Genomic DNA, 144,179 nt, shown 5'->3' with positions numbered 1-144,179 from the left:
GTATCGTGGCAATTTAGACAATTGATATACATGTTTGTGTATTTAAAAGTACAATAATTTAGCCACACAATTTAAGTCCGCATTTAAATATCAATGATGAAATCAATAAAGACGGGATGCAATAAATGTAACATTTTCATAATATTAATAAAAATGTTGTTATAATTATTTGTTAATGTTGTAGCAATGGTCAAACAGAGAGTGATGCACATCAGTGTGAAATTGCTTGTCAAACAAGAGAACAGTGTAAGTTTGACCAATACAATCATTATGATTGTTTACTTTAGATTTAAGAACATCAATTTAAAAAGTTCACCAGGATATGAAGTTGGTTGGTCACATGATCAAATCCTGTTAAGCCCAAAGGGCTTCTAGGTAGATTTGATCAGGTACCAACCAACTTCATATCCTGACGTTTTCGTTATTCCATAGGTTCATATCAGGAAACATATTTGCAAATGTAAATATATATATATTTAATCGTTTCTTGCGATGGACAGAAATTGCATGTACTTCAAAATAGTCAGACAAAAGACAATATATTTCTACGTTTTAATTTGATTAATTCATTTGAAGTTATCATCAATGTCCTTTCTTATAAATTTATTAGATTCTCGATCTAATTAACATATTAAGAACCATGTTGCAAATAGAAATTAGCTAGCTTCTGAAACATTTCATTTTGGAACATCAGATCCTCTTTAATGTTCTGAACAAAAATATCCTTTTTTGTATAGACAACAAATTCACAAAAAGAAGCCCCGGAGACCATCATTAGGGTCTTCCGTTTCCGACGGAAGACCCTCTTGTTATTCTATTGTTTCTTTTCCTTATTATTATTTTATTTTTTATTTTTTTTCTGACTTTTTTCGAACGCTATTTCTCGTGAACTACTGGACCGATTTGCATGAAATTTACAGGACGTATTGAGCATCAAACGTACTTGATATTATAAAATTTCTGGCTGATGACGTCACTTCCGGTTTGAGATCTTGAGGATTTAGTAAATTTTTAAGGACCATTTTGTCCACGTAACTTCTCAAAAACTAATTGCGATAGAAATATGAAACTTTCAGGGATAGTAGATGAATATTTGTAGATGATCCTATTTATCTTATATTTTGAAAAATGAGCAAGGCGGCGAAGCTCGCCCGAGCTCGATAATAAGCACCAATTTTTTTCACGAAATTTTCGCACATTTTCGGCCCTAACTTTTAATGTGTAAATATTTTGTTAAGACATGTAATGCAAAAGTTATTTAGATTAACTAGATCTTTTGTTTGATTTCAGAAAAAAGGGGCTGGCCCTTCAAATTAGGGGCCAAAAGGGCTCTAAAATATTTTTGCAATAACTCTTTACTGAAAAATAATTTGTTATCAATTATAGAACCAAAAATGTTCATTGTACATCTGTTTATCTAAACAGTACCATGTCTAAGTCATATAATATGTCATTAGGGGCTTTAAGGGGCCAAAAGTCCGAAATTTTGATCTTAAATATCTAGAAAAGGAGAAATATTTTCATAAGCATTATAGAACAAAAAATGCTTAAAATAATGTTCTTAACAATATGCTCCCTAAAAAAATTTTGTTGGTGGTCCCAGTAAGGATTTTAAGGGTCGGCCCCTAAAACACATTTGTTCAGATATCTTTAGAACGGTCAACAATTTCTGAACACTTGTTGAGCAAAATGCGTTTATATTTACAAGACCTTTTATTTGATATCAAGAAAAAGGGGCTGGCCCCTCAAATAAGGGGCCAAGAGGGCTGTAAATTCTTTTTATAATAACTCTTAACTGAAAAAAAATTTGTTATCAATTATAGAACCAAAAAAGTTCATTGTACATCTGTTTATCTATACGGTACCATACATATGTCATATGATACGTAATTAGGGGTTTCAAGGGGCCATATGTCCAAAACTTTGATCATTAATATCTAGAAAAGGAGAAATATTTTGATAAGCACTATAGAACAAAAAATGCTTAAAATAATGTTCTTAACGATATGGTATCTAAAACATTTATGTTGGTGGCCCTGGTAAGGAGTTTAAGGGTCGGCCCCTAAAACACAATTGTTCGGATATCTCTAGAACGGTCAACAATTCGTGAATACATGTAGAACAAAATATGTTTATATTTACAAGACCTTTCATTTGATATCAAGAAAAAAGGAGTGACTCCTCAAATAAGGGGCCAAAGGGGCTACGAAGACTTTTCATAATAACTTATTTTTGCTATAATTTGTTATTAATCATAATAACAGAAAATAAGAGCTTATTATTCATAATTCAAAACTGAAATCCGTTCTAAAATCGGACGATAGATATAGGGGTTTAAAAATTGATTTTTCCGGACATTTTGATTCCACATTCTTAGTTAAGAAAATAGTTTTATGTTCAGACTTAAATTAACTCGTACCTAAAATTATTCGATAATTGTTGAATCGTACTTTTACACATTCGGATTTGTATTTGCTAAGTCGTTCCTGAAATCGATAAGCTTTGTTAATTCGTACTTGGAATCATTCGGATTTAGTTAATTCGTACCAAGAATAATTCGGTTTTTCGTCTTTAGTTTCTTATGTTGGTTTAAGAGCCCTGCTTTTTACAGGAACTTCTAGCTTTACTTTTGACATTACCGGAAGACCCACTCGTTGCTTTGCAACGAGCTTTGCTCTAGTTTGTCCCTATATTTGAAAAAAAATAATCACGTGTCCTCTTTAATTCAATATTTCCATCAGCATTTTGTGTAAGGCAAAACTGAAATTTGTTGAACGGCCTCTGGAATTGTCGAATCTCGTGCAGAGAAGGGGCATTTAATTTCAAGTACACCTGTCTTGCCCACAAAACATACCTTGCATCAGGTGTTGCAGCTACTAATGGGAAATCGGGGTTTATACCTAATCCACAGTCATGAATATGCCTCTCCTTGAATGATTCAAGATATTTATACCCCCGCTCCGAAGGAGAGGGGGTATACTGTTTTACCCTTGTCTGACCGTCCGTAACAAAAATTTCTGTCGCATTTATCTCAGCAACTGTTTATCGCAGATGCTTGAAATTTTTACACAGTATTTGTATAGGCATGCTATATCGTGGGATGTATTTTTGTACCAATCAGACGTCAACTTCCTGTTAAATGACGACTTTGTTTATTTTTTGCCAAAATTTCAAAACAAATTTCCGTCAAAGAATTCTCAGCAACTATTTATCGCAGATGCTTGAAATTTTTAAACACTATTTGTTTAGGCATGCCATATTGTGGGATATATTTTTGTATCAATCGGACGTCAACTTCCTGTTAAATGACGACTTTGCTTATTTTTTAACCAAAAATTTTCAAACAAATTTTCGTCAAAGATTTCTCAGCAACTATTTATCGCAGATGCTTTAATTTTAAACAATATTTGTATAGGCATGCCATATTGTGGGATATATTTCTGTACCAATCGGGTGTCAACTTCCTGTTAAATGACGACTTTGTTTATTTTTAGCCAAAATTTTCAAACAAATTTTCGTCAAAGAATTCTCAGCAGCTATTTATCGCAGATGCTTGAAATTTTAACACACTATTTGTTTTGGCATGCCATATTGTGGGATATATTTTTGTATCAATCGGACGTCAACTTCCTGTTAGATAATGATTGTTTATTTTTTGCCAAAATTTTCAAACAAATTTTCGTCAAAGATTTCTCAGCAGCTATTTATCGGAGATGCTTGAAAATTTTACACAGTCTTTGTTAAGGCATGCCATATCGTGGGATATATTTTTGTACCAATTGGACGTCATCATCCTGTTAAATGAGTACTTTGTTTATTTTAGCCAAAATTTTCAAACAAATTTTCGTCAAAGATTTCTCAGCAGCTATTTATCGCAGATGCTTGAAATTTTAACACACTATTTGTTTAGGCATGCCATATTGTGGGATATATTTCTGTACCAATCGGATGCCAGCTTTCTGTTTAATGTCGACTTTGCTTATTTTGCTTATTCACATCAGAGCGGGGGTATCACTAGTGAGCATTGGCTCACAGATATCGTGTTTCTTTTTGCAGAATTTTCATTCCCTTTACCATATGAAGTTGCACTAGTAGAGAAAGTTTTGTTAGAGGATGGAAAAATGTCCCTTAAAAAGATTTCATTTACATTTTTTTTTTGGGCAAATTTACCCGAACTGTGATGCTGTAAGACGATCTCTCCTTTCTTTGTTCCACAATTCACAATTAGCTTGTTCTACAGTCTTCTTTTCAATTTTCTCTGCATCTTGCAGAGATGTTGTAAACATCTCTACTATACTGCCATACTTTTCAATTACCGCTATGTTTTTTACTTTTTTTGGAAATACTGTGTCCCCACATTTCCCTACATCGACCTTACTAGGATGATCCTTGAAATGCTGAACTAAATTATAATCTCACTGGTTAATTTCTATGAATTTATAGCTTTAATATCATAAGGAATGTAAATAATGTCAGAGATCTCAGGAGTGTAACACTAAATATTTTAAGATTTTTTGGAACAAATGACAATGTAGGTTTTTTATGCTAATATTTTATTTTACAGTATTTTCATCAATGGATATGCTGGTTATGGTTGCACGGATACACCAGTTAGAACAGGAGAGTCGGGAACTCCATGAAACTTCAGCAGCCTTGCAGTCAAATAACAAAAAGCGTTGTAGCACTTGTACTTAAACTGATGTATATGTTGAACATTTCAATGTGGAATCTGTGTCTAATTCTAAAATCAAAAACCTGTTCCAGTACTACACAGGAATAACATATTTGCGATTTTTGATGTTGATTTCATTTTTGTTCCCAAGTGGAACGCTCTCAAATGTGAACCTTATTACTTATGACTCTAATAGAGAAGAGGTTAAGAGACTGCCTGTTGATCAGCAAGTGTTTTTTGTTTTTGTGTAGAATAATAAATGGACTTCAAGTAAAAGATTTGGCTTGTACATTTAATATAAAGATTCAAAGTGTATCAACAATTTTCAAAGGCATTTCCAAGTTTATGTATTTACGTCTTGGATCACTTAGTTACTGGCCACATAGAAGTGTAATTATTCAAAACATGCCCTCTGTATGTAGAGAAGAGTTTCCTAATTGTGTTGCTATTATTGACTGTACTGAAATTAAGATTCAAAAGCCATCATCATTGTTATGCCAAAGTCAATGTTACAGTGAATATAAATCAGCAAACACTTTAAAATCTCTTGTAGTGTGTGATCCAAGAGGGTCAATCTTATTTGTGTCAGATTTATACTGTGGATCTATTTCAGACAATGATATTTGTGTCAAAGGGGATTTTTTGAGTAACTAGAATTTCTGATGCAGCGAGGATATTAACATTCAGGAGACTCTATAATGGCAGACAAAGGTTTCCGAATCGAGGACAAACTAGCTGAAATGGGACTTAAGCTAAATATTCCTCCATTTGCGACTAGCGCCCATTCAATGAGTGCAGCTAATGTGACTCTAACAAGGAAGATTGCAGCTCACAGGATACATGTGGAGAGGGCAATTAACCAAATTAAATGTTTCAAACTTTTCAGTAGAAAAATCCCTGTCAGTCTATTGCACACTATTAATGAATATTGGGTTTGTGCTTCTCTTCTTACAAACTTTCAAGATACTCTTGTGAAACAACCATAGCAAGTATCTGTATGTATTGTTAATTTGAAAGTTGTGCTTTTGAAAGTGGCTGATGTATATCAGGCTATCGGTGTACTGTACTCTTTATCTATATTTTTCTATATTAAAAAACATGACTGAATCATACTGGTAGAAGTATTATTTTCTTAATTGAGCGCGACTGTTTATATATTGAAGAATGTTTTGTAGTTTGAATCTTTCCATTAAGAATTATTATGATTAATTATGTCATTAATACAAGTTGAACAATGTCTTAGGTGTACTAATGTGATCATAGCAACTTTTGCTTAGTCATCTTGGTGACACAATATTGGAAAATAAAATAGATTTTTAGGTCACTTGAGTCACTCAGGTGACCTATTGCAATTACCCGTACGAAAAATTCCACCCTGACTTAAGGCGGAATGTAGGCGAAATTTGAAAGGCGGGTTCCGTCTTTCATTCCTCTGAATGTATAACTAATATCACAGATTCAGGGTGGAGTCCGGGTGGATTCCGGGCGGTATATGGCTCGAAATGTTTAAATGAGATTAAGCGTATTCCGGGTAATAAAAATCCGCCTTAAAACCAAAAAGGAATCCGCCTTAATCTTAGGTGGAATCCACTTATGATAAATTGGAATCCGCCTTAATATAAGGTGGAATACGCAAGATTCCGCCCTAAAATAAGGTGGAATCCACCTAAATATAAGGTGGAATCCGCCTTAGTATAAGGTGGAATCCGCCTTATTAAAAGGTTGCGTCCGAATCCGCCTTAGGGTAAAGATGAACACTTTTTACAATGGACGGAAAAACTTCTTTTGATTTATGCTTTTGAATCCGGTGACTAAATCCTTTTAAATTAGCACCGGATGGCGTGGAATCATTGCCTTCATTTCTTTTATAAATCAGTGGCCAGACTTACAACATAAAACCATCTATAATTCCTGTGTATTTCCTTTTTTAAACACATCATAATACAGATATCACATGCAGAATATCATTTTCTTTTCCTAATGTTTGTCTTCCACTAATATAATAAGTTGAACTTTTTGATTTACAGTCCACGTTTTCACTCTTTTGTACGGGTAGTTCCTTGAAAAGTTTCTAGAGTAGCTCAGATCTTCCTCGAATCTTTTCGTAATTGCATCACTAAAAATACTTCTCTCACATATTCTGAAAAAAATACATGTAATTTGATAAAGTATTACTTATAACCTAACACTCGATCAAATGAAAATATATCAATATACATATAAACCTTTTTGTTATTATCATGATTATAAAGATTACCTTTCAACAATGTAAACAAATAAAAAGAGATCCATTCCTTACCTTTCAAAACTTTGATTTTGGTAGGGTTCATGTAAATGGTATGACTGACATTCTACTTTTTAGTCTCCCATGTCCATTGTCCTGCTTTTGAGCTAGTTTTTATTTTTATCGGGCTGTTTCTCAATGCTCATACTAGGACAGCTTACATATAAGAAGGCAGCTTGCCACCCTCCCAATGACTTGTTGGTATTGTTGCTTTCCTTGTTTTTTAATTGTTTAGCATAATGTCAGTTGTTTTCAACAGCTTTCAAATCTAAAGGAATGAAGGGATTTCTATAGTTTATACATTGTGTGACATTTACGCACTGTCTAATATCTTTTAAATAAAGAATAGTTTAAACCTATCTTTTCTTCACATACAGTTAGCACAATTTTAACTGTACTTTAGAACTATTATTGATAAAGTCATGATCATAATTAGAATTTATATTGACTTACTTTCGATATTAACATAAAGGTTCCTGTGTTCATGCCCTTAGTCCACATAACGCGCACACTTTGCTTAACTCCATAAGACTTGGTTTACATCAAATAGCTGTAAATAAGTTTCACTGTATTTCCCCCCCCAAATAATCCTCATAACGGTTTACACATGTCTAAATTTTGTAACACAAAGATGATCAGGAAAGTTAGGCATGGCCGTTGTTGCCAAATTCAAAACTCACAATGCGCGAGCCTCTGAGGCCAGAAATATGATAAGGGGTAACGCTGTTTTAGGTTTACATGTGCTTGATGGCCATAGTAAAACAATTTTTAGTAGCAGTTTAAAAGTACAATGAATATGCTAGCGTGTTCATAACTCATTCCTGTCTTTATATTAATTAAACATTGCGGCTAAAATAGTATGTACATGTTTAAAATTATGATAGAAAAAAAAGATTTTCCCTGTTGACGCCCCTATGCAATACAGGGAAAGGCTGCGGCTCTTGCCTGTTAACAAATGGCAGCCTGTGTATTGAGGTCAAGATAAAATTAACCAGCTTGTGTGTAGAACATACATATATAACCTGTTTGATAGTGTCATCGGATTATCAATTTGAATTTAAGGTTACAAAATTAAACAATTTGAAGAAAGAATTAAAGTTTATTGAGTGAAAGCAACAGACAGTTTATAAGAATAAGCTATTTATAGAACAGAAAATGAACTGTTGTGCGCTTTTAACACGATTTGGCCAAGTTTTAGCCGTAAATTTTATATCATAACTTGCAAAGAATTGCCAATTACATGTAGCTAGGTTAAGGCGGAATAATTAATGATGGTAAGGGGGGAAACGGGCAGTGAGAAATAATACGGTTAACTTTGACAGAAAACGGCTAGATGCTGAAAATACGGCTAAGGTTTGAGGCTAGGTCCAGTTATGAATAAAATGGAATCCGTCTAAAATTCAAAGCGTTTTCCAGGTACGCCTTTGATACTCCTAAGTACGGCTACATTTTAACCGGAATACATCTAAGTTCACCCTGAGTCCAGCCGGAAAACGGCCAACATTTTCGTACGGGTGGTCTTCGTCCGTCGTCGTGCGTTAACAATTTAACATTTTTAACTTCTTCTTGAAAACTACTTGGCCAATCGTTACCACAGGGGCTTAATTGTTGGATAGTGAATTTCCTAATTATTTGTTCCCGAAGAAAAAATTGATTAAAATTGGTAATCTTTTGTGTATTTCTGTGTATTGCAATAAATAAATTCACTGAAACCCCCCGTTTCAGTCATGTTAAAAAAGTGTATTCAATGTACATTAAAAAAAGTAAAGGGACGACACTCGCTATCTTGGATTTATAGGGGGTCCTCGTTTCAAGCTATGTTTTAAACAAGTTCTTCCATTTCTCCAACGATTTCTGACAAGATCTAGGTTGAAAAATATTCAAATGACTTATTCCTATCGTCTGACTACATCTGTATGCTGCATAATAAACACATCGTTTCGAAATGTACTATATACTTGCCAAACTTATCGAAAGCAACGGAAGTTTACTTTTGAGTGACGTAAATTCTCTATATAATCACTGAGATGTTCCGAAAATGTATGATAAATCTAGTGAGAGCAAAAATTCCGCGAAAAGATATTACTCTTGGTTTATCCAATGCTTTCGGATCTCCTCAGTGATTACATCTAGGGTTTGCATCAACTTCCGTTGCTTTCGATAAGTTTGGCGAGTATCTAGTACATTTCGGAACGATGTGTTTATTATGCAGCGTACAGATGTAGTCAGACGATAGGAATAAGTAATTTAACATTTTACAACCTAGATCTCGTCAGAAATCGTTAAAGAAACGGACAGAACTTGTTAAAAACATAGCTTGAAACGAGGACCCCCTATAAATCCAAGATGGCGAGTGTCGTCCCTTTACTTTTTTTAAAAGTACATTGAATACACTTTTTTAACATGACTGAAACGGGGGGTTTCAGTGTATTTATTTAATGCAATACACAGAAATACATTTAAGATTACCAATCTTAATCAATTTTTTCTTCGGGAACAAATAATAAAGAACTTCACTATCCAACAAGCAAGCCCCTGTGATCGTTACCATTTTTGGTGTAAAGCATCTCTATGGTAAGAACAATCTAAATTGTGAAATTCATGGTTCTACTTCCCCTGGGGTGCCACGGGCGAGGCCAAATATGCAAAAAAGCCAATTTTTCAAAAATCTTCTTCTCTACTCCCACGCATGTGAGGAAAAAACTGGTTGCATGGTTATGATGTCCATGAAGCCCTCTACCAAAAGTGTGAAATTTATGGCCCCTGGGTCAGGGGTTCTGGCTTTAGGGTGGGGCCAATATGGCTATATAGTAAAAATGTATTAAATCTTAGAAAATCTTCGTAACTACCATATATATTTCTTAAAAACTAAATGCATGATTATGATGTCCATGAAGCCCTCTACCTAAATTGTGAAATTCATGACCCTTGGGTCAGGGGTTCAGGCACTAGGGTGGGGCCAATATGGCCAAATAGTAAAAATGTATTAAATCTTAAAAAATCTTCTTCTCTACTCCCATTTATATTTGTTAAAAACTGGTTGCATGATTATGATGTCCATGAGGCCCTCTATCAAAATTGTGAAATTCATGACCCCTTTGTTTGGTGTTCAAGCTCTAGGGTGGGGCCAATATGGCAATAAAGTAAAAATGTTTAAAATCTTAAAAAATCGTCTTCTCTACTCCCACACATGTGGGCAAAAAACTGAATACTTGGTTATGATATCCACAATCTCCTTTACCTAAATTGTGAAATTCATGGCCCTGGGTCAGGGGTTCAGGACATGGGGGGGCAATATAGTGTTAATGCATAATATGTTTAAAAATCTTCTTCTCTATTCTCACACATCTTTTTAAAAAAAACTGACTAATAATTATGTTTACAAGGAAGTTCTCGACTGAAATTTTAATTTTCATGTCCCCTCATGGATGGGTTTTGACTCTAGGGCACGGCTAAAATGGATGTATAGTATTAATGCATATAACATTAAAAAATTATCTTCTTTACTCCTTCACACCTGAAAGGAAAACTGAATTCTGATTTTGTAGACCAGATCTTTTAGTTTTTCACCAAAATTATAGGTTTCACAGTTCTTTTTGAAATGTGGTTGTCATTACAAATTTATAATTTTTCTACTCCAGTATGAAACCTACCGTAATTAATTAGATGCATATATGAGACTCCATCACAAGTTTGGGTATGGGATATATGCTGCTCAGGTGACCGTTAAGGCCAATTGGCCTCTTGTTTTTTGTTATGTTAGGAATGGATGAATGATGTTAGATTGTTTAATGTGTAGCAATTCTGTTTAAATGTTCAATTCTGTTTGTATGCACATTTATATACATGTATATTTTTCAGAATAAGTAATTTTCCAATATGTATTTAGGACATACATGGTATTTGAGCATGGATCGCTCTTGAATATTTCCACAAATAGATTGTTGTAAATTAATATCCTCCTGCAGCAAACATGATAAAGGCAGTTGTGGATCAGCTTTAAGCCTTTTAACATCCTCAGGGTACACATCAGGAATTCTATGTAAATTTAAGAGCAATTTTGTTACCAGATTTTTTTCTTTTCAAATGTTGTATATTGTTGTGATTGTGAATTTGTGATTTTGAATCTAATAAATCAAATTGATAATTAAAGATATTGTTGTATACGTTTGATTTGGTTTGTCAACAATTACTGGTTTCTTCTTTCTTGGTGTAGGCTTAGGCTTTGAAAAAAAACATGGTTGAAACTGGCTCAGGCTGAATTTTTGAGCCTCTTGGTTAATGCCACTGTTGAGGCAAACTTGTACATGGAAGTTCAGCAGGGACCTCATTCAATCCAAGGCGTTTATAATGCTGTACAGTGTACACCAGCGCTGTGGCATGAGCACAAGTCCCAGAAAGTCTACTCGTGAACAAAGATATTGTTTAACTAGCAATAATTTACTACCCATTTATCATGCCAGCATGATTACTATACAGTAACATGTAGCTAAAGATACGAATAATGATCATTTATTAACCTAGATCACTTTAACTATGCACATTTAATTCATTTTAATTGAACAACAAAGTTGAGATCTTTGTTCGAGTTCGCCACGATTTACGGAAATGATGGCAGTGATACTGATCGCTTTTTAATCAATCAACTGTACAAAAATCAATTATTTGTCACCAATAAATCAATTTTCACTCACCCTGATTGACAAGAGCAATGGCTATCGTCAATAGCACATTTATTACAATCTATGGTCATGTTTACTTTGTTTGGTTCTTCGCTCTTTTTCATAGACCGGTAACATTTTGCCGTAATTTCTACGGTTTTGTCAGTGGTGTTGTATATTTTTACAGCATGAACATAACTGTTGATGAAAAAATTGTACCCCCTTTCCTTCGCACGAAACGACAATTTATGTTCTAATTCGAACTATCTCAAACGAACATAAAATATTTACAACCTTATTCAATCATAACAACACTGATTATGGGTAAGTGCTCCAAGACTAGCGCATTTATTCAATAAAATACATAGATACCGCGTTAATATATGTCGAATTCTTGGGACAAAACTCATTATCTGCAACAGAAATATTATAGCATTATGCATTTTATTAATATTTTGTGCAATCAAACCCAATACATGAATGATTATGTATAAGTGGGTGGGCGGGTGGGTGCAAAGCGTGTAAACAGCGCTAAGTCTTGAGCTCGAATAACTTAAAATCACAAAGCATACCAGTCATGCCCTAATAACTGGTCTAACCAGTATTACTACGCGAAAACCACCCCTAGTAAACAAACTATAAATAGCAAACCACGTGCTCGATAAAACGTTGTTATATCTTTCAACCTGAATTAAATATATGTAACATTTGTAAAGAATTCAATCGAAATATCGGGTGAAATAATATTGAGAGCGTTTGTAGAAGCCGCCATTGTTTACTCTTTTGTCCACTGCCTCGTTGCTATGACGTATCTACGGTGGGCGGAGCTTATGCTTCGGCTATAGAACGGTGTATACCAAAATGGCGCCAATTTGCTTTGAAAGAATTATCCGTCGTCTCATTTTACCTGAGAGACCTACATCATGATCCTATTGCACTCTGGGTATGTTTGCTAAAATGTTAATTGGGCAATTTTCGTCGTCGGCAAATTGTTTATGGTCCCGATTTTTATAGCTAATAAAATGATGTAATTTGTTCACAGCTCTCTAGACTCTTTTGATGCATACCTACAGAAATCAATTATACTAATACACCTCTATGTTCAAAGTATAAGTTACAAGATGAAATTCAAGAGGAATTTAAGAGATTTGACGTTATTATGTTAGAAGAAACATGGTTAGACTATGCTACAGTTATAAAATTTTTAAAACTCTAATGATCCAAGGCTTTCAAGAGTCATTTAGGCGTCATAGACGAGACGATAGATATGGAGGCGTGATGATATATGTTAACAGTAAAATAATATGTAAACGCCGAACATACTTAAAAGTGTACCAAATCGAATGCATCGGGGTCGAATGCATGATCTACATAAACGAATTTCTTAGAGTAACTCTTTACCGTCCACCAAATGCCCATAGGGAAAATTGAATCTAATAGCATACTCTATGGAAAAAGCCAAAAAAAAAAAAAAAAACAAATATAGAAACTATACTTATCACAGGCGATTGAAATGAGAATCTTGTCAACTCATATCAAAAATTTGCAAAATTAGTGACATTATCAAAGACATTGGAACGACTAGATCCAACACATTTTACGAAAAATTCCGAAAGCATATTACATATGCTAATCGTAAATGATTCGGAAAATATTAATTTTTTGGGGTTGGGAGTATAGTGTACTATCTAGCCCCACACGCTACCACTTTCCTGTATATTGTTTTTTTTAAACTACCCAAATCATATTCCAGGACATTCACAAGGAAAATTTTGTCGTTCGCTGAAACAAATTTTAATGATTATAAAATCAGCTTGCAAAATCAAGATTTATTTTGGGGTGAATATAAATTAAGTCTGTAATGAAATTACAAATAAAATATCAGATTCCGCGTCGGAAAATATACCGAATAAGGTAACCACTTATCGCCCTAGTGACCTTCCGTGGCGGCACAATGCAGTCCGCAAAACAATAAGACAACGCAAACGATTGCACACTAAATAAAAAAAAAAACCCGAAATCTTCAGCAGAATGGGCTAGGTACAGAAACTTATTACCGAAAACTTATCACTGAAAAGAGTTAGTAATATAAAAAACAATAGGCCTTAATGGTCACCTTAGTATCATAGCCCATACACAAAATTGCGCAAACGTGTCATAAATGCATTTAATCGAGTTTCATTATTGAGTAAAAGATTATAATATTTTAATGCCATCCACCTCCCTATGTGCTTTTTTTCCAAATGGGTCGTCATCCAATGGCAATCAGAGGGATTTAAGATATGCTGTTTGGAATTATCAACTTGAAGATAGGAGTTTGTATGAAAGAACAACTGTTGGCCAAATGTTTAAAAACAATTATGTCCAACCTTCGATTTATTCTAGTTTAGATAGGAAACGAAAAGGACAAAGCAAATCCACATCTCAGTGGTGATATGGATATAGATTCACTTCCCATACTTCACAGTCCATCTATACAACCATCTCAGAAAAATACAGAACAAAACCCATTAAAGGTTATACTTTTAAAGGCTATACAAATAGGAGGAATTTAAAACAGTTAGGATAATGAATTTCATGATCTACCTCTTTTACTCGACATCCAAGACAAAAACTTAAATCATTCATATACATTGGTTAATTACTATGCAAACACTACAATTAACAATACAGCTAATTTTCAAGCGACATAACATCTGCTGAAGTTACACACAGGTCAAGTAAAATGAGAATTGATCGAAGCTTTCGTAACAGAAAGATATAAAATGAAAAGTTTGATCAGCCTCAGTTGACAAATGGGGAAACAGAGGTAGCAGAGATTCTGGGGGTGTATTCACATTGAGTTTGGGCCTCTTTCTACCCTAACTGCACTTTAATTGCATTGCAAAAAAAATAATGTTTAAGGCACGATTTTGGTGAAGAACAGTGGAAAGCTGTAGCCAAAATTATCAAATTTGGTTGGAAAATTGTCAGTTATTTTCCAGTTTATGTTTCTCCTGTTTTCATGCAGAACTATATGTTTGGAACATCTAAAGATGACTTGTTTGATGCTCATATGCATTACATTCTTAAAGATGATCCAGAAACGATTCCAGCGGCATTTACGGGTGTCAGTTCGGTGTATCAACCAGACTTTAACGATATTTTTACCAAGCATGAGCTTGAACGAGTACCTTGGCAGACGAACATGGAACGCATCCTTAGAGAAATAGCACAAAAGGAGTTACAAGTAGTACAGCCTATAATGTTCGTTATAGACTGATGGATTCCATTCTTAACTAAAATTCTTACAGTAGTGAAGGAGAAGTTTAAAGAGTACTGTACAACAATATTAGCCAGATGTTGTGTGAATAAGATGTGGATACTAAACAACTCTAAAGAGTTAGTAGAAATTTTGAGGTCAAAAAATCTTACCAAAATCAATAGCATCAAAACGTACAAATTTTTAACGCTTTATACAACCATTCCCCATGACAAATTAAAATGTCGGCTTTTTGATATCATCGACAGTTGTTTCTTCAATAAAAACGGAACTCGTAGAAATGCTACCTTGTCATTGGAAATCTGAAAAATTATTTTGTTAAAAACCATTCTGACGTTTGAAGTCATCCTTTCGTAAGATCTATGATCGTTACAACGACCTTGTCAGCAAATACAATCTTCCACTGGGTCAAATGCTGACTCAATTTTTGTCATACTAGTTGTTAGACCATAGTTAAGCACATAAGTGTCTACGGACTTTTCCGACTTTTTTTTTCGGATTACGACAAAGAGCACACGGCGGGTGTGACCGGTCAGCAGAATATGCTCACTCCTCCTAGTCACCTGATCCCACCTCTATCTATTCGGAGGTCTGTGTTGCTCTGCTTTGAATCTGTTTTTCGTTTTATGGATTTTTTAGATGGTTCATGGTTTGTTATTGTCATTTTTTCATATAGTTTTATAAAGGACTTTATTAAAATATTAATATAAATATAATAATATCAAGGGAAAAAATGGATTTTTATCAATACAATATCCACATGTATTATACAGAAAAACTTGTCTAATCCGGCGAAGAATGGCTTTGAAAAAAAATGGCCGGATTAGCCAACTTCCAGTTTGGAGGACATGATCACAAATTAATTTAAGTATTTAATCAAGGACGTATATGCTAACTTAGTATATACGTCTCTGATTTAATGCAGTAGGTGTCGATTGTCCATTCTTACAATATTTTAATTTGTAAAGACCGACACGAGACAAATGCATGATTCACCGGAAAGTGTTAAAGAAACATTAACCACGCGACAAGTCAACAGGTAGCTGATTACGTAAAAGGCGAGAACTCTTTTGATGCAGGGAACAATTGATAAATATTCAAATACACGGGAATTTAATAAAGAATGGAGCACTAAGTGTAACCATACAACGCGCATTACAAACGATATCGGCAGTCTTACTCTCGCGGTATCCAGAATCACGGCCTGATAAATTCGAGGTGAAGTATAACACGCAACGCTCTTTTGATCTAATTTTGGCTTTAAAATGGGTATTTATTTATGATAAGACTTAACAGTATTAACTGAAATGAGTTGCAAGTTTGGATTTATATTCAGTTTTTTTAATCAATAACAACGGTCGACACAAAAATTGAACGATGATTGAGCAGTAATTATCCGTCATAAGGCCGATTGATAAATAAGTGGCCGGATTACGGGAGATAACATTTTTTAAACATAAAATTAAAGTGATAGGAAATTTTCAAGGGACACAATAATGTCGCCGGATTGGACAACATGCCGGAATGCACAACATCCGGATTCAACAGGTTTTACGGTATTACATTGTCCAGATATTTGTATTATGACTTCATTCAGCTAATTTCATAATGCTTATTGTTTTCATGTGAGCGATGTGGCCCATGAGCATCCCGTCTACATTTCCAATAATACAAAAGTAATTGATAAAAGTAAAGCCAGAATCAACATAATTGTGTTAACGACAAATGATTTGTGATGTGGAATGTTTGATTAAGCCATCGTGAAGTCTGTTAAATGCATGTGGTTTTTTAATGAGTACACGATACACATGTTATTCGTAGTTTTTTTTAAACAAAATATATAAACCTGTGATTATCGGATGAATCTCATTAGCATTGTGTATTGAGAGCCTTTTTTTACAAGAAACACAAACAATTGCAATCTGTGTTATATGTTGAACTATATTTGCTTATGACAATTCTCCAGTTAAAAGTAAAAACAAAACCAAAACCAAAAATCGCATATAATAAAAAGCATGATTTTATATACATTTTATACATTTTTATATAGTCTTCATAAAAGACCCCTATATAGATGTAAAACCAATCTCTACCATATGCACATTTAATTATTGTTATATCATCTGTAATCAAACTCCCTCTCATAATATTTAACTAAAAAATGTCCTTAAAACACAACTGTAGTAATTTTTTGTCTAAAAACTTTTCGAAAAAGATGGTTTACCAAACGCAACTAACCATATCTGCGAATAAATTCATCAAAAACTGTTCAACTTCTTTTCTTTGAATTCCTCACAACCATTTTTTTTTGGTAGTGTATGCTTTTTTCCTATTAAATTGTTTTTTACCAGATTGAGCGTCATCATGATTATGTCCAAGAAGCCATTGCATTTGTTCCATGTAAACATTTTGTGTTCACATGTCAGCTCTTGTCCTTTGCGGAAATCCCCTCCTGCGTTGGACGGCTTTTAGTAAAGCATCAACAGTTGTTGTACAAAATAACTCTCTTTATCAACACAGGGGTCATTCAGGCCCAAGGACATTGCCTCCAAACATTGACATTACTTACGCTGCTAGTCAATTCAATTTACAAATCCAAAGATGACATAGACAAAAACTCTGAAACAGAACTCAAAAGCCTAAGAATTTCAAACTCTGAAACAAGTCAAAAGATTGAAACGTCAAACACATCATCAAACGACAGTGCAAATGTTAAGAGGAGTCTAGAGAAGACTTGTGATAGCTATACTTCCCCTAAATACGCAGCTGAAGACACCAATAGTTAACTACAATATCCTAAAGATCTAAACTTATTTTTTTTAAAAATACCAGATGCCCTTTCTGTTATGAACAAATCTTAAACAGGTCTTCTGCAAAACCTCCCTACATCTTGTTATTTCGGACTGCCAAAAGGTTGTCCGTTATTTGAGACATTTATATATTGTAACTGTATTTCTGTGGGATAGATTTTTTTTAAATATACATGTAATATTAATATGCTTATTTTTATGAATTAAGAGTAAATTTCAGGCACGTAGCATCGGAGGGGGGGGGGGGGGGGGGCGGGGGGCCTGGCCCTCCCCACTTTTTTTCGCAGCAACAATTTTTTTAAAATTTACATATAAAAAATTGGTTGCCCCCCCCCCCCCCCCACCACACACACACACACTTTTTTGGGAGTATGTAAAAAATTGATATGAAAAGAAGGAAATGAGGAGTGAAATTGAAGTTATATACGCCAGCCCCAGCCCCCCCCCCCCCCCCCCCCCCCCCCCCCATCCGGATTAGGATTTTGAAGATTTTGGAAAAGTTTAAATTTCCTTTTTTTTTTTTTGCTTGTCAAGATTTTTTGGATGAGTGTCTGGCCCCCCCCCCCCCCCCCCCCACTTTCAAAAACGATGCTACGTGCCTGAATTTGCACGTTGAAATGCTTTATGCCTTTTAAAAAATATTATTTTTTTTTCCTTGGAAAAGTAAAGCGGGTCTAACACTGTCGTGTTAAGGGCGTTTTTGTCGAGACTATAATCTATTTGGAAAATTTAAGAATTGTCTTTATTTTTTTTACATCAGTGTTTCGGGATCGATATACGGGATACATTAAAGACCTGAAATAATAGAGACCTGAATGACATGAAATTTTATATAAATGATATATTTGAATTTCTATGTGCTGCGCCAAATAAAATGACTTTGTGCGTTTATTTATGATATGTCCATGTGGAATGTGGTAGAAAAATATCATGAAAATGACATCCATATCAATTATATTTTTTTATTTACGCAAAAATATAAAAGAACCAAAAAAATTAAATTGACCTGAAAATTTGAGATAACCTACTTTATTTTCAATTCTTTTTAGAACCTCATGCAATTAAATAATCATGATTATCTTCATTAAATGAAGTGTAGATAAGATTTATAATTCCATTTAGGAAAAAATATCCGGCTTATTTTTTACCTTTAAAACTGTGCCGATTCTACCTAATGAGCATGATCTTACATGTACCTTTTAAATAATCAATTTCTATTTTATTTTGTGGTCCCTTAAAATCATATGAACTAGTGCATTAAAGTTTAATTCTATACAATGCAACAAAAATTCAAAATGGTTTGAAATACATAATCTCCAAGAGAATAATGATAAATTGAACTTTGTATTAGAATATGAAATTTAAAAATCGATGTGTTCTCCATTACTTCATACTATGGAAATGATCATACAATAACCATTAGAAATGCTTTCAGTAACAAACTCGATTCTTATTAATAATAGAAAAATGTTAAACTTCAAAATGTGTAGCTGAAAATATATTAAAACTTACCATAAAAACTATTACAACCAACTCGTTATTTTCTTCTTTGCGGTGCGTGTTTTTGTGTAAACAGCCAATGATGATTCATAAAACAAATAATTTTTTGCAGCCCATTTGACGCTTGCGTCAAAATGATTTCTTGTTGATAATTTTAATTTTAAACAGCAACTACTTGCATTTCAACATTTAAATGAAAACATCAGTAAAAAATAAAGGAAAGTTTTAGTCAAGCTGAAGTCAAAAATTTACAATACTATATTAAACAGTTACAAACAGCCAACAACTCATTACAAACAGAGACGTTTGAGAAAACTAGCCCTAACCCTGTATAGAAATATAAAAACTAATAGAATGAAGAGAATCCATCCATATCCAACTAGGGGCAACTATAAGATCACACACTGAGGATAATGAAAAGTTTCGAGAAAAGCTCTGTCAAAGGTAAATTTGAAAAGCTGCTGACAGACTGCAAATTGTTAACAGATAAATGCGACTCCCAATTTCAAGCATCTTCCCAAGTCAATGGTTTCTGATCTGCTCCGCTCTGTATAAACCCTTGACCGAAAAGACAATACATATGCGGGTTAACGATTACGCCATCTAGTGAGAGTACTCATTTTTTAACTTTTGTGACCTCTTGTTCTGACTTGGAAAGATGAATTTCAAGAGAACCTCTCTCTTTAATCCCAACTCTCGAGCAGTTTTGGCAGTTTCAGTCAGAAAGAAGCGGCCGCACATGACATTAATCTGACATGCACGAAATCTAGTCCATACTTAAAAAAAACTACCAGTAATCAGGAACCTACAAAACTCACAGTATTATGAATGGGAAATTTCAACATCAGTGGAAAAAGACCAAAAAAAATATCACAGTACGTAAATGTTACTAAAGATAAGGCATACTCACTAAATGAAGCAACATCCAAACTTGAAATGAGTTATACCAGACCTGACGTTATTTTACTACATACATTAGCCAACGATATAAAGGCGCCCTGAACAATGCCTTGGGAATGTTGAAAATCACCAACCTCATCTCAACGAAATGGAACAATACAAAGCCCATAGTTTCTCTTACAACCGTAAGGAATGAAACTGTTTATACAGAATTAACTCTGAAATTCATGATGGAAGAGGAAATATCTCACCAGTTCTCGAAAGGATTGTTGATTTGTGAAATACAAATCTGTGGCGCAGAAGTAACCAAACTCTCAAATCGAACAGGTACCATTCATCGGACCAGGGAATTTCAATGTTGGCAGCACACCTGAAAAACACACTACTTTCGTCTTGTAACGTTTTTGAGTTCGTTTTAATTCGGCTGCTCTACTTGAGCTATGATAAATATAATCAATTTTCTCAATCACAAATTTAAATCAACAATATGTACACAATCCCTTTCTTCTCTCTGGAGCGCGCGCGCCTTTCTATTGCGCTCTTATGTATTACCGCACTATAAAAGCGCGCAACCCCGAATAAACTATAGGTAATGCCAAGTCGACTATCTTATAGATACAAAGCTTTATTTTCAGGTCTCGAAAGCCTTATTCAGGCACGTAAGACCTAGCTTTTACTATTACCTTATTTCCCTCGATGTTAACCAGTCGACTTCAACTCCAAGACTGACTCTCAACGTTCTATCTCCGCTTTATATACCCTTCTGTCACGTGACAAAAGACTCAGAGAACAGTACGGAGTTCAGAGCAGGAAGTCATAAAACATACTCTAGAGAACAGAAAGAAAAGAGATTATTGATTTTCATTAACTACTTCCGCTTCACTACCCACGCCTCCAAGAAATGCGTCTCGCATTTTCGATACGATAAACAATCAAGAAAACAAAATAGGAAATATACAATCTTTATATTTACACAAAATACAAAGTCTTCCTGACTATTCGTGAACATGTTTTGTCAACGCATAAACAGATGTCAACCGTATTGAACGATTTTTCCAGAATGAGAGACTTGCTACTTGCAATATCTGATCAATTCAATCACTAAAACCAAAGTACATGTTCATGTATTTCCACAACTGACTTTCACTGTCAGCTTTAGCGTATCCGCCATGGCGCGTCCGGCAGTGCCTGTCCATGTCGCTCTTCTTGTTGGTTGCATATTCACAATGTCTGCATTCTAACCGCTTTTGTCTCCGTTTTCTACCACACTCAACCACGTGCTTCTCCCACTCTGATTCTTCTTGAATCCGCAATGAACACATGGGGCAGAGATGTCCTTCTTTTCTTTTTGTGGTTTTGGTGTTTGCCATGATCTACAAAATACAACAATCAATAATCATCTCAAATGATTTCTGAAAACTCAAATAAAAACGATAAGTCTCTGCTTAAAAACAATACTATCAAGATCAAACAGCCTAACACTTATACTCTACAATATAATCATCATGCCATGTAGGTACATTTCTAGTGCGCTTTGGTCTATCTAAAACGCTATCGCTCTTGTTTACACTGATTTCAGTGTGATCTTCCTTTTTATGAACTTCCAACATTTCTGGAATTTCATATTCCTCACTGTTTTCACTCTCTAATATATCAACATCATTTTCCCGTTGTAGTGTCTGCGCTTTACACTTCCGCATGCGATCGCAATGAATTGCAGTGCTTTTCCCTTTTGTTGCGCATGCAACCTTGTAAAGGACGTCAGACAATTTTTCTTCAATTAAGAAAGGCCCTCTCCAAAACGATGTCAATTTAGGAGAACATCCACTCTTTCTTGTGGGAAAGAACACAAATACCATTTCTCCGGGTTTAAAGGAGGACCATGACAGTTTTGTGTCATGGTATCTTTTCTGGCGCAACATTTCAACTTGTATGTTTTCGCGGACCAGCTTATGCGCCGACTCTAATCGTTCTCGTAAAACCCAAACCCACTGTCTAGCTGGTATATCTTTTATATCGGGAGGCATTTCATACATTACATCTAATGGAGTGGTCGCTTCGCGTCCCAGCATGAGCATATTTGGTAAGAAACTAGTGGTCTCGTGCTCAGTAGAACGATAGGCCATAAGTATGTAAGGAAGGTGCAGATCCCAATCACGTTGGTTTTCTTGTACATAAGTGCTTAGCATGGAGAGCAACGTGCGGTTAAAACGCTCCACCATCCCGTCGGATTTTGGGTGGTAGGGTGTTGTACGGGTTTTCTTGATCCCTAACAGCCGACACATCTCTAGGAAGAGTTTGCTCTCATATTGCCTTCCTTGGTCCGAATGAATGGTGAAGGGGATACCAAACCTTACAAAAACTTCCTCAACAATAGTGCGACCAATTGTCTCAGCTTCCATATTTGGCAGAGCAAATGCCTCTGTCCACTTTGTGAAGTAGTCAGACACAACCAAAATGTGGCGATTGCCTCTATCAGTCTCAGGAAGCTCACATAATATATCGGTCGCAATTCTTTCCATTGGCACACCTGATTCAGTAATCTGCATTGGTGCTCTATGTTTAGGACTTGGATTTTTACGTCTAGTACATTTGTCACAACCTGTAACATACTGATATACGTCCTTCTGAAGTCCTGGCCAGTAATACCTTTGGCGTATCTTAGCCAACGTTTTTGTCACTCCCAAGTGTGCCCTGAGGTCTGATTGTCATGACACATTTCCAAGACGCGTCTGCGCTCTTGGTCAGGTATAATGGCTTGATGAGTTTCTTTATTTGAGGGGAGCACAGACCACTTGCGCATTAACAGACCATCTTTCATAACGAGTCTAGAAAAGTGATTCCACAGAGACTTTACTACATAGCCATACATAGAGATATCACCGTATTTTGGGCGCTTACCTTTTCCGACCCAATCTTTTACAAGCTTAATGTCTCTATTCTGCTCTTGAGCTTCCTGCAGACAACTATCAATCTGGTCGCTTTTCACCCCTGATTTCTGCACAGTTCTCACCGAAGATTCAATTGTCAATGTATGGTTTTCTGAAGAAGGGTCAAAACCACACTGAGCGCATGGCACTCTACTTAACGCATCCGCATTTCCATGCTTTTTACCGGGTCTATGTTCTATTTCCATATCGTAAGTACTAATGACTTCCAGGCACCTGGCTAACTGACCCTCCGGGTTTTTAAACGTTAAAGGCCATTTCAATGATCTATGATCTGTGCGGAGGAGAAACCTTTTACCATAAAGATAATGGCGGTAGTGCTTCACAAAGTGAACGACGGCTAATAGTTCCTTCCTGGTCACACAATATTTTCTCTCTGACTTTGTCAAGGTACGGCTAGCATATGCTATAACGCGTTCTGTACCATCAATGTTTTGAGACAAAACGGCACCTATTGCCTCGTTGCTAGCATCCGTATCTAATGCAAACTTTTGTAATATCCGGAAGGGCTAGAATTGGCGCTGTTATAAGTTTATTGCGCAAAACCTCGAACGCTTCTCGTGCCTCTTTATTCCAAAGAAATTTCCTACCTTTCTCTGTGAGTCGATGCAGTGGTTTTGCAACTGCGGCAAAATTCTGAATAAAACGCCTATAATAACTACAAAGACCTAAGAAAGATCTTAATTCAGTTACAGTAGCCGGAACTGGCCACTCAGCCACTGCTCTCACTTTCTCTGGATCCGTCGAAATGCCATCCTTTGATATAATATGTCCGAGATAGGATACCCTTGTAGCAAACAAATTACATTTCTTTGCCTTTAATTTTAGACCGGCCTGGTGCAATCTTTGAAAAACGTCTTGTAGGTTTTCCATCATATTTTCAAATGATTTGCCCACAACAATAATGTCATCAAGGTATACGAGACATTTATCCCACTGGAGTCCTGCAAGCACGGTTTCCATGAGTCTCTCAAACGTAGCAGGCGCACAGCACAAGCCAAAAGGCATTACCTTAAACTGATATAACCCTTGCCGAGTTACGAATGCAGTTTTAGGCTTATCGCTCTCCTCCATGCTAACTTGCCAGTATCCGCTGTTTAGATCAAGGGTAGAAAACATCTCGTGTCCTGACAAATGATCAAACGCCTCGTCAATTTTTGGCAGAGGATAAGCGTCTTTTATGGTTACATCATTCAGTCGACGGTAGTCTACACAAAAGCGCATTGAACCGTCTTTCTTGCGTACTAGGACTACTGGCGATGCCCAGGGACTGTTTGAGGGTTCTATTACATTTTTCTCGAGCATTTCCTTTTCTTGGGCATCAACCTCTTGGGTCAAACGAATAGGAATTCTCCTAGGAGCTTGCTTTATGGGTTGTTTGGCCTGTTCTGTGTTGATCTTGGGGCGCACTACATTGGTCTGTCCTAAATCGTAGTTAGAAGCTGCAAATAAATAATGATTTCTGCGCAGAAACTCTTCAACCTTTGACACTTGCTCAGGCAAAAGGTTACTTATACTTCGATCTAGCAAATCTTTCAAATCACTGCGCAGTTCTCCACTTGACTGCTCAGCAAAAGTTGTCAAATTTAGATAGTTCCTCGGTAAATCTTCTGCACATCATCTGTGACGTTCATCAGCCGAAGAGGAACCTTATCATTACCTTTCACAAGAGTGCGACCTACCAGTGCACGCCCTGATTCTAAAAATTTAGGTTCTGGTTCTACCAGATAGTCCGCTCTTCCGTAATTATTCTTTCCTGTCACACTGGCAGGAATAACAATCTCACTTCTTGGTGGAATGCAAATGTCATCTGCTGCCCTAACCCTGTAACATCCTAATGTGCCTTCCCAGGAAAATGCACATTCTTCGTCATTCAATCGAAGCGAACTCGCCTGCAGATTTATATTTCCATTACATTTCCTAAGAAAGTCAAGCCCAATGATTCCGTCGACAGATATATCTGCAACAATTGCGTCAAAAACTTGACTTGATTTCCCAATCTGAAAAGAAAATGTTCCTTTGCCATAGTGAGACACCACAGAACCACTTGCATTTAATATTCGCTGCGCACTCTCTGTTAACTCGGGTCTTTCCTCATTTTGCAATTTGTCATAAAATCTCCTTGAAACAAGAGTAAGAGATGCCCCGGTATCAATCAACAATTTGGCACTGCTCCCATTCAAATTTCCCTGAACAAATATTCCAGCTTCATCGCATAAATTGTTTGCACCAACTTGACCTTTGATATAATTTCTCTTTCTTCTGCGCCTACTGCGGATCTGACATGCGCTTCCGTTATCTTTCTTTGTTGAATTGCCCCTTTTCTCTTTTTCCTTACCTCTGTTCTTCAATTTTGGGCAATTCTTTCTAATGTGCCTCTCCTCATGACAGTAGTAGCATTTCACACTGTTACTTCTTCGCCCTCTTTGATGATTTTGATAATTACTCTGAAAAGGTTCTCTGTTAAAGTAAGTATGTCTCTGAACCTGTTTCTCCAAGTTTTCTAGTTTGTTTTGCATTTTCTGCATCAGCGCATATAAATCATCAGAATTTGCAGTCTCTGCAGGCGCTTGTTCATGAGAATCAAATGCACGAATGTGGCTTCTTTTCTCTGTCTTGTAGTAAGCGTCGAGCTCTACTGCCAAGCGTATAGCTTCATTAAGACTCTGAGGCCGACTCTGTTTTATGCGCAGTCTCATATCGGAGTCATTCAAGCCATCTATGAAAGCTTCTTTACCAAGGGTTTCTCTTACTTCGGCCGGTGCTGAAGAATAGGCAAGATATGTTAATCTTCGCACCGCTTGGCCTAACTCGGACAATGTTTCTGATGCACGTTGCCGCCTTTCTTTTAGTTGTGCACGGTATAACTCTGTTTGATTAGGTGGCGCAAACCTCTCCTCAAGCGCTTTGACTAGCAAGTCATACTGTTGTCCGGTTTCTGAAGACACGTTACCTAATATCCCTTGTGCCGCTCCTCTTAACGACACAGCTAAGTATAAACCCTTTTCCTTATAATTCCAGTTATTAAGAGACGCACACGCATCAAAATGGGATTTATAATCTAACCATGAATGAGTCCCATCAAACGTTGCAGGCTTAATATTACATTTGGCCGTAGTCTTTTTATCGTGGTCTCTCTTTTCCTTATAATCATCCTCAATGCGGTCTATCCGTCGAGGTAATGCGCTCTCTGCATCAGCGTTTACTTCAAACCTCTCTGTCCGTTCTAACGGCCTGTGTGCATGCGCTGGTATTTGATGTAGCGCATCCGCCGTTACACGATCAAGCGCATTAGCTCTCAGTGGATGCGCATCACTGTGATTAATGGCACTTTCCAAGTATTGCGCATTTGCTACATGGCTCGCAGGCCCCCTCTTCTTTTGCGCTTCGGTTTTCCTTAGAGTTATTCCATCCGAATTTCCAATGATCGCCGGACTATAAGATTGTCTCATGCCAAGCGAAACTACTGTATCCTCGGCAGCTGGCGAATGCGCATCGTGATAAATACCACTTGCGCTTGCCATTGTTGCAATACCTGAGTCGCGCACTCGCGTATTAGCAATCGGAGTTGACCGATTTTGTATTTCTAAGCGCAATCGCTCGCAGCTCTCTTCCAGAAAAGAAATCTCTTCCTCTATCATTCTATCCATGATAACTGATTACAAATTAAACTGAAATTTACAATATGAATCAATTCGCCGAATCCCAATGAGCTGCCACCAAATTTATGTAACGTTTTTGAGTTCGTTTTAATTCGGCTGCTCTACTTGAGCTATGATAAATATAATCAATGTTCTCAATCACAAATTTAAATCAACAATATGTACACAATCCCTTTCTTCTCTCTGGAGCGCGCGCGCCTTTCTATTGCGCGCTTATGTATTACCGCACTATAAAAGCGCGCTACCCCGAATAAACTATAGGTAATGCCAAGTCGACTATCTTATAGATACAAAGCATTATTTTCAGGTCTCGAAAGCCTTATTCAGGCACGTAAGACCTAGCTTTTACTATTACCTTATTTCCCTCGATGTTAACCAGTCGACTTCAACTCCAAGACTGACTCTCAACGTTCTATCTCCGCTTTATATACCCTTCTGTCACGTGACAAAAGACTCAGAGAACAGTACGGAGTTCAGAACAGGAAGTCATAAAACATACTCTAGAGAACAGAAAGGGATTATTGATTTTCATTAACTACTTCCGCTTCAGTCTTTTGACATCAATCAAACAGAATATGTCAACCCAAAAAGTACAACTGAGGAGGACCAATCAGCATTAACACTTCTATTGAAGACATTCATACTCGGGTAACAGTATACACAGAGGAGGAAGGATTTTATTATTAAAGATAGAATTCCAGATCAAACCCTTATTATGCTACATTTTATGTTTATCTTCTTATCCAAAGAATGACAGATTAACACTTAAGGTTAAAGTTGTGTGAAAATTGTGTAAAATTTTATTTTTTTTATTTCTTTGTTGGTGTTTTTTTAAATTTATTTTTGTTTTTTATACCTTTATCTTTTCGTACCAGTGTCATAAAATTTACAAAAACTCAAAGAGGTTTTGTAATTAGAATATAAGTGGTTTAAATGCTAATGGCACGAACACACTAGATGATCACTTTTTAATCAAAGAAATACAAGAGCAAGATCTAGTTATATCAGCAGAGAATCATATTGGATGAAGTACCCCGTGTTTTTGAACAATTTAACTGTTTGTCTGTATGTAGAGATGTATCGTCAAATGGAAGGTATTATATTAAAGAAAGAATTAAACTGCTACCAACTACATATAAAGAGTACCAGTGGTTAAACTTTGACAAGAATCATTTCCATTTACAATCAGACCTCTTCTTATGTCCTTTATATATGTCCCTGCCAACTCTACGTGTACTAAATTAAAAAAAAGGCCTTCTGTATTACAAAGAAAAAAAAAGGTGATTACCTGATTTGTGGTGATTTTAATGCTCGTAATGCAGATAAATTAGATGTTTTTACTGATGACACCCCAAATACTTTTATTTGCTTGATTCATATTCTGTAGATAACATTACGAGTGAGACGGAGTCATAATACTGCATTCGACACACGAGGGAAAGAGTTGCTTTATATACAAAATCAATTACGCATTATGAATGGAAGATGCTTCGAAGACAATTTTGGGCATTATATATATACATGTTTCAATCCCTTAGGTCAGAGTACAGTGATTTTTTTATTAGCAGCTGAAAAAATTACGATCAGATACTATATTTTAAAGTTTCTGAATTTATTCCTACTCTATCTGACTGTCATTAAAAAATTTCAACATTCTTTACCTACCATAAAAAAGATGCAGACGTTATGCACGACACGCGTGTTCGATGTGCATGTGAAGTAAGGTAGCACTATCTGTGCAAAATAATACGGATACTAGTACCGTGGAAATTCTTTTAAAGGATAAAAATATTTTGTATTTTATTGATTGTTGTTTCCTTTATTCTTTATTACAAACATTTTACTTCAATGTGTAGAAGTCCGTGCAATCTGGATGCCTCGATCGGAAAGCAACCGACCATAACTCTCTCGACCGGTATATATACCCCACTGGCAGTAGAGGAGCGATCGAAACTAATATGGCGACCAAATGCTTTTATGAGTTCATGTAAGCTTTAACTTAAATGGTCACAAATGGGAGGACATGGTGGTTTTTGTAATTGATCACAACCCGGAATGGAGAGATGCGGAGAGAAAAAACAAATAAAATTTTTGGTCATAGACTGATGTCTTTCCACCCTTAAATTAATTAAGTGACTTAACTAAAATGAACAGCTTTAATCCAAATTTTAAAATGACATTTCAATGTAATGCGAGAGGGGGGGGTATATTTTTTCGAGGGAAAGGTCAATAAATAGATTCTAAGAAAAGTATGAAATTATATAGATAAAACGTCTGCAAATATAAAACTTTTTATATGATTAACTACCGTGAGAGCGCCAATTCGCTGTGAAAGAATTATGAATATCCGTCCTGTCAATTTTACCAGAAAGATCTAATTGTACATGTACCCTTGAAGTGTTTTAGAAAAAATGTTAATAAGGCATTTTTTGTCGGCAAATTGTTAATGTGCCATTATTATTGCCACTATCGCAACAAAATTAGCATAAATGCATCAGAATGGAACGTCTCCATTAGAGGTTCAACAATACATACTGAGAAATCTAAGGAATATGCAACTGCTATCCAAAACGTGATATGAATGAATGATGGTAGGTGGAACTTGGCTATAAAATGGACATTGCAGTACATACTGCTCAAGTTGCTTGCAAACAAGCTATTAAGGTAGTATGACACATCATCACAAAATGGCTGACCTCTTAGCGAAACGACATTTCATTTTATTAAAAGGGTTTTTTGATACAGCAGATAACGTACTCCATAGCCGAGTGGACAAAGTGTCGGGCTTAAGATCCATACGTCGCGAGTTCAGACCCCTAGGGAGCTATGTTTTTTCTTACTGACTTGAGTTTTAAGATTTTTTTTAACCCAAACTGCAAATTTTTCGCATGTTTGACTTAGTACAGTTTATCACCATTATATCTTTCATATTCAAAATATTTTCACCCTTAATTTGAATGACTTTTTGACGAAGTTAAAAACACCAAACCAGTTTAGAAATCGCTGTGTAAATTTGGTTTCATATCCAAAGCAAACACACATATTGACAACTACTGAATGTTACCAGTTGGGTCTCTATTTCGCCAACATATGGCGGGGAAATGACGCTGCACTAGCGTACACTTGATACTTTACCATGAATAATACTGAACAGTATTTTTATACTGCTTTATTATTTAAAAACGATATTTGATTTGCAAAAATTTATGCACAGCTTGCTGAGCAATATTTTATAGCGACTTTACAATTGAAATCACAACAAATATCCAAGGTCTACACAAGTACGATCAGAATTATGTGCAATTGATTGATAACAATTTCGTAACTTATAAAAGAAAGAAAAGAAAAACACATTCATACACATAATGAATAATTAACAATCTCTCTCAGAGGAGGTTGTGTGTTAATTGACGAACAATGACTTTGAAAGTAATATAATTATTATAATAATATATAACAATATTAATTGTTTAAATATTTTCAATCGAAAAACGACATATATTTTCGTGAAAAACCCTAGCGGCAGGTAGCGTAGAAAAATGAATACTTCTTATTTACATTTCATGAGGAAAGTAAGTTTTCAAAAAATCATTTTTCGTTGCTTTTGTTTTCTTCCACGTATTACATATACATCCGTTTTTTAAACATTTGTTGTTATGTTGTATTTGAATATGTTTATCATGAATAGAACTATATCAATTCAGAGCAATTGTGTGTAGAGTACCTTACAATAGTAATGTATTTTTAATTAAATAATTAAATAATAAACAATATATTTTTTAAAGATCATTTCTAAGACCGTTTATAAAAATGCATTTATATAAGGAATAAGGAATCATTCTTTGAGCATTATGAGGTGATAATTTTGGTCGGGGCGTGATCAAATCCAATAAACCCCATATGCTTTATAATAGATTTGATCACGCCCCGACCGAAATTATCACCTCATAATATTCAAAGAATGATTCCTTATTACTTATATTTATATAATTTTAGGCCATCATACGATTAAATCTTTAAATATAAATAAGCAAACCCGCCGGCGAATCAATTTGCGTCATTTATATTATGGGTTATATAGTACAAAATAGATACGTAGTGTTATCACAGACAACGACACTGGATAATGAAAATATATAGAGTTTACATTCAAGATTTTATTCTTTACGTACCAAAAAAATTCAGATAGCAATTTTATGTAAAAGTAAATGCAATACATCTTTGATCACTGTGTAGGAACAGACTGAAGTATAATGTGTTTCCTTACACGGAGTTTTTAAGGAGGCCAGGTAGTCAAGAAATTAAGCCTCAGATCTACCTTAAACTTAAATTTAAAATTTATGTTTCCTATATCTTTATACAGAGTTGTTCTTCTTAGGAGATGTAAATAGTCTAAATAGGCCAACGACCATCGAGCCCTGTTGATATTTCGATTCAATGTTCCTCGACACAGAAATGTTTTATTTAATGGATAGATAAAACATCTTTTTTGAAGTATGATTTCACAAAACAGAAACAAACATTCGGTCTGAATTATTTTATGTGAAATTTAATGTATATTTAAAATGAAACGGAAAAAAATATTTTCACCGGGAACAAGGTATTTTTTATACATTGATCATTCAGTTTGTTTGAAAATGAATTATTATTTCTGTTACTATCTGTTAACTGCAATAAAAATTACATTATTGTAATATTGTATTGTAATAAAGACTTTAACACGAATAACAAGAAAAAATTCAATTTCTAAGGGAGTGATTATTCTACAGAGGTCACTTTTCTTCACGTAGAGTGTGATCATTGTTATGAAAATTACAATTATTCTACGGGCAAAAGGATCTAAGGGGGTCATTATTCTGCTTACACCGGTACCTTGTTCTACTTTTACATTAACTCATATAGCTTTGGCAACAGCAGTGTTCAAGTGTGTCTGAAAAGTATATAAGAATTGCAATATTTCCCGAAAGCTAATATTTGTAGTCATTTTAATCTTGTCATTTTTCTAAATGGTTAAAATGGTCTTATGTCTCCTAGAGATTTACAATTAGGACATAATAAATAAATATAATATTCACAGTTCAGTAATTTGATATTTGTCCTAGACAGCTTTATTATTTGCTCATATATTTTTTTTACAATTTTTAAGCCAATGAAAATTAAACGTTATCATTCGACTTTGTCATGTCTATATATATGCCTGTAAGTGTTTTGGTGCATACTTCAGTGTTTTCAATATATACCATGCGTAACAAGGTTCATAGATATTAAATAACAACTGAAGGAACAGATAATGCAATGAGGAGCTGATCTATCAGACAGAGAATTTCCGGTGAGTTCATTAACATTAGTTGAATGAACCAACTGCTTTGATCCATCTGAATTGTAGGGCTTCATGGTCATCTTATTGAAGTACAATAATTTTTTTTGATATATTATTTAACGCAATTCAAGTAGGTTTAAGATTGAATTTTAATTCAATAATAGTCTAGTATTTGGAAAAGGATTTATGAATCCATTGAAATCATTCGTAATTTCGTTATCCGCTTAAAACAAATTTTCTTTTTCAAATAGAAAATACAATAAGCGTAATTAATTTCTATGCAAATTCGTATTTATATTTCTCACTTTTACTACATATGGTATTATTTAGTTAACTTACTACATCACTACTCAAACCTTTTAAAACCATAGGTCACAAGTGGGCAATTTATATATTTAGTTAAACTTTTTGTATCAATTGGTTGTACATTAGTTTATTACAATAGCTAAGTGGCTGAAGTATCATATTTGTAAACATGAGTTCGAATCCGCCTAGGCCCTCTGTTGATATTTATGGAGTTTAATTTGTAAAAATCATTACCTTTATCAAAAATTGAATATTATTTTCGCCGATTTCACTTGTATGCTTTTAATACATCATCTAATCTATCATGAGAAAGTACTTTTCTGCTGATTTGAGATTTCAAGGTGTAGTTAGTTACCTAAAAGAATTTTAATTTGCATGAAAGGCGAACATTCCTTAGGAGTAAAATCCTAGAAAAATATAGTTATTATGAAATCACCTTTCAATTAATTAAAACTAATTAGAGAATTTATCTTAAATAAGTCATAATTTGTTGAATGTTTTAGTTAATATTACGAAATTGCTTTGTCATAATAACGAAAAAAAATCTTTATAATTATAATCAATATCTCTCTGCATAATTGCATGCAAGAGATAACTATCGTGTCACCTATATTGCAAGTGGAACAGATGACTTCGTGGTCATATGCGATAGGCCAGTAACTGCAAAGTTGCTGGTTCAAACCCCGCTTTGGTCACTTGATATTGTGTGGTGTGCAATTAAACAAGGCACTTTATCTTTTGTCTTCACCCAGCTGAAAATGGGTACCGGTTTACACTGAGAGTTAACCTGAAATAAACTGATGTGTCAATGACTCATTCGCTTAGCATCACGGAAACGGGGGATAAGCACAGGCCTGTTGTGCCTTTATGACACGCAGAAGGATTTAACTTTAACTTGACCTTCTGAAATGTTCAACTGTCGTCGCTGAGGTTTTGTATTAGAGGTGGTAGAGAAGATTAGTCTGTTGGGTATCAGACTGGGTTGTTTTCCAGTCATCAACTGCTCATGCTGAACACGACTCATCAAAAGGAATTGTCCGCCATGTGTCTATTTCCTTTAAGTATACATTTACCCTACAGAATCCGCAGACTTCTAAACAAGAATCATTTTATTGAGAACGTCTCAGCCGTATGGAGGTTCATCTAATATCGCCGTGTTACTGGTCACAATGAAATTAACAAATTTTACTCATGTATTAAATAATCAAATCTACGGGTCGGTGCATTATTTACAAACTGAAAAGAAAATAAACCTAGAAATAAACACATAATATTTGTATGCGTAACTTACATACGTAAACATGTAAATCCGTACGTATCATGAAAATCATAATGTAATGAAAGGGGCATGGTCACGATTTTAGGCAAAAAATATTTTACGATTTTATTTTTAATAATGCTTCAATAATGCATTTTTAAAAGGCCACCAAAATTTTAATTTCGTTCGCTCAGTTATAAGAGAGTAACAGAGCATCATAATTCTTTGCTTTGTAAACAAAGCTTTTGTTTGCATTTTGAATGTTGAAGTGAAAATTCCAGTTTCATACCTAAAATGAATATGTTAAAAGTTAGGAACTGTTCATTTATAATTAAAATAAATAAAAAAATAGACAAATCAGCATGAAAATGATTTTTAAGGGTAAATTGAACCTATGTAAACAAAAAAGGGCATGAGCCTTGTTTACGTGACAAAGAATGGTAAGCTCTGTATCTTGCTTATAACTTAGCGACTGATTCTTAAATTCCATTTGATCATTAAAAGTGCATTCCTAAAGCATTGTAAAGAAAAAAAACAGTAAAACAGAATTAGACCAAAATCGTAACCATGTCCCTTTAAATCTCGTACACTTTTTTATCCTCACTGACACATTTCGTAAGTGATGAGTAAGAACATACCACAACCCGGTATGTCAACACGTTCTTGGGGAATTTCTAAAGGCTGCTATTATAAGATGTTTAGAATGATAGAAATCTCCTTTAAATTGAGTGTATGTTTCATGTACTTACTGAGTTCCGTTGACACAATCACATATTGAAATATCTTTATAATTACTGGGCCACTGTGTCAATTCAGCTAAAATTGGACGACCAAAGAAGCATAGGTTATATTTTGTTTTGACGGAGTTATTCGCCTTGTCAATATGCTTTAAAAATCTCTACACTCATCACCCGACGGGCAGTCTAAAAAAATCGCACATTAATTTGCCAGTTGTCGTGAACAAATATATGTATGCTTTTATTTTAAACAGCCAATGAAATTGTATGTCACATTAAGGTCAGCATAAACATTAGTAGATGTGTCTCTATTCAGAGTTTCAACGTATCACTATATACCGAAAGTACTAAGAAAGCCAAAGAAGAAGCTACTGCTATGAACGGGTCGTGTAAGGTGGAGCTGGGCTATCCTACGGAGAGTTCACGGTGAGTGTACACAAGGTCATTTATAATATGTATCACAATTGTTTATTAAAACTGTCGTATTCAATTTGAATCGTGGGGTTTTATGATCTCATTAATTATATTTATGTAAAGATGTCTCGATTGTCAACACATCGCCTATCAGATCCGCCTCAAACGTTGAACTTGATCAATGTCTACAAACTACATTTTACTACAGAAAAAATCCAAATATTTTAGCTTTTTTAGGTTAAACACTTCCGTTGTCTTTATACGGAGCTTGTCATCTAAAGGAGGTAAATTAAAACTAAAAATGGCCACGGCTATATCGCCCTCTAACGGTTGTAGACGTTTAATGGATATTATTGTTTTTCGATTGCCTTAAGGAGGTTTGCACCTGAAATAATAGTAATGTCAATCATCCGAAAACCTCTAGAATATAAAGATGGGGACCTAAAATGTTTTATTTTCAGTATTTAAAGTATTTATAGTTTGAACTATTATTTAGTTATGATTTTTATACAGTATGAAGTTGAACACATGTAGTGACTATAAAAGTAAAATCTAAGCGAAACTTCTTGCTTTACTGGTGGCTTCAAAGCCAGTACATAATGAACACAACAACATATGTTACAAAATTTTGGAGTAATCAAATTATAACGCAAATTAGAAAAAAATTATAGTAATTTCATCTTTCCAGAACTTTGCATACAGATAAACATACATTTAATGTCTCATTTAAAAGTAAAACAAGTAGGGGTCACATATCAAAAAACAATTAAGATATAGCATTAAATAAGCTAATTTTAGCCCAAAGTTGGAGTTAATTTTTTCTTAACTTCTTTGAAATATATGCTAAATATGCTAAAATATATCCATAGAAATCTCAAAATATTGTTTAATTGTTTTTTTTAACATCATGAACATATCGTTATACACAAACCATCTAGATGTTCTAGATGCTATATGGCTAAATAACAGTATTCTTAAACTAGTTAGTTATGAAAATTGTTCATTTCCTTCTTGAAAACCTTCCGCCATAAAAAATATAGTCACTTTTTAAACTCTGTAAAAATTATATTGTTTGAAAACAATTTTGTTCAATGTAGTTTATTTGGCATTGTTAAAAAATATATATATACTACTAACATTAATATGTGATGCGGAAGTTTCAGACTAGAGGTGACCCAAAATGGCTACCCAAAACCTAAGGAGTGAACCTCTTTAAGTACTAAGTCAAGAATCTATGTTTCTATTTTGATTATTCATTCATATGTTTTCAAAAATTTGAAATAAGACTTAATTCATGTCCAATATATATATATATATCTTTTTCAATGTTGTCGTCATCGCCATGTATACAATATTGATACATAACAACATAATATAGATTCTGAATCGATTTTACATTGTTGCCATTGTCAATATATCGCGATGTCGAGAACAAGAAAGAAGGCGCACAATGTAGACATAATGTCGAGTCGATGTTGGTCAATATTGCGATGTAAACAATATCGACGATGTGAACAGGACATAGGGGTAAGCTGCAAAGAAATTTTATTTCAAATCATCAAAAAGTGCTGACGAAAGGGAATAGTATAAAAGGCAAAAAAGCGTCGTGGTGACTAGTATTGTCGTGGACTGCTGAGTTTTTTATTTACATTTGATTCACACAGTGTCGTCTTTGTTGTTGTGTTTCGTCTTTAAATGTTTAAATTGTGTCCTTTTATTTAGTCGATGGAGTTTTGAAACTCGTTGAACTTGAACAGAAAAAAACTAGGGTAAATAGGTTTTCTGATATATAAAACAGCGACTAGCACATGTCTTTAACTGTACAGAGTAGTATTCGTGTCTATTTTTCCTCTCTTAAATGTATACAGATCACCCATTCTGGCTGGATAGGCAAATGCAAATTTAAAATGAGAATACAAATTCACTATCAAACATATTCGTTATAGTTTTTCAGATTGAACAGAGAAAAAATTATGAAAGAATGAAAATGTGATAAAGTATTTTATTTATAAATCTGCTTATTTTGGTAGTCATTTTTTAACTTCCATTTTTCTCCATGTAAGCTCTATCTAAAGTTTAACCTACAATTATAGGGAAGTAGAACCTGTCATCGAAACATTAGATAAAATGTATTCATCATCAATATATTTGAATGAATATATTGGTTGCATTAGTGATACATGTTATAAAACTTTACTCAGCGTTATAAACGAAGAAATACATGAACGTCTCGAGTTCAACGTGTCTAAATTACTACTGTTTGCTGTGTTGATACCCTTAATGGTGGTTTTATTTTCAGGTAAAAAATTTACATAATTTTTCAGAGTGTTTTTTTTTTTTTTGTTTTTTTTTGGGGGGGGGGGGGCTTTATTATTTACATAAGTCGTAATTTAGCGAAGTTTTTTAGCAGAGGAGCTATGTTAAATATCGGCTTTAACACATTTAATTGATACGAAAATATTACATCTTTAAATATTTTTAATACACGTTTAAGGTGCCCTAATGTCGCGAGTAGAATGAAATAAAAACACCGTTATTCCAATGTCAAAAGTAGCTTTATGCACAGTAAATTTAGTTTTAGTTGTAGTGCTTTTTCGGTGAGTAGTGGTGGTTTTTTTTTTTTTGGGGGGGGGGGGAGGGGGGGTGTTTGTTAGGTTTTATTTTGCTTTATCTTTATCTATATTTTTTTTTGTTATTTTTTTTTAATGTTTTGTTTATCAAATTTGTTTGCTTTGTTGTTCTGAATTTGACCAATTCTTAATGTACATGTCGTTAAATTAGATCATGAAACTAAACCGGTAAGACATATTACTTATTCATATTACCTCATGTTTGCCTCTACTTTTCTGTTGAGTTCATTTGAAAGACACCTTGTGTATGTGAGAATACAGATATCCATGACAACTTCTTTGTTGCTGTTCCGACTGTCCGTGATTAATAAACCTCCAATTTATTAAACCTTTTCAGCCAAATTCATTATATTGCACTTTTAATACACTGTAAAGGAAAAAGCACATATTGATGATTTGATGTAAAAAAAAAAAAAAAAGTTCAGATGGTCTGAGAATTTTACATGATTTTATGAAGATCATCGCTTTATTTAAGAAATGTATCACTAAATAGTCCTAGGGATAAAAGTATTATGTATATTTCTGACTGAATACAGATTTCTTAAGGTGATTTATGATTGTTGATTTTGACATTTTTTTTTCCATTGGTCAGTTATTTTGCAAAATGATATAGTTTGGTAAAATATGAATTAACATCAATTGCTTCATTTAGATCATTTAATTATTTACCTACTAAAAGCTTCCATTCATTTTATTATCCTCTTCATGCATTTCAGCAGATAAGCAGTAGTAAACTCTCTCCATCCACTCGTGTTGTTGGGGATCCTGGTGATGTTATTATCCATCCACTCGAGTTGTTGGGGATCCTGGTCATGTTATTCTCCATCCACTCGAGTTGTTGGGTATCCTGGTGATGTTATTTTCTATCCACTATAGTGTTGTTGGGAATCCTGGTGATGTTATTTTCCATCCACTCGAGTTGTTGGGGATCCTGGTCATGTTATTCTCCACCCCACGCGTGTTGTTGGAAATCCTGGTGATGTTATTTTCCATCCACTATAGTGTTGTTGGGGATCCTGGTGATGTTATTTTCCATCCACTCGAGTTGTTGGGGATCCTGGTGATGTTATTTTCAATACACTATAGTGTTGTTGGGAATCCTGGTGATGTTATTTTCCATCCACTTGAGTTGTTGGGGATCCTGGTCATGTTATTCTCCACCCACGCGTATTGTTGGGAATCCTGGTGATGTTATTTTCCATCCACTATAGTGTAGTTGGGAATCCTGGTGATGTTATTCTCGATCCACTCGTGTTGTTGGGGATCCTGGTCATGTTATTTCCATCCACTCGAGTTGTTGGGTATCCTGGTGATGTTATTCTCCATCCACTCGTGTTGTTGGGGATCCTGGTCATGTTATTCTCCATCCACTCATGTTGTTGGGGATCCTGGTCATGTTATTCTCCACCCACGCGTGTTGCTGGGGATCATGGTGATGTTATTCTCCATCCACTCGAGTTGTTGGGTATCCTGTGATGTTATTTTCCATCCACTATAGTGTTGTTGGGAATCCTGGTGATGTTATTCTCCATCTACTCGTGTTGTTGGGGATCCTGGTCATGTTATTCTCCACCCACGCGTGTTGCTGGGGATCATGGTGATGTTATTTTCCATCCACTACAGTGTTGTTGGGAATCCTGGTGATGTTATTCTCCATCCACTCGTGTTGTTGGGGATCCTGGTGGTGTTATTCTCACTTCACTCGTGTTGTTGGGGATCTTGGTGATGATATTCCAGTTGTATCACGTACTCTTCATCTCTATTTTGATGTTCTTTCTCCACATGCCATTTGGTATTCCTTTTATTTCCCGGGTGGGGTCCATTTCATTCATCTTACGTGATGTTTTCGTTGTTTAGTATTGACACGTGGCTAAAGTACCCCCATCTTCTCTCTTTTTTTACAGTGTTGATATCAGCTGTTCCTGTTCCATCTGCTTCTTCTTTATTTTTATCCGGTCTTGCAACTTAATTTCCAATAGCCGTTTCACACATCTTTTATTCGAATCCACATAGTCTGCTCCCTAATTTTTTATTTAATCTCCACCTCTCTTCAATATTTAGAAGCACAGATCTTTCAATGCTTTCGACAGCTTGATCTATTTTTCTTTATTTCCAGATGTTAAGTTTTTTGAAAGCTGATGCTGCTTTGCCAATCCTGATGTTAATCTTTCTCTATTGTCACTATTCTTGTTGGTGACACTTCCAAGGTAGTTAAAAGTTTCGATTTCTTCTAGTTTCTTGTACTTTATATTTAATTTGTTAATCCTCATAATCATCAATTTATTGTGGTCGATCTTAAGCCAAAATTTGTCTCCTTCAGAATCTACCTTTTCAGTTTTTTTCTTGCGTGTGCGTTTGGGTATGGCTAAACAAACTAACATCATCTGCAGAGTCGATGTTGAGTCGAGGCAGAAGTAAAGGTCATATCTATTCTTTGCATTCCTCTGTACCTTCCCCATCAAACAGTCAACTCCAAATTATTTATAATTTCAGCATATACATAACCTAACGACTTTATTTCAAGTTATAGAATCAGCATTAATTTATATTTTCAGACAACATTAGCACGTACACTATCTAACAGTACATTATATGAATCCATTTGGTGTGAGAGTATCAACAATGATATATTTTGCTTCCAGACAATCATCGGGATCAATATCCACTCTAGATGCCACCCTGTATATAGTGGTCGGGTTCGGTGGACTCTCCATCATCGTAGCATTGATCCACAATGCCATCCACCGTTACGTCTTCAAGGACCAGCACCGACTGGACACGGTGTTTGACGCGGGAGGACGGGTCACCACGAGCCTCACCGCTGTCACGGTCGCCTCCCAGGTTCTCTGGCCGATGGACCTCGTGCAGACATCCGTCATCGCAACTATTGTAATGCTTGTCATTTAATTCAGACATATCAATAAAAAGAAATGATTTATGGTGATGCATATCATTTATTATATCAACAATATGTTAGGATAAAACTTATACAGCCAGTTTATTATTTTAATTTATTGTTTTTTTACCTGCAGTCTGGGGCTGGTACTATCTACTACTACGTAATCGGCCTAGCAATGATAATAGCAGTGTTCCCGTGCCTGACGTTAAGTTTCAAGACTAAAGCTCCTGGAGCCAAAACATACCCCCAGGTAAAGAAAGATTTCATAATTTGTTTATTATTAAATTAATAATTAATTATTTCTGTGGGAAAAATCTATTATTCAGACATATAATCAGCAAATGTTTACATGTATTTCTAGGCAATTTATGCACGCTTTGGGAAATCTGCTCACATTGTCTACTGCTGTATAGCTATAGCCACCAACATCATCACTTTGACCGCCATGATAATGACCGGATATTACGTACTAGAGGGTGTAGTTCCAGGAATTTCAAAAGAGTTGTCGGTCATAATTCTGATCTCCTTGTTTGGTTCCTATTGTTACATAGGCGGACTGGGGGCAGCTTTCTACATCTCTTACTTCAACACTTGCCTTATGTTTATCGGACTTACTGTATATATGTGGCAATTTCTTTTCCCAGCAGAAGATCTTCCAGACAAAATCAAAAACTTAACTGACATCAATATATTACATGAATCTGTGACATGTGTGCAGGGACCCTCAACAAACGCTGCTAGTTCCCTTCTGACATTTCGGACAGTCTCTGGTGTGATTTATGGTGTCGTGGCATTCTTCATGGTCCTTGCTTTAAACTGTTGTGACCAGGCAATGTGGCAGAGTAGAATAGCGGCCAAACCGGAACAGGGTGTCATCGGGTTCTTCATAGCCTCGTTTTTATATTTCTCCATCCCAAATGCTTTGGCCCTACCAACCTTTCTTTCATACCTATCAATGAGTTACCAAAATGGTTCATATCTTTTAACGGAATTAGATATGAATAACGGTAAGTCAATGAACTAGTTGTGGTTTATTGTTTTTAATGATTATTATAAGTATTATTATCATTATTTTACCCTCCAAACCGTATTGTATAAATGCAGCAAAATTTTTATATTATTTCTTTCGCACTTTCTTACTCACTTACATTAACCTAATTGGATATGACTGCATAAAATTTTTATTTAAAAAAAGAGAAACTTTAAAAGTCACAAAAACTAATAATAGTTATAATTCCAAAAACCAAACATCTGGATAGAAAAGGAAAAAATAAGAAAATTGCATGTATATATCAAAAGACCTCACTACAGTCACACAATTAAATGTCGCTTCTTCATTTCTACTCTTCAATCATATGTTTTTTATTTTAAATTTGAAAAGAGTAGATAAGTCAGTCTATAAATTTAAATCGACAGAAAAATAGATACCCAATTAGTTACATATCGTTATGATTTAACTGATTTGAACATGTTTTTGATCTTATCAAAACTATTTTTGCTTTGTAGCTATTTAACCAAGGAATTTTTGAAACAATAGTCTAAAGTATCCAAAGCTGTAAATAGTAAAGATGTGCAATCAAGAACTAGAGATGTGTCAGCTGCACAGCATTTTATAACATGTTCCTTGTCAAGTATCACAATGCCCTTTATATCATTGTTTTCCCTTATTAAAAATGATATAATCTCAGCACAAAGAAGAAATAAATAAGGTGACCGACAGGGTCTTCTTACCTGCATCCTCTCTCAATAGAAAGTTGGTTTGACCAAAACCCAATCTCTAAAACTTAGTTTGAATTGTTTTTGCATGTCATTTTGTCTAAGAAATGGTAATTCTCTACCTTACATTTTTTGTAAACAACTATAAGACTCGAGCTTTGTTTCCATAAAAACATTTCTTACCTCTGTATCTCGTTTGTAACTTGACTTTAACATTATATATTTTGGTCAATTATTTAAAATGCACCAGTTGACCATTTTATAGATAAAAAATAAAAAAAAATTTTTTTTATCTTAAATCGTGTCCAAGTCCCAAGTATTGAATTTTAGTTCTGCACTAACAACAGAATGAAAAAATCAAACCAGGTCAAATTGAGTAATATTCTACAAAATTAGCCTTTTATTAAGGTTCAAATTTTAAAATAGTCCAAAAGATGTAGGTCATCTGTGACTTTTGATATTCTTTCTCTTGCTTTTGCGTTGTTAACTGTATAGTCATTCGTTGTATCAATAAAATAATTCAGTGCAAGATTAAAATCTCCAAGTTTATAAGATTTCTGTCATATTCCGAAAATGTTTCATGCATATTCTCATAAAAAATCGGGATTATCAGAGTTTGGATCATAAATCATAAGAGTTACCTTATTATCTGCTGTAGTTAGGTCTAATACAATCAAGTTTCTCCGTCGTCGTTTTACTTCATAAACTTTTATGAAAATTGTTGTTAAAATTAGATACCTCTTGAATTTGATCTGTAAGAGTTACTTAGGCATTTATTACCCGACCTGGCTATAACATATCGTTCGAATTTGAGAATAAATGTGTATTTTGAAATCACATAATAAAGTAACATTCTGATTATTAAACATTTAGAACCCATTGGCGTCTTGATAAAGTAGCTATCCCCTAACAATTTACGGTAGCTATTTTTAAAGAGTCAATCATTTCCAAGTTTAGAGGTTAAGAGGCAAATTAAATCAAACCGAATTATCAACACTTTAAATACAGTTTACACATTCACTAACCAATACAAGATGCATCCAGAAACTGCATAATTTAATTGTTAAGATAAACCACTTTCGGTCAATCTCGCATGCCTTCCTTGCGCGTAAACAAACACTAATCATTGAACCCTAATGTCAAACTGAATGTGAGAGAACGGTTCTTGATGACTTTGACCTTCGTTTCAATGTCGCGAAATTTGGTTATCACAGCCCTTGGGCCGTCCCGTCTCCTCCAGGAACAATAATTTTACCGTTTTTGTAAGAAATTCTGAAGAATAACATCGTTTGCTTATTTTCCAGTGTTGTTCAATCAATCTAATCTTTTACAGGGTTTATCACGACAATGGTAATGGATAAAGTTCTTGGAGCATCCGGGTCCTATCTCCTTCTGATGATCGTTTTTATGGCGCTGATGGCCACCGGATCAGGAGAAATCATGGCCATATCTTCCATCCTTGTTTACGATATTTACAAAACTTACATTGGTCCCTTTAGGTTATTGACAGTGCATTGTAAAGATTTATATTTTAAGATAAATAAACATGTCTCTACTCTCGGTGGTATCATAACATATACAATACTTTTTGACACTTTTTTGCAAAGCTTGTCATATTTATTTGCCGTAAACAAGATATAAATACTAGACTTAAATGTATTTTATTTTTTAGAGAAAATCTGGAACCCTCAATATGTCCTCTATGTGGACACAAGAAAAATCCAGAAGAAGACGACAACATTATCACCTGCAAATGCATTCACTCGTCGGAATGTTCTAAATGTGCAGATGACATAGAGTTGTCCTTAACAGGTCAATTAAGCCATCAGATTCAGTACATGTGTCCTACTCATGGCAAATATCGACATTACGAGGACATGTTGAAACAGTACAAAAGTCGGAGCATTATGTGGATCGCCCTAGCTCTACTTCCATACGGTATCATTCTATGTTACCTAAATCTCAACTTGACATGGGTTTTCTTTGTCTTCGAGACGCTGTTAACTCCGTTTATCACTCCTCTTGTTTTGGCGTTCACGTGGGCAAAATGTACATCTAAAGGTTTGATATCGGGTGAGTGAATGTTAACGCTTATTGTTATAAAACTTAATACAAATTCTCAATTGCATTGATAACAATATGCTCAACAAATTGCACAGCAAGTAAGATGCATACGTTATACTTTAATCAGGTGCAATCTTCGGACTGCTGGCTTCTATTGTTGGTCTGCTTGTTGTGGCGGAATTGGCTTATGACGAAGGACTGGGAGACTTTTTCACGACAACTTCCTCTGACTACAGTCTCCTGGCGGCTTGTATTGCAGGAATTATGGTTAGCACCATCGTTACCGTTACAGTGTCCCTAGCAACACATAACATACAAAGTAATGTTGATGAGCAAAGAGAATGGACAAAGATGATCCTGATCGACAATCCCATCAACTCTTGGAAGAACCTGTTCACAGAAGAGCTCGGGGAACTTCCAGAGGAAAGAAACGTCACTGTCGGCCAAATGGAGTTAATTTTCCAAAAAGCTCGCAAAATGGCGTATATCTGCGCTGCCGTCTGCGCATTGATTCAGATTGTCTTGGTTCCAGGAGTAATTCTTTCATTCGAAGAATGGACAGTGGACCAACTGTATAATTGGATGTTGTTCCTGTTTGTCGCTCTCGTCATTGGTACGTTGTATGCTGTCTTTGCACCTCCCATCGAAGAAATCATCAAAATTATCCGTTACAGACAAAATGAAAAGAAGAAGAGTCCATACGATCTTGCTCAAAAGACGCACAATAATGACAATATATGTTCACATCTGTGATGCGTGGCTTCTGAATACTTCATTCTCTACATTCCAGATTTGTTTCTTTGCATTATATTTTTTATTTCAAATGATTGACTACGATCTCTAAATCCTTTTGTTTCTTACGATGAATGTTTCACGTTATTATGCGTAACACTTATGAAGATTGTATAGGAGGTTTTAACAAATGGGCAACGTGTTTTAATTTTTTAATATGCTGTTTAGGTCACCGAGTTAATCAGGTTACCTTTTGCCATTGGTCTTTATCCGTCGTTGTGGTTCGTGTGTCGTCCATTAAATATTCTACATTTTAACATCGTTTTGAAAACCACAAGACCAATTGTGGCCATTTTTAGTTTGAAGTATCTCTAGAATAAGAGGAATACTATTTTTCAAAATTATTTTCTACTCTCATACAGAGTCAAAAAATGAACAACTGCATGGTGATGGTGTCCCTTAAGCCTTCGTCTAAAAACGTGACATTCATAACCCCTGTATCAGGGGTTCAGGCTCTTAGGTGGGCAAAAAAGCCTTGTAGTAAAAATGTATTAAGTTTTTAAAAGAATCATTCTTCCAACTATTTCAACTCATGTTGAAAAATAAATTAAAAGCATGGATATAATATAAACAAAGTCTTTTACCAACATTGAGAAATTCATGGTTCCTGTGTATTCATGTCTTTGGCGGGGAAAATTAAATATAATAAGAATGAATTAAATCTTAGAGAATTCTTCTCCTCCCCTCCCATTTAAATTTAAGAAAAAAAATGCATGGGGCCCCTTTTTAAAAAACTCATTATTCCTCAGTCAGGGGTTCAGGCCCTAGCGTGGTACTAATATGGCAATATAGTAAAATTTTATCTGATATTACAAAATCTTTTGTTATGATGTTCATGAAACCATCTAAAAGATCTTTTCACAGTGGTGGGATATATGCTTTATCTATAAACTAGACATTGACCTGTGCGTGCACGGGTTGGCATTGCATATTATGTCGGGCATTTACGAAATAAATACATCAAAATTGCACACCATGTTAACATTCAGAACTCTCGGAATTTTTCATATTGTACGCACTGAGTTAGAGTTATCTTCCATATTTTCTTTCATGAATAGGATATATAGCAAATTTTTAATGAAAATTTACACCTTTTTGTATTATCGTTTTTAAGTTTATCCATGCAAATGTGACATTATGGAAACATAAACTAAAGAGCATCCCGTGATTTAGGGTGAATGTAATGCGCATGCGCAAGATTGTAAAATCCGAAAAATTTAGACGATTTCCGGATTTTTTAAAGGAATTTTCGTTGATTATTAATTAGAGAAGCCTGATTGAGAAAAAATAAAAACAAATTGGTAATTTCCAAGTACCAATGATGAGAACAACATAAAAAACAAAAGACTATACTTCCGATTTCTCGGTATTAAAGCCCAAAAATTTGAGTGTACGAGGGTCAATCAAAAAATACGAAAAAGACTTTTGTCATAGCTATGTTACTTAACGTCATATCATTACTAAATTTGGTAAACATAATTTAGCAATAGTTTCAAACAATTTGCAAGAAAAAAAGTTAATAAAATCCTTTTATTTCTAAGAATGATTTAGAATCTAATCCTGCAAAAATGAGGTCACGGCGCACAGTCAATATTTGTGTAATGTCAACAATAAACAATTTAATGTTGAAAGTAATATCTCTATAAATTCAGAGTTCTTGAAATCTTTCGGTCCTGTCGGCAAGACCGATAAAAATAACCAAGGACCGATTACTTGAGGTTGCCTGTCAGTCCAAATGACCGGTAGATATGGACAGAGTAACTTGCGAAAATATAACTAATTTTCATACTCACTGAGGAGATCCGAACGCATACGATAAATCTAGAGCAGTTTTTCGCGGTTTTTCTCGCTCTCTCTAGACTTTATTATACATTTTCGGAACACCTCAGTAATTATTACTTCCGTTGCTTTCGATAAGTTTGGCGAGTATTTCGTACATATTGATACGGTGTGTTTATAATGCAGCTAACAGATGTAGTCAGACAATAGGAATAAGTCTTTCAATCATTTTCCAACCTAGATGTCGTCAGAAATCATGGGAGAAATTGGAGAACTTGTTTTAAACATAGCGTGAACTGAGGGCCCCCTATAAATCCAAGATGGCGAGTGTTGTCTCGTTACGTTTTTTCAATGTACATTGCATACACCGAAACAGGGTTTTCAGTGAATGTTTTTATTGCAATACACAGAAATACACACAAAAATCCCAATGTAATCATTTATACATTTTTTCGGGAAATAAGAACTCCGCTATCTGACAACCGAGCCCTAGTTACATATGAGATGTGCAGAAAGAGAACGAGAAAGAGAACAAGAAGAAAGTTGATAATGAGAGAGGGAAGGAAATAAAAATAATTGATGACGTGATAAATAAGAATGTTGTCAGGAGCCAGAATGTGAAAATTAGGAGAAATCAGAATAATTAAGGTAAAAATGAGAGAAACTATAAGGCAAATATACTTGTAGTTTTTCATCTTTCTATTGAAAATGTTTGGACTGATAGAAATCAGTCTGGACTGACAAACTTCTGATGGTTGTCAGTCCAAATGACTGACAGCGGAAAAAAGATTTCAAGAACTCTGTAAATTGGGCTTAAAACCAAATAATATTGAAACCTCAAATTAAGTATAGTCATGGTATTCTATGTACCAAATAATGACGGGATATATTGTTTATTGTCTAACAGATATTAGTAACTAAAGACAGATAGTCCTCTTTAGAATTGACTGAAAACATCGACGTCGCCGGACGGTACGGCGCAACAAGAAGTACATACAGAATGGATTTAACTCAGGAAAAAGCCGATACAAGCTGTGAAAATGCTCAATGGTACTAAAATAAGTCAACAATTATTTGCAAGTTTGCGTTAAACTGTAATAAATTTTGTGGGGGTGGTGGTTATTGTACTTTGAATATAATCAGTCCGAAAGAGTACAATATCTGTAAATATTTGGTCATAAAATAAGTAATGTCAAACGACGTTCAGGGTTATCTTTACTGTAAACTAAGAGATACAAGGTTAGAAAATGAAAACTTTGAAGAACTAACTTATGATTCTCGACAAATGTGTGCAAATAAGATGTTAAGTGGTTCAGTGCCATTTTAAATTGTAAGAAAAAGGCACAAGACACTAAGCGTGATATAAAGAAGGGGTAAATCTATAAACTGTGCGTGTTTAATCTTGACGTCATGTTTTGATCGTTACCGTGCGCCGTGGTGACAAAACATGTTGTTTTTAAAAAGGGGTAACAAAAATACCGTTTCATAAAATGGACTAAAACTTTGCATATCAGTAACAGAAGTGTTGCTGCACAGATTAATCTGTTTAGTATGACTTACATGAAAAATATATGATAGATAGCCACATTGTCTTCGTATTTTTTTATTGACCCTCGTATTATTTTAATGTAGTAGTAAAGATCTTGTGTTCATGAAGGCCCAGCGAAAAAATTTGAAATTTATGACCCCTGCGTCAGGAGGTCGGGTCTTTGAATTGTCCAATATGGCCACATAGTTAAAGTGTATTGATATTTAAAAGGGTTACGGTTATCACAACACAGGGCATGCGGGGGATGCAGTAAACTGAATGCATGTTTATGAAATTCATATAGCCTTCTACCACAAATGTGAAATTAAACGCCCTAATTCCTCGCTCTTTACTAGGATTCAATGAGGCTATAAATGCTAAACATGAGACTGTCTGACAAGTCAGTCTTAGGTCTCTGGTACTCGGGTGACCATCAAGGTCTGTATGCCTCTTGTTTTGTTATTGTTATTATTATATTTTACATATTTTGTATACATTTTTATTACATCCAGAACTGCACATAATCAAGATCAAGTTTTAAATAAAATCATCTTTCAAAAAATGATACAAAACAATATTTAACAAGGGCAGCGTTAAGCGGAGCATCCCCTCGCGACATGAGTTATTGTGTGGGGATGCATTATTTAGGAATATATAGTTATGTAAATGTAAATGAGAAGACCACATTCTACTAACCCTCCATTACTTCAAAAACTACGTTTTCTTCACGGGCCCTGGAAGTTATTGTAAATATATTGCATATGCATGTATAAAAAAGTAAGGGTAGGACACTCTTTTTGGGGTGAAATCGAATTCATGTAATTATTTTGTACATGATATCCTTTTAAATTTAAATTAAAGTATATTAAATCAACATTTTTGCAATTTCATAATGTATATTGTGTACGTTAAATCTAAACTGTACATGCAGAGTTTGATAAAAGGAGATGTATAGCCACCATTCTTTTCTTTTAAAGATTTTTCTGGTTAGATGGTTTTCACATCCGGTCTGATATTCTATTCATTTGGTTTCAAATATGTCACTTTGTTTAAAGTAGAAATGTTTATATGTATTTTGTATATGTTCTCTTTTGATAGCGCTTCATGCCAGTCAAGGCACAACTAAAAAGTGACCCAAACACTTTTCATATGACAATGCGATTGCAATATTGTTTAATTTTTTAGAAAAAAAAAGTTGTGTAAAAAAAGAATGTTCAGAAAGTTTATTTGAATATTTTTTTTAAATTAAATTTCAAAATGTGGTTTGACTCTTGCTAAAACCAACCGCAAACACTCCCATGAATCCAAAGCTTACGTGTGAATTTGACGAAACTGCTGCATTAGGTGATTTGTTAGATATGTAATGTGTATTGTGCGGTATTTTTAACTTCACACCCCTATATTTGCTTCCTGATTTGATTCTTTAGAATAACGAGAACGTTAAATTCTGAATGAACGTTTTCGTGACGTCACAATGATAACCGCGTGCGCTTATCGCTTGATGGTTGCAACAATGTAAACGTAAATTCATGGTTTTATTAATGATTCTGGACGGTTTGTTACTCTCAGACGTTAACATATATAAATTAAACAAAAAACAGCAATATTAAAAAGTTCACCAGAATATGAACATGATTGGTACATGATCAAATCTTCTGAAAAGTCCTTTTGGCTTCACAGGATTTGATCACGTGACCAACCAAGTTCATATCCAAGTAAACTTTTTGAAGTATTCTCTGCGGCTTAAAGTACATAATTTTGCCCCTGAATCAATATCTGAACTGTGTCACGGTACGCTGATTTAGGTAGACCTCTAGGGCACTGACTGATGGCTGAGTCAAGCGTTACAACGATTGGATAAGAACTTTAAACTTAAAAAAATGAAAGGGGCTAGATCTGGAGATTATGGGAGTTTGGCTTTGTCTTTTTCCGACTTCAAAGCTAAGATGTATGTGATGGCATTAACATAAAGTAAACTAAGCCTAAATTCTGACAGCGTCGTTTAGGATTATATTTTTGGAGTTTGCATAGTATATCATCTCGGTAATGCACTATGGCACTGAAATTTGCACTGCCATACTATAACATGATAATAACCTTTTTGTGTTTATGACTCTTTTGGCTACTACATGCCTTCTACCGTGTCTAGTTAGCCAAATTTTGTTCTAGATGGTTCTTACTGCTTCGAAACAGTTAACCCATGTTTTGTCCGCAGTAACAATATATGCAATTTTTTTAATTGAATTCGGAAAACATTTTAGTAATTGCTTAGCGGTTTTTACTCGTTACCGTTTTAATTTAAGTCAATATCTTTTTTTTGCAGATCCGTATTTGATTAAATCTTTGTCTTTGGTTGTCACCGTGAAAATTTTGTTAAGCGCAGTCGCTATGGCACCTTCGTGTCATCGATATCGTACCATGGCGTCATCGCTTTGCCGTATCATCGCGTTTATTGCATTGTATTGTTTTGCCCTCGCATCATCGTCACCACGCTATCTTATCATCGCTCCATCGCTATAGCATCATCGATGCAAACATGAACCACATGACTCTATCCGGATTCCATACATTTTAAAGTCAAATAAATTGTGTCCTACCATTATTTGCATAACTATGTGTCTCCATTCGAGTTCTGCATACCAATCTTACCGAGGATCCTCAAAGAAGCAACTGTTCAGAAAGTGGTATGAACGAATCATGCAAAGTGAAGCTAGGCTATCCCACGGACAGCGTACGGTGAGTGCACATTAACAAACTGGTTCATTAAAACCGTTTCATGTGGCTCATGATCCTTTTTTCAGTTTATACAATTATTTTTACATTTGCAAATACGGTTCCTTATATGAAAAATTACAACTTTAGAGAAAACGTTCAATTCTGTAAATTTACATTTCCAAATATATTTCCAAATATATAAACCTATAGAATAGCTAGAAAAGTTCAATTCTGTATAAACTTTTCCATGACGTCACATTGATTAACGCTTATCATTTGACGGTTAGATAATTGTGAAAATGAGAACATGGGAATTTTAATAAATCTGAAAGATTGACCGGGATATGAATTTGGTTGGTACGTGATTAAATCTTCTGAGAGGCTCTTCGTGCTTTACAGGATATGATCACGTAACCAACCAAGTTCATATCCAAGTGAACTCTTTGACATGTTGTTTATATCTTGTTTAAAACAAGACAGTTCCATGTATTATTAATAATCTATCTGAAGTTTTGTTTACAATCGATGCATAATGTGCGAGTTAAATAAACACAATTAATCGGGACAGGAACCGAAATGGTTTTCTTTCTGAACATACCCATGATACATTTGCGTTGATTTGATTGGTTGGTTTGGTGGGGTTTTTTTTTTGGTTTTTGGTTTGTTTGGGGTTTTTTTTTTGGGGGGGGGGTGTTTTTGTTTGTTTTGTTTTTTGGTTTTTGTTGTTGTTGTTGTTTTAGTAATTCAATAAAGAAATAATTTCTTTTTACTTTGAATATTTCTAACTTTGAAAGGAAATCGATTCTGCTGGCGTATAAAGGTGAATGTCTATAACTTTCTAAGATAACTGGCTTGTTTGAAAAATGATTTCATACTGTAATGACCGAAAAATCCGACAAGCAGCTTTAGCAATCGGTTTATATTTTGGTTGGGATTATGATGTGGTGGCACTAAATGATTTGAAATAGGATTTATTAAATATTTTTTCTCCATCAAAGTTGGTTTAAATATTTTCGAAAGCTGCAAATGAAATGCTGTTCCTAATAATGTATACATGTACTGTTTTTTTCATTTAAAACTTTTCTGTTGCACGAAAGACAATCAATATAAAAAAAAAACACACAAAAATACACAGTCTCTATATTTTGGAATTTAGACATCAAATGAAAAAAAATTCCCTCTAAACAAATTTGTCAAAAAGTAATTATTGTATTTTTAAAAAATGCTAACTTTTGAAGCCAATTTTAAATTGTTATTACATAAATTGCGTGCATTTGCCAAACAGAGACATCATCAACAGAAATTCATCTACCCGCAACACTGTAAGTTTACTACAGGTTGCCTTCATATCTAATTTAAAACGTTCAATTGTTCGGAACGTTCTAAACAGTTATTTTCTAGTGGCGCAGGCGTCTATTAAATAAAACGGCATAATGCAAATTAAGCTGACTATCTTTAGCGTAACGAATTGATAAACAGGTGTATTAAACTCTCCCGATTCAAATCAATATTCATGGACGCAACCCTACGGTGAAAAGTCAGTAGAGTCGACGTCTAAAGGACCTAATTTTAAAACAAGTTCATCATAAAATTATGGAATCCGGAGAGGGCCATGTAGTTTACTATCGCATCGATCATTGCACTATCGATTTTGCATCGATATGCGATGGTGCGATGACGATGAAGCAATAGTTCAATGGCGATGAAGCGATAGTTCGATAACGCGAAACTCATGATAAAAGATGATAATAAGATGGCGCGACAATGCAATGACGATGGTGCAATGGCACAATTAAGCGATTGCGCGATGACGCGATGGTATGAAAGCGATAACGTGGTGGTGATATAGCGATGAGGCTATGGCGCGACAGCGATGACGCGATGGTGCGACAGCGATGATGTGTTGCTGTATTGTTTCATCGTTAATTTTTTATATCACGCGCCAACGTTCTGTCGACTTTCTTTATAAGGATAACATTCCCAGCAGTCATTACACTTTATAAGGTTTGATCCATGGGATTATATAGATCCTTATCCGGAATCCAAAACACTTTTTCTTCAAAAAATAGATGAGAAACTCATTATATATTTCATTTTTGTTGGTATTTGATAGTTTAAGATAATTTTAATTAACCTCAAAATGTTTCTGTAAATTTCTTTTTTTTTTTTTGCCAAATGGCCTAAAACCCATAACAAACAGGCATTTTGAGAGTAGTGCATGAGCAAAACACGTCCCCTACCGGTTTGTGGAAATTGTGAAAACAATGCACTGTTATGCAGAATATCGAACCCGAACATTAAAAAATTTGAATATAAAAAATTATTTTTCTCGAAAATATGTCAACCAGACGCTACAAAAGTGTAAACTTGATCTGTAGTTTGAGATTTTGAAGCTGTTCAGCAAATTTCATATAATTTTTCAAACGCATAAAGAAAAAAAGTTTGGAAAAATGAAGTGGGACAGACAGACAGACAGACGGACGGACAGACAGACGGACTGACGGACGCAGAGGAAAGCTATAGTCCCCTCCGGTGAAAACCGGTAGGGGACTAATAAGTAGACAATAAAAAATTTACATCGATACTATTTATGACGGATACAGATATCACCAGATATTAGAACTTTGGGAAATAAAATATTGTAAAATTATTTATACTGATTACTATCCAGAAAAAAATCATATACTTGAAAGATAAATTCAGTTACAAATTGTTAAATAATTCACTTTTATCACAGGTACATGGATGTAAAATTCTGAATAACCATTTAAATGTCGCATTGTGATAAACAATTTTGCTGCAAGGTTCCTATCTGATTCAAAACAAAGTTGTATTGTGCCGATACATATTCTGCTACCGTCACCAACATTTTTAATACTCCTCTTAAGTAGAAAAAATCTACATTATACATATCTTTTCTTTCTTTCAATATAAAAAAAAAAGATTTCAGTCACATTATTTTTCAAAAAGAAAAATAATGTAACCATACACCTTTTTTCTGTCTATATAATAGAAATGAGTATTAGATATAAGATTTCTCATTCCATTTACCTACGTACACGGATTAGAAGAAAAGAATGAAACCACAGTGTGTTTCAAAAAAGTTGGTATGACTACTGCATCCCTTTAAATATATAGATAGTTTCTTTTGAAGAGTTATAGACAGTACTGCATGATAACAAGAGGATAATTTCACTTCAGCATGTACATTATTTAACAATAAACATGTATGGGAATCAAATTCGTGCCAAATTAACGGCAATGATATTGTTTGTTCCAGGCAATCATCGGGATCGATATCCACCCTAGATGCCACCCTGTTTATAGTGGTCGGGTTCGGTGGACTTTCCATCATCGTAGCATTGATCCACAATGCCATCCACCGTTATGTCTTCAAGGACCAGCACCGACTGGACACTGTTTTTGACGCGGGAGGACGGGTCACTACGAGCCTCACCGCTGTCACGGTCGCCTCCCAGGTTCTCTGGCCTGTGGACCTCGTGCAGACATCCGTCATCGCAACTATTGTAATGCTCGAGGTTTTTTTTTACCTCAGAAATAAACTACTTTACGAAATTAAACATTAAGTTATCCATCACAATGATTGCTTGAAACCGTAGATTCCAATTTATCATCTTACTGCTGAAGTTTAACGATCTTCCTTGTTCTTTAGTCTGGGGCTGGTACTATCTACTACTACGTGATTGGCCTAGCAATGATAATAGCAGTGTTTCCATGTCTGACGCTAAGTTTCAAGACTAAAGCTCCTGGTGCTAAGACATACCCTCAGGCAATGCAACTTTTTTCATTATTTGGTTGATTTAAAAGGAAAACAAAACAATTGGTGACACTTCTTATTATCATTTACTTGTAATTTGTAGGCAATTTTAGCACGCTTTGGGAAATCTGCACACATTGTTTACTGCTGTATAGCTATGGCCACCAACATCATCACTTTGACAGCCATGATAATGACCGGATATTACGTACTAGAGGGTGTAGTTCCAGGAATTTCAAAAGAGTTGTCGGTCATAATTCTGATTTCCTTGTTTGGCTCGTATTGTTACATAGGCGGACTGGGGGCAGCTTTCTACATCTCCTACTTCAACACTTGTCTGATGTTCATCGCGCTTACCGTATATTTGTGGCATTTCCTTTTCCCAGCAGAAGATCTTTCGGACTCCGTTAGAAATTTAACAAACATCAATATATTATATGAAACTGTAAAATGTGTGCAGGGACCCTCAACAAACGCTGCTAGCTCCCTTCTGACATTTCGGACAGTCTCTGGCATGGTTTATGGTATCGTAGCATTCTTCATGGTCCTTGCTTTGAACTGCTGTGATCAGGCAATGTGGCAGAGTAGAATAGCGGCTAAACCTGAACAGGGTGTCATCGGGTTCTTCATAGCCTCGTTTTTATATTTCTCCATCCCAAATGCTTTGGCCCTACCAACCTTTCTTTCATACCTATCAATGAGTTACCAAAATGGTTCATATCTTTTATCGGAATTAGATATGAATAACGGTAAGTCAATGAACTGGTTGCGATTCTTTGTTAAAAATACTTTGAATGTTGCAGACGTTAAAAAACATGTATAAAATAAATCCACATTCAAAATCCAGTTGGTTTATTACTTTTTTCACATGAAACAATATATACCGGCATTATCTGTCAATTTCCGTTTTTCAATGCATTTCAATAAATCCAAAACACGTTACACTCTTCCAGGATTCATCACAACTATTGTGATGGAAAAAGTCCTTGGAGCATCCGGGTCCTATCTCCTTCTGATGATCGTTTTCATGGCGCTGATGGCTACCGGATCAGGAGAAGTCATGGCCATATCTTCCATCCTTGTCTACGATATTTACAAAACCTACATTGGTCCTTTCAGGTTATTGACAGTGTATTGTTAACATTTCCATTTCAAAATAAATAAACACGTTTCTACTCTCGGTGGTATCATAACATTTGCAATACTTAAAACTTCCAGTAATAAACATACTTGTCTTTATTTACTGTGGTAGCATAGCATACGCACTACTTGTTTTAAACAATAATGATGCAAAACTAGACTTCTTAGATATAACTAACTGTAATATATCTTCTATTTCAGAGAAAATCTGGAACCCTCAACCTGTCCGTTATGTGGAAACAAGAAAAATTCAGAAGGAGAAGAGAAGGTTATTGCATGCAAATGCATTCACTCATCGGTGTGCAATGAATGCAACGACGACATAGAGTTGTCCTTAACAGGGCTATTAAGCCATCAGATTCAGTACACGTGTCCTACTCATGGCAAATATCGACATTACGAGGACATGTTGAAACAGTACAAAAGTCGGAGCATTATGTGGATCGCCCTAGCTCTACTTCCATACGGTATCATTCTATGTTACCTAAATCTCAACTTGACATGGGTTTTCTTTGTTTTCGAAACGTTGTTAACTCCTTTCATTACTCCTCTCGTTTTGGCGTTCACGTGGGCAAAATGTACATCCAAAGGGTTGATATCGGGTGAGTAAATGTTGAAGCTTATTGGTAAAAATAAATGTATTGCCCGAACTGCATTTATATCAAGATGCTTAACACATTAAACAGAATTTATGAATAATACTTTTATCAGGTGCCATCTTCGGACTGTTGGCTTCTATTGTTGGTCTGCTAGTTGTGGCGGAATTGGCCTATGACGAAGGACTAGGAGACTTTTTCACGACAACTTCCTCTGACTACAGTCTCCTGGCGGCTTGTATTGCAGGAATTATGGTTAGCACCATCGTTACTGTTACAGTGTCCCTAGCAACACATAACATACAAAGTAATGTTGATGAGCAAAGAGAATGGACAAAGATGATCCTGATCGACAATCCCATCAACTCTTGGAAGAACCTGTTCACAGAAGAGCTCGGGGAACTTCCAGAGGAAAGAAATGTCACTGTAGGCGACATGGAGTTGATTTTCCAGAGAGCTCGCAAAATGTCATATATATGCGCTGTCGTCTGTGTCTTGATTCAAGTTGTCTTGGTTCCAGGAGTAATGCTTTCATTCGAAGAGTGGACAGCGGACCAGTTGTATTATTGGATGTTGTTCCTGTTTATCGTTCTTGTCATCGGTACGTTGTACGCTGTCTTTGCGCCTCCAATTGAAGAGATCATCAAAATTATCCGTTACAGACAAAATGAAAAGAAACAGGGTTCACTTGATATTCCTAAAAAGATGAACAACAATGGTGGAGTCCAAGATGTACGTTTACACTTGTTACGTGATACTTCTTGAAGCTGTATATAACAGTTTATAAAATGTGATGATTAAATACTTTCTTTACATGTGATTCTTACTAATGTTATTTAATGTGCTACAATTTAAGATTAATCGGATCTCAACAAGGGTCACAATAAAAAAGAGAAACAGATAAAACTTGTCTTTTTGCATCGTGACCGCTATGGATTTAAAAGATGTCTTTGGGATCCATGTTTCTAGATGCAAAATAATCATTTTAAAAACTTTGAAACTGCTATGTAAAAAAAGCTAAGATATATACGGGATATTTCAAGGATTGATTCCATTTGGTAATCTACATGTACCGTTTTTTTTTTCAATTCTTAAGAAGTTCAAATTTTTTTAACTTAAGATATTGGGCGCACAAGATTGCAAGTTTGCAGGAACCATCGACACGAATCAATTGGGATCTAAATGTCTATAACCTCGAAACGATATGTGCATATTTGAAAAAAAAATTATTACTCAACCTATATTGTGTTGAGAGTTAAAGTAAAAGTGTATTATGGCTATTGAATAAAACTCACAAGTTTTCTAAAATGAGCAATGTGGGGTAAACCGATAAATAGAAAGATTAGAAATGTTAAAATGTATATATTTTAAATTAAGCTTCGCGGATTATAAAGCGTAAACTGTCCCAACCCAGGTTATACTCGTATAACTTGGATAGACATTGAGTTCTTTTCTTAAATAAAGCATTTTAAGTACCCCAACCGAAAAGTAGGATGTTAATAATAATGTATTGAATCTGCTACGAATGATAAGATCTGATTTGAACAAATATTAATCATGAAATTAAAATATAAAATCACAATTACAATTAGAAGAAACGTTTATGGTAACCTAATAACAAAACTATATGATAAACGTGATTATTTTAATTTTTCATCGTCAACTTCCCTTACTTATGTAGTAATATACCACAATCACCTGCTTATTAGGTTTATGTCTCTCAGCTTATTCGCTATGCAAAAGCGTGCCCTACCTGCGAACAATTTCTTACACGAGGAAAACTTCTCACAAACAAGTTGTTAGGACAAGAATATCAAGAACCTCGATTTTTACAATGACCTTGTCAGCAAGTACAATGTTTATTAAGACACCATTTTAATTATTTCTTTCAAAAATTGCAGCCAGTTTACAGTAATTCAGTCTATTTAATTATTATGTTAAAAATTGAATAACAATGTCATTCCCTCATGGAATCTAAACCATGGTTTGTTCTGTGATTAAAGAGAGTTGACGGTTTGTTATTATCATTTTTTCATAATTTAAATAAATTTAAGCAGATATAGAATGCATTAATTACATTGTAAAGGAATATGTTGGGATTTTTTTTACAATTTAAATGGTTCACTGTGTAAGCCGCACCCGCAGGCGGGAGCAATAAGAGAGGACATTTCCTTCTCTTTCTTTTTGAATTGTTTCCGAAACACATAATTGGAAGGAGTGGATACCATAACTCAAAAGCTGGTCCGTGGGGAATTCCTTCCTAGACTCTTGTATGAGGTCGTGTCTGAGGAAGTATCCTTGAGTAGTTCAAAGTTGGTTGGTCTTGGTTGCCATAGAGTACTTGTTAAACACTAACACTGAAGAGCTAGATATAACTGTATGATTCTAACCGGATTCCATACATATCAAAGTCACTGAAAGTGTGTCTCCCAGCATCATTTGTATTGCTATGATAAGGAGGTATTACATAAGTGTATTCACTTGTTATTTCTAGGCACGTACGAGAGACGAAAAAACAACAAAAATATACGGTATCTAATTATAAAACTCTGTATATATCTATATTCTGGAATCCAGACATCAAAAGGAAAAAAACCGCCCTCGTTAAATGATTTTATGTAAGAACGTGTTGATTTTAAAAGGCCAGTTCTAAAATGTATTGCAAATCCAAAACCAAAATTTTCCAGTGGAGGGAACGTCTGAATTAAAGGAAATAATGCTTATTAAACTGACCACCTTTAGCGTAACAAATTGATATAATAGGTGTATCAAACTGTTCCCGACTTCGATGAATATTCATGGGCGCGAACTTACAGGGAAAAGTCAGTTGTTTGTACATGTATTTGTGTCGCTCTCTATACACGACCTAATTTTGAACTACGGGTTTATTATAAAGAAGATGGGTGAATAAGGCGAATAAAAAATGTCTTCAGATATTTTAAAAAATTCCAATTTTTATCTAAAAAGCCTTCATATTTATCATATTAACCATCAATTTCTTTTGAATATTAAACATTTTCCCTACACTTTGACTTGAAATGTCCATGTACCAACAAAACAGATAAAATATATATAAAAGAAATGAAAAAAACTATTTTTTAGGAAATGAATGGGTCAACTCTCCGTTTTTTTCATTACTGTATTGAAATGGTTAATCAAAAATCTTTCATTTTCAAAAGTAAAAAAAAAGACCCACTTTAAGTGAAAAATTAACTTTTTATATACAAAATTTCTAAGTCCATTTACAGCAATAGTAACTATATATACTGACATTATATTATCATGTCCTGATGTAGTGTAGTGGATAGAGCGGTGTGAAATTACTCTGAGATTATATCGTCGACGGTTCGAATCCTAGTCTGGCCGAAACTTTTTTCTGTACTTTATTTAATCATTTGACAATGCTTTCTCATAGATTAAAGTAGTTCCTTTAACAACTTGAATATTAATTTTATCTAATATTGATATTTACAATAAATAAAATTAAAGAGAAAACATGTCACACAGAACCGCTAAATTAAAGAGGTACAGAACAGACCAAAAACTACTACTATTTCAGTGTCAATTCCTTTTTTCTGCGGGAAAATCACATAATAAGAGTGTATTTTGTAGCTCTAAGACAAACCTTAGGGGCCAGAATTGATTCAATTGTTTTGTTTCGTTTGCTTGTGCCTGTAGGATGTAAATGTAGTCCAAAACATTTATTAGGAAAAAACACTGAACCCCAAACAAGAAATTGATATGTCCTCTTTCAGGAATATGACGTCTCTCCTCACATCAAATGTGGTATCCGACTTACTTTCAAAAATCAAGACAAGAGCATTATGCACACAATTTGTCAAATCTCAATCTTGATTTTGAACATTTACATGATGAAGACTATAACATTTTGATAGGAATTTCAAAGGGAAAGTTTTTTTGATTTGACATCAAATATAACTTCGCTGCGAAACACAAAATGTAGATCAGTAAAAATGCGATCGGCATACTTCTGTTCAAACTGAAATCAGGTCTGTCAAATAGAATTCTTGCTAATCTCTGTGGCGTGCGTAGCAGACGTCAGGTGTCTGAAATTGTAAGAACCGCACGTATTGCAATGATGAAAGATTTTGTTCCTATGAATCTTGGCTTCAATCACACTTCTGGGAAAAGCATCGTTGACCATCACACCCAGACATTTCTAAACAACTCTTTACTGATCCAATTTCCGACACCGTTATACTGGTTTTAGATGGGACATATATTTACATACAGAAAAGTTCGTCTTACAAATTCAAACGTCTTACATACTCAGTACATAAAAACCTAGCCTTAGTTAAGCGTTTCGTTATTACAGCAACAGATCTAGAGGATACATCGTAGATGCGGTAGGTCCATTCCTTGCCAACGGTCGCTATAATGACGCCTCCATTCTATCTCACATTGTGAAAACAAACGCCGGCAATTTCATGGGTTTTTTAAGAGCAGTTGTTTTGATTGTTGACAGAGGTTTTATGGACTCGATGCGATTTCTTCAAGAATGTGGCTTCCAAATAGAAATGCCGTCATTTCTACCTAAAACTAGAAAACAACATAAAACGAAAGAATCCAATACGTCACGTTGGTGACCAAAATTCGGTGGGTTGTTGAGGCAGCTAACGGAGGGATGAAGAAATGGCTATATCTTAACAATGTGGCTCCTAAGTCAAATTCCGTACGTAAGGAATTTTGTGTGCAGTGTGTGCAGTGTATGATTAATAAATACAGACCGCCACTTGAAACCAGCGACAATTGTCATTTTAGTCTTGGTTATAAAATGTTAATAGAATCTCGAGAAAACTCAATTGCTCTGAAACAATCGAGTACAAAAGACACGCATTTAGAGCTAATTCCAAATCATGGAAAAGAATTGATGTCAATGATGTTGTTGTTGACTTCCCTGTCCTTAGAGAGGATGAAGTGAGAGAGTTAACATTTGGTGTCTATCAAGTCCGACAAGCAAATTTCTACGTCATAGAGCACACTGAAAACAGCCAGTACAACATAGACGTGTCTGAAATTGAATCTTGATTAATTTATACAAGAATTCAATCTAGACATTGAAACAGTACCATTTACAACCTGTGGGTAAAGTACACTACCAACAGTGTGTGTGGTTGGTACTGTCAGTGTAAATCTGGCGCCAGCACTGTCGGATGTTGCGCCTACATCTGTGGCGTCATTTGGTATCTTGAGTACTCTCGCCATCAGTGTAATTACGTTGTTAGTGCTAAGATGCATACGAATGCCAAACAGATTCTGATGATTTTTCTGACTAATCATAATATTAAAAATAAACCGACTTCTTGTACATTGAAAATTGTCTGTAGTTTTCTATATTCTTGAGCGAGACATAACATAACTTTTGTACCAATCTTTACGAAATCTAAATCACAAATGGCAAATACGTCGACAAATAAAAGGCGGGCATATTTCATCCATACTGATTTTTGACAAAGATATCATAACTTTAGGAAATAATCCAATGTTAATAATTTTATAATAATTATTATCCAAAAAATAGAATCATTCACCTGAAAGATAGATTTAGTTACAAATATATAAATGATAAATAACTTGCAAGTCAAATTATGAATACCTGTCTAAAATGGTGTATTGAAGCAAAAATAGCTCCCGAGTTCCTATCTGATGTAAAACAAAGATGGATAGTTCCGATACAGTGAAGGAGAGAAGTGCCAACTCCGATCATTTTCTTACTGAAGTTTGACGTTTTTCCTTCTTCTGCAGTTTGGGGCTGATACATAATGACCATCACACTGTTGTGTTGATCTCTGCCCTGGAATCAGCCGAGTGGTTGGTTTCTGCCCAAGCCCGAAGGGCTAATCTTAAGGCCGAGATCAAAACAACAATGTGATGTTGTTTATATCATATATGTAAAATCAAAGAGTTTAACTAAAATTCAAAAAAGGAATAAAATTTGTTTTTCTAAAAAAGATTTATAGATTTTTTTTTTCCGTATCTACGAAAGTCATTTGTGTCCATTCCTTTTTATGTGTGTTCGGGGAACTGTCAGAGATGTCGGACTTTACCAAATCGTCGTCGTTTGATATTTAGCAGAAGGGGCTGTCGCTCGAGATGAAGCAATATTCTCTATTTCAAAATTAAAGCAAGAGAAACTTCCATCTTCTGCAACCTTGTAATGAAACAAATTTTTCACTGGAATTTCGTAAGTTTCCTTTCAGATTCCATTCCTTAGGAATTCATATCTTTTAGCGAATAAATTTTACTTCTTTAGTAGCAAACCATTTTTCTTTCAAATAAGATCTAGAGATGGTGATGGTGTATACCATATCTTAAATAAAAAGTCGAGTTTTAATGGAACATTACATGTAGTTTGTTTTCATAAAGAATCTTCGAAAAGAGAGGTAATGTTTCTACATTTAAAAAACAAAACAAAACAAAAACTGTCGATAAGCTTTGAAGATTAGGTTTAATATAAAAAAAACATGGCAATGAAAGCTAATATATTGAAAAACATATTGCACGTGTATACTAATGACCAGTACCAGGTATATGATAAACATGAATACATGTGTAACATAATGAGTCGGTGTGGAGAATATCAGGATCAGAGTAACAATATGTAGAAACTAGTGTTATACCCACTAAAATACTGTAACACGATCGATACTTGTTTTCTGAATAACAATAAATCCATTTTCCCCCAGATTTTATGAGAAACTTTTTGGGGGTTTTTAAGTATTTAAAAATCAAACTCCCAAAATATGATGATTGTAATAATGTATTTAGTGTGCTAATAATAAATATAAAAATGTCTGACTTAAAATTAAATTAATCATGAAATTGAAATATCAAATTACGATAACATTTTAAAAGCAGTTTACCATTATACATTTAATTATTTCTTCAAAAAATCGCATACAGATCACAGAAATTCAGTCTCCGTTAAAAAGTGAAAAATAAATTATGGAATCTAAAACGTGTTTTGTTTTTTGGTTAAATAGATAATTTGATAAAAAAAAAAACAACATAAGCAGATCTAAAATACATCAATTACATTTGAAAGCAAATATTTCTAAATTTGAATTTCAAATGTTTTCCACTCAAATTTTACAACGTCTATGAATATGAATTGCACTAGTTATTGTGTGCAGTGGATTGAGTTCGCGAACAATTTTTTCCTCCTCTATTCGATGTCACTTTAATCATAAGCTTTCGAATCAGATCGCTTCTGTTGTATTCAGAGCCAAAGGTACTCTAAAAAGGATTTAGTTTTACAGATTTCAACACATCGCACTATGTATTTATTATATTGTATTAAACTTTCTAAACAATTAAACTTTGTATGCCTATTTGAATCGTTATGCATTGTTGTAAGTAAGTTGTATATATATTTTCATAATCATGCTTGTAAATATTTGAAGAGCAACATTCTTAAATTGTTTGCAAATAAATTCATCGAGAAAGAGTCATGCCTTTTTTTTCCTCAATCACATATTAAAAATTAAAAAACCATGGGCATCTCTATAAATAGGTATTTGTTGCCAAAAAGTAATACTAGTAAGTCTGGTCCCAAACTCCGCGGTGGTGATCTACATATATTATAAAACATAAGTTGTGTAAATCAATAAAAAAAATGTATATCCGAAGGGAGGTAGACATCAAATATAACAAAATTATTATTAAAAGGACTACTGTTAATGCTATTTTGATCGTGTTAACTCCATTGCGTTAACCAATTAGCACCCCTTCAAGTGAACAATCAAGTGAAAAATTCCCAATTATTCAGACCATGCCTCACCCCCCACAACCACCGCATCCTCCCCCACAACCCCCACCGTCACCCCCTCCATCGCCGCCCCCGCTGTCACCTCCAAATCCCCCACCATCCCCACCCCCGCTATCCCCTCCCCATCCCCCACCCCCATCATCCCCTCCCCCGGTATCCCCTCCAGAATAACCCCCACCGTCCCCTCCATTTCCCCCTGTGTCCCCCTCCCACCCTCCTCCTCCCCCATCCCATGCACCCTCACCCCCTCCGCATCCGCCGCACCCCCCACAGCCATCTTGATCTCCGTCCCCGCCGTCGGTGTTTTCGTCGCCCTCCTCATTGTGTAGGTCCTCTAGATCCTCGTCTTTGACACAGAAGAAGGCCGCCTCCCAGCCTTCCATCTCATAGTCGTCGTTGTCGTCGTCATCGTCGTACACGTGAGCTTCGTCAATGGGGTGCAGATGCATGGGTTCACTGTCCAACCCGCCCCCGCAGGCGGGAGCAATATGAGAGAACCTTTCCTTCTCTTCTTTCTTCTTCTTGAATTGTTTTCGTAACATATAATTGGCAGGAGTGGATACCATGAATCCAAACGCCATCACCATGGCAAGCTTGTCCGTGGGGAATTCCTTCCTTTGGCTGACGTAAGAGGGCGTGTCTGAGGTGGTTTCCTTGAGTGGTTCAAAGTTGGGTGGTCTTGGTTGACAGAGTACTTGTAACACGCTAACACAGAACGCCAGGGCCAGATTTTCTGCGCCTTCATTCGGGGAGATGTTGATCGTGCATTTGGAAAAGTCGGCGACAAATCCGTGGAACTTGACGGTAAAATCATAGTAACGGAACGGCTCGCTGTCCAGGCGAAGAGTTGACCGCTCACCGGTCGGTAATCTGTACATCGTCACCTCCAAATGACCGGGGCTTCCACGAATAGGGGCACGTCCAGCAGTGTGTTTTGTTGCTAACAATAACAAAATCAACAATAATGATGATTTACAAGATATCACTGTATATAGAGTGGGAGGCTAATCTGAATCACTGTCAATAACTGTTGTTACCTCTGACCCCGGGTTTGCCCTTTCTGACGCCGGTCCAGCGCCCTATCAACACGGCCCAGTCACCATCGTTGTTCTTGATGATCATCGCCCGCTCACCATCTTGCTGGGACAGGGTAATTGGAGGATTTTCGACGGAAGAATTGACCTGTGCAGCGAAGAGAAACCTACTTAACTTTCATGGTTTTCATGAAGAAAAAAGCGTGATTTGGGAACCTATGCAGGGACTTACTATAAGACTCAATGAAACGTTTATCACAAACCTGTGCCGGTGTAGGCAGGGTATCCGGACCTAACAGGTGGCAGACGACACTCAACAAATCGTGATAAAACACGTGAACGACTGACGTCATCAGCGGCAAGCTGTGTATCACGCGGGCAGTAAACATCACTTCACCAACCGCATTCCTAATTCTGATAAAAAAAAAAAAAGATAATCATTCAAAATATTTGTCCATCATGATTGACAGCAAGGACGAACATTAATCATGGAAATATATCGAATGGGTGTGGGGCGTAACGCGGCAATGAAACAGTAGTCAATATGATAACAACAAAAAACAAATACTGTACAGATGGTTATTTTCGCCCTGTGTAATTTTCGCCCTTTTACACTGGCAATCAGTCTCCCCCGTCTTGAATTAGCCCAGACAGAGTTTTTGTTTGAAGAAAGATGATTTAAAACATTGAAATTCGCCTGGCTTTAAATTCGCCCGCTGAAAACGAGGGCGAAAGGGACGAAAATAAAACGGAGCGAATATTTCCCTGTATAAAGTAATTCATTTCAACATTACAGTGAGATATTTTGTTACCTGTGGGTGGCCACTGAACAACTGTGCTCCACTCCCTCTGGAAGACGTGGTAGGGGGACGGGTCCCCACAAGGCCTCGTTGTCCTCGGGAATGACCGCCAACTCAAAGTGGCCGGGTTCCAGCTTTAAGTTGCAGCCTTTGGTATCAGAGACGGTGATCGCGTGTTGTAGCGCCATGGACTCGCCATTGGATAAATGCACGGTAGAGGTGACCGTGAAGGAACTACCTTTACCACCTGTACTACCCTCCAACAGATCTCGGCACGATATCCTTCCCGCTCCCAGTAAAGTTTTACCCCCCAGCTTACCAAGTTTTCCGTATTTGAAGAGTTCTACACTGATGAATTCAATCATCTCCGTGTCGATGTCGTACATGGGGATGTGATGAGACTGTGTCCCCCAGGCGCCCCCTACCGGCTTTTTCAGCTTAAGGAGCTCTATGTCCATCCCATTTCTGAACACTGCATTGATTTTGAGTTGGTGAACTTTCAGCGCTGAGGTGTAATCCAGGATTTCTGCTTTTTCCAGTTGTAGCTGTACAATTTTTGCACTGTGTTTGTCAATCACGTCACTGGAAACGGGAAACAGACGACCATTGGCCGGCTTCCCTCTGTACATGGCGCCAAATTCTGAGAAGTTTGTTCCAAATGTTTCCCGCCATAACATCCTTGTCTCCTTGTCGGACTCCACCAGCTTGGAGCCCTCGGTCCTGTCGTTTACCGAATCGTCGTGATTGAAGAGTTTTCCGAGGAGTGATTCTGTGTCTTTCTTGTAAGCTGCCGGGTGGACTTGATGCGAATGCCAGATTAGGTCGACGTCATAACAGGGAACTACAAAAGAGTCGGGATTAAGTCGCTTCACAGTTAGAAACTGTTTGTATCGCTTAATGGCGTTTTCTATAAACTTTTCGTCGTTATAATGAGGCAAGGAAACTTGGTAATAGAAAAGTCTCTGCCTTCCTGCTGCCGCCTCCAAATCGTATTCAAAACGAGAATCATACGATGGCGGCTTAATGCTGCTCTCCATGAGGTTGATAGCGAAGTCAACATCCGGGTACCTCCGTTTCCACAGTTTCTCCGTGTCAGTGCGGTTGAGGTTGGGCGTGAGACTGTGGTCTATTTCTGAGTTACAGACCCCCACACAGTCCCTGACGTAACACACGGGGGATAGCAGGTGGCAGTGCCACACCCACGCGATGTCCAGAGGAGCTGTGAGGGTCAAGCCCCGGTGTTCGGCGGCGAGTGGTAGCCACAGAGTCTCGTATCTGTAAATATAGATAATAACGTATTATCCAACTTATGGGTATGTCAAATCCCTCTGTCTGTTAATTCAGGGTTTGTCTTGTTGTTTTATTTTACATCCACCCAGAAAATTCAAAATTAGCAAAATGACAGCTTGTTATATAAGCATAAATGAATAAAAGGTGTGCCTCCTATTTCCAGTCTCAAACAATTAGGTCGGTTGATAGGGAAAATGGTTGTTTAAAGGAATCCCGAAGCCCCTGGTAAAACATTTCTCTTAACCTGCATGTCCACAAACCCATTTTTTTTCCTGTCAAAAAATATATTAGGCATTTTCTAGACAAAGACTATAACTAGTAAGTATATTACAGTCTGTCCCAAGATATTTATGCTGCACATTTGGATGATTTCTGATAAAAATACAAAAATATAAAAGAAGCGAAATTGAAATCGATGAAAGGGAAAATTTCCAATATAACTTCATTCACACATTATCATTTTTTCCTCGTAAAAAAACAGATTCATAATGTGGAATGTTGACATCTTTTCTCCATTCGGAATACCTCGCACAATTTTTCAACGTTTTCATCCGGACTTATTTATCGTTGATGCAATGCAAACTCCTCGTAGACTTTCTATTTTTAGCTGTGTATTGAAACCTGACAAACTAGAAGGGGTGTTTCAAAAAGGAAACCTGGGATTTTTTCATACTCTTGAATGAACATCGTCTGAATCAAGAGGTATTTATAAATATCGAATAATTTAAGAAAATACGCGCCAAATATACAGACTTTAGATGAGTGAGACTCAAAATATTATCATATTTATTTTTCGTTTGGTAGTGACCGAAATAAATAATAAAGGCTTACAGGGTGAACGTTATTATAAAACAATATGACAACTTTTTTACATGTAATCTTGCATGCATGTACATGTTAATTAAATCCCTATTAATCATTTTTTTACTTCATTACAAAGTCTTTTTTTCTATGAATTATAATTTTAAATTCATTTAGTATTATATATATCGATTCTTTTTTCTGCAACACAAAAAATCATTATTTCTTTTTTCAAACCCTTACTTCAAAACAATTTACTTTCATCAATTCTAGTTGATCTTATAAAGTATGTACCTGAAGATAGCGTATTTGAGAATCGGACCCTCATAGAGAGGCGGGTATTGGTCAACCTCCTGGAGAAAGGACAGCTCCCTATTGGCCGCTGTCTGGAAATCCACCGAGAACTCGTACGCTTCCACGTCGCCCATAATGGCGAATTGTACCTATACACATCAATCATTATAAATAAGTAGTTAAAATAAATACATTGTGTAAAATGTATACATGAACAAATAACCAGCTGAGTTTCCAAACGTTCACATATGATAAATAAACACGTGTTGAAGGGAAACTCAATTTTGCAAAGTAAAAAAAAGTTCATTTGGCAATTTTAAAAAAATATTTTTTTCAGCTTGTTACCATAACAACGGTCCTCAATCTTTATTTTGAAAATCTCATTCGCACAACCGTAATAAAGAGTACCAAAAAATCAAGCTTTGCATTTTTCATCTTTTTTATTCAAATTAAATGAAGAAATCATATTTTGAAATTTCTCTTTAGTTGCCAGGAAAACACTTTTAAAAATGTGTTTCTTTATAAATTTTCTTGAAAAATGACAATTTTGTTTAATAATGTATGCAACCTTATTTAAAAAAAACAAGTTGTGCACATTACTTACAATATGTTTTCAAATGTCATTTTTACCCTCTGTTACTATGGAAACTGGACCACATCGCAAAAAATAAATGGTGTTCGGCTTTTTTCACTTATCAAAGTCTTTCAAATTGTTAAGTATGAAGAAAATCTGTGACTTTGCGTGGCCATGGAATTTGTTTCTTAAATAAAATCAATTGATCTTTCATTTATCATGCAGTCTTTATTTCCCCCTTGCGGAGATTTCATGTTATAAATTACAATACATAAAAAAATCAGTCAATCGTACAAAAGTGGGAAATAATGATGAAGACAACGTATATATATATACATATATAATAAGGAAAATATTTATAAATTGTTACATATGCTCTAAAAATAACAGAGATCTATTATAGCATGCTGATGCACTGCAATTTGCGCAAATGCAGATAAATACTTTCTTGCTTTCTTTATCTAATAATGTTGTGGGTTCAAATCCCCCGAGCAAAATGTAGTATAAAACGTCCTCTCTTAGCTGTGAAAACTCTACATATAAATGGACATCAAAATTATTGATTAAACTGTTATAAAAAGAATCCCTAACAAAAGCTCTGAATGGACACCCCAATACAGCATGCTGAAACTGGTTGCTGTAAGTGCATTGACATATTCTGCAGTTTTGGTCTATATACACGGGTGGAATGGTCCAGAGTTTAGCTAGTAATGTAATAAATGGAACTTCATCAAATGAAAATTCAAATTTCCAGAGTCTGATAGGAGAGACTGTATTGTGAAAAACTTTAAACATTCGGAAGTCTGGATCATTTTCCGTGCGACTTCTCCATTCATCAGTATGGTGATTATGAATCGACTGTTTAACCATAATTTTCCAATCCTTTTTTTTTCAGGGAATTTACCAGCTTCAAGGAACAATTGTAAATGTTTAAGTAAATTATATTTGGCTAATTTCGTAAATATCCTTAAAGGAAGTGAACAGGAAAAAATTATCAAGGGCTCAAATTTGTCAGTTTGATGTATATAATGATTTTGTAAAGCCAATTAGACATAGCTTTCCTCAGTAAGAAAATATTCCATTAAAAGTAACTAATTCTTGCAATCCATGGGAGCCGCCATATTGATAAAATCATTACCTCCCTGCCGGAAAATGGTTTGACGCCGTCCTGTAAAAGGTCACATAATCTAAGTAAGATAATATTTTTTGCCAGACAGTTAATATCAAGCTTGCACAGTTTTCCAAAAAAGGCTAATTTTCTTTTATCTATTTCCGAAACGATGGGATGTAGTCCAAGCATACTCTCACACATGTCTGACCTTGATGAAATTTTCAGACCTTGGATGTCTTTTATCACGAAATGTTGAAATTTGTTTAAAACTTGTAAATCTGTTTGCTTTAATTAAATTGTTCCACAGTTCACATCCATACAATACAGTAGGTAATACTATGTTTTGGTAGAGTCTAACAAGAGTTAAAGGGTTCGTATTATGAGACAGGTCGTTCCGTATGGCGAAGTATGCTTTCCTGCCTTTGTTACAGCCTTCCGTTGTTCGCTCACCAGACTTGAATTGAGAGTGTTGGATAATAGCTAAATGTTTGTAGCTATCGTTGATTGAGATGTCCTCCTCTCCTAATTTCCAGGCATGCTGCGTTGGGGACCTTCCAACCTAACAACGCTAGATTTTTGTGCATTAAAGGAAAAGCGCCATAAACATGATTATCTATATGCAACGTTTAGCATTTTTTGTAAGCCCGCCGGACTTAAACGTAAACATGCAATATCGTCGGCTAATTCTGGGTTTGTTGATTTTACATTGTACACACTAAAGATACTGCTTACATTTTCATACACCTTCTTGACGAACACCTTGTCTAAACCATTCAGAAATTGTGCCATTTACAGCTACTGTGCTTTCATCATTGATATGACAATCGTCTATTATTTTCCATATCTTACCCCTCAATCCCAATTTCTAAAGTCTAAACATGAGCGCTTTTCTCCAAACTGTGTCATAAGCTTTTTTACAATCTAAAAATGCCACATATACAGAACTACCGTGGTCATTGTAATTGATATAGTCTCTTGTAAATTAAAACCTGCGGTAATGCAACTCAAATCCTTCTGAAACCCTTGCTGCTGGGGGTTTGGGAACCTACTTTTGCTAGTTATTACGTCCGAAATTCTATTGTGCAGTATTTTTTCAAAAACCTTAACAGACACGACAATAATGATACTGGTCGGTAGCTATCGGGAGAGTGTTTTGTTTTATTTTCTCCTTTATATATTGGGACAACAATACATTTTTTCCACTCACTGGGTATCGCCCCGCATTTGATAATCTCATTGAACAATTTGCATAAGTAAAAGATTACTTTATTGCCCCCATATTTTAGATGTTCTTCTTGAATACCATCAATTCCCGGCGCTTTAAGCAGTTTAAGGGAGTTAACGACTGGTCTACTTCCGATTCGGAAACTTCGTACTCGAGACGTTTGTCGCATTCGTTATAAGATTTAACGTCGTCATATAATTTATTTATGCTCAGAAAATTTTCTTCGTTATAGATACTATTATTTTGAGGGGTATATACATTTTCAAAGTACGTTCCAAATAAATCAGACACACTTTGAGAGATATTTGCAGTTATACCGCCGTACTGAATTTCCGGATACACCCTGCTTTTGCGGGGTCGTTGTTTGCTTATCAGTTTCCAAAACAGTCGCGTGTCGCAGCCGGCTGCGTTATCTATGTCAGTATAGGTTTTCTTGATACACTGCTCCAATGCTAGTGACTGGCATTTACGAAAACGCCTTTTCGCGCGCTTATGCGTGATGCATCCCGCGGGGTCTCCCGTCCCTAACCCAAATGCCTCTCATTCTCAGTTCTTGGGCATGAGCTTCTTTGACCTCCCCTGTCCAGTAAGGCTTACAGTGGGGGTTAAATTTAGACCTGGGAACGACAGTATTCGCACTTGTTGTTATACATTTAACGAATGTCATACAAAATTCGTTAATTTCGGGGTGGGTCTCTAGTACATTATTCCCTATTATATCATCTAACTGGTGAGTGACCTCTCTTTCATAGGTTTGCTTGGATTCATTTGATATTTTGTGCCATGCTGGAGTTTTGTTAGTAAATTCAATGAGATGATGTTGATTGCTTTGTATATTGTACACAGCCAAAATGGGAAGGTGGTCAGACGTACTTGAGAACGTTTCTTGGGCAAGGATTTCATAAGAACTGAGTGACATGTACATATGCGCATCTGAGAATACATAATCTAACATAGTTTCTATACTCGTAAATGTGTGATTACATTTGGGCGCTTTATCATTCCTTAACATATGATTAAGATGGTTTTCTTTTATAAAATTTTTAAGCTCCCTTGATTTGTACAAATTGCATCTTCCGATGTCTAACTCCAAGCAACTTGCATTAAAATCACCAGCTACTACAATGTAACCATATCGTGAATAATAATCATAAAAATCTTGTAATATGGACAATTGATCTTTATATGCTTCAATATTTTTTCTGGGGGGAAGGTAAGTCCCTACTCTGTGCAAGAGTTCATACATGTACAATACTGTGAATAGATGCTGGTCTGAAATGTTAAATAACAAAACTTCGTTCCGGACAATGGGTTTTTTTTCACATTCTAAAACTCCCAAATTCATTTTTCGTAGGGGGGCTTCGCCCCCTGAACCTCCCACTAGGGCTCTGCCCTGGACCCGCTGGGGGCCTCAGGTGGCCCCCAGACCCACAGCCGCAATAAATTTGCCTCACTAGAATATTATCTCAAGCTACGCCCCTGGAATTGATCTGAAATTGTTTTCAGTAAGTACATGTATAATTATTATTTTTTTAGCCAATAAAACATTAAACATCTGCTTAAATTGCATTTATGTGTTAACGTTTTTTCCAAAATCATTAATTAGATTAATGAAACTAAAATTAACTGCAATACAGAACACTTATCTATAAAGAGTTTTAAATGCTCGACCATTCGCCCTTATTCTAAAGAAGTTTCCATCATGTTGTTATAGCCCCTGGGGTCCTGTAAAGACATTTGTTTGTACTTTGATGCAACACCTGTATTAACATAACCCCCCCCCCACACACACACACACACACACACACACACACGCATACACACACACACATACAACGGTGCGTGCAACTTTTGGAGGCAGACCAATCATCACTGTCATATCAAATCAATTTAGTTCAATGCGGTACATTTCAACGATAAGTCTACAATGGTAGCCGTCAGGCTAATGGAATGCGAGAAGGCGAGGTTAGATGCCATTAATCTTCAGGTGGATCTAATTAATGATACATGTGTGCAAGTTCAATTATAAGGGTTATGAGAACTGAATGATATCTTTATATTATATTTTTAATATATCGTGTTAATAATATAGACTCTACTGACCTTTGGGCCCTGTTCTACTTTACACTGACTTGGTCACCGGCTCTTTGTTTACGTTTTGGGGAAAGTGGGGCCCACGAGGGGACACTCTTTAAATAGTTCTCACAGGGAATTTTGCAAATCGCTTTTCCATAGTCGGTTTATTTTCTCAGTTTTTATTTTATTTTATTTTTATTTGGAAAGACTGTAGGGTAGTCCACACGCGTACTATATGTATTTTTCTTAATCGCGACTTATGCAAGATACCACATACAACAGTAAAAAATAAAAAACCAAAAAAATACACATATCGTTGTTTTACATGAAATTCTCCTTAAAGTTTTTAAGCAATATATAAAAAGACAAATTTAATAAAGAAAAAATATTCATTCAATATTCTTTATACTCCAAAAGACTCGATAATGATATAGGGGGTAACTATAACCTTGAAAGTGAAAGTAGAGTGTCAACATGAGCACGTCGGAATCGGAGAAGAATAACAACACAGAGAAAACAGAACAGAATGTGCGCAGGGTTAAAACAGTTCTACCACATCATATGGCAGGGGGTCCTCAAGGACTAGGTATTACTGAAAAAATATATAGCCAAAGTGAAACAAGTTGAAATTCAATAAATAGGTTTGCATAACAAAGTTAAATGTCGATGTGCATCCACATGGTAAGAGATTCGCAGTAATACCTACCATTGATTGTTTCAGGTGACCCTGAAGACAGGACTCTACGAATTGTGGAGGAAGACACGCTGGTTGGAAATGTCATGAGGGAGCGAGGTCGCATCATCTGTGAGAAAGAGCTGTTAGGTAAAAATGATAAAATGTCGAATATAACGAGCTGTAATCCATGGTAACTTGATATAAATGTAATGTCAAATCATATACTTGTTCATCTGCTGGTGTGATCATTGGTGACAGTCAGAGTGGTTTGATTGTTGGCACCGGATACATGTAGTTAATAGCTGGTGAAGAACCTGATTGCAGATTCATGGGGTCTGGGTTCGAATCCAGGTCTGATCCCTCATATTTCTTCCATCACTTAAATTTGGTGTTGTGACCAACCCCTGAAACTGAAAGTTTAACTCCTGCCAGGGGAAAGAACCTGGCATGGTATTTACAATGGGGAAAATCATTTAAAACAGGGGAGGAATGTGACATGATGAGGGATAGACTGGATTAATCGCCAGTACCAGATACTCATAGCTCAGTTAGTAGAGCACCTGACTAGAGATTAAGGGGAGCTGGGTTTAGTCTGGTCATTATTTCTTTCCATTCTGTTACAACAGTATAATTTTGTGTCTACCTTTATTGTTGAAAAATTTGTATACAGTTTGACAGTAAGTTTAAATGTATTTCTGTACACTCGAAACAATTGTCATTTGTCAAAGTTGGGTTTGCTGGAATAGAAATATTGCTTCTTTTACTACACGACAAAAAATATTTCTTGTGTGCCATATTCCTTCTAGCGCTAGTTAGTGGGTTAACCCTTTAACTGAGATGGTTTATACTTAAGTGTATTGGATGTGAGTCTATTTGTGATCATTTCCCAATCTGTTACACTTGCATGCAAATGTAAAAGTGTCTTATAAACTATTACTAAAGAAACTAAAGATGTATACCTTCATCTAATAACCACGAAAACTTAAAATGAAAGATGGTCATTTCAATACATTTAAAATATTGAATTCTGACACAATTTTTTCTGTCACAGATTTTATGGTATGTTCTGATGAACATTATGTATTGTTTCCATGGAGATGTAAGACGGAGAGCAGGATATACAACAAATGTCTGACTGACTTGTAAGTACTCGTAACAGACTTGTAAGTACTCGTAACAGACTTGTAAGTACTCGTAACAGACTTGTAAGTACTCGTAACAGACTTGTAAGTACTCGTAACATAAAGATTTTAATGTTGGATGATAATGCACAGAAAAGGAGCCAGTCACATTCTCAAAACATTTACCTATTTATATCAGTCTAAATAGTCTAAAGTTGCCCATTCTTCCAAATTTCATTTAAAATTTACACCATCACTAAAACTAGCTATCATTTTATAATGATTAGGGTTTGGTTGTACATGTAAAGTACAAAAAAATGACATGGGAAATGGAACATGAATTAATTAAATCAGACAATTCTGTATATTATACTGGTAATTGCAACTTATACATTGTTAATTAACAAATTACCTATCAGATTCCCCTATTTTTGTCCTCTATTCAGGAAGTTTAAATAGATAGTAGGAAAAACGGCTTTGCAAGACTATTCAACCTTTTTAAAAACATTTCAAAACAAAAATATTGTGAACAATTTAATTTTGTATGTGTGTGCACTAGAAATTTTTTTTCTTTACTAAATTCCATTGCAATATTATTGTAGGAACAGTGATCCAAAATTTCAAGAGGAATGTAAGGAAATCTATCTTCAAAGGAGAAAGCACTACAGATTGACAGGGAGATATGATACTTACCATGAGAAGAACGAAGCAATGAAAGAGAAACTGGCCGAGAGGAAGAAAATGAAAGAGGAACAAAGACAACAGAAGCTACAGGAAGCGCAGCTACACGCAGACACTAGTTTATTAGGACGATTTAGGAATTTATTTAAATCTTGAATAAATTGAACTGTTTGTAGTGGGTTTTTTTTTTCAATTTGATAAATTCTCTCTTCGTCGGTTGTAAAAATTACAAATGTGTGAGTTCAAGATATTGTGTTAATTCTAAATGAGATTTTCATCCACTTGCCTTCAAATGTGACAAGTGGTTGTGAAGGGATATAAATCTCGATTTTGGCCCAAGTCTTAATCTCAACAGCAGGAATTCCTCATAATGACAGACCCATCTTTGATATGGAATCTCGGTTGTAAGTCTTTTCCTAAGGGGGATTGTTTCTAATGTTGAGAGCCACACAGTGATAAATATAACCTAGTCTTTATTACCCCTCCCTCCTCACACAAGGCAAGTGTTACACCATCTGAGCAAAGTGGTGGTTTAAGGTTAATTTTCTGCAAGCCACCAAATTTTTTAAAATGTCAGTATGATACCTTATTGGCAAAACTCAAAATCAAAATTACATTTCTTCAAAAACTCTTTGGGTAGCAATGACAAATTCAATCATGTTATCAATGATTCTTCCACACCACACTATTTTTTTTTTAATTCATTGTGGTAGCCATGACAAATTCAATCATGCTATCAATGATTCTTCCACACTATCTGTAAACAAAGGACACCGCTATGGATTATAAAGTGCCATTCTGTGTTACCCCCTCATACAAAAATACAGCTGTTGTTATCCCTCATAAATGAAAATTAAATCTTACATTAAAACCTTTGTTGCTACTGACACAAAATTTTATCCAATATCCAACCAAATTATGTATAGCAGCATCGATTTTAAACTGTTATCACTCAATTTTTGGGGTTTTTTTGTTTAGGTGTTTATGTACAAGATCTCTCATAATAAAAACATGTGAATCTCAATCTCAAAAACTTTATTAATTTTTTTGTTATTAGATCGAGATATAACTTCCTTTGACTTTGTCTTGGTAGTTTATGTTGGCAAACTCTGAACAGGATAAAGTTCATACAGAGATGACATGCATAGCAACAAGTCACAATCAATGACTTGTAATACAATGTATTCACATCTGTTTACAAATATCTACTTAAAACTTGTATTGAAATTAAATTCTTTTTCTGTACAGTACATTTAATATATTATATACAACTTAATTAATACAAGTACATGCCTGATAATATTTGTTCATATACAACAGAGGTTTTCAGTGACATTTCAGTGCTTTCAATAGAGATTCACACATTCATTTAATGCCTTGGGACTTGAATACAAATACATGTAATAATTAACATTATGCTGATTCGCACTTAACAATCATCAAATGCATGCTAGCACTAATTATTACATTCAGAACTATTGTGTTTAAATTTTAGAGTGTAGCACACACTTGTCTAACATCATGTACCTGACGTAAAAAATAGACCTGGTATACATGTTGCCAATTATTTTTGTAATTGCAAACAAAAACAGAACAGACTTTGAATCCACCTACGGATTCAGCATACTGTGGAATCATTTAAATTAGTGGGCGCCAATTTTCGTGGATTGTGGGTTTTTTGCTGGATCATGGGGATGTAATTTCGTGGAAGCGTCAGTTTTCAGTTTCAGTAAAAAAATAAAACTTTCAAAATATGTTTTCGTGGAGGATTTAAATTTGTGGGAGATGGATATCCACGAATACCACGAAAATTGAGCCACCACGAATTCTAATGATTCCACAGTACATGAAAGTCTGACAAAAGTTACAAGGGTAAAGACCTCGTAAGTTGTCAGAACCTGTGTCCTAACCATTTGTATATGTAAATGTATCATATATACGGTATACAATAAAACATGTTCAAATCAAAAGTTACAACCATAAATCAGCAACAGACCTCTGAACACAAGACCAACATTTAAACAAGGAACAAATTCTTAAATGTTCTTAACATTTAAAATCATAAAGTCGTACCCTGAGTGTAGTTTCTGTAACTACGTCAAACACAGATTTGTACACTTCCAAAATCAAATAACGTTATAACTGTTCTATTTTCATATGCAATTCATTGACTGGATTATGTGACAGAGTATCTGGTGTTAGCAATCCTTCTTTTTAAAGTATGAATGCAATTTATTGATGATGAAAAATAATATATGTATGAGTGATGATAAAAATTTTGATAATTCAAATAATCTTCTGAAAATTCTTGTGACATAAATAATTATTCAAAACAAAAATGAACAAAACTAACCCCACAAATTATATTTTGGCGTAGTCGCACCAAGCTCTCAATCAGATATATACCAGTACAGAGCTTGGAGAGGGCAGGAATGCTGGGGATGGTCTTTGAGATCCCCTCCCCTCACTGTGTGACCCTCAGGGGCTGACTACTGCTGCTTTCTACATTTGGCTGTTCCCGTAGTAACACGGTCTGCTGTTTCTGGCTCTCTATAACTCCGAGTTCCTTCGCTCGGTTTGTGGCGGTCTCTACTGCTGTAATTAACGACGATCGGAAGCCGGTCTCTTCCAATTTGTGTATGGCAGCTATAGTGGTACCCCCTGGTGAACACACTTCGTCCTTGAGTTGTCCCGGGTGTTTCCCTGATTCAAGCACCATTTTTGCAGCCCCCTGTACAAACAAATGATGAGGATTTAATACCGGTAAATGATTTCTCTCAATGAAACATCTTTAAGTTAAAATATCTTTGTCACTGTATACTATTAAATTTTCAAATGTTTTAGAAGCATGTACATGTATGTTGCTTTGTAAAACATCAACTAAGTTATTATATCCATTGTCACAAAGTTATTAATTAATTGGGTAACTCTCAAAAGTTTCTTCGACATCATCGTTTTCTGATATCTGAATGTGATGGTTGTAGACTGGGTAAAGTAGTAAGGATTACCTCTCATTAGACATCACTGTTTCCTGGTATTTTGTAGATATTATGGGTAAAATACTACTACATTTCTTCCTTCATAATCTTTTCTGTTTTTATAAATATTTTGGGGATATTTCTGCTTCGTCTTGTAGGACATCCTAGTTTTGTAAACGATTCCCGAAGTGAGCACTCACCAGTAATGTCTGAGCGGCTAGCTTTTGGGCGAGGTCACGAGGTAGTCCCATCTTAACACCCCCATCAGCCAGAGATTCAATCGCCAGGAAACCCTAAACAAACAATGAGTATGATTAGAACAGGATATGTAATGATCAACAGTGGCATATAGAAATATACTGTAGATTTCCTAATTCAAAGCAAGAAATTAATATCTGTGTAAAATCGCAAAAACACATCTTGAGATTTTAAACTTCCATTTTATTTTGACAAATGCAACTAAATGTAACTATGATAAAAAAAATTTAGCATTCATAATTTCATATCCTCACAATTTGATGCAAAACCGTTGATTCATGAAATGAAGTACCTTTGTAATATAAGGAATCTTCATTATCATCTCTGTTTTCCTCTTTTTATGTTTTTGTTTTCAAATATGGAAATCTTTCTCACTTATATACATGCATTTGTGTACAATCATTTCTGTGACCTTAGTATCTTGTTGCCTGTTGAGACCTCTTTATGGTAAATAAATGACTTGTTTAGAGTCTCACATATTTACCAGCTGCTAGAGCATGTAGTATGCAAATATTTGTTCAGAGAACTTTATATTTACAGTGTGTCTGGTCACTTCAAAGGTAAAGATTAAGTAACAAAGTACCACAATAATTCTACACAAATAAGAGGAAACTGTTTAGACATTGTTATCATAGCAAATTCATGTAACCAACTGTAAACAAGAATTTTTATTTACATAGAAGATCTGATTTGATGTTAGCCTTGTTCAGGGAACCGGATTTCAAAAAATGAATGTAGGAGTAGGACAATTTTCTGCAACATATCAAACTGTAATTAGTGTTACTGATGAGAAAATTTGTACAATTCAACCTATTTAAATTTGTTTATGTTATATAACCAAGCATATTACCAGAAGTCCTTCATTCACATAAGATACATGTAGTACAAAAGAGTTTCATCCAATGCCTTTAGCTAGGGTCACTAAGCTCTTAAGCACTACCTGTACTTTTATATGATAAACATTAAATGTATACTGTGCTTATTAAGTTCCCTCCATGACCCCTAGCTTTAGCCAATAGTCATAGTCATTGAACTTTTTTATCTTCTTTTACATGACATAGTAAACTAAAGTTATACTCAATGGTTACCGCCAACTTACCGGTACTAGCCCTACTGTCTCAAATTATAGTTATAGTTGGTTACTAGATATGACTTACTAATTCTACTTAGCTATTAATTACTACTTTCAATTGATAAAGTTCACTAAAGTTTCATCCAATGACTGCTATATATAGTGCGACTGGTCACTCACATAGGCGGGCCCGCTCCCACTCAGCCCCGTGACCGCGTCCAGCTGTTCTTCTGTCCCCACCTCACAGATACCAATGGTCCGGAACAGCCCCTGGATGAGCTCCCTGTCCCCCTGGAGCACTGATGACCCCGGGGCGATGACCGTGGCCCCCGTCTGTACAAGGGCGGGGGTGTTAGGCATGGCACGGATCACTCGTGTTTGTGACGGAAGATTCTGAATAAAAAACAACAATGTTAGAATAGAAGTACGAGTAGAAACGTTACATGTTGGTGGAGCATGGGTCACATGTGTATGACGATAGAAACGTTACATGTAGGTGGAGCATGGGTCACATGTGTATGACGTTACATGTAGGTGTAGCATGAGTCACATGTGTATGACGTTACATGTAGGTGTAGCATGAGTCACATGTGTATGACGTTACATGTAGGTGTAGCATGAGTCACATGTGTATGACGTTACATGTAGGTGTAGCATGAGTCACATGTGTATGACGTTACATGTAGGTGGAGCATGGGTCACATGTGTATGACGTTACATGTAGGTGGAGCATGGGTCACATGTGTATGATGTTACATGTAGGTGTAGCATGAGTCACATGTGTATGACGTTACATGTAGGTGGAGCATGGGTCACATGTGTATGACGTTACATGTAGGTGGAGCATGGGTCACATGTGTATGACGTTACATGTAGGTGGAGCATGGGTCACATGTGTATGACGTTACATGTAGGTGGAGCATGGGTCACATGTGTATGACGTTACATGTAGGTGGAGCATGAGTCGCGTGTGTATGACGTTACATGTAGGTGGAGCATGGGTCACATGTGTATGACGATAGAAACGTTACATGTAGGTGGAGCATGGGTCACATGTGTATGACGATAGAAACGTTACATGTAGGTGGAGCATGGGTCACATGTGTATGACGATAGAAACGTTACATGTAGGTGGAGCATGGGTCACATGTGTATGACGATAGAAACGTTACATGTAGGTGGAGCATGGGTCACATGTGTATGACGATAGAAACGTTACATGTAGGTGAAGCATGGGTCACATGTGTATGACGATAGAAACGTTACATGTAGGTGGAGCATGGGTCACATGTGTATGACGATAGAAACGTTACATGTAGGTGGAGCATGGGTCACATGTGTATGACGATAGAAACGTTACATGTAGGTGGAGCATGGGTCACATGTGTATGACGAAAGATTCTGTATAATGAAATACCATGGAATCTTTAGATTTTGTGGTGGCTCAATTTTCGAGGAAATCATTGGTTCCTCTCAACCATGAGTTAACATTCTCCATGAATTAATAAATCAGGGATATTAAGTCATATTTCCTTTTCAGATATAAGATAAAATACAAAATTACATCCCCACAAACCTGTAAAATTCAAGCAATCCATGAAAATTGGTCCTCACGAATTTTAATGATTCAAAGTTTCAAACATTAACATACAGCAAGTAATCCTGCTTACAGCTGTATGTCATATTAAATGAATACTTAAAGACAATAAACCACTGACAAATTGTGACCACTAATGAATAGTGACCACTAACGAATTGTGACTATATAATAACTAACAGATTGTGACTCCAGATATCAGTAGGGAGACAGCTTACTTTTTCCAGTGTTTCCAGCGTGACTCCTGCTGCTATGGACAGAAAAAGCTTCTCACGCGTCACTTTACTAGACACCTCTTGTAGAATTGGGGACACCACGTGAGGTTTGACGGCTATGATAATTAGGTCACTGTTTTCAACGATCTCAAGGTTACTTCTGGAGATTCTGACACCTTGTTCCTACAAAAAACATCACATAATGACAAGTTTATTTACTGTCAAAATTATTTTGATCTTGCACCAACCTGAAATTCTCATTTTGATAATGGTCTTTGAGTCAAATAAATTCAAATCTTTATTCAGTAATTCTAGTAAATGTTAATGACAGATCCAAAAGCAATGTACAAATAAGTGATCAATGACACGTGTAGTTTACTTTGCTAGTGATCCTTGTACATTATTCGAAAATATCTGACGTTTTCCCTGCTTTTTTTTAAAATGGTTTTATTATTTTACATGCCAGAAAAATTTCATAAAATGGCGCCATTACAAAAACTAAGAAATTCGCCGCCTCCACCTGGAAACGGCATTCTTGGCTCTTCAGATTGCACACTTACTTTGATACAGTCTAACATCTGTGGGACTGTATCACTGGCCATTATCTTGTGTGGCTTGACAACTCCTGAAGAAAATAGGAAAAAATATTTAGGTTTTAGTTGATCAAAAATCTTTTTTTTAAAATTCATATCAAAATAAACCTTTAAGAATTAAAAACTTGAATCCTTTCATTATTATAGAAATGGTTTTTGGGTATCTATTATGTTCTAGAGCTCTAAGCAAAGATATTGTAGCAGATCAATGCAGAAAATATTATGCATCTCTCTCTCTCTTCTTCTCTCTCTCTCTATCTTTCTCTCTCTCTCTATCTCACAACACACACAAATACAAACATTGACTGCTAAGTGATGCAATACAATGTTTACAAACATATATATACCTAATGAAAATCTATAACATGAGATGGAAGCATGGTTTTAGTGTGACCTTGACATTTAACAGACCTTCTTCCCTATTGTAAAGAAATCAATCACTCAGGCCGGCAGTCTGAATTGCATCATCCTTCTTTAGCTTAAAAGAGGCTAAATGGGGGAGGGTACTTTCAATATATTCAACAGATATCGGTAAAAAATGTTTTAATTCTTGAATAATTTGTTTCGTTTTTTTTTTTGACAAATGCAAAAATAATATGTGGTTATAAAATACATGATATATATGAATGAAATTGTAATTCAATTTTTTCTTGAAGTTTTCTGAATTTTTTTTTTGTTGCAGCAATAAGCTTTAGATTTCCAACAATTAATCATGTTCATGTTGTGATGAAATACTGAATACTTTCACTGATAAACACAAGCTTTATTCTGTGATTGAAAAAATGAAATACTTTGACATAAAAAAATGAAAAATATGGTAATTTCATTAATCAACGATTTCTATAAATTAACGTTAGACAACCGAAAAATATTAGAGCTGCTATTTCAAGGATACCTGACTAAAGCATGGCAATTTATCAATCATTTTTATGTCATGTCAGCTAGAAAATCAATTGCTTTGTTAAGTTTTCAAATTGTGTACATATTCTGATGATGATGCAAGTTTTGCCTAAGGTTTATATTAGAGTGATTTCCCTTTACCGCTGATAACTCGGGTTGACCTTAAAATAAAATGTCCTCACCTTTTGAGATAAAGCCTCGACTCATAGCTTGCGCCATTCGGCCAGCTCCAATAAATCCAATGGTCATACTCTCACTGACGGTGAACCTCTGATCTTCTGTTCTGGCCATTATCGTTTGCTATTTATACGACTACAAATCCCTATGCAGCTGCGCAGCTAACGACCTTGTCCCGGAAGTTGGACGAAATGAAAGTAACGTGGAGAAGGGGGAGGGGCGAGGCTTACTATTACCTCCCGAACCACAACCGCCTATTTTGTACGATAAATTATAAAAATGGAGTACAATTTTATCATTCGAAATGCAAAAAACTATGTTCACACTCTTTAGGAAATTTGCGTTCGGAGTTCACGGAATTCAGTGGAGTCGGAAGCAAAAGGGGGGTGGGGGGGCTAAATTAATCATCATCAGAAATCTTGACAAGCAAAAAAAAAAAAAAAATCCCAAAATTCATAAAATTCCTAATCCTGGGTGGGGGAGGGGTAGTTTACCTGTAACTGAAATTTTTAATATCACTGTTATTAATATATTTCCTTATATTCATTTCAATTCCTTATATTCTACCGAAAATGTGGGGGTGGGAGGTGGCATGCAGCTTCCTGATACTTCAATGCTTCAAACATAATTTAAGAAAAAATGTGTTTGTCCACTGCACGAGAAAAAGTGGAGGGGACTGACTCCTCCCTGATGCTATGTGCCTGATGGTTAGGTCTAACTTTGCAACAACAACAAAAAATGCCGACCCCTTATCCCCCTTGTTCGATCTGACGACTATAGAATTGTTCGGTCACCGAAATAGTTTCAAGTGGCAGCATTTGGTTACCAATTTTGACAACAGGTAATCTACCAACAAACATTCAAAAGAATATAGAAATATTTGTAACTGTAATGTCTATGAATAATTTTTATTTTTTTTTTTTCTGTATCTTTTACCATTATTGTTGACTATTTTAACCTTAGTGCTCAATTTAATATATTGCATTTAATTAACAAAACACAATTCAATATTTAAGGTGGAATAACACATCATCACAAATGGCTGACCTTTGATCGAAACGACATTTCGTTTTATTAAAACGATTTTATCGAACGCAGCATGTATCTTACTCCATAGCCGAGTGGATAAACGGGCTTGTGACCCGTATACATGTATGTACATCCCGAGTTCGAATTCTAGATCTGCAGGGGCTTTTGTTGTTAGTGAATTGAAATTTTTAGATATTCATTTCTTATTCCTAAACTGCAAATATTTTGCTTATTTGCCATATGTACAGTTTAATTATCATTATATCTTTCATAATTAAATAATTTACTGTTAATTTGAGTGACTTTTTCCATGTGTGTTATTCCATCTTAACACACATGTGGGGTAAGCGCACATTTTAGCTAAGGTCATGTTTTGTATACATTGATAATTTATTCATATATTGCTGTTGATGACTTCTGTCGGGTAATGTCATTCTTTGTTGTTTTGTCTATTCCATAGCAATACTTCAATTTCCGAAAAAACACGCAACGCGGGGTACTTCAATCAATTACATACCCAAAAATTTCTGTGACAGTGACAGTACTTACCTGTTTTAGATTAATTTGCATCGCCATTAAAACATTGCATGTATAGTTTCTGTGATTCATAGATTACGTATCATGTGTAATTGTAGTTATTTAAGCATTGAATCATTATTTTTTGAAAGATGTGGTCTCATAACTGCAACGGTGTGTGCACACAAATTGAATAACGCGCGCTAGAGCGTTATGAAAATTTGTTTGCACACACCGTTGCAGTTATGAGACCACATCTTTCAAAAAATAGTGATTCAATGCTTATATTTACGTTTTTTAACAGTTGTTCTCTTTCCGCAAATATGATTTATTTCAAAAAATCTCGGCCTTATTCAACGAGTAATGCATAACTAACGGATCGAAAGTGCCATTGGAACAGCCGACTTAAGCTGACAAAAATAGTGCACAACGTTTTTAATTCTAATAACACAGTTTTATCTATCTGGTATTTAGTATACCAAATTAATTTTTGGTATGCTAAGAAATTAATCAATTGAATTCATTTAAATCTTTAAAAAAATATTTAACCATGAAATATTAATCAGCCCAAGTATAATATCAGGTCGTGATCCGGTTTGAAGTCGGGAGGAGAGTCAGTCATGCTCTAAAGGATGACTGAATGTATTCATACGCACCAGATTTGGTGATTGGGTCTTCTGTGTTATGCGTAAATATCACTCAAATCTATCAATGCAATTTAATAGGAGAAAGGAAAGTGAATATAAATATATATACCTAACTTTTCAATGATTGACATTAATAAAGAACTTCATTCAATAATGTTTTCTCAGAGGGACTCGGTTGTCGATTTGAACCGCCCCTGATTTGTGTATGATATCCTTTCCTCTTGTTTTAATACTACCGTTGTTGTGACCCCCCCCCCCCCCCCTGCATAGTCTGTCCAATCCGCAGAACGAGCCTGGGTTAGATTTATCTTAGATATTTCCTACAGCAAGGCAAGCCTTTCCAATGTTAGACTTTAGACTGTCGCTTTGTGTGGTCATGTAAAGACCATATTCTTAAGGCACATGCGCGGATCTAAGGGGATGGGGAGAGTGCACAGATGTGAAATCATATTTAATTACTTACATGTACATGTATATGAAAGAAATGGTTTTATCCCAATGCCACGTTATAATTTGACAATAACGATAATTCATATAGTTTTTCTCACTTTTTTTAAATAATCAATGGAACCAAAATACATGTATGAATAAATATTATTAAGTGGTACTGTGAAGTTTTCTCCAAACCAAGTATTATCTGCCTTTTAACTTTCACAAAAATTGAAATGAACATTGCATATCAAATTATGTATCCACCCAGCGGCCTCTGTCTCTTGATATGTCTCTTTGTTACCATGGGGTTACGTCTGAGTAAAATCTATGATCAGCTGGTGCAGACATTTTGACTAAATGCGTTTTATGAGTTTAAGGATGCGATGTCAACTTAAACAACTGTACGGTAGATATAATTAAAGCTCTAACATTATTGATGTATATGTATTTATGGGATCATTGCTACGCCTTATGTACAGCATGGTTTAAATGTAATTTATGGAACCATTTCTACACCTTCTGTACAACACGATGTATAGCATATGTAATTTATGAAACCAAATCTAAATTATAAAGATATGTCACACCAATAAAACACGATTTAAATTTAAAAAAAAAAATCATGGGATCATTTGTATACCTTCTGTCTAACGTGATGTAGATTAATTTATAGGATCTTTGCTTCATCTTCAGTACAAAATGATGTGTATGTAATTGACGAAAACTTGCTACACCTTGCTACACCTTCTGTACAACATTATGTATATGTATTTTAGGGAATCATTGCTACACCTTCTATACAACACAATGCATATGTGATTTATGGGATCATTGCTTCACATTTCTACTATACATGATGCATATGCAATATAAGGGATCATTGCTACACCTTCAGTACAACATAATGTATAAGTAATTTATGGGAGCCTAAATGCTATACTTTCGAATACAACATGATGCGTTTATTTTCTTCGTATTTCACTAGAATTTTCATTGGGGTTTGACCGTCACATTAATGTACAGAACGGTTGGAATACCGGTGCCAGATAGCTCTGTTCGTAGAGCACCTGGCTAGAGATTTAGGGGGCCCAGGTTCGATTCCCGGTCTGGTCCGTCATTATTTCTCCCATCCCGTTACATATATGTAATTTATGGGATCATTGCTACACCTTCTGTACAACACGATGCATATGTAATTTATGGGATCATTGCTACACCTTCTGTACAACACGATGCATATGTAATTTATGGGATCATTGCTACACCTTCTGTACAACATTATGTACATGTAATTTATGGGATCATTGCTACACCTTCGGTACAACATAATTTATATGTAATTCTTGGGATCATTGTTACACCTTCGTACTGTTCATGATATATATGTAATTTATGGGATCATTGCTTCATCTTCCTGTTGAATATGATGTATATGTAATTTGTGGGATCATTGCTACACCTTTAGTACAACATGATGTATTTATAAATAATTTATGGGAGCCTAAATGCTATACCTTCGGTACAACATGATGTGTTTATTTTCTTCTTGTGGAGTTTATTTTAACTAGAATTTTCCTTTTCGTAAACCCCCAACTCCCGTCGGGACCAGACGGCGGGTGCCGGATGAGATCATTATGCGGGGGGTTCCCGAATGTTAGTATTAAATTCAAAACAAAACCTTTCATAGCTTCAACACTTCAACAGTAGAACATTTAATATAATTATAATAATTCAAAACACAGAATAAACAAGGCATTTACAAAATAAACTCTAAACTAAGACAAGTGTCATTAAATCAAAATTGTAAAAAAATTAATAATAATAATACAGATGGTTACCTACAGTAACCAAAAATGTCGAATTGCTGTAGATATGATTATCACATTTTGAAACTTCGAAACACACTCGTCAAAGGACACATCGACAGATATTGACTAGCAAGATCTCGGCAGTTCCTTCACTCGGTTAAAAATAATTAGATCGGTTCATTTCATGAGCATTTGATTGACGCACATGGTACTTAAAGTCTGGCACAAATGTAGAATAAGGAACGGTAACTCCGCTTCTCTTTGGATAAAAAGTAATAATTGCTGTTTTAATATGGCAGTCCTAATTCAAGACTATTACACAACTCGTAGCTCCCGGCATTCCTGGAAACAGATGATTCGGATTCATTCCGAGAAATGGTTTAATTGCGTTGTACGTGTAGACCGCGTGTAGACATTGACATCATTGTATTGCACTCGGGATATTCCTCAACACTGTCAGACAGTGTCGCATCACAAACCGGAAGTATTGATTTAATCCAGAAAAAATGTGTTGATTTTTCATATAACTTAAAATCGATCTTTAAAAAATGTGCTTATAACAATGTCTTAATATGTTCAATATGACACGGTAGAAAGGCTTCTTCCAACGTTCTGCAGCTTCTTCTGTCTCTCATCATACAACAATTATGATTATAAATATTTAATTTTAAAAAATTGCAACTATGCCAATGTCATTAATGATAAATTATGTAAAGTGAGATGAAAACAAGATTGGCTTGGTCTTCTGATACAACATTTAAGTGGTCACATGTATCACACACCTGGGTGACACAGTCCCGCATCAGTAAAAATCCAACCGATAACGGAACCCGGAACCTAACCATCAGAAGCTTCACTGCGGCGAAGACATCTTGACCTTCTTCTCCACCTTCTCCATCTTCTTCTCCTCACTCTTCTGCTCCTCATTAGCCTGTTCGTTCTCCATCTCCTGAGTTCTCTCCTCTTGTTTCTGTACTTCTAACTCCCCCATCTCCTTGGCCTTGAGGGCTGAGGCTTCCACGGCGTCCATGATGGTCCCTCGGAACCCCCCGCGCTCCAGCTCGTGCATGGCCGTGATGGTGGTGCCCCCGGGGGAGCACACCTCGTCCTTCAGCTGTCCCGGATGTTTGCCAGACTCCAACACCATCTTTGCTGCTCCCTGCAAACATAGGAAACATAAGTCGATTACTAGTATTAAATCTTTTACTTTGTAGTAGAACAACTGCAAGATTTCAACAACAAGAAGGAGTCATTTTTTAGCCGGGCTCTGCTGAAAGCAGAGTCCTGGCTATAGGCAGGCAAATCGCCAATGTTACTATAAATAGCACAAGTAAACAAAAAACCAAACAGCGTCAAGGTAAAGCTTCCGCTATACCAAATAGTTACACAAAGAGCCACGTTTTGGCAAAAGTGTTGGAATTTTGTTTCTTTTTTTTAAATTTCGAATGAATTGTCTATCTTTTTTAGTTTTCTTATTAATAACGTGTTTTAAAACATTACTATGCATTCTGGACACATACAATGCGCATGAATTTCCATGAACTACTTTGCTGCGCGATGAAGAAATGGGGATTGAATATATAATGCTTGTTGCAAAATTCAGGCAGCAACTGTTGAACTTTTTAACTTCTACTAGACAGACATATTTTTGTTTATAGCCGCTTACAAAATTTGGTCGCTCTCTGATGCTTTGCCGACATTAAAAGCATGAGAGAGAGAGAGAGAGAGAGAGAGAGAGAGAGAGAGAGAGAGAGAGAGAGAGAGAGAGAGAGATTTTCAGTCTTTACTACACAATATGCATAAAGACACACCAAAAGAGCCCGGCTTTCAGTACTTCAGTACTTTGATTATTTAAAAGCACGACGGAATAATATAAAGCACCCTTGGTGAGGCAACTTACGAAGAGTGTCTGGGCGGCTAATTTTGTGGCCATGTCCCTAGGAAGGCCCATTTTGACTCCACCGTCAGCCAGAGATTCAATTGTTGCAAACGCCTGAAAAATAAAGAAGAAATCTCCTCAATGACTCCTATCAGTTTCTTACAGTCACGGATACAAGAGAAGCCATTATTTGTTCTTTGACCAGAATACGGTAGAACTAGGTCATACATAAGCGGGCCCGCTTCCGCTGAGTCCCGTCACAGCGTCCAGCTGATCCTCCGTCCCCACGTAACACAGACCCACCGTCTGGAACAATTTCTGGACTAGGGAGGCGTCTCCGTTCCGGACGAACTTTCCAGGGGCGATAACTGTGGCCCCCGCGTGAACTAGGCACGCGGTGTTGGGCATGGCTCTTAGCACGCGCGTCTCCTCGGGTAAATTCTGCAATGTCAAACACATAATTAAAATTAATAGGAGTTCGAACTTACCAAATTATAACTTTTTGCTTTGCACGTATCAACGTAAGAAATGGATTTCAGGTTTTTACCAATGGGTACGCTAAGCCATAAAAATATTTTGTCAAATACATGGCCATTTTATTTTCACAATCTTAATATTTTCAGATTGGTCCCTCACCGTTTCCAGGACCTCCAGAGGGACCCCGGCTGCTATGGAGACAAACATTTTGTCGGTGGTGAAGAAGTCGGAGATTTCTTGGAGGACGTCGGCCACAAGGTGGGGCTTGACGGCCATCACCACCAGATCGCATCGCTCCACCAGCTCAATGTTACAGTTAGTGGTGGAGACCCCCTGCTTCTGTTGACGATAAAAACCACATTCAAATTATTCTTCTGTTTCGATATGTATTGGAGTATACCTATGTATAACTAGATGTTAGTGATGGCCGCCTCTGTAGGTGACCAAAAAAACCCCACTTTATATCAATCATCTGTTTATATATACATCTATGTTTGATGATAATTAAAAAAATCGAAGTATTTCTTTTGAACGCTATTAAATGCCCCGCGTAAAGTGATCTGATGCAGCAGTTACGGTTTATGTTAAAATGGCAATTCTCGATCGACCACGAATCCGTAAAATGCAACTTTCTAACAACACTTACAGAACTGTAGCTCCCTGGTCGTCCACCCGAATTTTCTAAACCTTTAGCTACATTGAGTAGTAATAAAACTTTTTAACAACACTTGTTAGCAAATTATAAAAAAAGAAAATGCGTGAATGTGCGCCAACGAATCTCTGTACCTGTGAACCACCTGTAGAGAACATATCTTGTTGAATATCTAGAGATCAATTGCCTACATCACCGCTAGCGCGCGTTATTCAATTTGTATGCACATATCGTGGCAGTCTTTCAAAAAATAAGGATTCAATGCGTAAATATTTGACAGCTTGTCGTTCAGACGGAAACAATGTAAGTTTAATGCATAATTTGCCTGTGATATTATAATGTTTAATGTTAAATATTTGTTTACTGTTGTATATTACATTTTCTAGTGTGTTTGTCTATGATAACACTGCGAATGGATTTTATATAGTCCAATACATTTCACCAATGAATATTTTAATCATTCTTTGAATATTATGATCAAATACAATCGAGAATGATCAAATTTATTATAAAGCTCTTGCTGAATATTGACAAGAAATCAGTTAAAACAAAAATGTCTCCATCTTTAAATTTGGAATTTTTGGGAAAAAACACAACGTGGCACCATTACGCGACCGTAATTTACGGGTATACCTTCATAAAGTCCAGGATGGATTCTGATTGGTCACTTGCCATCATCTTCTGGGGCTTTACAATACCTACAACACAAAGCGTGAGAAATATATTGAGAAACCGGTATAATATACATGTAGGGTATACTGACCTACCGGCGGGTATAAAGTGAGATACATATATTTGTATATCATGTATAATAGAAATTATATATAGGGTCGTCGAAATTATAGTAAAAAAATTGATGCGAACTTTGAAGAGAATATTACGAACCCCTAGCAGTGTATTCAACTATTTAAAGCATTCACGACACCCCTCTCCCAGTATTAAAACTGACGACACCCGTGCAAGAACTAGCCATAACCAGAACCCTTTTTTCTGGCTCGTCAGTTTTTGATAAGTCTAACCCACCCCCCCCCCCCCCACTTTCAGTTTGCGTCAGACGCCACTGTCTAGCATGGTCTAGTAATGTCTTGTATTGTGTGGCGTCCTTAAAAGTACAAAGGGAGATACATTGTATTCTTCGACTGTCTAAAAGAAATCTCGGTTATAGACAACATAGTAACGCTGACATACTATCAGTGGCAGTGACCTACAATGTACAAGTCGGCCCGCACTGACCCAGTATTGCACGTGACGCCTGGCGGGACAGTCTGTCCTCATTCCACAGACGTCATTGACCTCCAACACTTCCATACAGGTGCGTGTATCTCCAAATGGAATCGTCCGTCTTGGTAGTGGAACACCCCCCCCCCCCCTCCGCGGATACAATTTCCAAGACTCAAGGTCAGTACATGTATATTACAGTTAACTCTGTATACAAAATTTAACATACGTGTAGACGGCCTTTAAAATCATTTTTTTTTATTCAATATGAGTTTGAAATTGTTACATGACAGTGGAAAACAAGGGTTCGATTGTTCGATGACACCAGTGCATGAGCCGTAAAATTATTTCAATCGCAATTTAACACCTGACTATTGTTGATCTCGATATTTTACAGAAGTTTTAATCGCAAGGTTCTCAGTCAGTCTTTGAACTGTGAAACGACCCTGTTATAATATTAAATCTCCAGGTAATTATTCGCCTCTTTCCATCCACCTTCGCCTCTTTCCATCCACAACCGGTTTTTTTTTTCATGAAAACCCACACAATACTGCGAAGCACAAGCTATATAAAACGAACAACGGAAACTTTTTTCCGTCGAAATAATCGACCCTGAATTGGTAACTAATGCAATATAATTTAACATTATGGTAGTTTCTAAGGGTGGGAAGTATACAAGACATCAGGCGGGCTTCTCCTATTGAGAATCAAAACCTCCGGATCCAGTTTGGGAAAAATGACCACGTAACCCACACCCACCCCTTTCGGGGACCACCGACAACTGGTTAGCAGCTGGTCAGATAATATCCGCAGTGGACAGTAAAGTGTGTGTGGGGGGGGGGGGGGCAATTTTTCTCCGTCCGCGTCACTGGTTATTTTTTTTTATTTTAATCCGAGACCCAAAAGAAAAAATAAAGTTAAAGACAGTCCTTTAATTTACACTTTGACAATCTTAATTAATCTAATTAAATTCATTTCAGACAGTAAGTAAAATTCAATATTGAGGAAATCCCACTTATATTAAGAAGAAGTAATTTATTATAGTGTATAACATGCATAATTAACAATTAAAACATTAAATTAAACATTAATTCAACACAATTAAGATAGGTTTTAGTTTTTCTTCTCTATTTCTATTTCATCAAAAAAGTGTTTAAAAGGTTTGAGCTCCAGACCAAACCAGTGAGGTCGAGACGTCTGCTGTCGCTCGATCAGCTGATCCTAATAATGAATGAAACCGGCGAATAACGGAATACATGCGTACTAGTTCACAGAAAATAAATTTACTTACCTTTAGAAATAAAACCTCGGCTCAAAGCCTGGGCCATTCGCCCTGCCCCGATAAATCCAACTGACATTTTTCAAAAATTTAATTTTTCTCCTGCTTCTTACATTGGAAGTTAAAGTTTCTGTGAGCTTTGTTTACATCTGGTTTGGGGGAAGTCACGTGGTCGAAGGATGGATCGAGCCTGCTAAAGCCGGTGTTTTTAAAAATCGATGAAGGATATCACGCGGCACGTGAATGTGCGGCGTTCTTTACTATAGAAACCAAACGATCGGGGAAACTTCCCAGCAGTGCGCGCGCAGAGCGGCATAATTTATTTTGTCGGGGAAAAGTTATATTACGTTTTAGACAAAATTTTTGTGCAGTTTTCCCTGCGTAATAATTTCCTGTAAGAGAACAAAGTTCAGTTCAACTGATCTTTATTGGAAAAATTCGTCACTGTTAGGAAACGACGTAATACATGTACATGTAAAAGTAAAACACTTTATCTTGCCCTACCGTCAATTAATTAACATTTTACTGTTATCAGCGTTAAATACATTTGTAAGTTTTATAGAATTAACAAATCTTAACTATCACTATTTTAGGATTGATAGAAATAATGCTATTGGATATATGTCGGATATACATTTAAGTGATTCTCCTACCAATATACTGAGTAAGATGCTCTTAATTCTAAAAAAAAATTATTTGATTTAATTATTCCGATTTTGGCACAAATTATTTTTTTAAATATTTATTAAAAATCATTTGTTTATTTAATTTTTTATCATTCAGTGATCAGAGCTCTGAGCATTCGATTACCCATGTTTGGTTCACCCCCGGATTTGACCAGAAAAAGCTGGTATAAACTTCACTCATTAGTGAATGGGTTAAACAGAACAAAGGAAGTGCAAATAAGTACATTTGTACTTTAAGGATGCAGTGTTCAACTGTACAATATACACGAATTAGAGACGCGGTACAAATGTATTCTTTGTTTTGTTTTCCACTTTTTAAAAAAAAAAATTAAGGGGGGGGGGTGCCAATGGAATTATGTTGTTGGTGGTGGAATATTTTAACTGTATATTCATATATTTTTCGATATGATAAAATGATGTACAAACTGAAACAAAAGCGCATGTAAATCGGATATAGATTGGCCATGGTTTGCGATGAAGGCTCTTCAAATCACAGGGGCTCGGTTGTCAGACACTGAAATTTATAACAATTATTCCCGAATAATTTAATTCTGGTTGTAACGCGTTTTCTGATTGGCTAAAAAATTATTTTATATCGTTTAAAGAATGTTGCCTACGTCTTAGAAAGACTAACGTCAAAAACGTATCAATACGCATGACGTTACGTTTGAATTTTGTACAATTTTACGTCATTTTAAAGGTCAAATGACCGTTTTTATCTACAATGAAGAGTAAAAAAAATAAATTATAAGCAATGAATTCAATATTTATTAGTTTTATACTATATAAAATGGTTTGGGGCAGTTTACGCTTTATAAACCGCGAATTAATTCCTTAAATTAAAAAAAGATATACATAAATAGTCATTCAATATATGTTCTATGGTATCGAAATAAAATCGCCCTTTATCGACGTTTTAATAAATGTGTATCCTATGTACAGTGCATTTAAAAATAAGTAATGGGACGACACTCGCCATCTTGGATTTTTTTAAATGTACACGTGATACACATTTTTTAAAACGACGATAAAGGGCGATTTTAACGGTGGATTTTATTTCGATACCATAGAACATACATTGAATGACCATTTATGTATATTTTTTTATTCGGGAATAAATTGTTATAAATTTCAGTGTCTGACAACCGAGCCCCTGTGGGTGTGGCAGTCAAGGCCGTAACTAGACCTATATTTTTAGTGAGGCGAGGGGTCTGGGGACCGCCTAGTTCCGGACCCCAGCGGGTCCAGGGCAGCGCCCTGGTTGGGGGACCAAGATGGCGAAGCCCCCCGGAAGCTCCTAGGTTTTCGCAAAAATAAAGATTATACTTTAATGTTTTTCTGTGTTTATTTTTCAGATTGTATGGTTTTTTATGTGATGTTCGATAACCAGTTATAAAAATTTTGTATAATTTTTATTACTGGTTATCGAACTGCAGCTGACCAATTTTTCTATGTCCAGTTTCACCAAACCTCTTGAGAATATAAAAAATACGATCAGTATTTTACACCTGGAGAAAACTAAACCCCTATGCTAAAGGCCAAGTTTAATTACGCAATATGTTAGACCTAATGGACACAATGACATACAATGTATGTATTAAGTATAACATGTTGATCTATCTAGGTTTCCGTTGACTCATTGGTATCATAAATATCAACACCAACCTTTTTCTGGAACAGAATCACTTGACTTTCTACAAGATCCTGTTTTCAACCACAGATCCATATTTTCATTACGTCATTATACACTATGCATAAATGACGAAATGATCAAACACACCTACAGTGGAGTGTTCGATTTCCGGAAATGGGAACTAATGCTTGAAATAATTCATTAATTAACAGTACAAATTTAAAAAAAAGATGAAACTTCAAAGGCCTTTTAACATAATAAAAAGAAATAAATCTCAAAATTTTCAGTGAGGCATTTGCCTCACTTGCCTCAATGGTAGTTAAGGCCTTGGCAGTGATCGGAGTGGGAGTTAGAATGTGGGCTAACGAAATATATATTTATAATAGATTAATCTTAGAAAGTGTTACGTCATCGCATTCTTAAAAGAGACGCAAAAAGATACAAAAGTTGCAAGGGGAAAATAGTACATTACATAACGCGTATGCAACAATAACACAAAATGCATTTAAATAATAGTATATCAAATATAACAATATATTTACATCTACCAAGTGTTATTCCCTCTATTTCTTACGGAAACTGTATAAGTCAAATCAAAGCTCCACAGAAATATACACGCCCTGTTTATCGATTGGTCGAAACCTACAGCGACCTAAGAAAAATCACGGACTGCACGAAATATTCTTGATGATGTCAGACTCAAAGTCTGACGTCATCAAGTTATGTACTTATGTTTAACAATAATTTGGTGAATTTTACTTACATTTCATAATCAATTTATTAATTAGTTAAAAGATAGATGTTAAAATAAAATGCTTTCTTTGGTGATTAATGCGGGTTATGAAGGTAGCGATCATTGCAGAAAAAATTTACATGTCGCTACCTTCATATCCCGAATGAATCACCGAAGAAAGCATCTTATTGTTTAAATACCTTAAATAATAGTGCATTACATATATCTACATTTAAATGATAGTACATTATAAATAACAATTTACATTTATCATAGTAAAGAAGCAGAGTGGATCGTACGTAAACCATTGGCTTGCAAAGATGCCAAATAGTTTTTTCTTCACTGTGTGAAATTGAAAATTATTGAAAGCAGCACAAATAAGATAAACATTCAATTTAGAAAATTCTTAAAAACCAATAGTTACCACTATTTTGAACTGCATATGTCTTGAATTTAATATTTGCTGATGATCATTGGGACATGAATTTTTTCTTTTGATAACCACATTCTTTCATCATGAAAATAGAATTCCCATAGAATCCGGGAATAGGACAACTTGATACTTGTTCAGCATAAAACACCCATGCAAGTAAGGAAGACGCTTCATTTCGCATTTTCTAAGAATACACCCACATAATTTTAAACTCGGAACTACTCGGATGTCTCGCGCACTCGACAATTTGTTTGGAGCGTAGCGGAATCAGCCGAGGATTGCCGATTGCATAATTTTATGCATCAAAGTTTTAATTCAATCGCAACTTCTCGGGCCTTTCCGGCAGGCTCGGAAAACAGATGAAAGGCCCGAGAAGTTCCGATTGAGTTTCATTTATAAAACAACAAAAAAACAACAAAAAACTAAGGACAGCAGAAAATGGAAGGAGAGTTCAAATTTTATTAACTTGTTCAATGGTTTAAAATGATTTGATTTGTGAATGATGTGGCCTCAGATGTCGATACATTTACAGACGTTGTCGAAGCAGTGCCACGAGGCGTCGCCCTGACAGGCGGGAAGTCCGTAACAGTCCCGAAGTCCCCGGCAACCTGTACAGGAACCCGAAAATAACGAATCAGACACACAGACAGACATACAGAGTGAGAGAAACCATAGACGACTGACCTTATCTACATGTAGTTATGAAAAAAACAACTAATCGCCTACTTAACGATACTATTATACATATAGGTAAACGATTAATTAACTTGGAAGGGGGATAGATAATGTCAGGACAGAGATCATAACACAGTGTAGAAAACCCAATCTATAAAATTAAATATAGTTCATTCAGTCAAATATGTTTGGGTAATATTCATGCATATATTTAAACATATTATGGAATTTTGCAATTGTTTGCTTTTGAAATATTTAGTAATCGAATTCAATCGGGGTATGAATTAAACGTAAACAAAGGGAGATGAAACAAGTTGTAAGGTAAATTCAATGAATTTGGAAATGGTTGGTGTCGTCCGAATAGATACATGTTAGTTGAAGACTTTTATGCACTAAATGATACTTTGGACTTTGCCCCTTTTTATGTTTTATACACCCGAGTTTTACAAGACGTGTACTTTGGACTTCGACTATTATATGTCAGTGACGGCTGGGGTATACTTACGTCTCTCCCTCACGCACGTGCACAGTCCCTGAACACAGGCAATGTAGGAGCCGTCTGCGCAATTCTCCAGGGCGCAGTCACCACTTCCGGTACATTTCTCACCAGCAACAAAGGCTGATAAGAAACGGATGATTATTTTTTAAGCAGGCAAATTGTTTAGATTGGGTGTTAAAGAATACATATTAAAATGATAGGGGTCGTTGTGAAAATGCCAGACTAAAATCCGGAATAATTATACATGAATGTGTATGCATTGCTCTCATTCACTTTTTGTTGAAAATTTTAAGATCATTGCGTATTTTGATATGACCTTTTGAAGGTGGATAGCTATTTGATGGGTTGGAATGATCTTTTAAATATACTACACGTTACATTCTTTAAAAAAATTAAAACATCTTCCTGCCCATTTTTGACCTGTTTTATAAGGTACTGAGTATGAGATGATTCATGCATTTATATTTTGGTTTTAAATTAGCATTTCGATTTTAAGTGTATCTAATGATTTATTGTCATAATTAAGAAGATGCTGAAATAATTTTCATACGTGTAATTTCAAGGCTGTTAAATGCTACGCTTTTCATTCATATGTATGGAAGCGTATAAATTAATGCCATGTTGTAATTTTTTTTTTGCCAACTTTAATCATAGAAATTTCAATTTTAATTTTCTTTTAATATGTACGATATGTTTTTCAATTTCAGACGAATGTCTTTTAATTTGTTATCTTTATCAAAGTTTAAGATGTAGATAAAGGGACAATTAATAATATACAAATTGCAAGTCCTTGATTTCATTCGTGTGCTCATACTTACACTTACATTTCATTAACAACTCAGTCATATTTTACATATATTACTCTGAAAACATTGATTTGATTAGATACATGACACTGTATATAATACATGTACATGTTTTAATCTTCATAAAATGAAAACTTTTAGTTCAGACTGTTGAAACTGTAAGTTTAATGCATAGTCTATAATGTTTACTGTTATATTTACAAGAAATCAATTAAAATTTAAAAAAAGGTTGTAATTTCCAGTAATAAAGTTATAATTTTAAAGTTGGATTTTAAAGAATCACACCGTGGCACTAAAACGCTTCCATACTACTTACATATAGAATATTGACTTTAAAAAAATATTAATAATTGCATTCTGTTTGCGACAAAAGACCGTCAGAATTGCATAAAACTCTGCAGATCTGCAGCTCTCTGGTTTGTCTATCCGAATTTTTTCAACTAGAGAGCTACAGTGGCCCACGTAACTGACATATATACGGTATATAATGCTGAATGGTGTACCTGCAATAACACAACACACAGCGATCAGTAGGGCAGTCCTCATTCTCTTTGTCCGGAGTCTACAGGAATGAGATCTGTCCGGTGGTCAGCCACTACTTATAGGGATTAGCGGGGCAGGGTGTGAGGGGAGAGCGCGGCAGGGGATAATCGTGTCCAGGGCGGCGTGTAGTGGCTCAGGACCGAGGGCTGACGTAATAAGGGATTAGGCCTAGACAAGGGGAGAGAACTGTGGTCGTGATGTATTAGTTAGATAGGAATATAAGAAAACTGTCATGTCAAAACATTTACATTGTTAAGTGTAGTAATCAAAATTTCTCTCTCTCTCTCTCTCTCTCTCTCTCTCTCTCTCTCTCTCTCTCTCTCTCATATTAGTTCTAAATATTTATGAACTAAAAATTAGCAAATCTTGACAGTACAAACTAAGAAATATTACAACATCAAGGCAACTATTCGGAGTTACATTTAGCTCTTTTCTTCGATTTTAAATAATGACATGGAAAATAACCCACTTAGTTGTCATCAGCTTACGTTTAATTTCTGATGATGATGGTCTCGGTGCTCTCTTCTAAGATCTATTTATAGATACGTGACCTTGCCACATGACCTGCTGATTAGGAAACATCGTGACCATTAAAATTACAGTCTCGTTTTGGGGATATATAATGAGCTTAATTTCATTCATCGACTCGCTGACCATCGTTCAACAGTGATATGAAGTTTCTTTTGTCTTTGTTAGTGGCCGCATTCGCAGTCAGTAAGTTTTTAGATTAATTTTACACTACTTTGGACGGCCTGGTAGTATATCAAGGGGTGTTTCCCAACATTTCAGGCGCAGACTTTTTATAAATACAAGTATATAAGATTTTTTTTCTTTTTTTCTTTTCCAAGATCTTCTATAATGTCATCATTTAGGATTTTATTCATTTATATGTGGTGTACATTTATTAATTGCACTGAGCAAGAATGTATTTGATATGTCCTTTAGCACTGCGACTCGTGTTGCTCTTTGCTGTTGGCCCATGAACATGTATCTATACATAAAGTCTTTAAAAAAAATTGATATATTTTATATCTCTACCAGTGTGTGATTTTCATTGTTCTATTATTGAATATCAACCTGTATATCATATGTAACATTGAAATACTCCTTTAGGTAAAAGTGGACCAATCGATGTCTTCTAGCATCAGCTCTTCTTACTTCTAGCTATTTTTTCCTTTGTAAATGTATGCATAGGCATATACCTGCTGATTCTTGAATCTATTTTTAAAATAAAATTATACCATTGCCTAATGTTGCTACCCAAACTGTCCTACAGTATTTGTACTGTATTGTCAGTAAATGTAATCATAATTGTTATATGTCATGCCCCATGAGGCCCTAATTCGGAAAAATAAATTCTTTTCTATTCTATTCTATATTCATGAAAGATAATCTCCTCAGTCGATGACTGTCACTATATCACTTCATGTTTCATTTCTTTTAAGAAGGCTGGGTAGACAATAAATAATTTATAAGGCATTGGGTCTAAGGCCTAAAAACTATATATTTCTTTGACCGTGAACTATCATGTAGTATGAGGAAAATAACGGTATACTTTTGGTATTCTGACCGCCATCCCAGAGCTGATCTGTCAGTGAGGGTTAAATACCATCCTATTGACCGTCTTTAAGAACGGGGATGGGGACTGGGGTGGGGTGGGGGTAACCAAAGATACAGGTCAATTACCAGTACATGATTTAACTGATTACAGGAAGAAGGTCTACTTCCCCTAATTTTTCCCTCCATAACATGTTATTCAGCAACTTGGAGTAAACGTTTAACACTGGAAAAAGAAATATGCAATGTTGCAAATTAAGTACAGTGATATTGAAAAAAAAAACGAACTGGTCAAACAGGACCTTCTCCAATGGTATTGTCTAAAGTAGTCATGGTGTATATCTTATTTGATAAATTGAAATACATCGGGAAGGACAGTATGCTAAAGAATTTGTAAGAGTTTCAACAAAAACCCTCTTTTCAAATTATGATCACTTAAATAAATCACTTCATTATAAAAAAAAATACATTGACACACATTGAATTATTATAAATTTTAAAAAAGGGATTAGGATGTGGGGTTTTTTCTCGAACTGATCTTCTAAAAGTACATATTGTTTTTGATAAACATAACTAAAGTATCCCTATTTCACATTATGTTTTTTTATGACATGGGCGTACAAAGTGCGATAACTCGTATCTATTAGAATTTATAAGCATTTCTTATAATTAGTCGGGAGATTTTTCTTTCTTTGGAAGGGGTTGATTTAAAAAAAAAAGAATTAATCAATTAAAATTCATAATCTTTATGGACTTAACGTTTATGAAGGTATTGTCACCGCTTTAATTCTACATCCGAGCTGTGGCTTGATACTCCAAACTTAATTAGATTTTTATTAGTTTTAACGCAACTGACTTCTAGTTAGATTTTGTTTGGCTTTTAATTTATGTGTAATCCATCATAATTTGAATAATTAATAGTGATTTTTCCCGACAGTCCTGGTCTGCTCTGAGCGATGCTTTAACTCAGGAGACTGCGCTCTAGAAACATGCGCCAACTCCACCCTCACGTGCGTCCACGGAATCTGCACGTGTGTCGCCTCACAAAGTAAGTACTACTATTTTGGAATTTAAAAAATAAGCTGAATCAACATTTCCTACAGTCTATTTGGACTAATTAGTACAAGCTAATATTTCCGATAAATATAATTTGTATTTACATCTATTCATCCTCTCTCTCTCTCTCTCTCTCTCTCTCTCTCTCTCTCTCTCTCTCTCTCTCTCTCTCTGACAGTTTGACCTTTTTTATTCTACAGAGTGTTCAATGATGAGTGACTGTACCGGTCTCCCACCCTGTGAGAAGCATGGCGAGACTTGGCATTGCTATGACAACATGTGCAAATGTATCCGATTTCATTGACTGATCTAAAACTTATTAATCATTTATTTGTTTTGTACTTACGTGGAATAAATACTCACAATTTTCAACTTGAAGCTTTTATCTTATTATCTCCGAAATGAAGACTTATTTTTCAGCAGGTTTTGAAAATCTAATAATTTTCTAATAGTTGATTAGGTAAAACTAAAACTTTTAACACTTGAAGTCTTCATCCAATTACTTCGAGCAATGCAATAAAAAAAATGGCCGTAGCTGCATCGTAAAGTGACGACATGAATTTGAAATAAAATAGCTACCACATTTAAAAAGAAAATGAGATGATTTTTTTTTTTAATATTTACATTTTCGAGTGTCTTTGTCTGTGGAACATTACGATAATTTTCATTTACTTATTTTTTTTTTTTTATTAGATATTGAGTGATACAAATGCTGAAATATTTGAATAAATGTCTTGATATAGGTAATAAGAAATCGTTCTTTAAATAATATGAGGCGATTACAAACGGTCGAGAATGATAAAATATAACATAAATGAAAGATAAAAATTAAATTAATTGGATTTGATCACCACTCAGTAATTGATCATCGTATAATACAAAAAGCACGGTTCCTTTATTATTCCTTAATAAACAATTTCAATGAATTTATATCAGATTTCGTGCATTCGATCTTTGAGATAAACTTTTTAAATAATTTTATTATAAAAGCATTTTGACGGTTAATTCTATCAAGTTTTGTAATATAAATATAAATGTTATTTCTTGCCCAATGTGAAGTTTACCGACCGTTTATGCAATTTATTATTATATTTCTGGACATTTCATCGCTAGTTCAACCAAGGTAGAGACGATAAATGGAATATTTCATAGAAGGCTGATTTCCGTGGTGCAGTTTGTGTCGAATAAATGTACGAACGATCTCCTTTCACCATAATCCTGATCACACCTGTCTCACCTGAATAAATGGAATGTCCCACTAACAATGTGTCGTAAATAGTATACATATTTTTAACTTGACTGTAAACATGAAGCGAGTGAAATGGCTACTCTTGTTTTCTCTTATCTTAAATGTGATCGGACTAGTGTTCTTCGTTATCGGATTCTCCACACACTTTTGGTTGGAATCGGATAAAAATTACCGGACATCGTCGGGATTTGAAAGCGTATGTAAAATTGTGTCACAATGTCGGCCCCAGGTGTTTTATAGACAAGTTTAGATTAAGGATAACAGCGATCCCTATTAAAAGTAGTATTGGACGACTTATTGTTAATCAGTACTGTATAAAGTTCAAGTTTTCTTCTTTATTCGGGAAATAATTTTTATCAGAATCATAGCTAGGATTGAAAGGATGAGTAATTCGTTTACCTGAGAATAGGGAGTTGTCATTATGTTGGAATGTATTGTCGTACTTTCACTTTACCCCGAAATGCAAAAGCAAATTCGGGTTTTTTCTTTTGGAAATTTTAAAGAGCTGAATCATAAAACCCCGACATTTATGTATTGTTTCTTTAAGTTAAGTGGGTATGCAATTTTTTGCAAAATGAAAAATGCTTATATTTTGTAGTTCAAATGTATATCCCAAACGGGCTATTATGTCTATTTTTTGGCGATTAATCCCAATCTGTTCAAAATTATATCAGCAACCCTCTAAAGTGTAATGATGGGTTGTTAGATAGAATGCGAAAAAGAACGCCCCTTTTAAACATAAATCTATCTTGTTTATTGATTTCAAACCAACACCGCAGCCCTCCCCATACTCTGCTAATTAAGTGGAAATAATTAACTTAAATATTCTTGAGAGGATGTAAAACAACTCTTAATTATTCACTCAGCCAGATGCCCTATAAGCTTGAAAAGTCGTTGCTGTTTTGCATTTAAATGTGTATGTACATTACTATACGAGGGATGAGATATTGAAACCTTATTGTGGTCAATATGTAAATTCACTGTGTGAATTTGTTCTGTACGTTTCAGCTTGGTCTTTGGGAGGCCTGCTTCAAAGACTTCTCCCACAAGACAAGTTACAACGGAAAACAGTACAATGGCTGCTGGTGGATGTTCTCATACGAGTATGAACCCATCAGAGAATGGCTCAATCCACGTAAGTTATCACACAAATTCCCAATACTATATCATTATGTTTGCAAATTCAGCTGATGGCCTCTTGTATTTATTGAAATTTCATGGCCAAAGCCTGTTTAAATAGGAGTAAAACTTCATAGAAATAATTGGAAGATATGCACACATGTTCACCTGAATCAAAGTCTTGAGATACTTCACCAGTTAATAGTTTCCATCCCTGACTCTCTGTACGACTTTCACGTTACCACTAGATTGTTACTGTGAGATACTTCAGCCATTGTTTCCATCCCTGTATCATTCACCCCTGCCTCTCTGTACGACTCTCACGTTACCACTATATGTACGTAGATTGTTACCTTGAGATACTTCAGCCATTGTTTCTATCTCTGTATCATTCACCCCTGCCTCACTGTACGACTCTCACGTTACCACTAGATTGTTACTTTGAGATACTTCAGCCATTGTTTCTATCCCTGTATCATTCACCCCTGCCTCACTGTACGACTCTCACGTTACCACTAGATTGTTACTTTGAGATACTTCAGCCATTGTTTCTATCCCTGTATCATTCACCCCTGCCTCACTGTACGACTCTCACGTTACCACTAGATTGTTACTTTGAGATACTTCAGCCATTGTTTCTATCCCTGTATCATTCACCCCTGCCTCACTGTACGACTCTCACGTTACCACTACGTAGATTGTTACTTTGAGATACTTCAGCCATTGTTTCTATCCCTGTATCATTCACCCCTGCCTCACTGTACGACTCTCACGTTACCACTACGTAGATTGTTACTGTGAGATACTTCAGCCATTGTTTCTATCCCTGTATCATTCACCCCTGCCTCACTGTACGACTCTCACGTTACCACTACGTAGATTGTTACTTTGAGATACTTCAGCCATTGTTTGTATCCCTGTATCATTCACTCTCTGCCTCTCTCTGGTTACAGCGTGGCTGGTGGCCATCCAGGTGATGATGACCGTCTCTCTGCTGCTACAGCTGGTGGGGTCAATCATCGGGGTGCTGGTGTTCCTGGGGGTGTGTCCGGGGGTGGCCAACTTCCTGGCGCTCCTCTCCATCTCCGTAATGATCCTCGTGGGAGGTAAGTATTAATTCACAGGGGCCAAGCCCGTTTTAACATTAATTTCAATGTAACCATAAATAATGGTTACATTGAAATTAATGTTAAAACGGGCTTGGCCCCTGTGTATTAATTCAATATTAAATATTATTTTTTAAATTGTAAATATTCAATACCTAACTTCTTATATTTTCATTAAAATATCATGTGTATAGAAAAAATAATATAGGTTAGTTAACACATTTCATTTAAGTACTTTTGATAATTATTTAAAAAACGACTTTTTTTCAGGTATTATTTCGGCAGTTTGTTTGATTTTGTTTGGTGTCAAATCTGATCAACCGGAAGTGGAAGCTAAGTGGATCTACTTTCCTGACAAAAACTTTTTATCCTGGTCCTACGCCTTGGTGGCGGTTTCCGGATTTCTGTCCCTGTTTGGTTCTATGTGTGGTTTTGTGGCGGCCATGACGGCACGCCTCGAAGACAAGTATGGGGAGCGTCCGAATTATGACGGGCACATGCTCCGGTCTCAACCCACAGTCTACTAAGACTACACAATCGAACGCACCCCGTTACCGGTCGAAAAGGGACACTTATCAGACATCCATTTTAGCTCTCCAAATGCGCTAGATATTTTTATGTCATATTGCAAATGATAGATTTTATATTGTCCCATGTCAATTTAATATTTGAAATATAACGAAAAATTGTCAAAATTTGTTACACATTTTTATATTGTCAATTATTTTTGCTTTTTTGGAAGAATTATAATGTACATGTTTACAGGTCATAGTCTGGAAATATAATTCTACCATCTAGTGTTTCAGCATCCGTATCTAGATGTTTAATACATGCTGGGCATGTATTAACGAGACAGTTCTGCTACAAAAAATATTTTACATCTACATAATTATCAATTTCCCATTAAACTTTGTTACATTATGTATAGACGCATAATTATCACCTCAACGTTGCCATTTACATCCCATTGTAATTATTTCAGATGAACTTTTAAATATTTTGTTTTTTGTACTGGTGTACCTTGTTTTATTTCTATATAAAGATTTTAAAACAGCCGCATTGTTCTTTGTTGATTGAGTACAAAACACAGAAACTTGTCAGGGGGTTACGTACCCAAAGAGACAGGCATCTGCGCATGCTCTGTTTTAAGGTCCAACAAGTGGATGGGAAACAGATAGAGGGTTGACTTCCTGTTCTCTTCGGACACCACGCGCATCATTGCGCAACGTTAAGGAAAGCAACAACAACAAAAAATTTAATGTAACGTAATTTCTGATGTAATATAAGGTTCAAATAGCACTTGTAATCAATTTTAAACGAAAATTTGCAACGATTTTATGGTTCAAAGAATAAAATTTAGCAGTATGATTGTCATGACCCCCTAATTAAAATAAATCAAAATATTGATTGAGGTTAAAGTATATTTGACGGAGGTGAACATTGATAAAAATCCTAAACGACATTATATTTGACCTTTGAATTAATATGACCTTGAAATTTACACCAGTGATGGTTGTGTCCAAACTTCAGGTCTCTTACATGGTAGGAACACAAGTTACCCATTTTGATATGATAGAAGGCAAATTGTATATGAAGATATGATGAACACCTTTCAAATGCAGGTTTTAAAATTATCAAAATACGCTGTTCGTGTACCTCACTTTTTTCTGCCTTAAGTAATTTATGGGAACGGTTTATAGTATTATTATTTTTAGATAATCGATTAAAAATTATAACTCTTAAATAATTTCAAGCCATATCTTTTGCGTATTTGAGAAATATTTTAAATGATTAATTTCACCGGTGTTTCGTACTACCTTAATAAAGATATATTTAGAGAGTAGTTATGCAAATGTTAATCTCGCTCTCGCGAATGTTACCTGTAGATAGACTACATCATGATGTAAGCCTATATAAATGAAAACAGTCTGGTGACTGTTTTTGATGCGCTAACTGTTTGGCTAACCAACACCCCCCCCCCCCCCCAACACCCCCCCCCCCCCCCCCCCCCCCCGCTTCCGACATCTATGCCGAAAGTGAAAAAGGGCATGCATTCAATGCCATTTAATTTCTGACTGAAAAGGTCTTACTCTTATAAGTTTATGCATGTACTAATCCAACGTACGACTGTCCATTAACAACATTCCTTCATAAAAGTCAGACACCCCTCGCTCAGGTAAGCATGGACTCGTCTTTACTGTATTTACCTTCCGTCTCAACTGTCTAATTATAGCGCCATGGCACAGAAGGCCAGCAAGATCGTTATTCTCTCTCTGATCATCTGCTCCGTCGGCTTCATTTTCTTCCTGTTGAGTTTTGGGACCGGAAATTGGCTGGAACCCAATGCAAACGACAACCAGGGATTCCTGAGTCTGGGGCTATGGGAGGCCTGCTTCAGGAACTGGCGCTATTACAAGGACCCCACACAGAACATCTATGACGGATGTCGCTGGATGCTGTCCGCGGATTTTGACGCCATCCGGGAATGGATCTGGCCGTGTAAGTATTCGGGGACCGCGGTCCAATGGGATCAGCTGTTTGTAGTGGGGAGTTGTGATTAATTAGGGACAGGCTCTTATCTCGCCCAGGGATACAACTAAACAGAAACCTAGGGAGAAGTTATTGTAGCACATTTTTATGACGATTTTAATTACTAGTAGTTCATTGTACTTTCTCACAATTTGATTGGTCTTCGATCTTTACATGACAAAAAACCCTATTTTTAGACCTTAATGTTTTGTACATGTATATTTATAACACCAATATTATACAATGAGTTAGTATTTAACAAGGAATGTTCTGGATGATAAATCTTCAAACTACATGTATATGTGATATATTAAATAAGTTTTGATAGCATTTACAAGTTTGAGAAGGTCTTCTTTCCAGAATCAAATACCATACAAAAGGTTCGTTTGTCAAACAGAGTCACAGATAGGCACCCGACGTTATTATATCTTTCTCATTATAATATAAGAATATATACCCTTTACCTATCAATAACACACAAGTTACCAATCGCCGCCATTTTGGATTTATTTAAAACTGTCACATTAGTTCGAGCAAAAACTTCAGTTGATGGTTGTAGATAAATCCAAGATGATGGCGATGTGTAATTTGTGTATTATAATATGTACATTGTATAGGGTATATATTTTCATCCCGGAAAAAATATACATATATGTATAACGTCAGGTGCCTGTGGACAGAGTCTACTGCAGTATAGTTCTGTGTAGTTTGTTATCAAAGCCATGATAAAATCATAATTGAGCATGTGTATGTTTCAAAACAACCATTTTTGACAGTGTAGAAATCTAGGTGACTTCAAAAAAATGATTTAGAATGACAGGAAGAGTAAAGGAGGCGAGGTTCCAATTACCTACAAAGAATGGCCAGTAAAGGATCAATTATACAAAAAATACAAAGTGGCTATACAGAAGTGTGACTCCATCTAGCACATGTACAGCGGTCATCCTTCTTCAGCAAAAACTTTGTAAACATTATAGCCATGTACACGTAGACTTAGGAGCCCAGCATCCGGGTGTTGACGAGCTTGTTTCTATTTTTAGCCTGGATGCAGGGTGTGCAGGGAATCATGTGCGTGTCCCTGGTGCTCGAGATCTCTGTCGTCATCGTGTACGTCATCGTCATGTTCCACATGTTACGTCAGAAGTACGTGTACATAACGCTACTGGTCACTGCAGGGGCAAACTTCATCTCAGGTAGGTTCAAGCCAAAGGGCGGAAATGCATCATTTTTAACTACAGAAAATTTATAATGCAGCCTAAATTTACCAAAGCAAGATAAGTGTATACGTGTTTTGATCATAGATATGATCATATGTATACATGTCATGTAAGTTTGTCTTAGTTGAAATTCAAACTTTCGCTTGAGTATGTCAGTTGAACATGTATTAAAGGTTACTCATCTTTTCTACAACAAAATAAAAGCTGAGTGTGTGTTCTGACTAATATGTATACTAGTAGCCGCAAATGTTGTTCAAAGTGCAGTTCTGCTTCAATTTGCACTGAATAAAACGATCTCCTTTTATTTTCAGCGTTTTTCTGTGCAGTGAGTTTGATTGTTTTTCACACAAAAGCTCTGAACGACCTCCGATGGATTGAAAACAACGAGAAACAAAACCAGGGCTGGTCCTTCTTCATCCTGATTCCCGCCATCTTGTGTTTCATCATTTCCGGTGTGACAACTGTCATGGCCGCGAGGAGGTTCCAGAGAGACGACAGTGACGGACCAGTGGCGATCCCCTACCGTTCGTGAGCAGACGGACAATATGGTGCTGTGTCATTTCACTGTCACAGATTGGTGGGATCACATGATATTCACGGTACAACTGCGCCCCCTAGCGCGCGGAGCAGCAGCAGAGCAGTGGTGATAAGCTATAGCTGTAGTATACCGGTATATTTTCGCTTGTTGATTAGAATCTCCAGGCTATGTTTGGGTCTTCAAAGGTTCAGCAAATACAAACTAATATGTTGTACATGTAAATATGTTTTTCATCTTCCTGCTCGTGCATGACATTTGTTAGTATGTGCTAAATTACAAATACATTTATACATGTATATTGGCTATTGATCGAGATATTCGTAGAAGGATGTCATTAAAAAACGACCGTGTTGTCGTTTTATTCTGCAATAGAACCGTTTATCAAGAGCTTTGATTTTCTATGGGATGTTACTATATGTACATATATCTAGCATAGTGTGCACACCAAAAAAAAGCTGTCAAATAGCTTCGATCTTTCTTCTAATTCGCTAAGAGAAGCTTATTAATATTCATAGGCTGTCAAAATCGGAAAAGTGTTGCGCCAAGATTTGCTCTGTTGTGTTAAAATGACGCTGTTTCAATTAAATATGCATCTCTGGGTGAAGTCGGACGATTTTCATTGCGTTCAATGTATTCCTATCTATTAGCCATTGACTGGACAGCAGTAAACCTCGCCTTCATGAAATCGGAGTTTGTTACGTTAAATAACTGACCAAAGTCCACGTTTTTGTTCAAACGGCTCTATTAACATTTTCTATGATATTTTTTTGTGCTGTAAAATTGTTAAAGGGGCATGGTCACGATTTTGACCAAATTTTATTTTTTCTGTTTTTATTATTTGCAATGCTTTAGGAATGCATTTCCAATGATTACATGAAATTTGGGTGCCAGTCGTTGAGTTTTAAGCAAGATACAGGGCTCTTCGTCTTCGTCATGTAAACAAGGCTCGTGCCCTGTTTTTGTTTACATAGGTTCAATATACTAGTAAAAATCTTTTTAAAGCTGGTTGGTCTGCCTTATTATTCATTTAAAGCACAAATAAACAGTTCCTTACGATTAACACATTTATTTTAGGTCTTAAACTGGAATTTTCACCTAAACATTCGAAATGTAAACAAACGCTTTGTTTACATAGCGAAGAATTGTAAGCTCTGTAACTCGCTTATAACTCATCAAATGACATTCAAATTTTAGTTGCCTATTTAAAATGACTTACTGAAGCATTGTAAACATCAAAATCGAAAAATTAATTTTTTACCAAAATCGTGACCATGCCCCTTTAAATACTATTGAAGGCTTTGGTCCCGCTTTCATTAACCTCAAATTTATACCACTTTTCTTTTAAGCTGAGTATCGAGTCGAGTCATTTTAAAAGGTTGGTGACGGCGGGGCTAATATTTATTACTTAATTTGTCTCATGATCAGAAATGTCATCCTCTTATTTTTTTTCTAGTTGTGTTTTACCTTTTTATTATTGATATGTGATGTTTTCCTTGTTAAAACATTCATGCACATTATATATGTTTTTATGATTGTCTCAGAGTAAAGATAAAAACCATTTCTCTGAAGAATGTTTGTGTGTGTTATTTCCAATTTTAATATTTCTTATTATACGAGAGCTATGGTGGCATATTTCTGCCCCTTGTGTGCAAGTTATTTTTCAATCAAATATGTCGACATGCAAGAAAAATATGTTGACATGCAAGATAATTATTTCAACATGCAACATAACTATGTTGACATGCAAGAAAAGTGCAATCAGATAAGAATTATACAAAATCTCAAAAAATCTCAAATATCGCCCACCTGTGACATCCAAGATACTAGATGCTACCTTTTTATGTCGACATGCAACTTATTTATGTTAACATGCAAGATAAATATGCTGACATGCAACTTATTTATGTCGACATGCAACTTATCTATGTCGACATGCAACTTATTTATGTCAACATGCAACTTCTTGATGTCGACATGCAACTTATTTATGTCGACATGCAACTTAGTTATGTTAACATGCAAGATAAATATGTTGACATGCAACATATTTATGTCGACATGCAACTTAGTTATGTTAACATACAACTTATATAAGTTGCATGTCAACATATTTATCTCGCATGTCAACATAACTAAGTTGCATGTCGACATAAATAAGTTGCATGTCGACATTAAGAAGTTGCATGTTGACATAAAGAAGTTGCATGTTGACATCAATAGGTAGCGTATCTAGCATCTTGGATGTCACATGTTGGCGACATTTTTTATAACTCTAATTTGATTGCAGTTTTCTTGCATGTCAACATAGTTATGTTGCATGTTGACATAACTATCTTGTATGTCAACATATTTATCTTGCATGTCGACATAATTAATAGAAAAATAACTTGCACACAAGGGGCAGAGATATGCCACCATAGAGAGCAGAGACATAAACAACATATTTATGTCTCTGACGAGAGTCAATAAAAAAGTTGAAACTTTTACTTAATCTGCTCTTTATATATACATTTAACTAGTTCACAATTTTATAGTCATAATCATTTGATTTGAAAAAGAAATTAAAGTTCATTTAATCCTATTTTATTTGAATAATTTAAACTGCGAAATTAGTTTCACGACGCATCTGTTGTTCGTATAATGCATTTAAATACACCATTACATTAGATACATACTATAGTATACATATCAGACCTTCATACATGTACAGTATATTTTCAAAATTATTTTTGTGCCAAATTGGCGTGATATGATCGACAGTATAGAGCTTAGATAGAAATTATTCATTACATATTTCAAAATGTTTCTCCAACACATATACATGTTGTATGTGCAGTCTATACTGCATTACATGTATTTAAGGAAAAAGGAATCATTCTTTGAATATTATGAGATGACAATTTCGGTCGGGGGCGTGGTCAAATCCAATAAAGCCCGAAGGGCTTTATGATAGATATGACCACGCTCCGACTGAAATTATCACCTCATAATATTCAAAGAATGATTCCTTATTACTTATATTTATATTATTTCCAATTTGTACAATTTAAAACACATTATTTTAAAACCACTATTTTTTATGAAGCACATGCTATGTATAACTACGCGGCGCATCCAATACCGTTTTTCGGTTATGCTATAATTAAGACACGCCCATTTTGTGTCACTCACGTTTTCATTCATTCATTCTTTATTTCTTTAAGCTTTACAGCTCATGCGCGGATCTAGAGGGGGGTCGGGGGGGGGGGGTCCCGACCCCCCCTGGAAAATGAAAATTTATTAAATTTACATAGTAAAATTATCGCGAAAATATGCCTCGGACCCCCCCCCCCCCCCCCCGGCAAACACAATTATCCTTCGGACCCCCCCTGGAAAAATTTTCTGGATCCGCGCATGCAGCTCATCAGATTATACAAATTAAACATAGTAAAGTACAGAAGTGGGTATTTTACAGGAGACCCGGTAAGTACATACATAAATATGAAAAATGACATAAACGGAAAAGAATCAAAATAACAACATCTAAAGTTAATTACAGATATTTATGAATTTATTGGGTTTTAGGGTTCAAAATTGATTCGTATTATTATCACAAAGACATTTGAAAATGTGAATATAATATTGAGAGTCTTTGAAATAGACGTTATCCGATGTACAAACAGTAACAAATCAACGATATAAACATGTACAATATACTGGTGAAATTGGAAATTCACGTCCGACTCTCTCTCTCTCTCTCTCTCTCTCTCTCTCTCTCTCTCTCTCTCTCTCTCTGTCTCTCTCTCTCTCTCTCTGTCTCTCTCATTTAATTTTACCTTGACCCCCCTATGACAAAAGTTGACTCTTCCATTTCAATTTTCACCTGTCAACTTCCGGTGTAGCTAAACGGCAAAATGGCGACCTGGAACAGGTCTAGGTATCTGCTCCTCTCGGCTCTAGGCTTCATTTCGGTGGGCTTTTTATTTTTTATTATTTCTTTCGCGACACCGAACTGGCTGGAAGCAGATGATCGCTACAAAATGACGAATGGATTTGTTAAGGTAAGTGAAGATACATGTGTACTCAGGTAAACAGGAAATGAAATTCAGTTTTGTTTATGTACGTGCATGGATTTGATAATTTAAATATTTTCATAATTCATGTAATGAGTAACTGTACTTAGTATCTGTAAATGCTGATCCATAGATAAAGAGAACCAAATTCCCATATTTTTTATTAACTGAACAGCTAGTGTCCTTATTGAGTTAATAATTTAAAAAACTCAAGTTTGATATTTTGATTTTATTTTTAACAGTTGGGGTTATGGGAGGCATGCTTTAACCACTGGACTTACTTCAATGATTACAACGGGAAGATATACGATGGCTGTTGGTGGATTTATTCCTACGAGTACCGACCAATCTTCCACTGGATCAACCCATGTACGTACAATGTAGATCGACCCACAGATTTCACTTATACTGTCCCATATACCTGTACAGCAAAACTCATTTCATACTTACCGGTATTATGGATATACCAAATTTTCATGAGAATGGTTGAAAGCGATATATATCCAAAAATAAATTCCTCTCTCTATGTTTGAGATTCCCTATATGACCATGTCAACAAAAAATTTAGAAATTGAAAAGAAAAAAACATTTTCTTATATTGTGAATTGGGCAAAATTGTAACATCTTTAAACCATTCAGAAATTGTCAGAAAACGATCCTCACACAATTTTAAGAGGTATTTTATGTTTGTTTAAAATGCATAATTCCTTATTTGATGCGAGTACTTAATTTCGCGAATCCTTTGTGTTTTATTAAATAGTGAGAATATAAAAATTGAGAGCACCAATTTTTTTGTTATAACTTCAAGTAGTTTAAAACTGTTTGGATCAAAAAGGAATCTATACTCTATAGTAGATACCAAAGATAATTTAATTTTAGGCAATAGGCATGTTTTTCATGGATTTAGATATATTAAGAAAAATGTATTGGAAACAGGAACTTGGTACAGACTCGAACTAATTTTTTTACAATCATACAGCTATAAAGAAATTTAATATACTGTAAATCATCTTATACTTGTGTGCAAGATGTTTTTGCCATGTTTATCATCACAAATGTTTCTTGCCTTGAACCAAACCTTAGTTGTTTTGGTACATGTATATTATATTTTTTCCAGATATTTTACATTTGGATTGCAAAAATGAGTTGTTGCAGACCAGTTAATCTCTTGTAAAATAAAAGTTGGTTAACAGCTAGTTTGTATGGTTAAGTTTACCAATGATGAGTTGCTACATTTGATTGGTTCTCTGTCTTGTTTCTAGCCTGGTTCCTGTCTATACAAGTGATGATGACCTTGACCATGTTAGCAGAGCTGGTCATCCTCGCTCTGATCATTCTGTTCATCTCAACATCTGTCACGGTCGGAACAGCTTCGGGGCGCTCATGTCTGTAGGGGTGGCGGCCATTGTGTGCGGTAAGTTCCCAAGAAGTCAACGCTAATAAAAGATTACGATGGGTTCTTTTTTTTTTAGGCTGCTGTGATGGAAGTAAAATACTTAATTTAAATGCATTTAGAGTTCTTATTTTACGCGAGTACTTAATTCCATGATTCTGCTATTTTTGTATCAAATAACACCAAATATTTATTATAATTTCATGTAGTTCACAATTGTCTGAAAAATTAAAGATTTTAAATCTGTCAGGGGTGCTACTTGCAGTTTTTCACTGCTTTTTTTTCTTGAACACAGCAAATTTTAATCCAGGTCATATTATGATAATAATTATTATATATCATTCACTTCACATCATTGCCTGAGTGTTTGTTTCTCTGTTGACAGGCGTAGTGACCGGGATCTGTATCCTGATATTCGGCACCATGTCCGTCGTGAACCGGCAGTGGATCCAGAATCCGGACAAGAACTACCTCTCCTTCTCCTTCGGTCTGATGGTCATGTCTGGATTTATGGTTCTGTTTGGAGGATTCTGTGCAGCTTTCTCTGCCGCACAAGTCCGGTATGATCAGAAAAAGAGCGAAGAGAAGCCCAGATATGCTGGTCACATGATCAAACCAGCCCCACCCATCTACTGATGAGAGCCTGTGCCATTACTGACATTATTATACTGATCACTTTTAGATGGAATTTTTTTTAGCTGTTATTGGACAGTTTACCAATGTATTTTTAGAGAGATTTTTTCGCAGTTTCCACAATACATTCCACTGCATGAAATCATACTCAATTTGTCATCGTAAATAGACCATTCATTGTTATCCAATCATCTGGTTTGTATATATTATGTAACACAATTACATTAGTCATTCATAACGTTTACTTCACTCTGCATACAAAATTGAAAATTTTAAACATTTCCTTATTTCTACATTAGTTTTCTGATTTTTGGAATGTCTGGCTTTATTTATAAAAACTAATTAAAATTCTCTTTAATAATCATGAGAACAGGATGTCCATTTTTAGCACAAAAAATAATGTATGCTTTGATGAAATTCAACATGGGAGATAATGGTATTCTGGAAACTTGTCATGAACATAGTACTATGCAGTTTGACAACTTTTTATGTAGAAGTTTTATCTTTTCTGTACATTGTTGTGTATATATGAATATATAAAATACATTTTTGTACTTCGATTATTTGTATAAAAGTAAAACATTTAAACAAGTGTATGAATATTTTATATGCATTTTTGGTTAATTATTTGAAGTTTTGGAAATAGTACTGTAATTCTGGGATCATTCTTCTGTATGCTTCACAAGATTTGATCACGTGACCAACCAACTTCATATCCCGGTGAAATTTTTAACATTGCTGTTTTATTACTTATATTTACATTTGAAAAAGGCAAATTTAATTGTTCAGAATTGTTAAAATAACCAAGATTTTATGTTTACATAATCCAAGCGATAAGCGCGTGCTATGATCATTGTGAAGTCACGAAAAAGTTTATACAGAATTGAACGTTTTCGCTATTTTATAGAAGAATCCACACTTTACAAAAGTTATGGCTCCTGGCAGCCATCTTAATGTGAAAACGCACAGTAGCCTTTGTAGTTAAGAGGGTTGTAACTTCGTCATTTGACATTAGAAATCCGTTTCCACTGTGAATGTTGATTGCCCCAAGGTGAAGCAACCCATACATCGAAGAAACAAATTAAAGCCCAAGAGAATTATTCACAGGACGCCCAAATATTTGGTTGCATAAAGAAGGGAAAAGTTGTTTTTTCCTTTTGACCTTTTGGTTGACCCCGCAAAGGGAATTACTTTTGCACAGTGTGGATTGGACTTGCAAAAGTAAATGTAAACATTTAAAACATGATCTATTCATGCATGCAGTTTTCTTTAACAAGACGCCCATGTGCAACATCGCTCTCCTGAATTATAGTGTGATCTATTTCAAAATCTGTGTTTAAATAATTATACAGGTACAAATATTGGCACAAACACAATTACAATAATTGGTAAAGGCCCAACATATGCATAACTCATAAACAGAAGTATTATTATTATTAAAGTATATTTCACATGAGAAGAAAAAAGTTCTCGGACTGATATTAAAGATAGTGCACCGTTTCTGTATGAAACTCTTGAAAAATATTGTTCCCACACATTCCACGATTTGACAATACATTTTAAAAAGAAGTTTACATTATTGAACATCATATCCTAAGATATAAGATGCATTAACTTGACCAACCGTATATTCCTAAGCCTCAAGGCATTAAATGACATAAATATCAAAGTACTCTTTTGATGTGTCACTACGCATATTTTTGAGATGGTTGACGGTTTGTTATTGTCATTTTTTCATTGTGTAGTAAAGACTGGGAATCTCGGGGGTTTTTTTCTCTCTCTCTCTCTCTCTCTCTCTCTCTCTCTCTCTCTCTCTCTCTCTCTCTCTCTCTCTCTCTCTCTCTCTCTCTCGTCGGCGGCGGCTAATACCGGTGACTAATATAGCATTGAATGACTTATTTTTGACGTCGTCGTGTCAATAACTGCCGTCAGGTGAGCAGACAAATTGAATAACGCGCGTTAGCGCGTTATGATAATTTGTCTGCTCACCTGACGGCAGTTATTGACACGACGACATCAAAAATAAATCATTTAATGCTTATATTTACATTCCCTTACTGAAGAAATCAATTGTTTATTAAATAAATCGATATAAAGTGCAGATCACGGAGGGAGTGAATAAGTAACAACAAGAACAGCTGTTTTGTAAAACCGGTTTAAACTGGTTTTCACATAGACTGTTGAGATAAGATCGACGAGCATGAAAATATAATCCATGATAAATAACTCTTGAAATGTTGCTGTTAACAATAAAGTCAATTTTTTTGTTGAATAATTATAAAACATGGTGTTTTGACAACATTCATGAAATACATTTTTTAACTGATAACATAGAAATCACTGTTTGAGAACTACTTATGTAAATTACTCGTAAATCCATACGCAGTGAATAGGTGTTGCATTTAGAGGCATTTAAACATCACGGAATTTAATGGAAAAACACAGTAGAATGTAAATATATATGTCTGTCTAGTAGAAAATTGTCAATAGTACATTGCATTTTGAAACAAGCTTTATAAAATCAATTCCCCATTACTTCAATGTCCAACCGAATACCAATCCTTTGTAAAGTAGTTCATGAAAATTCATGCACATTGTATTTGTGCCCAAAATGCATAGTCTTTGTTTTTTTTTTAAAAACGTAACTAAAAAGAAAACAAAAATAAAAACTCCTTGCTAAATTCATTCACAAAAATCCCCAATGGATTTGGCAAACCAAGATCTCTGTAACTTTTTGGTATAGCGGAAGTTTCTTATTTGTCGTTGTTCGATATTTTGTTTAAATTTTGCAGTTGTGCTACATGTATTTATAGAAACACTGGCAAAATTGCATGCCTAGGAATGCTAGTATGCTTACAGCAAAGCCTGGCTAAAAATTGTAAAATGCTTAAAAAGTAATTAAAAAACACTAAACGTAGCATTGTATTTCTTGATAAATGATTTTCAAACATTTCCCCCTATATAATTCTGTTAAACTTTGAACCCCTCCTGGGGCCCCGGTATTGGTCTGGGTGTCATGGTTTGAACAATTAAGAATCTACACTATCTGAGGATATTTGCATAGAATATTAGTCTCACAAATTGTTACAATAGCATTGCGGTTCTTAAGAAGAAGTTTTTTAAACATTTTTCCTAAATATTTCCATGTTAAACTTTAAACCCCTCTTGGGGCCCCAATATTGGTCCGGGGCATGATTTCTTCACTATCTGAGGATGTTTGTATAGTAATCTCACAAATTGAAACACTGTAGGTCTTAAAGAGATTTTTAAATATTTTCCCTATATATTTCTATTTTAAACTTTGAGCCCCTTTTACAATTTAGAATCTTCACTTTATGTACGTTTTTTCTGTTATTTTTGGCTGTTTGGTGAAGTGGTTTTTGAAAAGAATTTTTTAAGACATACACCCTATTTTCACTGTTTCCTGTTTATCTCCCATTTGAAAAGAGTTTATTTTTATTTTGACAATTTGTAATCTCCTTCCCATAAGGATGTCTTTGATGTACCAAGTTCGGTTAAATAAGGCCCATCAGTTCTGGAAAAAGAAGTTAAAATGTGAAATTTTCACAGAAAGGGGTACTGACGGACGACGGACAACAGATGATCAGAAAAGCAATTAGCTCAATACTAATTAAATGTTTGACAATATTTTTTCACATTGAAAAAACCAAACAAATCTATTGAAAATAAGCAAAACTACTAGTATATTTCTCACAATCAATAGTGTTCTGTTCTGCGACATTCTGTTTAAAATGTTTTGTCTCATAAAGATCAATCTGTACCAATTTTAAAATTTCTTTGAACCAGAAATCCGGAAGAACTCATCCATGGCTATGGCACAATTAAACGTAAAAATGGGAGATTTTTGAAAGGAAACTGTTGAAAAATTTGTTTAACATACTACAATCTGATGTATTCCTACTAAGCTGGAATACATGTGACAATACGGTTCATCCTAGCAAGCAATAAATCAATTAATTACTCCAATCTTGTAAAAATTTTCAAAAAACTTCCATCCATTGGGAATATACCGGGTATTATAATATGTATTACAATACATATTGTAATATATGTTACAACATATTCCCAATGGATGGCCGCAATAGTGTTTGTGCAAAACAAAAACATCGAACTGTATGTATCTATTTACTGTGCGGTTATCTCCATTATGTCCTGTATTTTTTTCTGTGTAGCTGTTTTTATTTTGCTGCGTGGACCCTGTGTGATAAGTGACTGTTGGTATGAGTATAGAGCAGCCTGAAGGTCCCCTGTGATCTGTTGACAGATCCCCAGGATCTCCCAGGAGATGCCTCTACGCATATCACGTGTATACAGCCCCTGATTATGGTGGACCAGGACCTGTAGCTCATCTAGAGCTGCTTGTGATAATGCTGTGTCAATGTGTCTGTAACATAAGAACTCTAGAAAGTGTAACATTACAAACACTGGGATATATAATGCACCACCCTTGTTCTGTCGAACAGACTGTTGTTCTGGTATAATTTCACTGATAAAACAGATAGCAGTGCTAAGTTCTATATCAAACGCAACAGCCAGTCTCAACTTAGTAGACCAGGACTGCCCCCCTACAGCCTCGGTATACCTCTCTATGTCTTCATGGCTCATAGACATCACATATGGCTGTGCTAACTTGACCTTTGACATCTCTATAACAGATATAGCTTCCCTGTATCTTAATGTCTTGTAATAATACATGGCAATGTACAACATGTCTGAAAGAAACCCAAACGTGGCTGCTAGTTTTAGCATGTGGAGGGACATTTGGTCAGCGATATACGTATGTTTGTTGTCACTTGAATTAATTTGCATGTTTTTTAGAATAAATGCAATGTTCTTAAAATTGTCCGCTGTGTGTGTCTGTAGTTTGATGATTTGACACTCTGTCAGGGGTGAAGCTATTAAATGTTGTACTGTGATAAGGCATTTCATACAATGATAGAGATCTGCTAAGTGCTGATTACGCATGCTTTCTAGGATCGCCAAAAAAAGTTCAACATCAGTGATGATTTCAGGCGCGATTAGTTTTTCATCTACACAAATAAAAAGTCTGGGATGGTACAGGACATCAATGAGGTGGGACCTGATAGAGGGACTCTGTAACAGACAGGCCAGACCTTTCTTGTACAATTCATGTAACTGTAGGAATAATCTGTTTTGTGCTGAGCCATGGACCTTTGTCAGAAACAGGTTGTTTTGGGGGATGAAAAAGTTGGGACAGATCCCCTTATACACCCATTTAAGGAGGAGTTTAAAGCAGACCCAGAAACCGGCCAGGAGATTTTGTGGACACCAGTGAGGTTGTGTGTTTTGTTGTATCGCCCAAAAAACTGTTGTCTTCATGTGATAGGAACACAGCAGTTTATTGGTTTCTTCTGATTGTTGATTAATAACTTCTTTTAAAAATAATTTTAACAATCCATATGTCAAAAACTGAGAGTGGTTCATTGAGTATACTAGTTTATATTCGGCCTGAGAATAAGAAAATCTCCATTCTTCATTTTCATGGGGCCCGAACGGGTGCCCTATTGCTACAAAGTGACATCCACTTCTGACAATGTCATTGACAACTTCTGGGCCAGGCCACGAGTGACATCTGTCTATCCATAAAGAGGCAGATGGAGGCCAAAAGTCACAAACAAAACAGAAAGCAGTGTCATATTCTTGTACTCCAATTGCACCACTACCACAGGGTCCATGTACAGTAGAATTAGAAAATACTGCAGAACAAGTTAATTGTCTGTGTATAGAACTAGATATATAGACTCTGCCATTCATTTTGACACATGCTGATTGGACTGTTTTACTGCATATTGTTGGTGTCAGAAGTAGAAGTAGAGTGAATCCTGGTGGACTCTCAGAACCGTCAGAGAGAATCAAGGCTTTTTGTGCTGTGTTGTTATAATACTCAGACTGAGACATGTCCATGATCACTCGGTGGTTGTTTGGCCAGAACATCCAGTCCACATCTGATCCCTTCAGTCTGAAACCTTCTCTCCTACTTCCACTCACCATCGCAATGTGTCGATCAGTAGGTGTCACTCGTCTATCCAGCATCTCTGTGATGTCCACTGTCTCCCTCCTTATAGCCACCTGTTGTGAGGTCCCCAATATCTCACACAGTACCACAAACACAGACTCCGACATACGCTGTATTCCTGTCTCACTGATAAAAATAATTTTGATAAATTAAAATTATGTATACCCTGGTATTTTGGAAGAACACTGCCATTTTGCGTTTCTTTTCTTTGTAAGCACAACATTACGAGTCATTAAATATATGTACCTATTTTGGAATAAATATTAACAAAAATTGTACCCGTACAAACAATCTTTTTTAGAAGTTAGCTGTAATTTTCATCAATTCATTTTGCTGCAATTTTTAAAGCTGCTTGATCCGATTTTACATCAATTTTTTGCACGCTTTTAAACGATAGTTTTGTTGAGTATGTGTAACATAATATACATTGCAGTAGTTTTCCCGGTCAATTAAGCCATATATATTTCAGTGAGAAATTGTTATACAATATTTCTTTACCAAAAAAAACATACATACAAGAGTGCCTCCGATGACGAGGCGAGTATGATTGTATTACGACTTTGACATTCTTCAGATCACAAAAGGGAATAAGATTTCAATTTTACTCCAAATACGGCACACACACACCTATAATTTTGAATTTATTTAGTGTGGCATACATCAACATATGATTCAAAAATTGAATGATGAAAAAATTATTCTCGGGTTTGGGGGGAGGGGGGGGGGCTCAAAATAGGGTTTGGATTGGAGGTTGCCCGTCCCCAAGCACCTGTCAGGCACGTAGCATCAGGGGGGGCCAGGGGGGGCCTGGCCCCCCCACTTTTTCTCGCAGGAACAAATTTTTTAAAATTTACATATAAAAAAATGAATTATAATGGAGTTGGCCCCCCCACTTCTTTGGAAGTAAGTAAAAAATTGATATGAAAATAAGGAAATGAGGAGTCAAATTGAAGTTACCTCCCCCCCCCCCCCCCATTCCCACGGATTAGGAATTTCATGATTTGGAGGGAACAAAAATTTGGTAGAGAAGGATTTTTTTTTTTGGAAGTATAGTTTAGTCTCAACCCCCCCCCCCCCCCCCCCCCCCCCCCCCCCACGGATTAGGATTTTGAAGATTTTTGGAAACTTTGAATTTCCTTTTTTTCCTTCTTTGCTTGTCAAGATTTTTTGGATGGGTCTGGCCCCCCCACTTTCAAGAACGATGCTACGTGCCTGCCTGTGGAATATTTCTAGCTTTGAAAGAAGGCCGATTCTGCTGGTGTAAATAGGTGAAAGTCTATAACCTCTAAGATAATTGGTTTGTATATAAATAATTTTATACCGTACTAACCCCAAAATCCATCTTCGCTAGCCAAGGGTTTTCGGTCCAAGGTTTATGGGGAGCAAAGTGGACCGAAAACCCTTGGCTAGCGAAGATGCCAAAAATCAGACCACGCAGCTTTAAGAAAGATTTCAATATAATAAACCAAATTTTGAAGAGGATGACAATAATTAATGTAATTTTGCTTCAACCGGGACCTCCAAATAGATTTTGCCCACTAAAACACGACTGACAAAAGTTTATAAACTAATTTTTGTATAAATTATCCGACATCAAAATTGCAGCTCATAATGCTTTTGTAATCATAGCAGAGCCTTTTAGAACCAAAGAAATTCAGTTTTTGCTGTTATTAAATGATCTTATGTCAAGTAAAGCTAAAATAGCTTTAAACTGTGTTTTAAAAAAACACGAAATCCTGGAAACTTTGCTCTGGACCCATTTGAGGCCTCAAAGCGGCCCCCTGACCCCCGGCCTCCACCCATCATTAATTTTGGATCCGCCACTGGCTAATGATTTGATAAGATTAAATTTTTTGTGTACTTACACTCGAGAAGATCTGTTCAGAGTAGACAAAGCCATTCCGTGGTCGGAAAATAAACGTCTAGGCTGCTATAACCGGTGAATGATAAATGAAATAGAATTTTGTTTTGTTTCTTTCCCTGTTTGTCAAGATTTTCCTGTGGGGACCATTGTTTCCCTGAAATTGTTCCTACCACTAAATATATCACTTCCATCACAAATATATATAGAAATTTAGACCAAAATAAAACGGGAGTCGTCTTCATTCTGTGCCACATTGTCCCAAGCCACGGGTGTGGTGTCAATTCTATTTCCACAAATAAAATGTGGAAATAGAATGGACTCAAAACCCGTGGCTTGAGACAATGTCTGTGCCAGTGAAAATATATTTTTTAAGTATATCATTTCCTTAAATATTATAAATTGTCCTCGATCGTGCCATTTATATCATTGGTGAGAAAATATATTAAAACTAAATTTGACAAAACTTATGTCATTTATAAACATTTATTTTATATTCTGTAAGGTTGTAGTTTGTACTGTTATACTATAAAATTAGAGTAGTGTGTATATAATAGGCTCAGTTCTGCCGCGCTCTACATGTACTGTAGCACTCCTTTTGCTCAGTCGGTAGAGGGTCCCGAGTTTGAGCCTGCTTTAGTTCCTTCCTGCTCTTCTATTACTAATGTAGTTCTATTACAGTAATTAATAAGGCCCACTGTTGACCAAACTAAAATTCTTGCTGATTGGGTCTTCGAGAATATAGCGATTAAAAAATGACCAATATTATAGAAGAAATTAAAAACCATTGAAAATTTCTATTAAGCTACAGTTTTAGTTAGTTTTCATTTTAAAACATTTGAGAAAAATTGTCAATATAACAACATTGATTTTGTAATCATGGATTCAGTCGTGAATAAATCTCATCTTCCACACAATTCATGTCGCAAGTTCTACCAAATGAATTGTAATATTTAAATGTACCACATTCAATTCTGAAATAATGTGCCTTTCATGTTGCTCTCATCTAACTTGCATGTATATTTTTCTTTATTCGCTATTTTTTATATCAAGTATTTTTTTTTCAATTTCAGAACATGTAATTTAAGATGAATAACCCACAAACACCTGCATTATATAAATATTTCTCATAATGAAAAACAAATACACTATATTTTATAAGTTATGGGGTATTTATTTTAATTATTAAAAAAAATATAACGTGTGTATTATTAGTTATGGGTATTTATTTTTATTTGAGAAAAATATATATATTACGTCGAGTGTTTAGGCACTAGAGTTGCCTCCCTGAAAAGCGCAGCGCAGTATGTATATAATTTACATACATTTGTTAAATGAAAACACATTTTATATAAACACGATCTTCCGGAAAAATGTAGACAGGGGCATGTGTCGATTTTTTTTCATAATTACTAACAATTTTTATTTTTTATACAATAGCACGTACACCTGTAATGTTGTTAACCCCTACGATTCAAATTTGGACTCGTCCAAAGGTGTTGACATTCCAGGTAGATGATCTAATGGAGGCGATTTGAAAACAAAATGGCGAAGTCTGTGATCGCCTTGGGTTTTTCGATAGTAGCTTTCACCTTTATGGTGGTATCTTTCGCCAGTCCTTACTGGGTGGAGTCATTCACTAAAGCAGACAGTCGCTTCGTGAAGGCGGGACTTTGGGAATTTTGTTTCAATGATTACACGTTTTGGAAGGACTACAATGGAAAACGCTACAAGGGTTGTTGGTACATCTTCTCCGATCAGTATCGTGTGATTTGGGAATGGCTCTCGCCACGTAAGATTTTATACTTATGTTATGCTAACCAATGCTTTCCAAGTGATATATCCACGAGAATTGCAAACGAAACGCTCTCGATGTTTTAAAAATGATTTGTCTTCCGGTATTTTACTCGAATTTCCTCAGATTATGGTGCTGAGGTAACTAATACATGAATTTTGTCATTTACAACATACAACCTGTTTTAGTGCTAAGTTTTATGTTGGTATACACATAGACATTCACAATGAACACGATGAAGCATTTTGTAGGATTATTTTGCTCACAGTTGCTATGTTGTAATTGATTTTCTACAGCAGTTTGATCTTTTCTGCATTCTTTCAATACGGTATTCATGTGTTGTGTAATTTTGTAGCTTCATGTTTATTTGATTCTTGTTGTTCCCTTAGACCCTTACAGCTTAATTAATGATTTATCCTGATTTATAAAATTTTTATATTTTATCACATTCTCTCTGCTTCTCCACAGCAGGGTTCATCATGTATAATGTAAATTGATTCGTGTGTTTATCTATTATTTTTTCTCCTTTTCAGCATGGTTCATCGTGTGTTTATATATTATTTCATTTTTGACCAATTCAGCATGGTTCATCAGGTGTTTATTTTATTTTCTCCTTTTCAGCATGGTTCATCGTGTGTTTATTTTATTTTCTCCTTTTCAGCGTGGTTCATCGTGTGTCAGGTGATCGCCAGCACCTGTATCCTGTTCCAGTTCATCACCACGATAATCCTCATCCTTCTTGTTCTGAACTATTTCCCGGAATATCTCCACGAGGTCATACTGATGGGTGGCAGCTTTGTGTACTTCTTTATAGGTAAGCTCACAACATGGGTAACTCTCCATAACTAAACTCTGTCCAAGATTCTGGGGTTTTTTTCACTTTTTTTTATATTTCGATATTTATATTTTGATTTTCATAAATACATATGCATGGAACACATGTTTCAGTGGTCACAGGCTAGTAACCATAAGGTCGCTAGTTCAAGGGGTGCCTGGATTACTCATTGTTGTGTGTTGTGCCCCAAGACAAGGCACTTTATTTAATTTGTCTCAGTCCAACTTGCTGAAATATGGAGTTTACCTATATTCTGGGGGAGTGAATGACTCACATCTGCTTAGCACCAAAGACAGTGGTTATCAGCAACTGCCAAAAGCCCTTATGCACCTTCATGGCTAAAAGAAAGATTAAAATTTAACTTGAATATATACATATGGGTCAGAACTACATTCATTCCCTGAAATAAAAAATAGATTCCCAGAACTCCATTTACCTCCCCCTTCTATCATATCAGGTTAAAGGACAGAGCTACAATTAATTAGTCTATGGGGATTGCAATTGACAGGAAAATGCAGGGTCATAATGTTGAAAAACTGGATGGGGTGTTTTGAGAACTTTTTTAAAGATAAAAAGATGATGATAAGATTTTTCATTTAAAATTCTCATTTGATAAATGTGAATTTTTATAGATGACTTGTCACAGAGGAAATATTGGACATTTTTCCTTACATTGACTTCAACTTTTTTTAACCTGTAGACAAGTGCATCGTTTAAGGAAAATTGATTAAAAAAGTGGTGGAAACTCTAACCTAGGACATAGTAAAGCATTAACTATTAGCAGAAGTCTGACAGGTCTAGATTTTGTAAAATTAAAATCCTATTTGGTTTTGGGGGGCATATGAATATCTGAATATGTACTGGAATTGTGTACTCACTCAATTTAAATACCAAATCATATTTTATCAGAACTTATTTACTAAGTCCATGTGAAAAAACCCTTTTTAAAGGTTATTTAATATCTGTCATTCTCTTGTTTGCTGATCTTAGTTCTTAACCAAGAGTTATGATAATCTCCCTTTGTCTCTTTCAGTGGTCCTAATCCTTATTCAGGCGATTATCTTTGGAATTAAGAAGGAGGATCGTCAGTGGGTTCCGCGCCCCGACCAGAATTATCTGTCTTGGGCCTATGGATTCTTCATCATCTCCGCATTCTTCACGCTCTTCTCCGCCATAACTCTCGTCCTGGCATCCCGAGATTTCAAGCGGAAGTTAAAACAGGATTATCCTGACCGGAGATACTGAGAGACACACAGACAAAACAGACATTGTATGTTATCTCAACTATGCAAGAAGAAAGAATTTATAAACAGTTTTGTGTGAGTGGTATACCAATCCATATTTATCATTTTTCTGAAATGTTTGGAGGATCAGTTATCCTTCATGTAAAATTATTATACAGCATGAATTCAAAAGAATTTTTTTTAGAGATTTACATAAGAAATTTATGAAAAAAAAGGCAGAAAGCAAAAATTATTAATTAAGGTGCCTGAGCTACAGCTAAAGCCTGAATGAATGAAAGCATGTATGTATGTTTTTTATGACTTCACCATTCATTGTAAATACATAAATATGACATGTATAAAACAGTGCCATTGTTTGTAAGGAACCAGTTTATCCCATTGTTTGTAAGGAACCAGTTTTATAGCCATGCGACTTTTATATTGACTCAAATCCTGTATATGATATCTGTTGATATATTTTGTATGCAATGACTTCTCTTTGTATAGACTTATAGAGTTTTATACCTCACATTCCAATCATCTAGCTATCATTGATTCCTCTTGCTGTATGATCAGCCATTGGATTATCTCATTATTTTTTAATTCATGAATTATCTGCATTCTATCATTGGTTGTTCTACATTTTAAATTGTTTTTTTTTATAGAGGAAATGTCATAATTTGAATAAACTGGATAATATCGACAGATTTTCTGTTTAAAGATCTTTGCATCCATTCTGAGTGATTTTGACAATTGTTAATGTACGAATGATGCACAGGGACCAAGCCTGTTTTAGCATTAATTTTAATGTAACATTGAAATTAAAGTTAAAAAGGACTTGGTCCCTGTGGAAAGATGGACAAATGAAGAGATCAGTAGATTAAGTTCTGTTGATGAGTCTAACAATATATATGTATTGTATGATCAATTCAGAGGAAACCTCTCTCCTTCATCCATATAATTGATTTATTTGTATAATGTTAATCAGTTGTCTGATATTTATATATACCTGTAGTATCCATATATTTTTTCATTTTTATGATACATTTCCCATGAGAGACAATAAAGCATTGATAACTATGGCGACAGCTTGCTCTCTCTATCACACTCAGGGACGAGGGTTCTCTCTATCACACTCAGGGACGAGGGCTCTCTCTATCACACTCAGGGACGAGGGCTCTCTCTATCACACTCAGGGACGAGGGCTCTCTCTATCACACTCAGGGACGAGGGCTCTCTCTATCACACTCAGGGACGAGGGCTCTCTCTATCACACTCAGGGACGAGGGCTCTCTCTATCACACTCAGGGACGAGGGCTCTCTCTATCACACTCAGGGACGAGGGCTCTCTCTATCACACTCAGGGACGAGGGCTCTCTCTATCACACTCAGGGACGAGGGTTTAGTGGAAAGTGGCCTTATGTTTCTGTTCATTCCCCTAAGTGTCTTGCACTTCAGAAGTATGAAGGGTTTGGGTGTAAGCTTTGCACTTTTAAAAATCCATGAATAAACGTTTTTAGATTTGAATTTAATGAATTTAGTCATAAAATGGCTGTTTATATGTTCTGCATCAAATTACTCAGTACCGAGACGCTTATGGTCGAGAAGTTTTTTTTGTAGGTATATAGGTATGTTTCTGTACTACATGTATAATAATATTAAAAGACGCCAACGCTTTTGCATGGGCGCAGTGTACGCCGTTCATATCAAAATACCATTGAACAAATGGCCCCGAAATTAAAATCTGGCAAGGCATATTACTAGTAATTTATATCATCATACAGTTTTATAACTCCACCCACCCCCGATTGACAGAGTAAACAGCATGATATATACTGGACAATAACCGACAGAGGTTCTACTAGGTGCATGGCAATCCAATTATATAAAATGTTATATGGATTGTAAAGGTTTAGGTCCGTTTTAACGAGAGCTTGGACTAATAAACTCTGATTTGATGAAGGCGGGGTCTACTAATAGTTAACTTCCCAGCCATTGGCTAATAGATATGCATACATCGAACGCAATAACACTCGTCCGACTTCATCCAGGGATGTATATTTCGCTGAAACAGCGTCAGTTTCACACAGCAGAGCAAGGTTTTGACAGTCTATGTAAAGGAGAAAATCGGAAAAACTGCCCATTCTTTGAGAGAAAGAACGGTTCGATGCCCGAATTTTAAGAATATTAATGACGTTCTCTTAGCGAATAAGAAGAAAGGAGGTCAATGTTTGACAGCTTGTTTTGATGAGCCAACTAGATAAAAACATCCTACCGAAAGTCCAAGCTCTTGTTAAAACGGTTCTAAAAAGATGTCATACAGCGTTTAACGTTTGTGACGTCATAATAAAACTCGTCATTTTAACTTTTCAGTACCCTGTGTGTGTTGCAGTGTTACTGCAGTAGCTTTTCACACACTCTATATGCAAAATATGATGAATATGTAAATATCACGAAGTGAAAAAAAGCCCAGTACAATGATAAATCAACGGGTATACATATAGCTTTAAATTAAGTAAACTTAGGTGCCCACTCCACTCTATGCAACGACCACAAGAAAACTGAATATTTAATACACACGTATTTTATACAATCATATTGAAAGAATGCCGGTGGTGGCGAAATGTCAAAAGAGTAATTTTTAACAGAAATATCATGGCTAGCTAAGTTGATAAGGCGCTGTATGACAGAGCTTTTCTCTATCTGCTTCTTGGAATGGTGGATAGCCAAGGCAGCACTTTCCACAATCGTTGTTGAAGACTAGATCGGTGCTTGTACACAAAATGAAGAAACATAAAGAGTCAACTAACGGCACAACCGAGGAGCTTCCGCTCGGAAATCCACAGAACACATCGTCATCGAAAGGAGAAAATTCACAGCCTATTCGTAGAACTCTATTGACCCTGCACAAAACCAGATGATCCATTGTGTTTTCCAATCTTGTAGATTTGCGAAATTCAAAACCGGAATCACTAAATCCGAAAACAAGCATTACATACAATTCCATGACGTCACGAATTTGAATCACAGACCACAAAACACATCAAGACGTTCATGGTCATCAATACCCTTCCCGTCAAATCTTTTCCGTAGCTGTGAGTTTTCCCGCGAAATATTTTTTCCTTCTTTTTACAATTTACGATCGGGCACTCAGGGGATAGGGTGTGGGGACATAGCGCGGTTCTTTGAGGGGTGCATCGAAATGAACCCTACACAGTCTCTCCACGATATCCTCAACCTCGTCAGACGTACATTTTTGAGGCGGGACCATGCTCTGTCGCGGCACTCGGCGGACGATGGTGGGGATTCCCCGGGATTCAGCTGGACCTTTCAACGGATCATAGTCCGACAACCTGTCCACGATAGACTGTACCTCGTCCTCGCTGTACTTCTTCTTGTAGACGATGGGCGCGGGGAGTTTGACGAACTGTCCCCGAGACTCCGGAACCTTGGACGGATCGTACGTCGACAGCCTATCGACAATGCTTCGAACGTCATCGGCGGTATAGCGTGACCCAGGGGTCATGGGTGTGTTCGGTTTGGGGCGCCCGACGGGAGGAAGATACAGGCTTCTGGACAGGTCCTCGTAATTGGAAGACCCCAACCCCGTCTCGTCACTCAAGACGGTGAATCTGGACGACCCCTGGGAGGCGATCTGGCGGTACTTGTCGTGGGAGATCCGGAGCGACTTTTGGCGCTGTCGGTGGAGAATCCGTCTGGCCAGGTCCACGCTCTGGGTCTCCATGTTCTGGACCTCTTTGGGGAGGAAGGACTTTTTGACGTTTTTGTGGAGGTTGTAGTACATTCCGGTCTCCCGCTTCTTGGGCGTCACGGGCTTGAAGTGTAGATTCATTCTGGTGGACGACCACCCGATAGGGGCGGAAGGAGCGGTCATGGTGACTCTGACAAGTCCAGTATCTCTTATAAACTACACTATACCAGCCTCTATCACGGAGTATCACCCACTGGACTGCTGGAGAAGTGTGGCTGTTTGTATTTCACAGACAATGACACCGTCAGAAACTCAGTGTTGGTGATCTCGATTTCCTCAATAAGAAACAGTTATTCCACCAAAAGATTAGACTGAAAACACAACGAAAACGACACCGAGATACACTGGTGATTATGTTCCCCCGAGTAATCCAAAACATTGGGACACAATCTGCTTAAAAATCTTGATCAATTTTAATACATGTACACAAAAGCAGTCCTCTGTGTAATGGATTCGGGATTAATCCGTCGGTTTAAACTCCCAATCACACACGGTTTTTCTGAATAAGCATGCAGAATATTCACTAAATAACAATTAAATGATTTAGTCATTAACATTCTCTTCCAATATACATTGTTGATCTACACTGTTTTTATAGCGCTGCAATGGAACGGGCTATCGGAAACTTAATTTTCAATTTATATTCAAAGCCACCCATGATTTCCAATGACCATTTAAATCAACATGGGCGGATAATAGTACATTTAATGTAACATGGTCACAGTTTTAAATAATAGTTCGACCTGTGCCTTTGGAATCAATGTACACTTCAAAATGCTTTAATGAAAAATGCCAGGTTAATTAAATGTTACATGTATATATTCGTGTCATCAGGTATTACTAGTAATTAAAAAAATAATAAACAGATTAAGTCTTGTCTTATTGCATGGAATCTGCATATTTTTAATGGAAGGTATACTAGTATGTTTGCTTTTAAAAGCATCACAAGCGTTGCCAAAAGAAATAAACCCCAAACACATGTGTTTAATTAGTATTAATAGTAAAGTAATCAGATAGGAAACAAAGCACAACCATTTTACCCCTCCTCCTAAATCAATCATAGTCCACGTAAACTGTCATAATATTATCTACACCATACATAGATCTAAGCATACAATTTTTTTTGTGAAAATAATTGAATATTTAAATGTATGCATTTTAGCTCTCTCTCTCTCTAGCTCTAGCTCTCTCTCTCTCTCTCTCTCTCTCTCTCTCTCTCTCTCTCTCTCTCTCTCTCTCTCTCTGTATGAAATTAAAAGTGACAACAAGCAACACTTTATTTATTAGTACTTTATTATTTTTAAAAAAGAGATGACATTTAAATAGGCAGTTGCTCAAGATTAATTTAATTTAACAAAACGGTTGATAAACACTTTCTACCAATGCTTTTATTATAACTTTTTGCCTGTTGGTATAATAGTACTAGCACTTAGGTATAAAGTAAAGGGTCAAACAGCATCTGTTTGATATTTGGTGCCCTAGATATTGCTGAGAGCCTTGTTTCAGCATCAGCAATATCAGAATGACCAAACTAGTCATTCTTTTAATGTTAGAGTGACCCTCCCCGAAATGACTATCTGCTGATTTCAATCATTTCAATTGCAAGCGTTTCAAAAGGCAGAAAAAATTATTTCTTAAACTGACATCAAAGACTGGACTCCATTTTTCCACGCATTGGAAGAACAGATGTTTTCCGTAAGTAGTAATCTAATTAAAAAACTTTTTTAAGTGGTATTTCAGTGGAACATGTATTTTGGGAGACAAAGAAATGCTTATAATAACTGGACGATATCAATTACATAAATCATTTATAGGTTCTATAGTCAAAACAGTAGTAATAATCGGCGCAAACTAGAAAGGCAACTATAACGTGAGTACTAAAGTGTGTCCCCATGAAAACTTCAAAATATTTATTCAAAGTTAACTATTTTATTTCACATGCCGTGTTCTGAATGAAGTATTTATATATCTAGGCAAGTTTATGGAACGCTAAATTCTTAACATGCTTGTAAGAGAAAGCATCACGGTCACGAAAACGCTTGCTATAACATTAACCGACGATGAATTCATAGAACTCCTTTGAGCTGAATATTTGTAAGACGCTTCCTGCTCTTTTTTCCTTGCTTCCATGTCAATAAACAAATTGACTACACAACTTCCTCTTTTTATCGTTCTAATATCAAAAGGCGCGCCGGGTAAGTCTTCCATCACTTCCTCTTTATAAACGGAAGTGACGTTAAACCGTTTGTTGTTTTCACTGTTATAGTCACATTCTATATTGTTAAGGTCAAGTTCACTACTGGGGAACTGCATGGAGCCGAACGTGACCGGACAAGTCAGATTCCCGGGAGTGTCGGGCTCCGAGCTACAGGGGGTGAGGAGCTTGATCCGCTGGAACCAGTCAACCCTTCCGGTGGACTCAATCGTCAGGAACCGCGGGTTAATGAGAGTTTCCGGCTGAGATTCCCTGAATGAAAAGATACAATATCCATGCATCAATGTTTTTAAACAATGGTAAAGATACACTAGTCTAATCAATTGGAATTTTGTATTTAAAAATCAGTAACATATGGAAAGAAATCCCAGAGCATTGGGTAACACTGTGGAGTGGTATCCTGTCAGTCATACCCCGGCTCTGTTTGCACCGACCAGGATTTTTTATTTACCAAACCAGGTATATATCATCCCTATCCTGTCCGTACATTATTGAACAATATTATGTTTTTATCATAAATCTAGTACTATATTTGCCACCGAGATTCTAATTCTAATGAATCAGCTTTACCGGGTTCGGAACAACATTTTAAATAGACGTTTAATGGATTATGATACTGTATCGTTAAGACGCTTTGTGACAGAATATGTTGACTTACATGTTGAGGAAGTAGACGTCCGGTGTCCAAACCTCGCTACTGTTTACTGTGACGTATTTGATGAGGTCAGAGTACCAGTATAGCCGACCGTCCACCCATTGCTGAAAACATCAACAAAAATATAAATTTATCACTATCCCTTGCAGATGTTAACTCTTATGTCAGTGATCACATTTACACTTTTTATTTACTACTATATTTTATCAAAAAGAAGGAGAGAAATGGTTGGTCTCCCTTTGGTTGGTTCTACACTAACCTTCCGAATGTCCACAATTGATGTCATTCGGGAATCCTCGATGTTCACGTCCAGAATCTTCACCACGTCCAACCGGACGTTGATGAGGAGCGGATTGGCCGACTCGTTGTAGGGCCGAAAGTGCATGTTGTACTTCAGGAAGGCTGTTGTGAACACATTGGCGGATTCAGCGATGTAGCTTTTCTGTTGTCCTGCCGTGCCTGAGAACCTATAGTTTAATAATATATTTAATTCCTATTGGTTGGTTTGAATTTTCGAACACGATAATGCGAATTACATTTGATCTTTTTATGAAAAAATGACAATAACAAAGTGTCAACCATCTCAAAAATCCATAAAACAAAAAACAAATTCAAAGCAGAGCAACACGGACCTCTTGAAAGATAAAGGTAGGATCAGGTGCCTAGGAGGAGTGAGCATGCGACCCAGTGGAAGATTGTATTTGCTGACAAGGTCGTTGTATCGATCATAGAAATTACAAAAAGATGACTTAAAACGAAACTGTTTATAGTCCTGTTTTATCAACTTGTTTGTCAGTGGATTGCCTCGCCATAGAAACTGTTCATACGAAGAGCATGCCCTTGTCTATCAAATTAACTGAGTGACAAAACCACCATATGCAGGTGATGATGTTGTTGTTTCACTTGTCGTCTATGGTGCGGATACTGGTTATTGTTGTTATGATAGTTGTTGTTGTTGTTGTTTTGGTTGTTGTTGCTATTTTTGTTGTTGTTGTTGCAAATACTCGCACTGCGCATCCTATATACGTCATGTAAAATAAGACCTGAGCATGTTGGGAAGTGATGTTTTATTAATCTATACAGCTCGGGCCTACGCTTTTACCTAAAGACAATACAGGATCGTCTGTTTGCTAGACATTTACAAGTGCATGTTCATTGATACTCATATTAACAGAAAATCCCAGGGATTGTTCAATTTAGAACATTTTCCCCATCTGAATCAATGAAACTTTAACATTTTTTCTTTCAAAACTTATTTTATTTTTTTTTCATTCTATAAACGTCTTCAATAAGTACTCACACTAATTAAACACAGATACACTAAAGTAGATTTTCTGTTTGTTAAAAAACATGCCATATAAAGTGTTACTTTTGCTGTAATAGTAAAATGCAATATTTGAGGCCGTTTAAAATTAGTCCTTAAAACAGTTGTGATCAAATGCAGGTTTCAAGCGAAAATTACCCTTAATATTGTACGAATTAAAAATAAGCTTTTAACTTTTGATTAAAAATGTATTTTTTGCATTGATAACGATTTTAAACTAATTTCCCGACAAGTTTTAATCAAAATTGGCAATAATTTTTATTTACGAATCAAGATCACACCCCAAGAAAAATGAACCACAAATTTGTCTTACGTGTATTTAATGTATGGTAAGATTGTTTGGATCCTCCGAATTGACTGCAGACATGATACAATACATAGACAGTAAATACACGGCAGTTCACAGAACCAGAGACATTAGCTTATGTTTAAATCAAAATAGACCCGATTTACATTGGATCATTACCCAATAAACAACAGCGGTGGTAAGGAAGTCATGAATGCATCATTGTTTATCCATATTGCTAATACAGGCCTGGGAATAGGGCAATGTTGTGTCTTTTAATAGATATGCCGTAAAATGCTGCATTTACAACAGACAAAGTTTGGTTTAGTTTGGGTAAAAACTCCGATATCGAAGCCGAACTGTGCAAGATACATTTAGACCGTACACATTGATTCATTGCTCTGTCTTTTTTGTGATATACTTATCAAAGGCCTTTTGTTTGTAAGTAATGTGAGAAATGATTACTCTTTCATTAAAAGACAGTAAAACGTGTATCCTAGTTAGAACTATTTCACTTTTGTTTATTCCTAAAACATTTGCCTCATTCAGTAATTACCGAGAATTATTTCAATGAACCGAAATATTTCTATTACTTACACAGTTCAAGTTTCACTCTTGGGTGTACTTGGTATTAAATTGAAGTGAAGCAACTTTCCCTCGTCATCTTCTTAGAATTTCAAACAACAAGTAGACATACTAATTACAGTTATTGCCTCTAATTACTGCTAGAATCCCCAACCTCCAATCTTACAAAAATGGATACATCGGATTCAGAACGTTTTTGTTAACTTTCAACATAAATTACCACAAATTATAACAAAAATACTAAATTTGTTATTCTAAAAGTACAATATAAATGTTGTGAATCTTGACTAAAGCATTTTCCGCATACATAATTAATTTTTTAAATATAAAACGTAAGTTTAGACTCTAAATAATGCCATGTCGGTTTTCCCGTAAAACCTGTTTTTTCCTGAGTTTTTGATTGAAACATGACATTTTGAAAAACAATGCGCATGAGAATGAGATGAATAAGTGTATATGTACACGTGTCTAGTATTTATCCTAAATTTTAACAAAAATTGATTTACATGTTCTTTTAGTTTACAGAAGCGCGTTTGCTTTAGTTTACAAAAGCGCGTTTGCCTTTAAATATGTAATTAAGAAAAGTAATATTTTTACATGTTGATCTTGGTTTAGCGTTCTTTTTATAATAAAAAGTAAATAACGAATTGTTATCTTGCAGCGATTTTATTTTAGTTCGACAACTCAAATTGCTTTCAATAGCAGAAGTTTAAAGAATATTCATTTATTATTAGGATAAAAATTCCAGTAATCTTTCAGTCCGATAAGAATCCGTGAAAATTATAATTCAATAAAAACTCGTAGAGAAAATTTTGGTTAAAGTTGATCGATACGAGCAATGAAGTAGTTGATATCCCGGGAGATTATTCCGCAGGCGTCCGGTTTAGGCTGTTAGGTGTTTACTTAGACATTGACTGATTATGTTCCAAGATAATGCTTCGCTTCTTACATCATGTACCAAATCGTTAAGATCAGAAGGAGTTCAAACGTTTTACCGGCAAAGACCTCACGATATTTTGATTTACATGTAATAAGCAATTGTTTTATCTATCAAAACATGCCCTGCAAGTTTAGTTAATGTTACGGCCCTCCGCCAAAAAACCCATTTCTTTCCGAGAATAAAAAACGCGATTGGAGAGATAGTGTGGAGAGCTAATGACAAAACAAATAAAACCACATAATGAAAATAATTGCCTGGTCGTGCTCTTCTGGCGGCTGCATTCACAGGTAAACCACTTACTGCTTGATATAGGTTTTGAAATAGGGATGAGGCTAACGTAAAGGGAAGGCGCTACAATGAACAGAACGACCGATTCAATCCCCGTATCTATGTCATTTGTAGTACGTGTTTAAGGAGAGTGAGCCACACTGCTTCTCTAATTTGTTTAAGTGATCTGACAGCATTAACATAATCAAGAGTCTTCAATTCATCCTGAGATACATTCATTTCGAGTTTGTACTCTTTAGTAAAACTATCTCATAACGTAGTTTAACATGAATCTCAAGAGCATTCCCGTCTGTCCTTTCTTGTGTTTAGACAGAAATGTTGAGCCCTTCATTCTAAGCATATGTACGTAAACTTCAAATCAATATCAAATCCCTTTGCTTAACATATATATTCTTTACTTCATGTTTAACTGAAGCATGACACATTCTTTCATTTATCCCCTTAATTAACCATATACATCTTTACATTAACACAGTATGTAAATAAATACCCCTGTGAAATTCAATTTTTTCGTCAAATCATATTGTAAATGATCTTTCGCTTGATCAGAAAAAAATAAACTAGTATATTAAGTATTGTAATGATTTATTTTTTATCAATAAAGAAATGTTCTGAATCTTCTGTCGAGTGTTTTTTATGCATAAAATAGCAAACATCCTTACACTGATTACGATCAGCTCCAAACTGAGAAATGACAGAGATGCCACACGCCAACCACCAGCAGCTTTGTGTGAATTGGGGTCAGCTGAGGCAACAGTGAGGAGACGGGGTACGATAAACAGAGTAAACAGAGCGGGCAATGATAGCCACATCTGGTGTCTCCGTCTCGGGAAGTTGTTTGGGTTACACGGCCACTAGCCATCACAAAAAAATCCGAGACACAAACACTTCAACCGAGAGAGGTCCCGACTTGTTTAATGGTGCGACTCTAAAGGTATCAAATTCGGATAAAGTAGCGGGTTGACACCAAGCACTTCCACACTAACAAGTTTCAAGTGGTACATGTAAACGTTTCAAGGATTTTTCAGGGTTCGCCCAAGTTGTAAATAGTGAGAACAAGGCGGTGTTCAAGAATTTAAGAGAACCCGCATACATGATGTTACATACATGTTAAAATAACAGGATATTAACTTGAATTCTGATAATATAACTCTGCTAGCGTACATATCAGCTTTTTTACTTTATTGAAGGTGTTAGTGGCTGCCTTTGAACTTTGGTGTTAAAACTCAAATCTCTCGCTTTAAAACTTGTTTCAGATAAACTCGAGCTTTTTATTGCCTGTTGTTATCAGAGGCCGGCTCATGAGACCACGACATAGGGCTCGCTATATAGCACATGGGCGCTATAACCGCCGACCTCAGTGAGATGGTGCTTTATCTCACTATCTCCGTATAATTGGCTGTTTCGGTGAGATGATGACACTTTATCTCACAATGTGAGACCCCCGTTACTGAGTGCTGAGATGTTAACGGTACGCTCAATGTTGCTGGCAGCATGGTCTTCCACGCAGTCGGACCCATCAACTCTAATAAAAATTCCAATCGTCGTAAAATAGTCATAATTGTGTTACATTTAGATAAAGGGATAATGTTTTGAAGATAAGTCGATTATTGACTCACCTCGTCCTGAGAGCTTATTACAAATTATTTGTATGTTTTTATAAATGTCTAGCAGAAGATCACCATTTGTTTGTTACTGACTAGGTTTTCTATGGTTAAGGGATTTTTTTTGGGGGGGGGGGGGGGTAGCGTTATCGCTGTCGATTGATTTGAGGAAGAGAGAAAATTGTTTGGTTTTAAATGAAATAATGACAGAAATATTGAAAAAAAATATTTATAATTGGCTCTCTCTCTCTCTCTCTCTCTCTCTCTCTCTCTCTCTCTCTCTCTCTCTCTCTCTCTCTGAGAGACATTTGTTTGTTGAAAAAGTTAGTTTGTATAGCACTCCAGAACAAATGTTTTGGAAGGAAATATTAGGAGATCTAATGGAATTGACTTTTATTAGGGTCACGATCTGTACAAGGAGATCATTGTCCAAAATCTACACAAACAATCCCCACTCAATTATATAAAAGCACAGTGATTTAGGAAATAGACCAGATCGGTAATTAACAATATCACGAAGTCCAATATTGTCCAAGCTTCCATGGGCTAGAGTTTTTGCAGGAATTGTCACGTGAAACGTGATGTTTGATCCGATGTCCGGGTTAGATTTGATCATTTTTACTATCTTGCTTTAACGTTGATCCTACAAACTCAGAACTACTATCACTAAATGAGATTTAGGCATTCTAGGATCTAAGTTTGGGTAGTATATCGTTACTTTATTGCAATTTTAAATATTGATATGAAAAATGAAATAAAGTCTCCCATTCAAACTAAAAGTTTAGAAAAAGCTATTGGAAATTTTATTTAACAAAAATATTCCAGTTAACGTTTTGTTTCTGACAACGCCTTACATGTAACTGCAGAATCAACAGGGACCCGTATGTTGAGTTGTACTGGTACAGGGAGCATCGTCCACGGGGGGGGGGGGGGGGGGGGGGGGGGGCGTGTGTGGATTGAGGACGTAACACAACACGTGTCAACCTACGTATTATACATGATATCCACATGCCGGCTTATATACCGAAATTAAGTCATGTCAAGATCCTAGCATTCCCGACAGCCACAGATATGAGTCTCGTTCTAATGTTTGAAATAATTTGCTGCAACCTACATGTAGCTTAATTAAAAAATACACAATGTCCTACACAGTTCTAAAGCATACGGGTCAAAGATATGAAAGGTCAAGATATCTCAAGTACCTTAACAGATGTTTACACACACATTGTTAACACAATAATTATCACAATGTTAATATTATTAACATTTAAAATGTTAACACTATGTTAATGACTAACACTAGATCAATGACTATTTAGAAAATATTAATGATTAACACAACGAAATGATGTTAAAGATTAACACTTTGTTAAGACAATAAAATTTCTCTGACGCCCCATTTAATCTGTAGTGAAGGTAATGGCGTAACCTGGCCTCCCCCGCATCGGGTGATGATTTTGGCACGAGCCGCCAGATCTCAGTGTTAACAACGAGTGCCAATCTTTTCTGCACGCGAGACAGGGGGTCTGCGGTTCGCCGGTCCCTAACATCCCCCACCCATACCGCCGGATCGTCGTAGATTCCATGTCTGATAGCTATTTACAGTTTTATTGCATGTCTTGATTGTCCCAGCTCGTTCTATTCCAACCTGTGATATTTGTGAGCAAAACTGTAGATATCATCAAATAGAAATAGGCAGAGTTCTTACGTAGTGCTTCACACCGAGCGATGCGAATTTAAGAACGCAATACCAAGAAGTATAGTACTTACTAAATTATGTGCTACATATTACTTAGTATCAAATAGTGTAGAACAATAAATAAAATATATACTCGAAAGCATTGCTCGGTACTTGTCAGAAACTCATCGTTACACTAGAATGGTGCTTGATGAGCGATTAGTGTTATATTTCTAACTCCTCCGATCCTGCAGAGTTTAATGAGAGACAGAATGCAGCAATTAATGAGAGACAGAATGCAGCAATTAATAGAAAGAGTAAGACATTAGCGCAGGGTCGTACTAAAATATCCGTAGACCCATTAGTATATATGCATTCTCAACTTCAAACAACCTCCCCTCAGCAACCGTAGCTTCTAGACATGGAAACATGTTGCGTTTTTCTGTTTCGCCGGTGAAATAAGCCTACTGCAGGTGTTTTTGCACTTGTACATGCATGTAAAAATTATCAGAAAGGCATGATCCTATTCCCAAAATATACATGTACTAAACCCCTTCATAACGCATTTGTACAAGTTTTAAAACATCTTTATGACTTTTGAAATAAAGGAGTAATATTAGATCGCTTCAAGACGGGGCAGTTCTTGGAATGATTGCTGAAATTAAGATATCCGATCAAAACTCTACGAAGAAATAAAATAAATTAAAACCTTGTGAATCTTACCTCGAGATCAATCCCAGGAAAAGAACTAAGTACAATTCCATCTTGCTGTTTTTCCGTTCCTTTGCGCACGATGTAATGCTGACTCCTCGGACTCCAGAACCACTACATAATGACGGACCCCCGCGTGAATCGACTGTTATATTTTGACAGTTTTTTTTCCGCCGGACAGACTTATACAGAGAGCTTTGCCTACTCAGCTACAACAGGGAAATAGAACAACAATCAGCGAGCGATTGTGCGGGTAACTGCTCGCTCTCGCTGCCCTGTTCCTCCCTCCCAAACGTCAGCGGCTCCCTAAAATGCTAGGAAAATAATCCGGCGTGCACCGATTAATCCGATTATTAAAACCCGCTAATCCCAGACAGTTCCACTTTTATCTGTCTTGAACAGACAGACGGAAAGTTTGGGAATAAAATAAACGTTTTTAACAATTTTTTCTCAAACAGCATCAACAGGTGTTTCGAGTAAACAGAAAATTCTTTTTTCTTGAAATATATTATTTTATCTTTAAGACAAACACCCTTTCATATAAAGTACTAGTTAGTATGCGAGTGAAGTTCCCCCTCTGATTCCGCTACTAGTGTGTTAATTCTAAGTCTCCGTTGATGGTCCTGACACCTTCTTTGTCTTGTCCGTGTTTCCCTCTCCTGATGGACGAGAGGATATCGGGAACCAATAACACTGATCATTTCTTGGAAGTCGCCGACAATAATTAGACAATTACCGCCTTCTCCAAAGTTCCAAAGTTCATTTCTGGAATCACACGTTCTTTGTAAATGACAGTCAGGGGACAAACACAGGTCGTGTACGCATATCAAAGTTTCTAAAGGAAATTGAAGCTTCGGATTATGACATTAATCCTATATATGAAAGTCTATAAAGTCTATCAAGTTCGCTAAATATTTAAACAGGTCCAGAAAGTAAACCGTACGTGATGTTCTTTCCCGGAATGACGAGATTCAACTTTAAAATTGTTCAGAAGCAGTTTCGGAGGAATTTTTTTTTATCATGCAGATATTTGAGACGATTAGAGAGTGACCAATAGGCACACCAAGGGGATTTGTTTACAGATGTTGGACTTACGTTCTATAGATTTGTAACCAACTACAGACAACTTCAGTTTTGCTTTAGCCTTTCCTTTGTTCTTCATATTACCATTATATTATTAGCCAAGGAACGTTTTTATTTGAAACAAGCTTACAAATCTAAAACATTTTTATCATGTTTAGATATTTGAATAAACATTGATCAGTAAATAACATAAACTATATTGAATGTTATCTCCTTAAAACTTGCAGGTATAGGGAATCTGAAGGACACTGGCAAGATAAATTCGGTTCTCGTTTTTTTTCTACCTTCACACACACTCTCTCTCTCTCTCTCTCTCTCTCTCTCTCTCTCTCTCTCTCTCTCTCTCTCTCTCTCTCTCTCTCTCAGACTACTGATCTAATTTTTGCTAACATCTTATGTGATATTTATTTACTACATATAATATAAATTTGAAGGACTAATTAAAAAAAGGGGGGGGGGGAGAAAACCTTATTGAACGTATTTGTAAAGTGAATAAAAAAAAAGATAGTTCAAATTGCTTTAAAACGTTTGAGTTTCATAAGGAACGCCCCTTTGTTTATACCCGTAAGTTTTCTATATTAATTAAACATGCATGTACATACACAACGTAAGATGACGTATACCATTCATATTCATAAGTTTTCATCGAAGGTGTCCTTTTCTATTATCAACTATGCGACTGAAGGAGTGTGGGGGGGGGGGGGTGACATTTCTAGTTTTTCTGTAATGTCAAAACATTAGAATTTTTCTAAAACTGCTGTAAATGGCGTGTTATCTGCGACCATCTGTCCTGTAACAGCGGTTTCAATCAGTTTGTAAGTGGATTATTTATGTGTGCTTGTGAATGACATTCAGCAGCCGTTAAATGATATGATATTTAGTCCTAAATTGATTTCTGGGAGCGTGTCAATTTATCGCCTTCATGGAATGTTAATAATTTTAAGCTTTTTGTGCAAAATTGATGACCGATGTTCCTTTCCGACTATCTGACACCCCCCCCCCCCAAATTGCCTTGTTAGAGCCGTTGTTGATTGGCCGCGTGTGACTTGAAAATCGACCAATCAGCATGCTTTGTAATTATGGAGATAGTGTAGCTCTAATAAAGTTTTGGAAAGTTTCAACAAGATGTGCCAGTTTTGTCTGCTGTATATAATTTTACGTAATAAGTAAACACTGTCCATGTTTACTTATGTTATTAAAAAATATTCATATAAGTTTAGTTAATTATTATGAAGTTTG

General features: G+C 35.7%; 13 protein-coding genes and 1 pseudogene across 13 annotated transcripts; 8 read left to right on the top strand and 6 right to left on the bottom strand.

Moving 5' to 3' along the window:
- The first annotated feature begins 34,625 nt into the window (after positions 1-34,625).
- On the top strand, positions 34,626-46,393 carry LOC128168258 (uncharacterized). Its single transcript, XM_052834489.1, has 7 exons — positions 34,626-34,746; positions 40,007-40,253; positions 40,397-40,513; positions 40,625-41,270; positions 43,313-43,478; positions 43,652-44,052; positions 44,171-46,393. The coding sequence occupies exons 1-7, from the start codon at positions 34,697-34,699 to the stop codon at positions 44,794-44,796; spliced, it is 2,253 nt and encodes a 750-aa protein (XP_052690449.1). The 5' UTR covers positions 34,626-34,696; the 3' UTR covers positions 44,797-46,393.
- A 4,394-nt stretch (positions 46,394-50,787) lies between these two features.
- On the top strand, positions 50,788-57,266 carry LOC128191467 (uncharacterized). Its single transcript, XM_052863550.1, has 7 exons — positions 50,788-50,878; positions 54,138-54,384; positions 54,531-54,647; positions 54,739-55,384; positions 55,589-55,754; positions 55,977-56,377; positions 56,487-57,266. The coding sequence occupies exons 1-7, from the start codon at positions 50,829-50,831 to the stop codon at positions 57,134-57,136; spliced, it is 2,277 nt and encodes a 758-aa protein (XP_052719510.1). The 5' UTR covers positions 50,788-50,828; the 3' UTR covers positions 57,137-57,266.
- Positions 57,267-64,168: 6,902 nt separating this feature from the next.
- Positions 64,169-73,548, bottom strand: LOC128193124 (uncharacterized). The gene is made up of 6 exons (XM_052866388.1): positions 73,393-73,548; positions 68,380-68,528; positions 66,007-67,269; positions 65,458-65,608; positions 65,198-65,342; positions 64,169-65,100 (listed from the first exon to the last, which is right to left on the bottom strand). The coding sequence occupies exons 2-6, from the start codon at positions 68,511-68,513 to the stop codon at positions 64,169-64,171; spliced, it is 2,625 nt and encodes an 874-aa protein (XP_052722348.1). The 5' UTR covers positions 68,514-68,528; positions 73,393-73,548.
- A 246-nt stretch (positions 73,549-73,794) lies between these two features.
- LOC128180112 (uncharacterized) lies at positions 73,795-76,018 on the top strand. Its single transcript, XM_052847978.1, has 4 exons — positions 73,795-73,951; positions 74,087-74,188; positions 75,093-75,183; positions 75,765-76,018. The coding sequence occupies exons 1-4, from the start codon at positions 73,840-73,842 to the stop codon at positions 75,997-75,999; spliced, it is 540 nt and encodes a 179-aa protein (XP_052703938.1). The 5' UTR covers positions 73,795-73,839; the 3' UTR covers positions 76,000-76,018.
- Positions 76,019-76,863: 845 nt separating this feature from the next.
- LOC128180102 (pyrroline-5-carboxylate reductase 2-like) lies at positions 76,864-83,802 on the bottom strand. Its single transcript, XM_052847970.1, has 6 exons — positions 83,639-83,802; positions 82,524-82,588; positions 81,967-82,146; positions 80,332-80,544; positions 79,022-79,114; positions 76,864-78,574 (listed from the first exon to the last, which is right to left on the bottom strand). The coding sequence occupies exons 1-6, from the start codon at positions 83,745-83,747 to the stop codon at positions 78,308-78,310; spliced, it is 927 nt and encodes a 308-aa protein (XP_052703930.1). The 5' UTR covers positions 83,748-83,802; the 3' UTR covers positions 76,864-78,307.
- A 4,134-nt stretch (positions 83,803-87,936) lies between these two features.
- Positions 87,937-93,803, bottom strand: LOC128185303 (pyrroline-5-carboxylate reductase 3-like). Its single transcript, XM_052854934.1, has 6 exons — positions 93,583-93,803; positions 91,707-91,771; positions 90,581-90,760; positions 90,173-90,385; positions 89,966-90,058; positions 87,937-89,224 (listed from the first exon to the last, which is right to left on the bottom strand). The coding sequence occupies exons 1-6, from the start codon at positions 93,647-93,649 to the stop codon at positions 88,919-88,921; spliced, it is 924 nt and encodes a 307-aa protein (XP_052710894.1). The 5' UTR covers positions 93,650-93,803; the 3' UTR covers positions 87,937-88,918.
- A 3,691-nt stretch (positions 93,804-97,494) lies between these two features.
- Positions 97,495-99,696, bottom strand: LOC128185335 (serine protease inhibitor Cvsi-2-like). The gene is made up of 3 exons (XM_052854958.1): positions 99,539-99,696; positions 98,236-98,349; positions 97,495-97,663 (listed from the first exon to the last, which is right to left on the bottom strand). Exons 1-3 carry the CDS (start codon positions 99,579-99,581, stop codon positions 97,566-97,568), a joined length of 255 nt encoding a protein of 84 aa, XP_052710918.1. The 5' UTR covers positions 99,582-99,696; the 3' UTR covers positions 97,495-97,565.
- Positions 99,697-100,132: 436 nt separating this feature from the next.
- LOC128185324 (serine protease inhibitor Cvsi-2-like) lies at positions 100,133-102,563 on the top strand. The gene is made up of 3 exons (XM_052854953.1): positions 100,133-100,292; positions 102,073-102,183; positions 102,392-102,563. The coding sequence occupies exons 1-3, from the start codon at positions 100,250-100,252 to the stop codon at positions 102,493-102,495; spliced, it is 258 nt and encodes an 85-aa protein (XP_052710913.1). The 5' UTR covers positions 100,133-100,249; the 3' UTR covers positions 102,496-102,563.
- Positions 102,564-103,420: 857 nt separating this feature from the next.
- LOC128185314 (uncharacterized) lies at positions 103,421-106,720 on the top strand. The gene is made up of 4 exons (XM_052854943.1): positions 103,421-103,636; positions 104,449-104,575; positions 105,513-105,665; positions 105,936-106,720. The coding sequence occupies exons 1-4, from the start codon at positions 103,499-103,501 to the stop codon at positions 106,190-106,192; spliced, it is 675 nt and encodes a 224-aa protein (XP_052710903.1). The 5' UTR covers positions 103,421-103,498; the 3' UTR covers positions 106,193-106,720.
- Positions 106,721-107,787: 1,067 nt separating this feature from the next.
- Positions 107,788-111,563, top strand: LOC128167300 (uncharacterized). The gene is made up of 3 exons (XM_052832936.1): positions 107,788-108,164; positions 109,235-109,387; positions 109,723-111,563. The coding sequence occupies exons 1-3, from the start codon at positions 107,903-107,905 to the stop codon at positions 109,941-109,943; spliced, it is 636 nt and encodes a 211-aa protein (XP_052688896.1). The 5' UTR covers positions 107,788-107,902; the 3' UTR covers positions 109,944-111,563.
- A 2,238-nt stretch (positions 111,564-113,801) lies between these two features.
- Positions 113,802-116,619, top strand: LOC128185524 (uncharacterized; annotated as a pseudogene).
- A 3,428-nt stretch (positions 116,620-120,047) lies between these two features.
- On the bottom strand, positions 120,048-123,985 carry LOC128166285 (uncharacterized). Its single transcript, XM_052831404.1, has 2 exons — positions 123,951-123,985; positions 120,048-122,211 (listed from the first exon to the last, which is right to left on the bottom strand). The coding sequence occupies exons 1-2, from the start codon at positions 123,983-123,985 to the stop codon at positions 120,174-120,176; spliced, it is 2,073 nt and encodes a 690-aa protein (XP_052687364.1). The 3' UTR covers positions 120,048-120,173.
- A 1,456-nt stretch (positions 123,986-125,441) lies between these two features.
- Positions 125,442-128,881, top strand: LOC128181818 (uncharacterized). The gene is made up of 3 exons (XM_052850362.1): positions 125,442-125,738; positions 126,403-126,555; positions 127,610-128,881. The coding sequence occupies exons 1-3, from the start codon at positions 125,492-125,494 to the stop codon at positions 127,819-127,821; spliced, it is 612 nt and encodes a 203-aa protein (XP_052706322.1). The 5' UTR covers positions 125,442-125,491; the 3' UTR covers positions 127,822-128,881.
- A 1,474-nt stretch (positions 128,882-130,355) lies between these two features.
- Positions 130,356-142,757, bottom strand: LOC128181829 (uncharacterized). Its single transcript, XM_052850373.1, has 5 exons — positions 141,870-142,757; positions 134,701-134,908; positions 134,445-134,545; positions 133,814-134,038; positions 130,356-131,701 (listed from the first exon to the last, which is right to left on the bottom strand). Exons 1-5 carry the CDS (start codon positions 141,908-141,910, stop codon positions 130,936-130,938), a joined length of 1,341 nt encoding a protein of 446 aa, XP_052706333.1. The 5' UTR covers positions 141,911-142,757; the 3' UTR covers positions 130,356-130,935.
- Positions 142,758-144,179: the final 1,422 nt, after the last annotated feature.

The sequence above is a fragment of the Crassostrea angulata genome, chromosome 1, assembly GCF_025612915.1.
Source record: "Crassostrea angulata isolate pt1a10 chromosome 1, ASM2561291v2, whole genome shotgun sequence".
NCBI classification, from domain to species: Eukaryota; Metazoa; Mollusca; class Bivalvia; order Ostreida; family Ostreidae; genus Magallana; species Magallana angulata.
This window is presented reverse-complemented; position numbering and strand designations above follow the sequence as displayed.

Coding starts and splice junctions, on each gene's coding strand:
- LOC128193124 (XM_052866388.1), bottom strand. CDS start 68,513: ATGGGCGACGTGGAAGCGTACGAGTTCTCGGTGGATTTCCAGACAGCG. Junction 67,270..68,379: donor CTCAAATACGCTATCTTCAG/GTACATACTTTA, acceptor CTATATTTACAG/ATACGAGACTCTGTGGCTAC. Junction 65,343..65,457: donor CCCTGCCTACACCGGCACAG/GTTTGTGATAAA, acceptor TTCGCTGCACAG/GTCAATTCTTCCGTCGAAAA.
- LOC128185324 (XM_052854953.1), top strand. CDS start 100,250: ATGAAGTTTCTTTTGTCTTTGTTAGTGGCCGCATTCGCAGTCA. Junction 100,293..102,072: donor AGTGGCCGCATTCGCAGTCA/GTAAGTTTTTAG, acceptor TTTTCCCGACAG/TCCTGGTCTGCTCTGAGCGA. Junction 102,184..102,391: donor CACGTGTGTCGCCTCACAAA/GTAAGTACTACT, acceptor TTTATTCTACAG/AGTGTTCAATGATGAGTGAC.
- LOC128166285 (XM_052831404.1), bottom strand. CDS start 123,985: ATGGCTTTGTCTACTCTGAACAGATCTTCTCGAGT. Junction 122,212..123,950: donor CTGAACAGATCTTCTCGAGT/GTAAGTACACAA, acceptor TATTTTTATCAG/TGAGACAGGAATACAGCGTA.
- LOC128180112 (XM_052847978.1), top strand. CDS start 73,840: ATGAGCACGTCGGAATCGGAGAAGAATAACAACACAGAGAAAACAGAA. Junction 73,952..74,086: donor AGGGGGTCCTCAAGGACTAG/GTATTACTGAAA, acceptor TGATTGTTTCAG/GTGACCCTGAAGACAGGACT. Junction 74,189..75,092: donor CTGTGAGAAAGAGCTGTTAG/GTAAAAATGATA, acceptor TTTCTGTCACAG/ATTTTATGGTATGTTCTGAT.
- LOC128168258 (XM_052834489.1), top strand. CDS start 34,697: ATGAACGGGTCGTGTAAGGTGGAGCTGGGCTATCCTACGGAGAGTTCA. Junction 34,747..40,006: donor TATCCTACGGAGAGTTCACG/GTGAGTGTACAC, acceptor TTTTGCTTCCAG/ACAATCATCGGGATCAATAT. Junction 40,514..40,624: donor GAGCCAAAACATACCCCCAG/GTAAAGAAAGAT, acceptor ATGTATTTCTAG/GCAATTTATGCACGCTTTGG.
- LOC128185335 (XM_052854958.1), bottom strand. CDS start 99,581: ATGAGGACTGCCCTACTGATCGCTGTGTGTTGTGTTATTGCAG. Junction 98,350..99,538: donor TGTGTGTTGTGTTATTGCAG/GTACACCATTCA, acceptor GTTTCTTATCAG/CCTTTGTTGCTGGTGAGAAA. Junction 97,664..98,235: donor CACGTGCGTGAGGGAGAGAC/GTAAGTATACCC, acceptor GTTCCTGTACAG/GTTGCCGGGGACTTCGGGAC.
- LOC128185314 (XM_052854943.1), top strand. CDS start 103,499: ATGAAGCGAGTGAAATGGCTACTCTTGTTTTCTCTTATCTTAAATGTG. Junction 103,637..104,448: donor CATCGTCGGGATTTGAAAGC/GTATGTAAAATT, acceptor TGTACGTTTCAG/CTTGGTCTTTGGGAGGCCTG. Junction 105,666..105,935: donor CGTAATGATCCTCGTGGGAG/GTAAGTATTAAT, acceptor ACTTTTTTTCAG/GTATTATTTCGGCAGTTTGT.
- LOC128180102 (XM_052847970.1), bottom strand. CDS start 83,747: ATGGCCAGAACAGAAGATCAGAGGTTCACCGTCAGTGAGAGTATGACC. Junction 82,589..83,638: donor TCGAGGCTTTATCTCAAAAG/GTGAGGACATTT, acceptor TATTTTCTTCAG/GAGTTGTCAAGCCACACAAG. Junction 82,147..82,523: donor AGATGTTAGACTGTATCAAA/GTAAGTGTGCAA, acceptor TGTTTTTTGTAG/GAACAAGGTGTCAGAATCTC.
- LOC128181818 (XM_052850362.1), top strand. CDS start 125,492: ATGGCGAAGTCTGTGATCGCCTTGGGTTTTTCGATAGTAGCTTTCACC. Junction 125,739..126,402: donor TTGGGAATGGCTCTCGCCAC/GTAAGATTTTAT, acceptor TCTCCTTTTCAG/CGTGGTTCATCGTGTGTCAG. Junction 126,556..127,609: donor CTTTGTGTACTTCTTTATAG/GTAAGCTCACAA, acceptor TGTCTCTTTCAG/TGGTCCTAATCCTTATTCAG.
- LOC128191467 (XM_052863550.1), top strand. CDS start 50,829: ATGAACGAATCATGCAAAGTGAAGCTAGGCTATCCCACGGACAGCGTA. Junction 55,385..55,588: donor GGAATTAGATATGAATAACG/GTAAGTCAATGA, acceptor ACACTCTTCCAG/GATTCATCACAACTATTGTG. Junction 55,755..55,976: donor ACCTACATTGGTCCTTTCAG/GTTATTGACAGT, acceptor CTTCTATTTCAG/AGAAAATCTGGAACCCTCAA.
- LOC128167300 (XM_052832936.1), top strand. CDS start 107,903: ATGGCACAGAAGGCCAGCAAGATCGTTATTCTCTCTCTGATCATCTGC. Junction 108,165..109,234: donor CCGGGAATGGATCTGGCCGT/GTAAGTATTCGG, acceptor TTCTATTTTTAG/CCTGGATGCAGGGTGTGCAG. Junction 109,388..109,722: donor AGGGGCAAACTTCATCTCAG/GTAGGTTCAAGC, acceptor TTTTATTTTCAG/CGTTTTTCTGTGCAGTGAGT.
- LOC128185303 (XM_052854934.1), bottom strand. CDS start 93,649: ATGTCAGTTGGATTTATCGGGGCAGGGCGAATGGCCCAGGCTTTGAGC. Junction 91,772..93,582: donor CCGAGGTTTTATTTCTAAAG/GTAAGTAAATTT, acceptor TTTGTGTTGTAG/GTATTGTAAAGCCCCAGAAG. Junction 90,386..90,580: donor CTCTGGAGGTCCTGGAAACG/GTGAGGGACCAA, acceptor TTGACATTGCAG/AATTTACCCGAGGAGACGCG.
- LOC128181829 (XM_052850373.1), bottom strand. CDS start 141,910: ATGGAATTGTACTTAGTTCTTTTCCTGGGATTGATCTCGAG. Junction 134,909..141,869: donor TTCCTGGGATTGATCTCGAG/GTAAGATTCACA, acceptor ATTAAACTATAG/GTTCTCAGGCACGGCAGGAC. Junction 134,546..134,700: donor CAATTGTGGACATTCGGAAG/GTTAGTGTAGAA, acceptor TGATGTTTTCAG/CAATGGGTGGACGGTCGGCT.